Genomic DNA, 144,179 nt, shown 5'->3' with positions numbered 1-144,179 from the left:
CGTCTTCATCACGCTCGAAGTGCCCGGGGGAGGGAACTGTGTCTAGCTCAGCGTCGCAGTGCCAGTGCCTGGGAGGCGTTCTGCAAACGTTATTGCGAGAGTTAGTGAGCCGATCCGCCTCCACCAAGATCACCATCCCTGCTGAGTAGTTCGTGGACGTGCGCAGGCCCTCCAGCAACAGAATGAAACACAGAATGGGGCCCGGCTGGTGTGGCTCAGTGGTTGAGCATTGACCTATGAACCAGGAGGTCACAGTTCAATTCCTGGTCAGGGCACATGTCCCAGTTGCGGGCTCGATCCCCAGTAGGGGCGTGCAGGAGGCAGCCGATCAATGACCCTCTCATCATTGATGTTTCTATCTCTCTCTCCCTCTCTCCCTTCCTCTCTCTGAAATCAATAAAAACATATTTAAAAAAATACAAAATGGGGAACATCTTATGTTTGAAATTCTGTAATCCCAAAGAACAAAATTGAGCGCCATGAATGGAAACATTTGATTCTTGCTCCAGTCAGGAGGTATTAGAATGAACCATAGAGAAAGTCAAGATGATTAATTCATTTATGAGCAAACGAGTGCCAGGCCTTGGAAACGCTGAGGTGACTAAGGCCTGGTGGCGCTCTCCGGGAGTTCACAGCGGAGTGGGCGACAGACTCCCAGGGTGTTGGAGCTGGGGAGGCACAAAGGAAATCCAATTCGGCCCCCTCGTTTTACGGAGGAGGTCTAGATGCTGTCCACAGTGTCTTTCAAATGACTCAATAGTTGGATAAAAAGAGAAAAATTTTCTGGTTACGCACCCACGCTTTCCCCAGCTTCAATGAACCGACTTCCTTAAAAAGGGAGCATTGTATCAGCGATGCTATGAGAGCACAGCCAACGTAAGTGGGCCTTGGAAAGGAAAAGAAAGGTATGGCCTGCCAGAGCTGCTGGAAGGGTCCACTTCTGTCTGCAATCTTGGCATCCCAGATGCTTTAGGGGGTAAAACCCTGTCTGTGTGAAATAGTTTAAAAAAAAAATCATTAATTACAATCATCGAGCTGTGTTTGCAGGATATGGGAAGAATTTGATTAGACAGTTGTTTGACTCAAGTATTTCGCTGGCCAGGAACCGGTTTTAAAAGAGAGAGTGGAATTATCAAAGGAAGATAGAATTCGTCTTTAATGGACATTTGAGGAGTAAAATGACCCTTTGTGCACCTTTGAATGTGTTGACGTCAGGCAAAGGCAGGCCAACTGGTTTGCATCAGGTGCGATGCGAGGAAGTGGCCTGTCAAAGGCTGTTTTTCTTGGATAAAACAACCTTTATTCACAGGGTGTGTGCCCCACCGGAGGAGACGGGCAGAAGGCAGCCTAGAATTAGAAGGTTGAAAATATCTACATCTTCAAGTCAGACAACCAGAAATGCTCACTTATGGAGGACAGCCGGTGCCTTAAATACCCTAGTTTCACTCACATGTCACCTGTTTCCTGGAGCTCGGAACAGCCATAGGTGGGGTTTCACATATTCTGTTTATATTTAGAGGTTCACTGACCTTAGAAGACCTCCCATGTGCAAAAAGTCATACGCTAGGGGTTAGATAGCTTCGCCATTGGTGATGGTTGCTCTAGTATAGAGCACCATTACACACACACATGCATTTTTACATATACATATGTGTATATTATTATATATACATGTTACTATTACATGTATATCTATACATCATTATAACTACTGGGAGCAATTGTATTAATCAATCAGACTATTCCTCAGTCAAATTCTGGACATGGTTTTCCCTTTTAAATTTTATAGTTCGTGATGGAAGGGGGGGGGGGAAAGCTTTTCTTTTTTATTTTTGATATTTACTAAAGTAGCAATGACACTGTTCCTTCGAGTAGAAGAGTTGAAAGTTGCATCTCCTTTCAGAGATTTAAACAGCTCTCAGTTTATATGTCGGTCTCATGTGATCTGGGCTGGAATGCAATGGAATTTAAATTAGGCATGCACACCGCCGAGAACCATTTTCTAATTAGGTAAGTGCCGAGGCTTGGGTGGCAGATGACAGGAACAAAATCTCTGGGAAGGCATTGTAATGTGCTTAAAATTTTTAAAACCATTATATGTTATGCTTTTATATGTGTGTGTGTGTGTGTGTGCGTGGGTGATTTTGAATTTGTTTACAGACACGATTTTCTCAAATTTGGGGTTGTGACCCCAATTTCACAGTCGAGGGGACAGAGGCTCATAGCATGTATATAACTTGCCCAAGTTCTCCCTGCTGGTGTTGTAGGGGCGCCAGGGTTAGGAGACCGAGTCTGACTGCAGAGCCTGGATCCTTTCCTCCAGCACACACTCTCTAAACCATGCTATTCCTCCCGCTCCAGACCTGCCACCCAGCATTTAACAGAGTACCCGACCATGATGATTACTCAGCAACTCCTGGTGGAACTGAGGTGAACCCAAGTGTAGACGTGTTTACCACACTCAGGGAACAGGCCTTAAAAAGAAGTGGAAAGCCAGGCAGCCACGTAGGCAAAGAGGTGAACATGGACCTGAGTGCCACACTCTGCCTCCCTCACCACCTCCCAGCCCGCAGGAGAAAGACTTCAGTGTGACCTCAAATTATTTCTGCGCAAGTGGGACAAAGAATTCAAAGCTAGCACTGCCAACTCACTTGAGAGGTGGTTAGGAATGAATTTGGTTCCAACTGAGCAGAAATTCAATCTTGGCTTCCACTCAGCTCAGAAATAAGGTCAGTTGTGTAAAACTGTGTCCCAAGGAAAGGCTGAGTGTCACAGGTGATTATCTTCAAACTTCCAGCGTCCTGAGGGAGCCAATGTTAGTCTTAGTGCATCTGTATAAGCATTGATGAGCCTCAGCCCCGGCTTGGTTTTTATATTCACAGAGTTTACTCCCACGAGCCACACTATCAGTTTTTTCCCAGTTCATTGAAAAATCTCATTTCCCGACGGCACCAGTTCTTTGTGGTCCTCTAGCATATCCTTCTTGGGGCAGACAAGCCATCATTCCCTTCGTTTGTAAGGAGGCAGCCAATTATGGATGTTTATGCCTAGGATTCTGAAACACGACACTGGAGACAGACTTACTTTCATCCATAGGTTCCCTCGGGCATAATCTAATTACCCACAAGGTAGAATACTTAGAGTCTTGCAGAGAACTCTGGAGTGAAGGCTCTATATCAACCAGAGATATCAATAAAGGAGCAGGAACTCCTAAGACAGCACTTGTCGAACACCAAAGAGTGTTAGACGGGTCACAATGTGGCAACGAAGGAGTGAAGATTCTCAAAGCAGGATGGAGCCAGTTTCCCATCTGGTCGTGGTGGAGCCATAAAGATGACCAGGGCCTGTCCTGCTCACACTCAGTGAAGACAAGTCCTATCTACCCTTCCACTGGAGGGACAGAGACGAGTTCTCAGAGAGGAGCAGAGTTGAGAGGACACTGGTCGGAAGGTACAGAGGAGGGCAAAGAGCAGGGATGAGCCCCCTATAACGGGAGATCTTGGCCGGGAGGTGTGAAGACCGGCTCCGCTGGGAGCCAACACAGCAGTGGCCAGACGATCCTCCGACCAGTCTTCACCCAGGAGCCGGAGGTGGTTTCTCCCCAGGGAGAGTTACAGAGCCTTTCATCTGGGCACCACCCAAGTACAAGGGCTTTGTCTACTCTTCCCTGGCTCCCCTTGGAATATTTGTCTGGCTTAACATCCCAACCTGGACCTTCCTGGGTCCTGGCCACCCCCGACACGGGAAATGCACAGTGCATCGACCTGTCCTAGGCTAAGCCTGGAGCTAGCTCTTATGTCACTCTGAATGCTTGTGGTTGGAAAAACTGGCTTTAGGTCTCTATGACTCTGGAGTGACGCACTGAGGTGCTAAGTATTTAAAAAAAAAAAAAGTAAACTGATCATTATGTTAAGTACAGTCGACACTCATTCATTCATTCAACCAGTGTTTACTGAGTGCCTACCGCGTTGTTCGGTACTGTCTTAGGCGATACAGCAGTGAGCAAACAACAACATCAACCCCCTTTGCTCCCCCAAACCCACCAAGCCCCTAAATCCCTGACCTCATGGAGAGACAAGAAAATTAGATAAAACTATAAAGTATACTGTGCTAAATGATGTTAATTAAGCTCTCTGGGGGAAAATAAGGCACGGAGGAGGGATGGAGAATTGGTGTGAGGGGTGGGGCTGTGATTTGAGAAAGGTCAGCCAGGAAAGGATGCCTGGGCAGGCAACATGTGAGTCAAGACCAGAAAGAGGTGAGGGAGTGAGTTATAAAATCCATGCCGGGAGGGCCATTCTGGGCAAATAAAAATGCAAGTGCAGTGCCCTGAGGCTGAGTGTGATGGAATAGTCCAAGAGCACTGAGGAGCCCCGAGGGGCCGAGTTGAGTGAGGGAGGGGCAGAGGGGTAGGAAACGGGGCCAGAGGGGGACCTGGGGAAGGGGGTGAGGGGGGGGAGGCAGGACAGAGCGGGAGGACTTTTAGGCCGTTGGAAAATGTTGACATTTATTCTGAGGGAGATGAGAGTCAACGACATCTGCTATATAGATATTTTTCATTTAATAAATTTTTTGGTGAGCAGCTATGAAGAATATAATGGTATGACTAATAGTTTAGGAAATGAAAATAACTAGGGCCCATTTATGTAGAAGTACATTTCTAAGAACGCTGCTGAAATTGTGGTATTTATCTGCTGTGTGTTCGAATCTTGCCTTTCTTTCTGCCCCTGATATACCGACGTCTCACTCCCTGACTTGGTTTCCAAACGTCATCTCTGCAGAGAGGCCTGCTGGGACTACTTCGTCCGGCATGGCACCTCCCATCGCTCTCTGGTCTCCTCTCCTGTTTCACTTTTCTGCAAAGCACTTAGCATTACCATCATTACACTGGAGGTGGAAGTCAATGGGAGGGTTTGTCTTCTATTTAATAGCTACTATGCTGAGAACATATCGAAAGGAGGTCAGAGAAGGGGCAGGAAGACTAGTTATTGATAGAATGTTGTTTCTCAGCATCATATTTGACAGTTCACTTAGAAGAGATTGTATACATAGTAGTAACATTTATCCATTTAAAGAGACGCACCAGGAGTTTAGGTCTATACACACATGTTCTCTATTCTTAAACGATCCTGAGAAATACAATGTAATATCTGACAATTGTCCTCTGAAATTTTGTCACAATTATACAGAAACAAGGTAAAGCTGCCTACAGAACACTCCCCTAATCTGAGAATTAGCACTGTGCCAAGAACAGACAAATTTACTTTCCTTGTTCTTGAGGTTCATAAAGCTAAGCTGCCACCTTCCACTACCGTGTATATATATATATGTGTGTATATATATATGATACACATAGAGTGTGAGACAAAGATTAAAGAAGACAAAATTTTTAGAGTCACTCTCCCTGCATCACTTATTTGCTCTGCCTCTGGGGCATCTGACACTCTGAGGCCCAGGGACAGTCCCTGGACTTGTCTTCCCATGGCTAAGTAAGAACACAAAGGGAGACGCGCCTTGTCAGGTGCTCCAGCCCGCAGGGTCTGGAATGGAATGGCACTTCTCACCTGGCAGCTCTACATTAAAAGGGGCAAGAAAAAATCTGCCCTCCTCCTGTGCCACAGGGACCAGTCCCAGAGGCGGACAGGGCAGGTGGCTTATGTATTCCTGACTTCAACTCAAGGAAGCTCCTTCCTTTTTCCTAATGGTTTCTTGAGATAGTAAGATCCCATTTTATTTTATTATTAAAAAAATTGTTTTTGCAGTAGGATAATATTTTTAAAATGGACACACTCACTTCTTTTTGTTGTTGGTTAATTCTCACCTGAGGATATTTTTTCCATTGCTTTTCAGAGAGAGTGGAAGGGGGGAGGGAGAGAGGAACATCCATGTGAGAGAGACATCGGCTGGGACAGGGGATCGAGCCTGCAACTGAGGTAGGTGCCCTTAAGCAGAATCAAACCCGAGACCCTTCAGTCCCCCGCCGACACTCTAACCGCTGAGCCAAACGGGCCCGGGCCATGCACTCACTTCTTACTAAAAGGACATTTCGTTACCGCATCTCATTTTCCTCATACGGCTGTGTGCAGAGCCGCCTGAGACATCGCTGGGTTTCCAGGCGGCTTTGAAATCGATCGAATTCTGTTCCTCCCTCAAACGGATGAATTGCTCTAGGTTTCAAAGGTGGGAAACTTCTTGGTACTTCACATGAAAAAGTTAAAGGTTGCTTGAAGCTTACAAACAAGGAATTTGTGAAGTGGAAGGAAAGAAGGAGGGGGGAGGAAGGAAGAAGGGAAGGAAGGAAACTTCATTTGATCTGTACCCCTTTAGAATCAAAAGTTACTGTGTAAAAAAAAAAAGTTACTGTGATCTTAATGCCTTTGGATATTCCTTTTCCTGCACTCAGATTCCTACCCTCCTGCTTCTTTCCCAAGCTGAAGAACATGGCAATGATTTCGCTTTAAAATCGTGGATACCATATCTCTGATTTAAAAGGGAGACTGTTACTGTGTTTTCAGTTTCCAGTGTTGCTGCAGAAGGCAGTCAGCTCATTCGATTCTGTCACCTACACTGCATTTGAGGTTTGGTGCACAGCACAGGACGTCCCTGATGCCATTCATTGCATCCAAAGTTGAGGGCAGGACTCCAGAAATATGTCTGCACCAAAAAACACACGAAGCGTTTGCATGGCTTCCATTGCTTGGGGAAAGTAATCCGATAATTAATGTTGTTTTCCATTTGGAAGTCTTCTCAAGAGGAGATGAAAAAGACCTGGTTTGAAAATGTGTGTATTTTAATTCAAATGGCACACAATCAACATGAATTGTGCAAGCACAGATTTACTGCGGTGCAAATTCAGAAATCGCAGCGATTTAAAACAATGTACTTCAATTGTTACTAAGGACTCTTAAAAAACATCCAGTCTATTCTGTATCTCTTCTTCCTCCCTCCCATTGATTGAGAAACATTTGGGGTAAAGTAATTGCTTTCATTTTATTATCCCTTTTTGTATTTTTTCCCCCAAGTTACTGTTTTACAGATGGTTTACTTCTTTTGGTTATTGTGGTTCCTAAACAACACAAGGCTTATATTTACCCATTTAAATCTCCCGGGACTCCACCCAAGTGTTTGCCCTCTCTGCATTTAATGTTTATCCATTCCATACCAGCGAGTTTCTAGAGACTTTCCAGAGGATTCTTGGAGCCAGCGCATTTTCTTGCAATTTTATCTTGGAATGATTAGGATATAGGAAGAGTCATCAAAAAGAAAAAAAGAAAGAGAGCTATCCACCTATGGCATGATTAAAATAATTGTCTTATTGATTGATAAAACATTATTGAGGCAGTTGAAAGAGGCCACAATGAACTGAGTTACCACATCCTTCTAGTCTAAGTGACATTTCTCTTTCAGGTTCTATAATTTGCTTCTCCCTCTCTTTGGTATCTTATGTTGTCTTCTGATCCAGCTCATCTGCCTTTTAATGGTTGCTTGTTGTGAGCAGAAATCTTCAGTGTTATTTGTAGTTAAGCCTAAATTTTACCGTCTGGATTAGTCAAAATTAAGGCTTAAAGCGGAGTCTCTGAACGGTCCTCAGTTGAAGCTGTAGCTGCTGCAGAGACCGGGGAACTGCAGGGATGCTAGGCTGTTCCTCCCGACTCCTCCTTTGCTCTGCAAACTGCAGGAGGCAGCCACTCATTGTGAAAGGGCATCGTTGTATATGTGCCCGTCCCTCCTCTGAGCTCAAGCTGTCCCTGGCGCACAGCGACAGTGGAGGGAGCCGTAAAAGTCCCTGGATCTTTGGACAGGAAAAGAGTGGTTTCCAGGCTGAGTCTCCAGCCTTTTTTCCATATTTGTTTCCCACTATAAAATTCCCACTCCATGCCCAGCTGGGCATGGCTCAGCGGTTGAGCATCTACCTAGGATCCAGGAGATTGAGGTTTGATTCCTAGTCAGGGCACATGCCCAGGTTTTGGGCTTGACCCCCAGTGTGGGACGTGCAGGAGGCAGCCGATCAATGACTCTCTCATCATTGATCTCTCTCTCTGTCTGTCTCTCTCTCTCTCTCCCCCTCCTTCCCTCTCTCTGAAATCAATAAAGACATATTTAAAAATAAATAAATGCATAAATAAATGCATAAATAAATAAAATTCCCACTCCAGCTTTGACTGCTCAAAACTCTATCAGTTCACGACCCCACAAATACTACTGCATGGAAATGCAAAAGAAGCCAGGTCAGCTCTTCAGATTTTCTGCCATTGTCATCTGGCCAAGCAGAGCTGTGACTTCTACAAAGACCTTGACATGTCCCTCTTCACATCACCCTTTTTTGGCATGTCCTTTCCTGGGTGCCCCCTGCCCTCAGGCCATCGATGGCCCCTTGGGAAGTCGGGAATAGCTATGGATTGCTCCGTCTGCTTGTTATACTTTATCTTCCTTCAGGTTATGGCACTCCTTTTCTTGGGGTAATTGTTCCCTTTATTCCTAGTTTTCCTGGTAGGGCTCCCCCTATTCCCTCCCCACCCTGGGCCCCATATGCAGTAGTCATGTGGCCCAAGCAGGCCCAAGCAGGGCCTTATTTGATATTCATAAAAGGGGGGGTGAAAAAGAAATCCTTTTTGTACGGGCCTGAGGTTATGTCTCCCCAAAGCCATCCTCTCTATTATGTGGCACAAGCCTGTCTCTAGGATGAAACCAAGGAGAAACGCAGGCATGGGCGATGGGTGATGGTGATGGAGGGAGAGAAGAGTCCCCGTGTCGGGATCCCCTCTCCCAAGGACTGGCTCCTGCAGCTCAATTTTCAGTCATGTGAATTGCCCAGTATCCCTCCCAGATAACTGAGCGAATACATTTCCTTTTTATTTCCCCTCTTAAACTCCTTTGAGTTGGGTGCCTGTCCCTGGTGACCTGAAGAGCCCTGGCTAGTCCAGTCATCCCTTCCTGAGCTGCCCATCATTGCCTGTCCTTCTGTGGAGAGTCCGATTTTCACAGGCGATTCTCTATTACTCTCTTTCAGACCTCCCGTAATTGACCCTTTGTCTTCTTGGGCGCCCTTTCCCAGCCTCTGCTCCCCTCTTTCCAAAGGGACAGCTAAGATAATCAGCACCAATATCTCAACAGCCTGGTCTTTTCCAAAAACATGTTTAAATACTCCTAGCGGTATATTTAATGCAACATTTTACAGCCCCAGAGAGGACACACCCTGTATATGTAATCCAGTCTTATACAAAGGAGCCTTATGGTTCCCTTTCACACAGATACCCAGACACTCTCATCATGGAACCTCTCCACTTTTTACAGTGAGTCCAAGGATGTTTATTTTCCCAGCAGCTGGTACAGGTTTCCTTATAGGGTGAGATCTGCCGCTGTTGAGAAGGTGCTTGGTTAGAGCCACTCCCTAAAAGCAGATGAGCTTCCAGGATCTCAATAAAGGAGACGGATTCTGCAGATGACAGGGGGAGAGTGTGCCCATTGCTCAGGGCAGGAGAGGAGGGAGGGAGGAAGGGTGGAAGGGTGGTGAGGGTGTTAGACATGGCCTATGAATTAACGGAAGATGACCAGTTCATGATGTGGCCTCTCTTGCAGTTTCTGGAGTCCCTGAGTGCTTGGGTGTGAATGACATGTGTATGGAAACTGCTGAAGGACTAGACATTCTGTGACCTGGCAGCACATGCGGGTGGATGGTGGCGGAGAGAATAAACTCAGGGAATCTGTAGAAATATTACTTAATTCTTGCATATGCGTGCAGGTTATGATTCAGGGCAGTTTACTAAGGAACTTATTGGCAGCAAAGAGAAACCCTTGACATCTCTGTTAAATTTTTTTTTTTTTTAAATTTAAGATGTTTTGTTAAACTTTACTTCAATTATGTTCTAAAAGTGTACGTTCTGGTGTTAGCTTGAATTTGTGCCTGGGGGCATGGGGTCTAAAACAGTAACTGTATCTGTTGATGGACGAAAGCAGGTTGCTAGGCCCAACCTTGTCAGCAAAGGAAAATAGAGTATTTACAAGTCCGATACACTCTAAATGGCATCTAGAAATCTAAGGCAAGAGAAGTCATTTAATTCCTCCCAAAGTGGCACCCTTTCAGGAAATCTTGAAGAGGGAAGATGACCTAATGTATTCCAAACTGCTGTTTTGGAGGGTTACATGTGTCTATTAGCTTGTCAGCTTCTGTCATCGAAAGGAAAACAGAGGCACATGAAGAGGCAATGCCTTTATCCCAAGTCTCCTACCGGCTAAGGAAGGGAGCGATGGAGGGCTGGCTTATTGCCATTGCTCCATAGCACCTGGGTCTTGACTCCCCAGTTTCTGCTGAGTTGAATGCTGAACAAACTTCTGCGAATGGAGTCAAGTGAGAGACAACAAAGGGGTGAGGGTTTCTCTTTGGAACATAAGGAGAACAGAGGGTCAGGGCAAAATGATTTCGGATCATAAGAATTTAGTAAGAAGGAGTGTATACAAGACCAAATAAATATGTTTCCATTTTTTTTTTTTTTAATCTTCACCTGAGGATATGTTCATTGATTTAGAGAGAGAGAGAGAGATCGATTGCCTCCTGTACGCACCACAACCCCGCAGGGATCGAACCTGCAACCTAGGTATGTGCCCTAATGGGAAATCCAACCCGCCGCCTTCTCGGTGTGTGGGACAGCGCTCCGATCAGCCGAGCCGCCAGACCGAGGCGATTTGTTTCTATTCTTAAACCTTGGTCAACAGCCTTAGTATAGTTTAGTAATACTTGATGGAGTCAGCTATTTTTATATACAGTTCTGTATTTGTTTTAATTATGCCAAAATTTCCAGCTCGAGCAAACCACGTCCATGGCAGATATTGCTGTTTCTCCAGGTGCTTGACCAGACCGTGACTGTTTTCCTGGTGTCAGTACAAGCACCAGAGCTCAAGAGGAAATATCCTTTCTAGCTTTAAGCTACCAGCCTAAAAATGCGGCAATGATGGCCCGCCGTTCGCCCACTTGTAGACGCCACTGCTCTCTTTTCTTATCCTAGCAACTTCTTTTCCTTAAGTTCAGGTGGACAGCGGTGTGGGAAGCTGAGATCCAGAGGAACCATAGTGACTTTGATTTCTAGCTGAGGGAGAACATGCCCCGGTGACCGTCCTCCCAGCACCAGGCTATCGATGGGGACAGGGGCTGCAGACATCAAGGTGAGCATCCAGGCCGACGGCTGGACGCTTCCTGCCCAGGTGTCCCAGGGGAGCTGGCCCGGCACCCTCTGCACTGGCCTGCGGAAATGAACAGGGTGTGCTCCAAAGGACAATTACTCCTCCAAATGGGGGGCAGGCAGGCTTACTTGTAAGAGAATATGAGAGTTTTAAAGAGTAAAATATCAAATGTGGAGTAGAAAGGGCATGGGTGAGCTTAAATCACTCTGTTTATTTAAAAGGGCGTAAATAAGGGAATCAGACAGCCCTGAGCTTAATCTAGGCTTCACCACTTACTAGCAGACTTTATTTATAATTTGTCACACAGGAGACACAAAATTCTCACTGAACAAAATTCCTAAAAACTCACTCTAATGTTTAGCATCTTGCAGCCCTTCCTGTTACACCCCAATTCGTTGTAATATTTTCACCCTCTGAACCAGTTTTGCATTTAGCATCTGCACAAACTCATTGGCTCTTAGGTATGTTAATTAGGGTTCTCTAGAGAAACAGAACCGAGAGGACATCTATAGGAATAGAGTTATTGTAAGGAACTGGCCCGTGGGGGCTGAGAAGCCTCACAGTCCGCAGTCTGCCAGCCAGAGTCTCGGGAGGGCCGGTGTGCGATTCAGTCTGAGCTTGAAGGCCTGAGAACCAGGGGAACCAAGGGCAGGGGAAGGCTGATGTTCCAGCTCAAACAGCTAGGAAGGAAAAGCCAAACTCTTTCTTTCTCTGCCTTTCTGTTCTGTTCAGGGCCTCCACAGATTAGGTGATGCCCACCCACACTGGGGAGGGCAAACCAGTTTACTGAGTCCACTGACTCAGGTGCTAATTTGACCTGGAAACACCCTCACAGACACACCCAGAAATAGTGTTTAGTCTAATATCAAGGCGCCCCATGATCCAGTCAAGTTGACCATAAAATTAACCAGCACATAGTAGATGCTGTCCTATCATACTATTGTATGTATAAATATATTTATCATATTTAGTACTTTTTCCTTTGTCTTTTTCTTTCTTTTTTAATCTTCACCCCAGGATATTTTTTCCATTGCTTTTCAGAGAGAGCAGAAGGAAAAGAGAGATAGAGAGAGAGGGAGAGAGAGAGAAAGAAACATCGATGTGAGAGAGACACGTCCATTGGTTGCCTCCCTCACGTGCCCCGACAGGGCCCGCGATCGAGCCTGCAACAGAGGTACATGGCCTTGGCCGGAATCGAACCCAGGACCCTTCAGCCTGGGGGCCAACACTCTAACCACTGAGCCAAACCAGCCAGGGCTTTTCTTTCCTTTTGTAAATCCTTGTCCAAGAATATGCTTTTATTGATTTTTAGACAGAGGAAGGGAGAGAGAGAAGGAGAGAGGTTGATGTGCCCTGACTAGGAATAGAACCCGAGACCTTTGGTGTAAGAATGACTCTCCAACTGAGCCACCCAGCCAGGGCTGAGTATTTTTCCTTTTTCCATGATTAGGAAATGAGCCCCAGCCTGGCCAGTGTGGCTCAGCAGTTGAGCATTGACCTAGGACCCAGGAGATCGAAGTTCGATTCCTGGTCAGGGCACATGCCCGGGTTGCGGGCTCGATCCCTGGCAGGGGGCGTGCAGGAGGCAGCTGATCAATGACTCTCATCATTGGTGTTTCTATCTCTCTCTCTTTCTCCCTTCCTCTCTCTGAGATCAATAAAGATATATTTTTAAAAAGACAACGAAAAAAGAAAATAAGCCCCATAATGGCAGAGGGGACTATGTCTTATGCCTCTATATTCTCTTCAGCCAATGTAAGTGCTTCACTGCGAGACCTCTGTTGACCTCTAAGCCCTGGCAGCCTCTGATCTTTCTACCGTCTGCATAGTTCTGCCTTTTCCAGAATGTCATATGGGTGGAATCAAACAGTATGTAGCATTTTCATATTGACTTATTTCACTTAGTAACATGTATTTATGGTTCCTCCCTCTCTTTTTTTTATATAGCTTGATCGTTCGTTTGTTTTTAGTGCTGAATAATATTGCATTATCTGGATGTGAAACAGTTTATTATCTGTTCACCTGCTGAAGGGCACCTTGGGTACTTCCAAGCTTTGGCAATTATGAGTAAAGCTGCTATAAACATCAGTGTGCAGGTTTTTGTGTGGACATAACTTTTGTCACTCCTTTTGGTTGATTCTCAAGAAGTGCAATTGCTGAAATGTATGATAAGAGTATCTTGGGCTTTGTAAGAAACTGCCAAACTGTCTTCCAAAGGGACTACCACTTAGCATCTCCACCAGCAAGGAATAATAGCTCCTATTGCTCCATGTCCTTGCCAGCAGTTGGAATTATCCGTATTCTGGATCTTGGCTCTTCTAGCCGGTGTGTAGTGGTATCTCATTGCTTTAATTTACATTTACCTGATGACATATGATGTGGAGCCCCTTTTCCCATGCTTAAATGCCATCTGTAATCTTTCTGGTGAAGAATTAGGAAAGTCTTTCACTGTAAATACAATATCTTCCATATAGGCCTACTCAAGGGATGCATTTCTTCTTGAGCGAGCGTTAGCAGTTTGTATCTTCCAAGAAATTTGTCTGTTTTATCAAAGCTGCAAAATGTATTGCCACCCAGTTGCATTAATATTATCTTTATTACCCTTTTAAAATCTGTAGAATCTGTTACTGCATTCCCTCTTATTTTCTTGATAGTAATAATTTACCTCTTTTAGTTCTCATTAGGCTTAATGCTTATTAATCTTGTTGAACTTTCCAAAGAGCTACATTTTTGTCTTAGTAACTTTTTCCCCCCACTAGTCTTCTATTTTCTGTTTCATTGATTTCAGTCTCATCTTTTTAAATTTCCTTTCTTCCCCTTCTCTGAGGAGTTGAAATGAGACCATTTAGAAATGGTAAATAGGTGAGTAAATATAACTATTTTTCCTTATTTTTAAATTTCTTTGAAAGAGACTTTAGCCCCAGCTGGTGTTGCTCAGTGGTTAGAGCCACTTTAGTACACTGAAGGGTCTTGGGTTCGATTCCCGGTCGAGGGCATGTACCTGGGTTGCAGGTTTGACCTCCTTCCCCAACTCCAGTCAGGGTATGTGGGGGAGGCAACCAATCAATGTCTCTCTCACATCGATGTTTCTCTCTCTCCCCTGTTGTAAATGTATAATGATAATGTACAGTTTATAGCTTATTTAGATAACATATTTACTATGTTATAATTTGTATAACAATATACATTGTAAATTTTATAATTACAGTCTATAATTTGTAGGATATGTAGAGGTCAATTGTATAATAATCTATAGGGTATCCCCAAAACTGTATACACACACTTTAAATAATAATAAAGGCAGTATTTATTAAAATACATGTCATTTTCAAAATTGAGTTAACAGCTGTCACAGTGTGTGTATTTTTTCAGGAAACCTTGTATATTGGTGATATACAAATGCCTGAAGTTTGGGAAACAATACAATAATTGAAGATGACTTGGAACATTAAATTAACTTTGGTATAGAAAGTTAAACCGACCTGATATTCGTATATTCATACATTGCTAGATTTTCTCTGCTGGCAGATATTAACTGATGACGTACAATGAGATTAAGTTAACTTGACTCAAAGGTAATTTATTAAGATAATGCCACTTGTTTGCTTTGTAATTTCTGCAATCCTAATACTATTATCAATATTATTTAACTTTTCTGCCTTAGTTTTCTCACCTTTAAAGTAAGGGAGATAAGGTATCGACCTCCTTGGCAGGTGTGAGGATAAGCTTGCGTTCCTATGGATAAAGCCTGAGGAGCCAGGGCTCTAGGCGGTTAGCTCTGGGAATTACTGTTTCCTCCCCTCTGTTCCCCTTCTCTTGGTTCCTGTCACACTTTTTGCAGGATGCTCACTGAAGTCTCCCCTTGGGAAAGGCACCAATACATCTGTTCACATTAAGGCTCCGGGGAAAGAATAAATGTGGCCCATTAGGGGAATAAAGAGAAGGCTGGGGGTCTTAGAGCACGAGGTGCGAGGAAGGAAATGATGGGAGTGGAGGCTGGAAAGAGGGTAGGAACCCAAAGAGATCAGAAAGCCTTCAATCAAAGTGATGTCTTAATGATAGAGCTTTTAGACCACTGTGCTGGTAAAGGAGATAGAAAAAAAAGATGCATGGCCCTGAGAGCCTGCATTGAAATCACAGAGCAGGGGTTCTGAGCACAGGCTGTGAGATAACTGGGCTAAGCGCCAGGGCCTGACATCAGCGGGAGCCCGCCCTCGGTGGAGCAGGCAGGCTGCTGCTGCGGGCGGGGCTGTGTTCTGGAAGCCAAAAGAGCTTGGTGCGGTTCACTGCTCAGCCATCAACTAGCTGCACGACCTCTGCCATTCTGGGCCTCAGTTTTCTCACCTGTAAACTGGGACAAGGGAACTTTTCAACCCTCTCCATTGCTACACCATTCTACAGGAGAAATCACTTTTGGCTGAAGTGGTACAGGAGAGCTTTATGGAAAATAAAGAGTGTGAATTCATTGTCCAGTGTCAGAATCCAACTTCCTAAAGCTGCTTTAGGAAGTATCTCCAAAGAAGAAGTCCCCATAACATATTAGTTTCCTAGAGCTGCTATAACAAATTACCACAAACTTTGTTGTTGCTTACAGCAACAAAAATTTATTCTTCACAGTTCAGGAGGCCAGAAGTTTAAAATCAAGGTGTTGGAAGGCTGTGTTTTCTCCAAAAGCTCTGAGATAGAGTCCTTCCTCGCCTCTTGGCATTCCTTGACTTGTGGGAGCATAACTCCAGTCTCTCTGCCTGTTGTCACAGGGCCTTCCCTTATCTGTGTCTTCTCTTCTGTCTCTTATAAGCACAGTTGTCACTGGAGTTAGGGCCCCACTTATATAATCCAGCATGATGTCAAATTAAGGTCCCTCACTTAATTACACCAGCAAAGATTCCTTTTCCAAATAAACTCACATTCTCAGGTTCAAGGGGGCCACCATTTAATCCACGCTACACATGGCTAGTGGTAAATACCCCAGCTTTCTGACATAGATCAGATATGCTAATGTTCAAAAGGTAAGGACTTTGATATGAAAGGGAATGCCCACTGGCAGAGTGGGCAAGGATCTCGGATGCTACTGTGTGGGATCGGTCCTCATGAAGGAGAGCTGACCCATGTCTTATAACAAATTTCCAAAGTCCTACCCAACTCGCATATGTCCCCAAGGACATTGTTGTAGGTGAATTCTGTTTATAATTATTGGTTCCAGAGCATATCTCTAGTTTACAAACAACCAGGAGGTTATATCATCCGTGAATTTCATTTTAGAGCAGGGAGAAGGGCATTGCAAAGTAATTATTACAAAAGAGGGTTTTGGGGTCTGATAGGGTGAAAACTCACTTGTATATAAAAAGAAACCCCGCCCTAGCCAGTCTTCCTCAGTGGTTAGAGCCTTGGCCTGCAGACTGAAGGGTCCCAGGTTTGATTCCGGCCAAGGGCACGTTGTACCTCGGTTGCAGGTTCCGTCCCAGTCGGGGCTCGGGTGGGAGGCAACCAATGGATGCGCCTCTGTTCTCAGTGTCTTAGGCCTGGTCCTTGGAGTGCCAACTGTGTGTTGTGCCCCTGTCTCCCCTTGGAACTCTCTTCCCCCAGATATTCTCGTGCCTCATACTTCATACTTCATGTTTCCTTCTTTCCTGGCTTCCTTATAGAAAACAGTATCCCCAGCCAATCATATTACTTTGCCCTATTTATTTTTCACCGTAATACCTGGCATTATATCTCATATGTATTTGTTATTTGTTTATTGCCTCTGTCTCCCATGGGGACATAAGACCCACAAGGGGAGGGACATTGCCCTGGCTGGTGTGACTCAGTTGGTTGGGTGTTGTTCCTTTGCACTGAAACATTGCTGGTCAGGGAACATGCCAGGGTTGTGGTCTCGATCCCCAGTAGGGAGCGTGCAGGAGGCAGCCAATTGATGTTACGTTCTCGAGTCAATGTTTCTCTCTCTTTCTCAAAATCAATAAAAAATATTTTCTAAAAAGGGGGGGCAGGGACATTGCCTAGTTCATTATACTATCTTCTGTGCCTAGAACAAAAAATGGCATATAATGAGCTCCTAGTAAATATCTGTGGCCTTTTGCATTTCACTCTTTCTTAATTGTATATTTTTCATCAGAGCTACAATTCCAGGTTGGTACTTATTCATGAGTGTCTTTGGCACATGTTCTTCATGATTTAAATGATGCATTTCTCTAGGACCAAGAGCTTCGTCTTCCATTTTTATTTTACGTTCTGAATTTCCTTTTGATAGTTAATAAATATCTTTGTCTGATCAGCTTTTATTATTTCTATCCAAGCAATTTATTAGTCATGGCTTAAAGGACTACTTAAGAGTTTGGCCACATAGTATGCTAGGCTTTGAGGGCCCCCAAACATGGCTCAGCTAATTCATTATGTAAACTTTGCAACCATAGACCACTAAACATGGGCAAGATTAATAGAGCATTACAAGGGGATTTATAGCAGATGATAGGAGCATGGAGTCCTTGAATTGTTTATTATTTATGTTATGTTGGGAAAAAATGTCTGTCTTGCTCTCTTCCATATTTTTAGGCCCTAAAACAGTGTTGGGTATACAGTTGGGGTTCAGTAAATGTTTTGAATGAATCACTGAATAAAAAAATAAATACTGCCATTGGGGAAAGAGCAGGAGGACACTCTGGAAATTAGTACTGGTAACATTTCATTCATGTTTCTATTATCAGCCAGATAATTCAGAGCCCTATCACATCCCTGACTCCTTATATTCACTGATATAGTTTATCTTATATTTAGTAATTTTTAACAATTTTATTTATTTATTTAGTAAAATTTAAGTAACAATACCAACCATCAACTGATCCTAAAAAAAAAAAAAAAAAAAGAATTCTTCAAGCGTTGTTTTTAAAAGCCTTTTCTCACAGAAGCTTGTGCTAGAACAACAAAACCCTTTTCATTTTGTGATCGACTTTAGCAGCATGACCACTGTTGTACAGTGATTTTCAATCTTCTTCATCTCATGGCACACAAACTAATTACTAAAATTCTGCAGCTCCAAAAAATACATTGTATTTTTTGCTGATCTGACCAAAAAACCCCCACAACAGGTATACTTTTGATTGGTTTACAAAAAATAATAATAATAGTAATTACTATTTGCTCCAAAGTGACTTTTAAACAAATCAGGTGCCTATACTTATATATATAAAGATAGCTGGAACAAAGAATTAACCAGTCAGGTGCACCCTTATTATGTGATGTGACCAATAAGATACAGTTCTATTATATGACCTATATATTTATGGTTCAAGGAAGACAGGGCATTCACACTGGATGTCTTTTGTTGTGTTGGCTGTTGCAATTTTTTTTTTAAAAATCCTCACCCGAGGATATTTTTTCCATTGCTTTTCAGAGAGAGTGGAAGAGAGAGAGAGAGAGGGAAACATTGATGTGAGAGAGACACATTGACTGGTTGCCTCTTGCACGTCCCCTGATCAGGGCCGGGGATCGAGCCTGCAACTGAGGTACGTGCCCTTGGCTGGAATTGAACCCTGGACCCTTCAGTCCACGGCCAAAGCTCTACCCACTGAGCCAAACCAGCTAGGGCTATTGTTTGTTTTTTTTTTTTTTTTAAATATATCTTTATTGACTTCAGAGAGAGGAAAAGAGAGGGAGAAAGAGAAATGGAAACATCAAGGATGAGAGAGTCATTGATCAAGCCCACAACCCGGGCATGTGCCCTGACCGGGAATCGAACCCTGATCGCCTAGATCCTAGGTTGATGCTCAACCTCTAAGCCACGCCTGGCCGGGCTATTGTCATTTTTTAAATTTGACAATCTAAGGGAAAAGAGGTTAGTGCCCCTGACTAAATAGTCAGGTATTGCATGTTTTAAAAATCCTTGCAGCACACTGGTTGAAAATCGCCGCTGTAGTAGATTGAATGGTAGGCCCCAAGAGATAAGTCTATGTCCTATTCCCTGGAACCTGTGATTATTATCTTATATGGCAAAAGATGTGATTCAGTTAAGGCTCTTGCCGGGCATGTCTCAGTGGTTGAGCATCGACCTAGGATCCAGGCGATCAGGGTTCGATTCCTGGTCAGGGCATATGCCCGGGTTGCGGGCTCGATCCCCAGTTGGGGGCGTGCAGGAGGCAGCCGGTCAATGACTCTCATCATTGATGTTTCTATCTCTCTCCCTCTCCTTTCCTCTCTCTGAAATCAATAAAGATATATTTTAAAAAATAATACTAAGTTAAGGATCTTGAAAGGGGAACTTACATGCATTATCCAAGGGAACTCTACATGCAGTCACATATACTCTCATAAGAGAGAAACATGAAGGAGACACACAGACAGCCAAGGAGAAGCCACTGGGCGGCGTGGTCACACGTCAAGGAATGCCGACAGCTACTCCAAGTTGGAGAAGACAAAGAACGAATCCTCCCCTAGAGTCCCTGGAGGAGTGTAGCCTGAAGACATCTTGATTTTGGACTTCTTGCCAGCAGAACCACGAGAAAATAAATTTCTGTTCTTTTAAGCCACCTAGCTTGTGGTGAGTTGTTACAGCAGCCGTAGGAAACTAATGCACTCACTCGCAGTCTCTCTTTAAAACAATAATTGAGTTGCCATCAATTTTGTTCAGGGCCTTTCTTAATCTTTTGGTGTTCTTTTATTCTGATTTTGTCATTATGGTTAATCTTGTTTCCTTCCATTGTAAACTGGGAGTGCCCTGCCAGATCCTCATTAATCAATGGCTTTTGTTTGGGATGTGGGCGGTTGTCTAGCTGCCAGTCAGGCTGAGTAGGTGTGGATTAACTTTACATGACCATCCTGATGATCCACCCTTAGAAAATAATGACAAATTATGACCACTTCTGCTTCCTTGACCAGTTCGTACATGGAAAGTCAGAATAAAGGACTCCCCTGAACACGTTGGAAGGGGTATGAACTCAGAGAGATCGATGTGGGCTCGGTAGAACAGTCAGAAAAGCCTACAAGGAAATCCTTGGTCTGTGTTCTGAAAGATAGACCAGGACTGGCCTAGGGAGAGAGGGCACTGAACAAGGGTATTCTGGGGCTTAAGTGGCTTGTGATCGGAGCCACTTTCTTCGCCAGCTTTACTTGGTAGGGCGCCGCAAAATGCCTTCCTCACGCCATCAAGTTTCATCGAAAGGTTACGAGGCCCACTGGGCTTCGGTGCTGACGATTGTGTAGAGAGTAAGAGGAGCAGGTCTGGGTGGAGTTCCCAGCCCATAGCCTCACTCTGTTTACCGGTCTTTTTCGGAGTGGCCGGAGAGTGGCAGATGGGCCCCACTTAATTACCTAACCCGATAGGAGTGAGAAAGACAAGCATGGTTTCCAGCTGTCAGGCTAAGTGGCATGTCCTGTTCCCTCCACCTACTGAGCTCAGCTGTGCTCTGCCACTCTCAGCGGGCCCTGGAGTCCTGACCCAACACAACAAATTAATAGCTCTTTCATTTATTTCGTAGCTACGTTCCTCACACAGCTTGTCAATTAAGATGATATAAATTGAACCTGATTTCCCCACATGTGGACACAGCATTGGATGCAGATGTCTTAAAATCTAGAAAGAGTCCAGGCCAATCAGATTTTCTAGATTTGTGACTCCCAATGTTCTTGTTTTTTTCCTAAAATGATTTTAACACCCCCTCTACTTCAATTCAATCAGGTGTGGATATCTTAGTATTTCCTTTTTTTTTTTTTTAAATGTGTTTTTATTGATTTCAGAGAGAGGAAAGGAGAGAGAGAGAGAGACACAAACATCAATGATGAGAGAGATCATCGATCGGCTGCCTCCTGCACGCCCCTGACTGGGGATCAAGCCCACAACCCGGGCATGTGCCCTGACCTGGAATCGAACCAGGATCTCCTGGTTCATGGGTGGATGCTCAACTGCTGAGCCACACTGGCTGGGCTTCTTTTTTGAAAATTTTAATTGAATTTTATTTTTTAAAATTGAATTTATCGGGGTGACACTAGTTAACAAAATTTTTCAGGATTCTGGTGCACAGTTCTATAATGCATCATCTGTACATTGTATTGTGTGTTCACCACCCCAAGTCAAATCAAAGTTAGTATTCCTGTAATGGCTTGAATAGTATCTGTAATCTCACCTGGAGTATAAACTCCATAAAGGCAGGGATTGTCTGCTCTGTTCTCTGCTGAATCCTCAGATTGCAATGGAGTATGTTGTAAATGGCAGGGACTCAACAAACATTTGTTGAATCAATAAACAAATGAAACAAGTATCACCTCATAGTCCCAAGGACGCTGAAGTCATATGGTTCAGAGTTACCACGAGAGGTAAAAACATACATCTTTGAGCCCCCTGACATAGAAGTCAGAGAACAGCCCATACTGTGATTTCACACCATTCTTTATGTCACAGGCTCTTTCACCATCACATCTTTGAAACTGTATATCCCATGGATCCCTTTTGTGAATGTTTATTTTACTGGGAAGGCTTTCTTCATCTACCTTGATAAGTCTTCCAAAGCCACAGTTTGCTGCCATACTTCAGGTTTCTTTGCAAAAGATACGTATCCAAAGTCCCCTTCATGGGTGAATATTCTATTCTCTGCCGTGAAAGGGAAGGCCGAATCATATTAGCTAGGTCTTGACGGTCTGGGCAAAAAACATTCACCTAGCCCGGATAATTTCTCCCTCTGGAAAAGTTCTGAAATGGACCTCTAGACATCAAATTTTAGAATAATAACATTATCTTAAAGGTAATCTGTGTGAATAGGTACACTGATGAGGCAATGGGACAAAGTGTTAGGCTCTTCTTCCCACCTATTTGTTTTCTGTAGGTCTGGTTCTTTCCCTGGTCCTCTGTTTGCCTGATCTGTGAAATGGGCGTGAGAGCACCACGCCTTCCCACGGGACTAGAACTCTGACGTCAGCGAGCTTCATTAGCTGCTGTTTGCCTCACCAAAGAGAACACAGGAGAGGTGGAAAGTCTTTTAATTATCTGTCTGCCCACATGCCAGGTGCCACTTTCAGACTGAGATAGGCATCAAATAGACTGGCCAAGCAAGGAGACCCGAAACAATAGAAACAAAAGACAGAAAGAAAAGGCTGCTGGGTAAGCAGAGCTTTGGTCTGGGGCCTGTGTTTCAGATGGTGGAATAGAGACACCGTGTGCTTGGCAGTTAGGCCGACTCCGATTCAAATCCCAGATGAAAATCTTTGCAAGTTACTTGAGTGTCTGAGCCCTATTTCCAAGATAATACCAGTCTTCTAGGGTTGTTGTGGGAATTGGGGGCATGTATTTAAAGCATATGCTGCATTGTACCACTCAAAAACTAGTAGGTGTTGCTGTTTCTGGTACTCCAGGGAAAGAAGATATAGTTTGATAACTCCTGCTATGTGTTCTGGTGAAAGAAGAAACTATTGTCTATTCATTATACTAATAAATAGATTTTGAAGATGAAAGTTTGCTTCAAAAATTTTGCTTCCAAAAAAAATCCCTTGCCTCCCTCACCTATCAGTTTTGTTTTTAATTTTATTTTTTCCACCTGAAACATCTTTCATGGAAACTCACCCTTGGTTGTAACTGAGGCTATTGGAAATTAATTAAAAAAGGAATACAAACATGTCATCTTGATGGGTGTCTCCTCCCATCCCGGGTACATTGCTGATGTCTTATTTCACATGTCCCCTGCTCACACGGACACTGACTATGTACTCAGGCCTACAGTGTCCGGGAGCCAGAATGACCACACACTGTATTTGTCCCCCTTGAGAGCTCCTCACCCTGAGAAGTCTCTGAGAGCCTTATGTTTTTGAGGAATCCCTAAAATATTTTAGAAGAGCATGTAGAGTTCCCAGGAAATGTAGCTATAGGAATCTTGGCTGAGCCAAGCTGATGTGACCCTGGTATTGGGGGAGCTAGCATAGAAACACAGTCCAGGTAAAAATAAGACTTTTATAAAAGCCAGCAACAAGGAACTCAGATACAGAGAGGGAGAGCAGAAAAGTAAAGGAGGGAGGGTTTGCCATTGGGTTAGCCAAGATATCATCCCATATATTAGCAAGCAGCCTTGGGCGTGGTACCTAACCTTATTTTTCACAGCTTTAGTGGCCCTAGCCAGTTTTGCTCATTGGTTAGAGCATCAGCCTTTGGACCGAAGGGTCCCGGGTTCAATTCTGGCTAAGTTGTAGGCTCAATCCCCAACCCTGGGAAACAACTAATCGATGTGTCTCTGTCACATCGATCTCTCTCTTTCTCTCTTTCAGTCTCTCTGAAAGCAATGGGAAAATATCCTCAAGTAAGGATTAAAATAATAATAATAATAATAAATTAATTAATTAATTAATAGCTTCACTCTTGGCTGCTTCATGGATTGAAATGGGATAGGAGCAGGAGTGGAATCAGGGAGACCATTCAGAAGGCTACTGCAGTTGTCCAGGTGAGTGATAGATTAGGGTAGTAATAGAAAAATGGAAGAAATGGGTGAATTCAGGATACATTATAGAGGTAGTTTGTCAGACCTAGCTGATGAGGGTGAAGGGGATTACAGAGAAAAATCAAGAATAACTACTAGATCAGTGATTAAAAATAAAATAAAAATAAATGGGGATAATGAATACCTACCTTACACATTTATCATCACGATTAAGTAAGATAATATTGGAGCTCAGCCGGCATGGCTAGTGGTTGAGCATCTGCCTAGGATCCAGGAGATCCCAGTTTGATTCCTGGTCAGGGCACATGCCCGGGTTGCGGGCTTGATCCCCGTTGGGGTTGTGCAAGAGGCAGTTGATCAATGTCATCATTGATGTTTCTCTCTCTCTCTCCCTTCCTCTCTCTGAAATCAATAAAGATATATTTTAAAAAATGATGGAGAATAAACATTGGGATTTTGTGTCAAATAACCTAATGAAAACTGAAAATGATGGAGTAATAACGATTAATGTTAATGTAACCAGAGAAGGTGACAACGGCATTTCATTCAGGCCAGGGCTCTCAAGTCCCAGTTTTTCTGAGCATCCCGAGAGAGTAGAAGACCACAAAGGTCAACATCTCAAGTAGAATAAAGTCAGCATCCTTATCTTCTAACCAAATACATTCAGCAAACGTATATGCACCAGGGCCCTCTATATTAGATGCCAAGGATATAACTAACAGTGGTGAAGACAGTTTCTGCCTTCAGGGGCTTTACAGTCCAAGGAAAGACAGGCTAGTAAACCAGAATAGCAATTCTGAGTGACAAGCGTCATGACGGGGGGAGCACAGGGTGCTCTAGAACTCTGCGGTCTGATGCGGTGACCACCGGCCACATATGGCTACTGAATACTTGAGATGTGGGTAGTCCACAGAGAGATGTGCTGCAAATGTAAAACACCAGATTGTGAAGACTTACTATTTTAAAAAGTAAGCGATCTCATAAGTAATTTCATTATATTGGTTACATGTCAAAATATTCATATTTTGGATAGATTGGAAAAAATAAAATATATCATTGAAATTAATTTTACCAATTTCTTTTTACTTTTTAAATGCAGCTTCTAGAAAATTTAAAGTTATATATGTAGCTCATATTTATATTGGCCATTTGTATATCTCATTTGGAGAAATGTCTATTCAAACCCCTTGCCCATTTTTAATTAGATTATTTTGTCTCTTTGTTGTTAAGTTGTAAATGTTCTTTGTTATTCTGGGTGCCAGGCTCATCAATTAAAGGCTTTGCAAATATTTCCTCCCCATCTGTCTTTTTACTTTCTCTATCTATAGAGTTCTTAAGATTGTTTTGGCTGTTCTGGGTCCCTTCATTTTACATAAATTTTAGGATCGGCTGGTCCTTTTCTGCAAAAAAACGTAGTTGTAACTTTTTTAGGGATTACGTTGAATCCGTAGATCAATTTAAGGAATATTGTCATCTTAAAAATATTAAGTCTTCCAATCCATGAAGATTTACTTAGGTCTTCTTTCATTTCTTTCTGCAACGTTTTGTAGTGTTATGTGTGACAATGTGGCTAATTTTTTCCCCTAAGAATTTTATTTTATTGACACAGTTGGATGTGGAACTGTCACACTGGGGTGACAGTGATTTCATCAGGACTCGCTTTGGCTGCCTCTTTTCCTGGTATCTCTGTTAAACTCTCTGCTGTCTTGGTATCACACTGAGCTGGTAGGCTCCTCTAATTGCCAGCTGATTGCTCTGTTGTTTTAGACAATGCCCTGGGTGATAATTTGCTCCCCAGTCTGATCCACATAAATTCGGGCCCTTTGCAGAGCAGTTTTGAGGCGAGTCTTTGAAGTTTGTTTTGACACCTGGGAGGCTCTCCTTAGCTGTATCTTTCCCTGATTCTTTTTGGTCAATTAGCTGACCTATGGTTTAACTTGTCACTGCAATGCAGCTACCAACCTCCTCTTAATTGCTTGCCACCAAAATCTCCATTGTTTTTGAGAGTTACTTTATATTTGAACTTCCTCAAATCTGTTTCAAATGCAGTTCATTTCCCTGGGAAGGGCTTGCTGTTCTTCCAGGCCAATGTGATCTCAGGGGTTCCTATAAGTGGAAGGGAGATTTTTGCCTCTCCCTTTGGGCAAAATCTCTGATACCCTGCCCTGGAACTGGAAACACCCCTGCTTAGGGGGCAGGACACTGGATGGTGGTGCAGGGGAGGGGTGACAGTCTGTGGTCATCTCAGTTTGCCTCTCTCGGCATGAAATCTCTGCCCTGTGAGTGAGCTGGGGCAAGGGGGGTTAGGGCCCATTATTTTCAGCTTGCCACATGGGGGTCAAGCCTGTGCACCTTTGGGTATGGGGTGGACGGAGGAAGGAAGCCCCCTATTTCATCTTCATGCTCCCTGGGAACTTAGCTTCAGCACCTTAGGGCTGGGGTGGGGGCGAGGGTGAGAAATGCTGGTGGTCTGCCACTCCTGGGGGGATACTGTCTTTCATGACTGGAGGCTGAGAAGGAGCCTTATTTTTAATCACCTTTGTTTTTACTCAGTGTCACCACTGAGGTTTAGTAGATTTTCTTGAATAAATATTTCTTCATTTTTTTATATGCCCTTGGGAAAATTTCTAGAAATTTTGACTGGTTGTTTTTACAAAATTTTCACCAGTTATAGTTGTTTCCTGTGGAACGAGCCCACAGCGGTAGTGATTTTTAAAACAAAACTCCAAAACCATGAAGGGGATAGTTTATATTGGTTTTCACCATATTAAAATAACATAATGGGTGGCAGGCTGATGTAAAATATTTACAAAGTATATTGCTAATAAAATATTGTACATTGTTAACCCATATACATTTAAGATATATAGGAATTCCTGTAAATCTACAAGAAATAATGGGCCACATCATAGAAAAATGAGCAATAGATATGAACAGTAGTTCACAGAAGAAGGAAATCCTTAGAGCTGATGAGTTCATGAAGGCAGCCTCATTAGCAGTCATATGAAATGCAATTAAAATAAGATTCCACTTTACTCTCAACAATAGCCAAAATTAAGTTATTTGCTGCCAATTGCTGACGAAAACGGGTAAACAGAAAGTCTCATGCCCGCCAGCGTGGCTCAGTGGTTGAGCATCAACTTAGGATCCAGGATATAGTAGCTCGATTCCAGGTCAGGACACAGGCCCAGGTTTCGGGCTCAATCCCCAGTAAGGGGCGTGCAGGAAGCAGCCGATCAATGACTCTCTCATCACTGATGTTTCTTTCTCTCTCTCTCCCTTCCTCTCTCTGAAATCAATAAAGACATATTTTTTTAAAAAAAGTCTCATGTATTATTGGTGAGCCCATAAGCTTTTGGAGAGCAATTTGGTGGTATTTAGTGAAATTAAGTATGTATTTAGCCTATGACTTAAGAAATTCCATGCTCGGGTAAATACCTTAGAAAGTGCTTCACAAAGAAATGGGGGAAGGTCATTATTATTATTAATTCCGTCAAAGCAAAGATTTGGAACCAATCAAAAAGTCATCAACAGATAATGGGTAAACATAACCTGGTATATGCATATTGTCAAATTCAGTGTGTCAATAAATAAAAAGGAACTAGATCTACATATATCAAAAAGGGGAGTTCACAGATTTAATACCAAGTTTAAAAAGTGAAAAGCAGAATGAAATGCTTAGTAAAATGCAATTGATGTAGAACATAAAATAATACTTTATGTTGTTCATTGCCATTCAAGTTTGTGACTAGAAGTGTGGATAGTGGAATAATATACATTAAATACATGAGCATGAGCGTGTTTAGTGGGAGAAGAGATGGAGAATGACACTGAGTGTGGGAGGTGAGAGTGACCAAAAAAACTGTGTAAAATTAAATTGAAAAGAGACTATGCAGGTAGTGCTGTCAATAATCACTGCAAACTAAGAAGTCTGATTGGTCTTATCAATCAGATTCTATGTGCCTGAGAGCCTCAGAATAGTACTGCTGATAAAATAAGAAAATGTAGGCATAAGTGACTAGCAGGGCAACCACCCATTCTTAATTCTCCTTTCCTTTCTGACTCCTTAGCACCAGAATTAGGGAGCTAGACATTCACCTGAACTTACAAAATTCTCACAAAAAATTTTAGTTTGAATTACTTTTGCAAAAATCGGGCATGATTTACTGTAATAAAAATTACTATTTATTTGTTTGAACTGGCCAGTGGCGTAGTCAGGTAGCGACCAACTGGGAGCATAGAGTTTAAAAAGAAAATGTTTCAGCAAGGCAAGGTGTCCAGGCTCACATGAATTACACACAGAAAAGGGAAATAAAAAATTCCTGGACAAAATCTGTGAGTCCCGAAATGTGGTTCAAATAGTGCCATCTGTTCATAAAATCATGGAGAGGCTGTTGGAACTTTCCAGCACAGTGCTGGACTGTCTCCACGAGCTGCCCAGGCAAAATTCTGCAGCACCAGATCATCAGGAGAGTTTCCAAGGGAAAAAGGCCACTGGAATATTTTCACTCACTCTTCTTGTCTGATTTCTGCACAGCAATTCCCAAAGTAAAGAAAATGAAGATTTGCCCTTATCAAACACCAGTCTAAATCGTATTTCCTTCTACAGAACACTCCTTCCTTATTAACACCACCCATCCAATTCATCATCATTCTTCAAATCTCAAGTCCGAGAGAGAGTGGAATGAGTGAGAAAGGACGCTGGATACAGACAAACCTGGGTTCAAACCTAGACTCAACTACTTATTAACTGCATGAGCTTGGGCATAGTTTTAAATCTCATTGTGCAATAATTTTCCAAGTAAAATAGGAAAAACAATACCGAACTTTCAAGTTGTATGAATGGAAAAATTAGAGCAGATAATCAGATCAATATTTATCTCTGCCTCCCTGTCCCTATTGATCTCTCCCTTCCTGGAACTTCCCCAACACCCGTAGGTGCAACTCAATAACTTCCTGTATTTTTTTTTTAGAGAGACAGAGAGAAAGGGAGGGAAACATCAACTTGTTGTTCCACTTATTTACGCATTCATTGGTTGATCCCTGTATGTGCCCAAGGAATCGAACCCACAACCTTGGTGCATGGGGATGACATTCCAACCAACCGAGCTACCCGGTCAGGGCAGTAACTTTCCGTCTTGATTGTAATCCCACCTCATGGTGTAAGTCTTACTGCACCAGGGAAAGCTGGCATAAAGCTCCTTTTCCTTCTTTGGACCTGCCCTTGCCTCTCCTCCCCATTTTCTCTCTCCTGTGCCTAAGGGACCAGAGCTTAACCAACCCTTGGAGACATCCTGAGGAGAGTGCTCCCAGCCTTCCTAGAGGCCTCCAGGAGGACATCTCAGTCAGGTGAGAGGGAAAGTTTATTACTAGAAAGTGAAGCAAAATGTTATTGTTGGACAAACAACTGCAGTGCACTGGATAGTGCCAAGTATTCTTGTGTGCCCAGAGTCACCTCTTAGTGCTTAGAGAGCCAACCTCACATAGGCACCTGGAGGCCTTTTCCAATGTGTTTCCTCGTTTCTCCTCCCTCGACTGGCCCCTACCAACGATTCCTTCCCTTTTGCACCTTACAGGGCACCTAGAGGAGCACTTTCTGGGCCTCTGAGCCCTGGGAGTTACTGGTGGTTCCATCCAGAAATATCTCCACCCTCCCTGGGTGGAGCTGGAAAAGGCATTAAAGACCTTCAGATTCTTCAGAGGGGAGCACTTCAGAGCCATAAGCAAATAGTATTTCTTTTGTAAATGTAAAATTTTGCTCAGAGAATAACTTTATTGCCTCGCTCTGCTGAAAAAGCCTCTATTTCTATATTGCCTTATAACAAAAATACCTCCCATTCATTGACTACTAAAGTCTATGAGATATAAACTCTTACTGCCTCTATTTTAACAAATGAGGAAACTGAGGAGCACAGAGTTTGAATAACTGGCACAAGGTCTCTATCTATTGCCGGATCTACTCTATTTCACCCCTACTACCTCAGAGTTAAATAAGGTGGGAGAAAAAGAAATTTTCACCCTGCCTCACAAGTCTTGATGTACGGGAATGCTTCCCCAGAAGTCCCTCAGACCTGCCAGTGACTGAGTGGGTGAGAGGGAATCTCATTGTCCCTCCAATCCCTGAAGGAGATTTGATGGGGCTGGGACCTGGCCAGCAAGGACACTTCTCCAGGCCTCTCCTGGCCTTACATGGTCAGCAGGGAGCCCGGGAATCTGGGAGCATTTTCACAAGGGCATTCTCAGGGAGCTTCTTCATAACCAGGTGACCTGGGTGTGATGAAGCGAAGAATCACCGAACTACAAGAGGCATTAAGAAAACCCTGCCCTATCTGAAGAAAGAGGAACCAAGGGGGTGCCCTGTGAATCCAGCCTGCGTGCATCCCTGGGAACAAACCCAAAAGAATATTCATTAGCGCAGGAGCTGGGCCGCACATTACCAAAGTGCCACGAAGAGATTCTAAGAACAGAGGGAGCCTTGCATTTCACTTAAAATACACTACTGGTGGCCAGTGATGAAAAAGATGTCTGGAAGTCCTCATCAGACAAGGGTGCTTTAGGTAAAACAAAATTGAAGGAAATGTTTTCAGCCACAGTGGGGCTACACTCATTTGTCTTTATGTTTTTATTTATTTTATTTTATTTATTTTTTATTTTTAGAGGACGGTTATTAAAGCTGGGGACTGAAATGGGCCTCGCATAGAAGAAGCAACGGGAGAGAGAGTCAGTGGGGAAGTGAGCCCAGGCTGGGCAGCTTTGGCTCACTGGGAAGTCAGAGAAAAGGGGCCTTGGAGACAGGTTCAGGGGGTAAGCCCTGGACGAGCTGCCGCTGCCCACTGCTCCCCTGGTTGCAAGTCTCATGGGGTCCCTTAGAGTTGCCTATGGGGGAAGTAGAGGGGGAAGGGGAAGGCGCGGGCGAGCTCCTGGGAGCGAGCGCTCCCCTCTTTGTCTTTAAAGGGGCCCCAGCAAGGGGAAGCCCGATCCTGTGTCTCACGCTCCACAAGTACAACAGTGACTCAAATTCTCCTCATTCTGCTGCCACAAAGGGAGGGGACAGTTTACTTTTCCTACAATAAATCTAAAGTAGATAATCATTCTTTTCTCCCGTTAAAAGGCAACACTCACAGCCAAAAAAGATTCTCTTTTTCTAGTGCATCTAAACTCAGAATTTCACATAGGCCTGTAATAACATACCAACCCCTGAACACAGGCCAGTTTCATCCTACAGCTCCCAATCAGAAAAATATATATATTTTAGTTGGAAAAGGAAAGTATTGAGAGCTAAATGTCATAGCAAATCCTTAAGCATATGGATAATTTCATGGCTACATAGCCAACCCATTTCCCCAACATTCACTGGGAAAAGAGATGATACCTGTTTTTCCAGGTGCAGGAAGCTGAGTGCCCTGCTTGGTGGGATGGCATGTCCTTTCAGGTGCCATGTCGCAGTGGTCCCCAGGAAGCCAGTCACTCATCCAGCCCTAGGGTGATGAACTGCCAAAGCTCTGGAGACAAAGAACTTTACCCCTTTTTAAAAATGGATTAATTGAGGATTGACTGATTGACTTTAGAGAGATAGGAAGAGTGACAGAGATCAATTTTTTGTCCCACATATTTATGGATTCATTGGTTGATTTGTGTATGTGTCCTGACCCAGAATCAAACCCACAACCTTGGTGTATCGGGACAACACTCTAACCAACTCAGCTACCTGGCCAGGGCTTCACTTCTTTTTAAGGCAATGCAATTTTCTATGAAGGGCTTATAACCTTTAAAGGAACTTAAAGTAGTTACATTCTGGCTTTGATATAGAGGCCATTTGTTCCACACGTTTAAATCAATCCAGTTACATTCCAATTTACACAGTTAATATTTGCTGAGTGGCTACTACGAACAAAGCACTCCATACATGCCCAGGAATAGCAGCTCTCACTCACGGAAGGGAAATGAGAAGACCTGGGGAGCTTTTCTTTTCTTTCTTTTTAACAGCTTTGTTGAGGTTTAGTTCACATATCCATAAAATTTTAAGTATACAATTCAATGATTTATAGTAAATTTGCAGAATTGTCACAATGCAACTTTAGAACATTTTCATCACCTCAGGAGCTTTAAAATAGACTGAGGTACAGGCCTCACCCAGAGCAATTTAGTCAGACTTTCTGGGTGATTTAAGCAGTTTCTCAAGTGGTTGTGAAATGCAGCGTATTGAGAAGGACTGTTGTTCAGGACATGAACACGGGTGGTGCCTGGTTCCTGCTCTTAGGGGACTTACAGTCTAAGCTGTCTTATCCTTGGCACTGTGGACATTTTGAGCAGGATAATTCCTTCTTGGGAAGGGCAGGCTGTCCTGTGTATTGTATGGTGTTTTGCAGCATCCCTGGCCTCTACCCACCAGATGCTAGCAGCACTGCCCTCCCCAAACTATAAGGGCGAAAAATATCTCCAGATATTCTTAAATGACCACGGGGGGGAAGGTTCCCCCTGTTGAAAACTACTGGTCTACAGAGGTGATAAGACATGATTCCAAATAAGTTGAGTACTTGACAGAGGCATAGTAATACCATGAGAGATACAAAAGCAATGCTATAGCAGTTTAAAGAAAAAGAGATCTTGTGTGTGTCTCAGTGTGACAGAGTGGCAAGATGCTGGGCTTGGAAGCTACAAATGTTTAGACCGATATCTTGGGTCTGCCACTGGCCGGCTTTCTGATCTTGGATAAGATAGTTACATTCTAGGAACCTGTTTTCTCATAGTAACCATTCAGTATGAATCATTTATACAATTTAGTATTATTTGCAAAAGAAAGATAATGAAATCTTGGCAGGGGGAGTAGAGGTGGTGTGCCAAGTATTAGCACATAGTAGGCACTTGATATAGCCTTACACTGCCTGAGCATTGACTCTGCTGGGCAATGGAGTAAATGGAAAACTGGGGAAATGTGTGAGACTTTGATAGAAATAATGAGGAAACAGCATGAACAAAGGGGAGAGGCTTAGATGTATGGGGCGTGCTTGGGTAAGAGGTAACGTTTATTTTGCACTTAGGGGAACAGGCACTGTCCTAAGCATATTCCACATGTCATCTTATTTTATCTTTACAAACAGCTTTGGGAGATCTGTACTGTAATCTTCTCGTTTACAGATGGAGAAACTGAAGTGTAAAGAGGTGAAGGAACTTGCGTAAGATCTCATGGCCGTCAAGGGGGCCAGCCAGGATTTGAAACCAGACAGCTTGCATCGCAGCCTCACAACAACCAGATGGAAGTACCCGAGGCTCCGCGAGCGTGTGGAGTTTCTCCAACACAGCAGCTCAGTCGCAGGGATTAGACTGAAATGTGAGTTTCTCTGTTCCCGAATCTTTACTTTTCTTCAAAACACCATTGTCTGACTCTGAATTGTGAGGTGCTTTAGATACTGTAGCTTCCTAATTACTTTAAAAATATTTATTGTATGCCCATCATTCATTCAAAATAGTCAATGGAGTGTGTGCATAGGGCGAGAGCCCCAGAGCTACAGAGAACTAAGGCATCATGGTCGTATCCCAGGACATCACAGTCTTGAGTGGAAACAGACACACGAACAGTTACTTCTAACAGTGGGAGAGTGTAAAAAGCACTCTGTCTAGAAAACAGGATGAACGAAATTCTTCCCAAGGGAGCAGAAACTCGATGTGAAGGCCCAGGAACCCTGCTGGGGCAGAGTCTGTACTCAGTTCTCCCCAATAGGGCACAGGCGAGAACAGAAACAAATGGCATTTTAAGATGAGTCGAAGGTAGGATGGAAGTGGGTGGAGAGCAGATAAACTGTTAGTCCAGGCAGAAAGCTCTCCTGGGAGACTGGGAATGAAGCGGGAGACGCTGGGGCCCTGAAGTAGGGCCGTGAAGGTGGGGAAGAGAGGGGAAGGGGACAGGGGGTGCAGAGCATGTACCCAGTGAACACGCGGTTAGTGGTCAAGTCCTTTTGTGCTCAGTCCGCGTGGAGGACTTGCAGAGGGAGGGGGCGTGAGGCGCAAGGCCGGGTCCCAGTAATTACTCCCCTAACCCGGGGGAGCTTCTCGGACCCAGAGCCAAGGAGGACTAGACAGTTGTCCTTTGGCCATGCAGATGCTTCTGAGAGTGCGTCTGACATCTGGGAGGAAATGAATGAAAGGTCGAGACAAGCTTTCCCAAATTTTTAATTTTGCTAAGGCCCCTGCTGACACTTGCTGAGTGAATGCTAACTCTGAGCAGCTCTTATTATCACAAGGATGCAGTTTTCACTAAGTAAGCAGGGCTCGGCGCTGCTCTCTGCCACCTTTCCCCTTTCCCTGCAGCCACGACCTTGAAGGCTGAGCTCTGCGGTTCTAACAGGGGTAAGATCTGCCCTGGACAAGGGAGGCTCTGCACCAGGACGGACTGAAAAGGTTTCCCAGTTTCTTAATGCCAAAGGCGAGCCTGCATTCCTTTCTGAGGGGAGTCCTTGGCAGGTCAGCTGGGCCGTGCTCTGCAGAAGGACGCACAGGAAAGGAAGGCCCAGATCCATTCACAAGAAAAGGACCCGCTGTGCAGTCAAAGCCCAAAAGGCCGTCACTGGTGCATCTCTTGCTGATTTAACGACCAAAAGGGGTCAGAAAGGCCTGAGGAAAGGTGAAGATGGATGAAAGTTTAACATGGTGGTGGTGGTGAGCGGGCAGGCTAAAGAGCCATCTCAGACGGTGAGTAAAGACAGACTAGATTTATTAAAAGGGGATGGGGGTATCCAAAGGGAAGGGCTACACAGCACTGAGCCAAAGGGTATTGGGTCTATGATGGCAGCAAAAATATAGTTGGGACAGTGAAACTAGGAAGAGCATAGAAAAGCAACAGGAGAACCTAGGCTGGGCTGCTTTGGCTCACTGAGAAGTCAGAGAGAGAAGGGGGTCTGGAGACAGGTTCGGGGACCTTGGAGACAGGTTCAGGGGGCAAGCTCAGGATGAACTGCGGCTGCCCATTGCTTCCTTGGTTGCAAGTCTCGTGGGGCTGGCGTGGTCCCCTGGTGAGGAGTGTGCCCTGGCTCATTTATCTCCTTCTTGCAGGTGAGAATCTTAGGGGAGGTGTCAGGGGAGGGTCTCAATAGAATATTCGTCAGCTTTCCAGGTGTGCTCTTTCAGGGTCGAGGTCTCCACTGATTGGCCAGTGCCAGGACAGGGGGTCATTAGTCCATGCACCTGGTCCTTAGTCAGCCACTTGTCTGGTTTTGCTGCTTACCTGGGCCTGGAGCTGAAATACAACTGAGGCCTAGATGTTATCTTTAGGGAGCCATTCCCGCCGCCTACAACAATAAGATGTGCAGCGGGAAGGCAAAGTCAGAGGGACATGAGGCGGGGCCAGTCCTGCGTGTAGCTGGGCGTTTGGGTATTATCCTGGGGTGAGGGGAAGTTCTACTAAATTGTGCAATGTCTCTACTTTCCTTTCTCCTGCTGCTGTGCCCTCTCCTCCTTCCTATGCTAGTCAGCATGTGCTTGTCATTCCCACCAAGTGTGTCAGTGGAGATGGGAGCATTAATTTATTTAGCAGACTTGTGTCACCATCACTTGGAGAAAAGGCACTGGACCCATCACTGTACACTCAGATAATGTGATTAGGACCAGTTGGAAAGCAGCAAACCTCAGGCCCTCCTAATTCAGCCCTGACTGCTTCAGCCCTTTCTGCTTCTCGGCCTATCTTTTTAGGCATTCTACTTTCCTTCCCCCCCTTCTCATCCCCTTCTCCCCACTACCACACACACACACACACACACAAACACACACACACACACACACACACACTTTGCCCATCTCAGTCTCTCCCTTGTCTTGATTCTTGTAATGGCAAACCACGATACTCACTAGCCTTCCATAACAAGGAAGGGATAAATTCTTAGGATCCATCTCCCTTAATGGAGAGATGGAAGGGACTGTAATAAAAAGATGTTTCGATCCTAATCTCTTCACATCTTTATTAGATTCATGAAATTCTAAGGAGGGACCTTAGAGACTATCTAGTGAAATTTAACTCCTTCGTTTTAGAAAGAACAGTCCTGACTGTCCCCATCAGGGGTGGCTCAGCCCCCACGCTGCATCCTGTGGTTGAAACACCAGAGGGTTGGGCAGTTTATCTTTGAGAATGTGGAAATTGGAAAACGGGCCTTGAGTTTGAAATTCGGTCATTGCACTGGTCAAAATTGAGGACTGAAGAGATAAGCCCCAATATTAGCAATAATAACAAAAACAAAAAGCAAAAATGGAGCTGCCTTATGACCCAGTGATTCTACTTCTGGGTAAAGTATATCTGAAGAAATCCAAAACACCAACTCAAAAGAATACACGCACCCCTGTGTTCATGGCAGCGTTGTTTACAACGGCCAAGATAGGGAAACAGCCCAAGTGCCCATCAGTAGACGAGTGGATAAAAAAGCTGTGGGACATATATGCAATGGAATCTTGCTGGGCCATAAAAAGGAATGAAATCTTACCATTTACAACAGTATGGATGGACCTAGAGGGTATTATGCTGAGTGAAATAAATCAGGAAAACAAATACCATATGATTTCACTTATATGCAGAATCTAAAGAACAAAACAAGCTAAATAGAAACAGACTCATGGATGCAGAGAACAGACAGATGGTGGCCAGAGTGGAGCAGGATTGGGGGACAGGGTGAAAAAGGTGAAGGGATTAAGTACAAATCGGTAGTTACCAAAATAGCCACAGGAATGTAAAGTACAGCACAGGGAATACAGTCAGTACTATTGCAGTAACTATGTATGGAGCCAGGTGGGTGCTGGAAACATTGGGGGTAACACTTTGTAAACTATATGATTGTCTAACCATTATGCTGTACACCTGAAACCAATACAAAATAATATTGAATGTAAACTGTAATTGAAAAATACAATTAAAAAAATGTAACTGTTTTGGACAGATTTCCTCATTCTGGTATATTTTTAAAAAGAGTACAACCAGCCCTGACCCATGTGGCTCAGTGGTTAACGCGTCGGCCGGAGCACCAAAGGGCACACACCTGGGTTGCAGATTCACTCCCTGCCCCGGTCCGGGCGCGTGTGGCAGGCAACTAATTGATGACACACATTGATGTTTTTTTTTCTCTCTCTCTCCCTCCCTCCTTCCCTTTCACTCTCTCTAAAAAACATGGAAAAAAATACCCTCATGTGAAGATTAACCAAAAAAAGGAGTACAACCAAAGAGATCAAACAAAGAATGTATATGAATATATGCATAACCTATGAAGGCCTGTAGGGGGGAGGGGTAGGGTGCAGGGAGGCACAGGGGGGAAATGGGGGATACCTGTAACAGAGTCAGCAATAAAAAAAATAAAATAAAAATAAAAATAATAGAAAAAAAAGGAGTACAAAGAGTAGGCAAGTTAGGCAGGCCTGGGTTCAAGTTTTGATTCTGAAACTTAATAGCTGGGTAACTTTAGTCCATAATTACATTTCACAAGTGCACGAATTAACTAATGGGCTATATCTAGGTGACCACCATCCTCTTTTGTTTTGAACTTTCTCTCCCTCTCTCCCCTCCCTTCCTCTCTTCCTCTCTCTCTGTCCCTTCCTCCCTCCCTCCATCTCTCCCTTTCACTCTCCCTTTTGATTTAAAAAAAAATTATATATATATTATATATATATATATATAAACATATATATATATATGTTATATCCTTATTGATTTCAGAGAGGAAGGGAGAGGGAGAGAGAAAGATAGAAACATCAATGATGAGAGAATCATTGATCGGCTGCCTCCTGCACGCCTCCTACTGGGGACTGAGCCCGCAACCGGGCATGTGCCCTGACCGGGAATTGAACCCCAATTTCCTAGATCCTAGGTCGATGCTCAACCACTGAGCCACGCCAGCTGGGTTCCCTTTTGATTTTTTCAAGAGCTGTATGGCATTCTAAAGACATTCAGAATGTACAATATACCATAAACATTTAATGAAAATGTTGACATTTTTCTAAGAAAATGCTTCAGTGTTCACAGCGGGTGTCATGCCAAACCAAAAGCAATGAGGAGGAGGAGAGGGAGGAGAAACGGTGAGAGGGATTTATGAAGGAAGGAAGGAAGGAAGGAAGGAAAGAAGGAAGGAAGGAAGGAAGGAAGGAAGGAAGGAAGGAAGGAAGGAAGGAAGGAAGGAAGGAAGGAAGGAAGGAAGGGCTATGTAATATTCTCTCTCCTCTCTCCCTTTCTCTCTCCCTGGCTCTTGGAATGCAAATTCCCAGAGTGTAAGTTTCCCAAATATACTTTTACTTTTATATCAACTTGTCCACGTATCCCAGAATAAAGGTTGGATGGACGGCTGGTCTTGAATTAGATGGGCAGATGTATATCAAGCCTTTGCATGGAGAGCGTTTTCCAGGTTTGTATCGGCCCCAGAGCTGGGATTACGAGCATGAATAAGAAAGATCTCTGCTTTCAGGTGGCCTGCACTCCAGCTGGGGCACATAGTCTCATGAAAATGACAATAGCTGTAATGCAAAGCAGACGTTCACGCGTAAAAAGAGCATGTGTAAAAGGAACCAAATAACTAAATTGTCCTTTCTGTGGGTCCTTGGGGTTTGTACATCTAAGGATTAGGATAGGAGAGTGTGGGGCAAAGCTGGTACTGTTGACTCGAACCCTAGTCCACTCATAGCCATCACCCTCTCTACTCTGAGCTGTTTCAGTAACCTCCTGAGTGGTATCCCTGCTCCCTTACAGTCCATTCTGAACACAGCAGCCAGACTGATCCAGATAAACACACATCAGATTATGAAACTCTGCTCAGTGGCTTCCTGAGTCACTGGAAAATGTTGTCTTAACCATGGCTCCCAAGGCCTCCAGGATCCGGTCCCTGTTTTCTCTCTGACCTCATCTCCTGCCACTCTCCCAGGCACATGCAGCTGAGGGCCCTCCCTCAGTTTCCTCAGATCTTTATGCAAATAACATCTTCTTTGATCACGCTATTTAAAATTGCAACTTCTCTTTCTCTGCTTTGACTTGTCACTATTATACTGTATAACTAACTGTACTGCTTCGCTAGGGCTGCCATAACAAGGTATCTCTCACTGGGAGACTTAAACAACAACTCATTTTCTTGCAGTTCTGAAGACTAGAAGTCTGAGATCAAGGTGTCAGCAGGGTTGGGTTCTTTGAGGCGTCTCTCCTTGGCTTTAGCTGGCTGTAGTCTCCCTGTGTCTTCACATGGTCTTCCTTCTGCACAAGACTGTGGCCTCATCTCTTCTTATAAGAATACCAGTTATTAGATTAGATTAGGGCCTATCCTAATGGCCTCATTTAACCTTAACTACCTTTGTAAAGGCCCTATTTCCAAATACAATCACCTTATGAGATACTGGGGGCTAGGATTTTAACATATGAATTGGGGGGGAGGGGCACAATTCAATCCATTAAAAAATAACTGAAGTATTTATTTTTATTTCTCTCTTAGTGAGTTTCATGAGGGCAGGAGTTATTGTCTATTTTGTTTATTGCCAGGTACTCAGAACCATGGCTAGCACAGAGTGGGTACTTAATCAATATTTGAAATAAATGAGTAGTAAAGGAATAAAAAAGAAAACAAAATAATCTTTTAGTAGTTTGGATATGTAATAATGGAGTGGATGGTGGTGGTGGGAATATGCATAATGAGTTTAGAGAGCTGTCTTCAGCAAGGATCATATTCTTCTCTGGTCTTAGCTGGATGAAGCTGCATTTCTCAAACTGCATCTTTGTTCCTGCCCCCAACAGGTGTCATCGAAAGCAGCCCAGTTGGACTTTAGCTTTATTGCTTGGTTGTGTGATCTTGGACCAGTTGCTTGCCTCTCTGCAAATTTCTTTCTTCTCCCATAAAATATGGTTTAAGGATTCTTGCTTCACAGGATTAATATGATATATTTGTGAAAAGTGCTGGCATACAGAACGCATACTAAAAGTTCCCAATCCGTGAAATTTAAAGTTATATACTTCTCTGATCTCTGCAGAGATAACTCCACTCCCTAGCTCAGGCTTCCCCATCCTTAGAATCTGTTCTCTGCTTTGCAGATCCCTCTGTCTCAGCCCACACAGCAGGAGAATCTGAAGCAGAAACAATAGAAGTGAGGGTGTGGCTTTTTTCTTTAATTGCTTGTAAACAGATATAATTACTTTATTAGGGAAACAGTAATTTAATGCCTTAAAATGAAACTCATTTTTACTTCTAAGAGAAAAATTGCAGAAAATAACAATTTAGCAGCCAATAAAGGCATTTTCAATGTTTACTTTAAAAAACAGTAAACAGCCCGGCAGGGCGTGGCTCAGTGGTTGAGCATCGACTTAGGATCCAGGAGATCGAGGTTCGATTCCTGCTCAGGGCACATGCCGGGGTTTGTGGCCTCCATCCCCAGTCGGGGGCCTGCAGGAGGCAGCCAGTCAATGACTCTCTCATCATTGATGTTTCTCTCTCTCTCTCCCTCTCCCTTCCTTTCTCTGAAATTAATAAAGATATATTAAAAAAAAAAAAATAGTAAACAGCCTGGCCAGTGTTGTTCAGTGGTTGAGCATTGACCTATGAACCAGGAGGTCAAGGTTCGATTCCCCTGTCAGGTCACATATAAAAAGCAACCAATGAATGCATACAGAGGTGGAGCAATAAACCACTGCTTTTGCTCTCTTCTCTCTCTCTAAAAAAAAAAGTGTATATGTTACAAACACCACCAACCACCACCAACAGCAAATCTTTTGAAAGTGTATTATTTCAATTTCTTTACTTTTATTCGTTTTGATGAATTTTGAATAATTAATATTTTATTTATCTTTTTGTTTCATTTTAGTCAATGTTTGCCATCTTCAGTAGGAGGGACAAAAAAATACAATTAAATATGTGTTACTCCAAAAAAATTTAAAAAATTGTAGTAACTACAAAACAGTTAAAAAATTAAACTTCTAAAATTTTTGGTAAGTTTGCAACACATATTCTTCTGAAAGTACTAAGGTTTCAAACTGCACTAAGACCTTTGGGATCCCCCTTATGAAACACTATATATGGTAAGTGCTGGGGGGAATTAATCAGATTTAATCAGAAGGGAAAATTTCCTCTTGAGAAAAAGATCCTTTTCCCCCCTTGGATTGGTTGTTACAGGCCAGTCATCCAAAAAACTTAAAGGCCCTATGTGATGGTAAATTGGGGAGCGTGGGATAGTATTGCTTAAATTTCTATTGCGTCGGTAAGTGACTCCGGATCCAGTTTTCTTTTGCCAAGGAAGTTTTTCTCTGTCCATTTGTCAGAGGCTTTTAATGCTGCTCTTATAATTTCCAAGAGCTGAAAGAATGGCTCTAGAGAGGTGCTGGTGTATCTATTCACCTAAAAATCTTCTGCAACCAACAACCTATTATTATGAGTCAATCTCCTGTGTATTGGCTAAGCAGGGGAGCTATGAAGCCACAAGACTTGGGTTCAGATTCTGTCTCCTCCAGTGGCTAGGGTAGGTATGTGACCATAAGCAAGCTACAAAACCTCTATAAGCCTCAGCCTGCCCATCTGTAAAATGGGGGTTATGATTCCAATAATATATACCCCAAATGAGATGATGTATGTAAAGGACTTATAGCGTGACCAGTCCATAGTAAATGCTCAATACATGGTGCCGACTATTAGTGCTACTCTGACTACAGTACCCCAAACCTTCTCCTTGCTCCCATCATAAATAGAACCTGGTTTCTTCATTTGAAGATGGCAAAAGGAGAACACTACTCCTTTGTTTTGCAAAATGCCTACTTGAAAAGCAAAGTCCTCTGGTGTCAAGAGGGCTATTAACATAGCAAAATAAAATCTTCTCTGGGATATGAAGGTTTTTCTATGCAAACTAGTTTGGGATTTCCCAGGGAATGACCCCAGGGAGGTTTGGGGAAGTGTAGGGATGCTGGGAAGAAGAAAGATGCAAGAAAGGACTGTGAAGAGAAGGCTGGCCTGAGAAACAAGGTGGGATTTTCCAGGAGCCAGAAGGTGGTTTGTCCCAGGCTCCCTTTAACTGGCAGCTGGACTTTCAGAACATGAGCATCTAATCTAACTTCCTGTTGTGCCCAGGACCTTAACAGTTACAGGAAAGGGGACCTGGCCTTGAGCGGGTCTGCCTAGAGCCAACCGAGCCAACCGAGCCAACCCAGCCAACCGAGCCAACCCAGCCAACCGGCAGTGTGGGTTCTTGACTTCATGCAGGAAATATTTCATAACGTGCGTCCTGGTGAATTGTACAGGACATTTATTAGAGCTGGGGACAGTGAAATAAGAAAGGGCTGGGGAAATGAGCGTAGGTTGCTCTCCTTTGGCTCACTGGGAAGTCCGAGAAAGGGGGCCCTGGGGACAGGTCCAGGGGGTTTGTCTGGGGCGAACTGCTGCTGCCCATTGCTGCCCTGGCTGCATGCCTCGGGGGCCCTTAGAGTTTAGGAGATGCACGCCTGTGGGGGAAGATGGGGGGAGGCATGGGCGTGCTCCTGGGGGACGAGCACAGGCTGGACCTTGGTTTTGAGGGGGTTTAAAGCCGGGGCGTTTAGGGAGGTCTTAGGGGATGATCTTAATAGATTATTCATTAGCTTTATGCTGATGTACCAAAATGAGGTTCAGTCTCTTCATCTGTCCTTGGGTCTGGCTGGCAAATGGCACTAATTGGATTTCTGCTGTCTCCCGGAGGAGAGTGATTTAAGCTATTTATCCTTTGGTTGGGGAGGAAACGTGCAAACCATTCACTCTTAAGTGTCCTTGGTTAGGGAAGATAGGATTTATTTACTAGGTGGCTGAAACTGCTTGGCATCTTCATTTTCTCAGATGGCTGCAAACTGCTGTTTATCTGGCCTCAGTTTCCCTATTCTGCTATTCTGCTTGTCCTGGCTTACTGGCCTTTCTCACTCACCACTATGCTGCAGGGCATCCCTCTGCTAGAAATGCAACTTCTTCTTTAGGCCTTCCCAGATGGACCCTCAGTTGAAGTAGATCTTTATTTCCTATTCTCTATTGTGCACTATGCACAGCATGCACTGTGTTTATTAGTACAGTGTCAAAATCTGAACATATTTACATGTTTCCAACATGTCTTTTCAATAATATTGCCAGTCCCTTGGAGGCAGGAGTCACCTTTACTCACCACTGGATGCTCACACTGCCCACACAGTGCATTCCACTAGTCAGTCCACAGTCAGTATTTGCTGAATTGAATGAAACTAAATAGAGGTAAAATATTAAGATGGGTCTTGACTGATGATTTCAATTGGTAGAGATTCCAGGCAGAGGAAATAGACTAAACAGAATCACTTAGTAAGAAAACGCATGGTATGGTGTAGCAACAGTGAAAAAACTCATGTTCTCTATGGCTAAGGGAGTGGTGGGTGGTGATGCAGAAAAGGGACATTGAGATCATATTGTGGAGAGCCTTGGATGTCAAAATGAAAATTTTATACTTAATGTTTCAATCAATGGGGAATCATCGAGGGTTCTTCAGTAGCTCTGGGAAATAATCAAAGTTGTGATTTAGGAAGCATCATTTGCCATGCTATGTAGGAGATGCAGAAAAGTAATCAAGCTAATCAATTCAGCTAAGCAAAGATGGTAGAAGTTTCAATTAGGTTGTTTGTAGAAAAAATGGAAAGACATACAAAGACATGAGAGACTTGGCAAAAATACAGGTCTTGGCAGCAAAGCAGGTGCTGGGATTAGGAGGTAGGGTGTGTTAGAAGGCAAAAAACAGGGCGGGGGATGGTTTTGGGAATCAGGCCCATGGATAGGAAAAATGGGGTGCCATTAAGAACACCAAAACAGTGATAGCAAAGAGATGTTGGTTTATTTAGGAAAGAAGTGGAGAATGGTAAAGCGCAAGGGTTTCTTTTGCTTGTGTAATTCTTTATGCATTTTAGGACGAAGAGAGATTTTTTAAGATGCAGGGAGGAAAGGAGTTACAATCTTGGAGAAGGCAGGAGCAGGGAACTCAAGATCACAAAAGGAAGCATTGGTCCTGGCAAGAAAGACTAAGAGACTGACTCAGGCCTGTGATGAAGGAAGTGGAGGAAGCTTTCATCGCAGAACCATGAAGTCAAGATTATCTGATGAGGGTGAAGTGGCCAAGGTGGGGACAGAGGATTTGACGTAAATAGAAGTAAAGGAAAAAAGCCCCTGAGCAGTGAGGACAGAACTGAGGTAGGACAGCTTGTGGAGTTTGTTAGCATGGACAGGACTTCTTTACCAACACTGACGTGAGAAAACCAAGACATAACAGATAAACGTTTTAAGATGGGGATGGTAGGCCACAGGGTAAGGACTTCTGGGACGCCTCTGGGGCAAATGAAGTGACAGTGGGAGGAGTGAGACAGACTGGGAGAGCAGGGAGAGGTAGATCGATCAGAAACCCCGAGGAGAATACAGGGCAGGCTCAGCAGGACTGAAGGGGGTGGGGGAGGACAGGGTATTTGGTCTTAGAGCTTGAAATGGCAATGCCATGTCTTCCTTGTCCCTGTGCCTTTGCTTGTGTTGCTTCCCTGGCTCAGAAACCCAAGCAGTTAATTCCAGTACAGATTTTCCCCATTCAGTCCCATCCAATCTTCTCCAACTGCTCAGACCTTCGCTAGTCTTCCCATCTTCTATACGTGTTCAGTTTGGACCACCGCAGCTTCGCACTAAATTACGGTCTGGCCCTGCCGGGCGTGGCTCAGCGGTTGAGCCTCGACCTAGGATCCAGGTGATCAGGGTTCAATTCCCGGTCAGGGCACATGCCCGGGTTGTGGGCTCGATCAATGACTCCTCATCATTGATGTTGCTGTTTCTCTCTCTCTTTCTCTCTCTCCTTTCCTCTCTCTGAAATCAATAAAGATATATTAAAAAAAAAAAAAAATTACGGTCTGATCCTGTAGGCTTTTCCTGTATGTTCATCTCACCTATCTGACTTTACTGAAACTTCTGGAAAGCAGAGAACTTGCTCGATGTGCTGTCTGCAACCCTGCCTCTCAGCACAGTGCTAAGTCAAAGCCTGCCGTCCATAACAACTTGGTGATTGAGTGGATGAAAGGAGATCAGTCAGAGAGAGCAAGTGAGAAGCACGGAGAAGCCAAGGACTCGATAATTCCCAAACTGGACAAACGACTTCTCAACAGAAGTTGATTGTACTCCATGCTCCTTCCACACCTCCCAGCATCTGGTTCGACCGCCTGCTCCCAAACTTCTTCCTTCTTCAATCTTCTCTGCCTTCCTACTTCCAACAATTGGAGCTCCCCATAGCCAGGAGAAAGGATTCCACATGAGCCAGTTAGAATCCTAGAATTTTAGGGGTAGGAAGGATCATAAAAGATCATTTGGTTGCCCTGGCAGGGAAGCTCCGCTGGTTAGAGAGTGGTCCCAATAAGTCAAGGTTGGGAGTTTGATCCCTGGTCAGGGCATACACAAGAAGCAACCAATGAATGCGTAAACAAGTGGAACAACAAATCAGTTTTTCTCTCTCTTTCCCTTCCTCTCTCTCTCCAAAATCAATCAATAAATAAAATTAAAAGCCCAGCCGGCGTGGCTCAGCTGTTGGACATCAACCTAAGATCCGGGAGATGCAGTTCGATTCCCGGTCAGGGCACATACCAGGGCTGTGGGCTCGATCCTCAGCAGGGGGCATGCAGGAGGCAGCCGGTCAATGACTCTCTCTCATCACTGATGTTTCTATCTCTTTCTCCCTCTTCCTTCCTCTCTTTGTGAAATCAATAAAAATATATTAAATTTTTTTTTTTTTAAATCTAAAAAACAAACCAAAGAAGACCAGTTGGTCCATATTTATCATTTTGCACATCAGGAAGCTTAAAAGAAAACCCCCCAAAATGCAGAGAAGGGCAGCGCCTTGTTCAAATTCACACTGCTGGCTAATGCCAGAGCCAAGGTCAGAAATCTTGGCTCTCAACTATTACACTTTTCTTGACACTATATTGCATGCTATTAGAGTAAGCAATTTTTCTATCCATTTTAACCCTCAATTCTAATGCATCTCTGAAGAAATTTTAAGCTTTTCAACCTAATGTTTCTTCTCTAGTTAAAGTAGTTTATGGAAGATTCTCATTTCAGAAAGGGATTGGAGAAGGGGAGTTAATTTATTGAGTGCATAGTGAAGGACAAGCGCTGTGCTGGGAATTTTACATATTTTATCTCATTTATTCCTCATTTCACCACTATGAGATAGTTCTTACTGTCTTATAAATGAAGAAACCAAATAATTAATAATAAAAATGTTCTTGCCTAAACCTACCCAACTAAGTGGTACAAAGGAGATTTGCTCCATATCTGGTGGCTCCCCAAATCCATTATCTTTCAATTAAACTATTAAACAAGGCCTATTTTCTCATCAATAGGGAAAGTAATTCAGCGCCCTGAGTGGAAAAAACTTATGGCAAAATGAAAACATGACAGGTGTGGACTTCTAATGCACATGGACAGCAGGCAATTCAAGGTGAGCTCCACTCTTCACAGTGCTGCAGGTTCTCTCCTTCAGAGAGAGGAAATAATTTAACCACACTGTTTTGGGGAATGAAACAAATGTGTCATACCTTCAAAGGATTGGCTATTTTACTTTTCAAATTATCCCTCTCTTGTCATCCAAGAGGAAAGGAAGCTTCTGAAGCCCTGCCTGCTCTGCAATTCTGTTCCCATTTCATCTTACTCATGAGTGCCTTCTTTGTCACCATGGAGACTCCATCAAACTCACGCTCATGCACCTTAATCTTGCAATATGTTACCGACTGGCTGATATTCCTTCTTAGCCAAAGAACAGCAAGTTCTTTGTAAGGAAACTGAACTGCAGACCAATTGCTTAACCCCAGTCCAGGACATGGCACTTGGGTAACATACAAGATTAAACCTGTTATTGTTTACATAATACAACTCGGGATGTTTGAAGTAAGACTTGGAAAAATAAAAGGTACACCAGGTGTGTTAACTATTCCACAGCTTATCAAATTTTCTAAGTTTGTTTCACTCGGCAAATACTTATTGAGCCAGGTAAACATCTTGAATCTCGACTATGGAGATATGATGATTAAAACATGGACTTTGGCCCCAAAGAACTTGAAATCTGCCCAGGGACACAGAGGGGTAAACTAACTCTAGTATCGTGTTATAACAGAGCCATGTGGGGGGAAAAACTAGAAGGAAGAACAACTAAGCCTTTTCAAACGAGCGTAGAGAAAGTGAACAAAAGTCCATGAGAAAAGGCTTCTCAGATGAGGTACCATTTAAGTCTGGTCTTAAAGGGTGGATTCTTGGGAATTCGATAAGCAGGGGAGGGGAAATGAAAAGAAAACAACACCTACCAAAAGCTTGGAAGTATGACAGGGACCAGGTAGTTAAGAAACAATGACCTAATGGGATTAGTGTGTAGAACCTGCAGTTTGTAGGGACTGGCAGGCAGTGGGGATGGAAACCTAAGCTGGCATATAGGAAGGCTTGATTGAGGTGTCACATCTGGTCCATGTTTACTCAACCTTGTAGCAGTGGGGAGGGTTAAATTATGAGCAGAGATCTGAATATGAATAATTTTATTAGGACTATGGACTTCAAGTTAAAAGTAATGAGGAATCTTTGTTTGGTTTTTGGCAAGGGAAGGACATGATCAGATGTAGGTTCTAATAAGTTGATTTTCCTTAGGGCGTGAAGAAGAAAGTATGGGACTGAGAGGTCCAGGCAAATGGCAAGGCAGGGATGCCAAGCGTGAGGTTTGTGCAACCACTTTGGTAAGCAACCTAGACTAGAGCAGAAGGTATGTAGAGTAGGAGCAAGGGGGAAAAGTATAGAGATAATTACAATTGATTAAGATAGAATTAGCAAGCGCTGGTGACAGATCTAATGAGTCCTAGACAATGGGAATGCTTCCCGGAAGGCACACATGACAATTCTGCTTGGTCACATAGCCATACCTAAGAGCACTGGAGGCTGGGAAAGGTAGTCTTTTATTCTGGGCAGCTGCATAATCAGCTGAAAATAGGTGTGAACCTATATTTGGGGACAACGGCAATTGTTACGACTCATACCTCCTGTTTCAGTTATCTCTTTACCTTTGTCCCCTCTGAGACTGTGAGCTCCTCAAAGGCAGGGTCTGTTTTTGTTTTTGTTTTTTTTTTAAGTCCTCACCCAAGGATATGTTTATTGATTTTCGATTGAGAGGAAGGCAGAGAGAAAGAGACATTGATTGGTTGCCTCTTGTACGCGCCTTGAGTCGGGATTGAACCAACCACCTCGGTATATGCCCAGACCAGAATCAAACCTTCTGAAGTACCAAAGTGAGCCTGATACATGTCGATACTCAGCACGTGTTGAAATGAAACAAATCCCCCCTTTTCTTCCCTTTGAGCTTGATTTCAGCCGCTTCCTGCACCTTCTGCCCGCTTACCTCTTCCTGTCAAACTCCTGCCATTGCTTCATGATGAGCTGGGTGTCGACCATAAAGCAGTCACTACTTAGAATGCGGGCAACTTTTATTTTCATTATAGGAAGTGGATACATTCATTTTTAAAAATTAAAATTTTGCCCAGCCTGGCATGGCCCAGCAGTTGAGCATCGACCTAGGATCCAGGCGATCAGGGTTCGATTCCCAGTCAGGGCACATGCCGGGGTTGTGGGCTGCAGCCGATCAATGACTCTCATCATTGATGTTTCTGTCTGTTTCCCTCTCCTTTCCTCTCTCTGAAATCAACAAAGATATATTTAAAAAAAAAAAATTAAAAATTTTACCAGAACTGCTCAGAGTGGGCAGAATAAATAAATAAAAATAAAGCAAAACTCAAGGCAACATGGAAATTTTGGTGATTTGTCTAGTGTCCAGATATATAATCAGGTTTTTAACTACAAAGATAAAGAAGATGGAAAAAGGTAGGACAGAAAAAGCAGATTGCCTGGAAATGTACCGGGAAGAGGAAGGAATTAACAATGATTTTTTAAAAATTAAAAAAAAAAGTCTTTATTGATTTCAGAGAGAGGAAGGGAGAGGGAGAGAGAGATAGAAACGTCAATGAAGAGACAGTCATTGATCGGCTGCCTCCTGCAAGCCCCCCAACTGGGGATAAAGCCCGCAACCCGGGCCTGTGCCCTGACCGGGAATCAAACCTTGATCTCCTGGATCCTAGGTCGATGCTCAACCATGCCAGACGGACTAACAATGATTTTGAGTCTAGAAACTAGGAGAATTGTGCAGCCCTGGCAGGAACAGAAAAAGGTCAAAGTAGAGGTGGTTGTTGGAGGGTGATTTTATGGCAAAAATATGGCAAAGCTAATCCTTATGCGTACTGAATTCCTAACCTTTTTCAGAAAATAAACATGCTTAAGTGACCATACTGAAAATGTGGCGATGAGCTAATCAATAGTTGAATTTTTTACAGTGTGAAATGAAAAGCATTTATATATTTTAATTCAAAGTAATAAAGTTTTAACACTCATTTAGATGCAAGTTATTAATCATCTATCATTCATATAGAGGGACATTTCTTTAAAAGTTAGCAGTAAATTGAGTGAATTTTTCATCTCTCAAAATCGATGATCAATTTCACCTTGATGTGATCAACGCTACACCAGGAAATGATGACATTTCAAAGTGGTAGAAGCACAATTCAGACTTCTTTTAGCTTTTAGCAAGACAGATAGTTGAGAAAGAACCCCTTATACCTGCATAGTAACCCAAACTCTAAATTTGCTCAACTTCATGGAGTAAATGAATCAGATGGACTAAATAGCAAACTACAGCTTTGACTCTCCCTATTGTTTTACACCTATGTAACTTTTTAAAAAACAACTACTTATGAGGGCATTGACCAGTCACTTGCATTTTTTGAAGAAATAATTGAAACTTATATAGAGACCCCATGCATATACCTCTCTCTTTTGAACTTCTGGAAATAGCTAGAGGGATTCAGGTCTAAACATTAATTTCTCTCTAAAACTCCATAGATAGCGATAAAGTTTTCTAGAACATCTTAGAGTTTCATTAGATATATCTTATGGCTTTTCTACCCTCCAACACTTAAGGACAAGCCTTCTCTTTACTGGCAGAAGTTTGAAAGAATAGGTTGGAATTAACCCTCATATTAATTTTTAGCATCTTCCAAAGTGTTCACAAAGGCCAAAGTACAATATATCAATAAGAAAACAAATAGTTGGCACCTCTGGTTACCTTCAGGAGTACTGGCTATTGAGTCTTGAATTAAAAATTGAGAAAATGCGTTTATCTTGAAGTCGAATGGACCAAGGAAAGCTAGAATAAGCTCAGAATCACAGGACTCACAAGCGAATGGTGTGAGATTTGCCAGATTGCCAAAGAGGTAGTTTCAATCGAGTATGCCATGGGCTGTCAGTACCTAGGCGATGGAGGCCACAGTCAGGACAAGCTCCCTCTCCCCAGGGAAAACAAAGGGATGCCAGGTCCTCTTGTTACCACTGAGATGAGGAGACCTTGGTTCTTGTCTTCTTGAGGGAAAGATTTCAATCAAGAGACAAAGTGTAGAAAAGCAAGCAAGAATTTATTGACCGCAGCAAAAATATACCTAGGATAAGTGAAACAAGGAAGGGCATAGAGGAAGCAGCAGGCGAGCTAAGGCTGGGCGGCTTTGGCTCACTGGGAAGTCAGAGAATAGGGGACCTTGGAGACAGGTTCAGAGGGTTAGCCCAGGACGAGCTTCTGCTGCCCATTGCTCCCCTGGTTGTAAGTCTCATGGGGGTCCCTTGGAGTTTAGGAGATGTGTGCCTGTGGGGAAAGGGGAGGGAGAAGACAATGGCTTGGGTATGATCCCTGGGGGGAGAGCGCCCTGGGACTTTCATTTTCAGGGGTTTTAAAGGCTGGACATTTAGGGGAGGTCTGAGGATAGAATCAATAGAATATTCATTTATGCTAATGTACCAAAATGAGATTTATTCTCTTAGTCTGTCCTTGGGTGTGGTTGACAAATGGGGCTAATTGGGTTTCTGTTATCTGTCTTAGGGCATAGGGTGATTTAAGCTATTTACCCTCTGGTTGGGGAGGAGAAGTGCAAACCATTTACTCTTGAGTGTCCTTGCGTAAGGGAAGATAGCTTTTACTCGGTGGCTGCAAACTGCTATTTAACTATCTGTCTTAGTTTCCCTGTTCCGCTTGTCCTGGAATTTTCTTAGCTTCTTCCTATTCTGTAACACTCTCACATTCAGAAATGTGGGAGATGCCAACCATCCATAACGATGCCCTGGCTGTTATTACTTCTGAAGCAGGATACTATCTTTCTACCCATCCACATCTCACAAAGGCATTTGGAACTCAACTAAAACATTTTAACACTTCATATATATATATAATTGATTTTAGAGGGTGAGGAAGGGAGAGGGAGAGGAGAGCTAGAAACACTGATGAGGGAGAAACATCCATCCAGAGAGAAATAATGATGGGCTGCCTCCTTCACGCCACTTATTGGGGATAGAGTCAGGAATTCGGGCAAGTGCAGGGACCCAGAATAACCAGTGACCTCTTGGTGCATGGGTGGATGCTCAACCACTAAGACACACCGGCTGGGCTTAACACTTCTTTTAAGGGGAAGAGAGTTCCTTATCTCTATGACAATCTGACTCAAAATCTCTGGATGCTTTAGTTGGGAAAATACATCTGCCCACACATTTCAAGGATTTCCAGGGCTTCTTGAGTACCATCCCTGGAGCCAAGCGCCGGGCCTCCGGGTTTGGAATCCGCAGTCTGGATTTCCTTAGCTGCATTCATTAGCCTGGAGGTTTTCAAAGTTCACCCCACATTAAAATCACCTGGAGAACTTAAAAAAAAATCCAAATGCCTAGGTCATACCCAGGTCCGATTAAATCAGAACCTCTGGGTGGGACCAGGCATCCATATACAGTATATGTTTTAAACTCTCCAGGTGATTCTAAAGCGCAGCCAAGTTTGAGAACCAACTCACTGGTCTCTTTTGGGCACGCAGGTGATCTAAGTGCTTATGGTCGTTGGCTGTTTTTAAGCTTTGGGTCAGATGCAACAGAAAGGCGTCTGTCGCAGGTATAATTTACTCAGAATCAGCCTAGAAAAGAGAGGTGCGTTTGGTCTGGGTGTGCACGCCTTCGCCGCGTTTGCCTTGGGTTCAAAAGCAGCTGCAGTTTTTTCAGCGAACGCCAAGGGGCACCCTCTGCCTCCCAGCGCCACCTGGAGAGCCTCCCTTTAGGATAGCACAAAGAGCCCGGCCTCTTCCCCGGTGACATCACAAAGGGCCGATCCTCCGCCCCTTCGGCGCCACCACGTGTGTCCCCACGCCCGGCGGCCACCGACTTAGTCCCTAGCCGGCGGGTCTCGGCAGCGGAGGCGGGCGGCTGGCAGCGGTGGAGGCTTCGCTATGGGAAGTTGTTTCTTCGCTCTCTCGCGCCCAGCCCTCCTCCCTCGTTCTCCGCAGTCGCTCTCGGAGGAGAGCACGGGGAGGCGCCGGCTGCAGCCACGGCTCGGTCTCCCGGCCCCGGCGGCCGCGCCGCGGGGCAGGTGCTGAGCACCCCGACAGCCTCCGGCGCCGCCTCCCTCCTCCGGCCAGCTGCCCGGCTGCACGGCTGCCGCAGTGCATATGGGGTGTTGGAGGTAGATGGGCTCCCGGCCGGGGAGGCGGCGGTGGATGCGGCGCTGGGCAGAAGCAGCCGCCGACTCCAGCTCCCGGAGAGCCACGCGCTCCCGGCGCCCCTGCGAGCCTCGGGCTCAGCCATGGGGACCTCTGCGAGCGGCAGCACCGCCCTCGACTCCTGCGGCCGCGTCGCCCGAGCCGCGATGAGCGCGGGCTTCCTCCTCCTGGTGAGTGCCCGGGGGCACCGCGGGCTCCGGCCGCGCGGGAGCTGCAGGCGCCGCGCTCCCGGAGCGGGGCGGGTCCCCGGGCTCGGGCTCCGCGGGGTCGGGCGGCGGGGGGCGCGGCGTCGGGCCGGCTGGGCGAGGGGGCTGGTCAGGGAAGGCAACACGTCGGAGGGCTCCGATCGGTCATTTGGGGGAGTCGCAGGGCTCAGCTGGGACTTGGAAACGAAGGCGAATTGTTTTCCTTGCCATCGGGCTTCGTTGGAGGAGGCGCTGGAGGTGGCCGCCGGGCTCCCAGCCCCTTTCAGGGCTTTTCCCCTGCTCGGCCCCCTCGGGCTCCCACCTCCCCCCATTCCCTAGCCTCCGGCCGCTGCTCCCCCGGGGTGGCGCGGGCCCGGGGCTGCAGCGGGGCCCGCGGGCCGGCGCGGCCGGCGCTTTGTTGCAGCTGCAGTGTCATGTCGGGATGCTACCGCAGTGGGAGAGCGGCCCCGGCGCGCCGGACCCTGGGGACCGCCGGGCGCCGCGCCGCGCATTCCCTCGCAGGGCGCAAGCTGCCCTTCCCCCGCCTCTGCTCCCCGGCTGGGTGGGTCGCAGTTTCTGCACGCCCCCCCCAAAAAAAAAAAAAAAAAAGAACCCTTCGACCCACTCTCAGGCGCCTCCTGAGCGCCGGCTCTCAGCCAGCCAGAGAGCTGGCACTTAAGTGGGGGAAGGGGGGGGATCTACATAAAGGAAGATGAATTTTCTCCAGTCTTACCTGTCCCTCCTTTACCTGTGGCCAGGCAGGTTGACCCTGCAGGGTGGGGCAGGTTTCGTCTTTGGGACTTAAACTGCATTCAGCCCTACACACTATATAGTCCTCCATCACTTACCTGGTCAAAGCCTGAAACCACCCTTGACCCCAAACTTATTCCCAAGCACCCCCCCCCCCATCCTTTTCTCTTATTTTCAAATGTTAAAGAAGAGGGGGAGAGTTAGATGGAAGATAATGCCTTTGAGGTCAATCTCTGGAGCCCCCATAAACTCCCCATGCCTATCTTTTGGTCTCTGCCAAGGAGATGGAGATTCTTAGCTAACAAACAAACAAAAACAAACAAAACAAAAGCCTAAAGGCAGGCTTGCTGTCTCCTTCCCAGAAAGGGTTTAATGCCAGGTCAGCCAAGATCTGCTTAGATCCCAGGGCAGTGCAGTTGCTATGGCCTGGGAATTCATCCTACAGACACTCTGGTTCCCTGTGGGAGTGTGTGTTTTAAGGGGAAGAGTGAGACTAAAGAAAAGTTTTGTGTTCTTAGCATTTATAATGAGGCAAGTCCCAGTCTCCTTTCAGAGACTCTTTTCTGCCCATTTATAGTAATGGCAAAGTCAAGACTTGTATCCATGAAACTAGTGTGGGTGGTGAGCAGTAGAGGGTCCTTTCAAACAGTAATCCTGGGTTGACAGTCTTGGTGTGGAGAGAGACCCATCTAAGTCCATATCAGTGACCCTACTATCAGTGGAGATAGCTCTATCTCCCTTCTCCACCTTAGATCTACTATTCTACCCCTCCCCCACATGCCTATCTGATGATTATGCTTCCCATAGTATCCACTCCTAGATTAGCTCTTAAGCCAATATGATATCTCATTTATTTTACCTTTTAGTATGAGGTCGGTGCTTAAAGTATGGTCATGATGCAATCCAAGTGTTGTATAGGTTGCTTTAACCAACCGAGAAAGAGCCCCCCAGCTCCTTTTCCTAAATTATTAAATTCAATATGTAAAAATTGTGCACTGGATTTGTAACTGAAGACCTGAGAATTAAATTGGGCTATCTCTTTAAAAAATGTAATTTATAGTGGAGTTTAGACGCAATCTCAAAGTGTTAACTAAAAGAGGAATCCTTAGTCTCCTGTTAACTATAATAGAAAGGCTCTTCCTCCATGGAATGCCCTGGGGTTGATCCCTTTGTCTCACTCAGGCAGAGTGACTGAGAGGGTCTATCGGAGTTAATAGGGACTGGCTATGCTGTAACCCCCAAGCAGGGTGGGCAGGCAATGTCTTTTATTTTTTCCATCCCCACTCAGAAAGCTCCAGTCCTCAGGACAGGTGTTAAGGTATAAACTTATGATCTTGTGACATTGTTCTAAGGGTTATTTATCCCATTGAGTTCTTGGCTATGGGAAAATGATAGACACCAGGTCCCAGAGCCCAGGTAAAACTGTCAGGTGCTCAGAACTCTCCTGGGGGAGGTGAGGAGGTTAGTGACCTTACCCATACATTACAGTTAGATTAAAAAATAATGCACCCAATAAAATGTCCTGTTTATTATGGTTTTCAGTTACTCCTCTTTCAAACATTTGCCTTATTATGCGGTAACATTTGTTATTGTCATATTTCGGACACTTTCTTATCATGATAGGCTAACCATATGAAAGAGAACTTACTCTAAGCTTTAAAAACCTAATAAACGTATGATATAGAACATATATTATGATTGTTACCAGTGAGACAATAGTGGAGAAAAGCAAGCAAGAATTTATTGACCACAGCAAAAATATACTTAGGACAGTGAAACAAGGAAGGGCACAGAAGAAGCAACAGCAGAGCTAAGGCTGGGCCGCTTTGGCTCACCGGGAAGTCAGAGAAAAGGGGACCTTAGCCCAGGATGAGCTTCTGCTGCCCATTGCTCCCCTGGTTGCAAGTCTCATAGGGTCCCTTGGAGTTTAGGAGATGTGTGCCTGTGGGGGGAGGAGAGAGGGAAGGCAATGGCTTGGGTATGGTCCCTGGGGGGAGAGCGCCCTGGGACCTTCATTTTCAGGGTTTTTAAAGGCTGGGCACTTAGGAGAGGTCTGAGGGGAGAATCAATAATGTATTCATCAGCTTTATGCTGATGTACCAAAATGAGATTTATTCTCTTAATTAGTCTGTTCTTGGGTGTTGTCAACAAATGGCACTAATTGTATTTCTGTTATTTGTCTCTGGGAGTAGAGTGATTTAAGCTATTTACCCTCTGGTTGGGGAGAAGTGCAAACCATTTACTCGTAAGTGTCCTAGGTTTAGGGAAGATAGGATTTACTAGGTGGCTGCAAACTGCTATTTAACTATCTGTCTTACTTTCCCTATTCTGTTCTGGCATTTTCCTAGCTTCTTACTATGCTATGACATGATTACAAAAATTACTATGTGTTAGGTGCTTTATATACAGTATTTTATTTAGTTTCAGCATCTCTGGAGCAGGTGCTATTTGCTCCATTTTATAGGTGAGAAAATGGAGGCTACAGAAACTTCATTGGTTTGTGCTCTACCGCACAGCTCACAAGTGAGGGCACTGGGGCTGGACCCCAGAGCCGCCTGACCCCTCAGCTCAGGCTGTCCCCCACTCCTGTGCCACACAGGCTACTTCACAACTCCAAATTGCTAGGTGGTGAAATGTAACAACACAGAAGGCTCACTTGGGGAAAGTTGAGACTGGTGGTTTGATTTGTTGCAAAACATTAATAAAAATTACATGAGTGCCTTTGGAAGGAGGTGTTCTTGCTGCTTTGCGCTTCTGTTTCTGATGAGTTGTGTCTGCATGATATTGGAAAGTCAACCATAAACTGAAAGACAAAATATTATGTGTTCCCAGCCAAAAGTCTGGAGAAGATAAGTGAGATCTTTAGGTTTGTACTGGGAATGCCCTAGAAGGGCTTGCCTAGTGTGATACACCACACTCACAGATATCTTTTGCCCTCAGGGAACTTGCTTTGACTGGACAGATAGAATGTTGGCAGTGGGGCAGTCAGAAGAGAAGGGAGCCTTAAGTGACAAGGAAACGAGGTCTGGAATTTTAGAAAGTACTATTCTGCATGCATCATGAATTCTAGATAGAGGGACATTTGCTGTAAGAACTTGTTCAGCTGTGTGCTAGCCAAGTATTAGGGTTAGTCACTGTCTGTTGTGACTAGATGTCTAGCTTAATGTCACCTCCTGTCCTTCACTTATCAAAGTCAGTTATCAGTATTTTGGCACTTGATTTTGGCTGTTTGACTAGGCAGGCATGGAGTGGTCTGGTGGGGGCTGAAGTCCTGAATGGACTTGGTGGCAAGTTCAGGTAGAACTTTCAACTAGAGCTGATATTATATAAAAAAGATTTTCTCCTTTTTGTTTACCTTAACTCCAGAATCCTAGAGGATGAAGGCTGGAAGGGAAACCAACCTGGAGGGGGGAACAAAAAGCAGCCTAGACAGGGGAAGCAACTTAATTTTCATGTTAATAGACCTACATTGAACATGTTCTCTGCGAGAGGCAGTGGGACCTGAGTAGGAGCTAGGATTTGGATCTTGCCTGCAGGTACACGGTGTATGGTATATAGAATGTGCGTGGCCATCAGTCATGCTGGGTGGGTTTCACTGTCATGTGGAATCAGTAGATGAATGTACTAAAAGCAGTACCCAAAGTGTGATTGATGTTAAAATATTTAAAAACTTGACGTAAACTTGGCTGTTAGTCTGAACATCAGAGGAGAAAAAATCTGCCAAGTTTCAGAATGACATACATTAACCTCTGTAAGGAAAGTAACTTCTAATCAGCAGAATGGGTAATGGAGGCCTGTACTGGAATGCAGGAGTTTTTAAAAAATATTTTTATTGATTTCTAGAGAGAGGAAGAGAGGGAGAGAGAGAAATATCGATGTGAGCGCAACACAGCAATTGGCTGCCTCCTGCATGCTCCACTTCCCCCCCTGGGGATCAAGCCTGAAACCTAGGCATATACCCCGATTGGGAATTGAACCGGTAACCTTTTGCATGGGCCGACGCTCAACCAACTGAGCCACACCAACCAAGACAGGACTTCCGACTAACCCCATGAATCTACCATCCCTATTGTCAAAATGTATAGAATGTGATCAAGCTTGCTTTTTTATCCCAATTATTTCTAAAGGCATACGGGGTGAATCTGTCTCAGGTCCAGTCCAAAAGAAAAAAGCAAATAAAATACACAAGTGTCTTTTAAATAAAATACACAATCTAAATCAACAAGAAAAAAACGCCCTGTAATGGAATGTTGTACTAAAATTGAGAAAAAACCCCGAGACTAACTAGGCAGAGATCCACCGGTTGGCTAAATTACATATGTTGGAGTGGTTCAATCTGGACAGTCTATCAAATAGCTGGATTTGCTTAGCACAGTTAAAGCCAAGTTTTCCAGGACAGTTTCCAGAAGACCCCTTAACGTGGGTACATCCTTATTGGATAAGGGCAAGTAGATGTGTGCTGCTGGGCTGACTCTAGCAGGTGGTCTGTGTACTTTCTGCATCATAGATTAGAAGGCGGAGACATCACACTTGAACTTTACACTTGACTCAGTCCGTGAAGGTGAGAGGTAGAGCCTCTTTGGAGACTCAGTAGGCAAGCTGCAAATTGGTTTTGTACTCACTCAGCTGGCGCTTTATAAAGCATAAACTATAATTAATTGGTTTAAGTAAATTTGATTAAACTTTTTTTGGTGATGGGAAATGGTCAGGTGCATCATCAGACTTTTGGGGGCCCAGTATGAATTAAGTGACTTTTCATTGTGGATATTTGGATGCTTATATTCCAGTAATAGTGCACTAATACTCGGCTGGTCCTCTAACCCCAAGCAGGCCTGGCAAATTCTGATGGTGCCAGGTCACTGGCAACTTCCTAGCAAACTCAAGAACCCAGGTCACCTCATTGCCTCTGGGCACGTGTCCATGACCATTTGGAGCAGGCTCGGTCTGGACGGTCAGACACAGATAGGTCTGTTTGACAGAATGAAAACTGGAGCCATCACAGGAGTCAACTTGGTCCCCAAAATTGAATCTCCGTTTAGCATTAGCTGAACATTAGGCTTTGTTCCTGCTGGAGCTTTGATTCTTTAGGAATAGGTGCGAGATAGTGAATCAATACTGGCCTTGCCTCAGTGTTTGTATTTGTCAAATACCAAAAATAAACAGGAATCCTAAATTGGCTTCAATGCTGCCACTTGGCTTTCCAACCACCTCCCACTTCTAGCCTGCGTCCAAGAGGAGCTAGGCAGAGGTCAGAATCCGGAAGGAACCTGGCAGTTGTCCGTGACCGTGTGCTGGACTTGGGGCTGTTGGGAGGTGGGGCTCATGAGTGTTAGGCTGTTGATTCAAAGCAGTGATGACTTCACTTTCTTGAGGGGTGGTAAAGGCTGCTGGGAATGGTTCTTTCCCCCTAGATACTGGCTATCTAACTTTCTCGTTTTCACATGTCAACATCCTGGTCTTGGAGATGACAGATGTTTGCAGAGTGGTGGGAAAGTTGTGCTCAGAAGGACCTCAGAAGGGTGAGCCTGAGCCCGGTGGGGATGGGTAGTGAGGGCCCTGAGCCATAGCCCCATCTTCTCTTTAGAATATTTGAAAATTATGTCTAATGGTTTCCTCTCAAGAAAAACAAAAAAGAGGAGAGGGGGCTTGGGAAGCTGAGTCCTAGCAAAGCTCATTATCTGATCTTTATATAATTTTCCATTTGCTCTTCTGCCGCCAGAACTGCCTGGTGGCTCCATCGCTTGGAGCCCTTTGCAGATCTGTTTGGGGAGGAGAAACATGACTTTAATGGATTTAGGAGAGAGGAGAGGAGTCAGCCCATGAGTCCTGGAATCAAATGAGAGCAGGCGTGGATTCAAGAGGACTTTAGCCCTGAGAACTCAGAGGGGAGGAATGTTAGTGGCTGTTCATATTAACCATCGATATTGATATTACTAGTTCCTTTTCATTGAATACTTACCATTGAATACCTTTTAAAAATGATCCCAGTTAATCTTGCAAGTCCATGAGGCATGGCGTTCACCCTCTTTTACACATAAGGAATGAGGCGTAAGAGAAGTTATGGTGAAGCAGTTGGCAGCTGCTAGACCGAGGATTCAAATCTAGGCCACTGTGGCTGCATACACACTGCCGCTGCTTCTGCCAAGCTGCGGGCAGGGGATGAGTAACCTTAATTTACTGGAATTTTGTTTTCTCTTAAGGGAATGATTTTACTCGAGAGTTGAACATTGACTTTCCATCGGAAGAGCACTTCTGCTCCATGATGGCACCTGGAATTTTAGCCCCAACTGCTGATCATAAAGCATGAGCCACCTGTGTGTGTGGATTGAGAGGGGAGGGCGTGGAGTCGTTGGTAAGCATTTTCCTATGGTGTGACTGTGACGGGCAGTGGTGCCATGGTTAAGATGGAAAGCTACGCTTGCAAAGTGTTATAAATAGGGAATGGATACTTTGCTTTCCTGCTACTTGGGTCATTTTGAAAAATATTTGCTTAGTGAGTAACAGTGGGACATGGGTTCTGCCCAGCAGTGTAGTTTCAACTCACTTATCCTGAGAAATTGAGGACCTTTTAGGGTTTTCATCGCTGCCAACTTGATTATTTGTATAGGATTAGTGCATGAGTTTGCATCATCTGTAGTTAGCATTTCCTTTGTTAACTTTTCATTTCAGGTCTCTTAGAAACTGGTTTAACTCCGATTGTGTGAGGTTTATCAGACTCCCTGGTAGCCCTCCCCTAAGCAAGCTTTCAAACATATCTCTTCATAGATTGAAGATACTGAGTAGATGAAAGCTAAAGGCAAAGGGTGAGAGGAAATTTAATCACTGATTCCAGGAAAGAGGTTGGAATTCTGGTCTCCCAAAGAATCTTTGGGACAAGGCCATTATCTGATTTCATTCTTGGTCTGGCCAGGTAAACTAATCAGGATTAGGAGAGGTGGGAGGGTTGGGAAGGGGAAAAAGCTTCCAAGGCAAATGGATACAGGTTTCCAGAATAATTTAATCGGTCATTGTGCACTCCTTGCTCTTCCCTTAGTTCTAGAAGTCCAGGGCTTCTCTCTTTCTTTCTCCTTTTCGGTTCGAGTCTTGTGTTAAAACCTGGTCCAGGAAAAATACCAAATCAGACAAGGTTTGGGTGTGCTTCTTTCCTCATTTGGAAGGTTTGGGGCCAAGGCTGCGATTCCATTTTAGCTCCTCAAAGGCAACAGACAATGCGCTATTCATCTTTGTGTTTCTGGCTCAGTGCCACAACACCTGTAGTTAAGCAATAAATGATTGTTGAATGAATTCCAGAAGGATCTTGCTCTAAACTAACTGTTCAATCTGGACAAGTTAGAGGGCTGGATCTTGAGCTATATCTCACTGCTGAGAGCTGCAATTCAAGGGTATTGAGTTATTAATAAAGCACATTAATAAAGAAAGCTTTAAACTTAAGCAAGTTGGCAGATTAGAAGAACTAGGGTATGGAATTCTCTTCATGTGCCTTCCCGATTCATTTCTGTTCTTTGACAGCGTATGAACATTTATGTCTAGTTAAAACTAATGTGTATGTACTTGCTTGTGTTCTGCTTTCCTTTATGTAGCTATTTTCTGTTATCTTACAGAGATATTTCTATTTTTCATCTATGTAATAAATATTTATGGTGCGTCTATTAAATGTCAGGCTATACTCTAGGTATATGATAGTGAAAGCCTATTTATGGTCCCTCCCCTTGGAGTTTGTAGTTTATCAGGGAAGACAAAAGCAGTGATACAAAGGACGACCCTTTAAGAACAGAAGGAAGAGTGTGCCGGAAAGAGGGAACAGCATGTGGAATGGCCTGGAGGTAAGAAAGAGCCTGCATGTTCAAAGAATAGAAAGAAGGTCATTGTGGTTGGTGCTTGGCAAATAGGGACAAAGGGTATGTGGACTGAGGCTGAAGAAGTCAGGGTCCAGATCATACAAGACCTTTTAAAGGTGTGAAAGTCTCAGGATATCACTTGGAGTACAGTGGGAAGAAGGTTTACGCTGTGGCGTGAATTAGATTTCTTTTTTAAAAGATCACTCTTGGCAGCTCTGGAGTGTGGATTAGAGGGAAGCGTACAAGCAAGAGATGGGCTGGAATCTTTTGCTGTAGTGCAGGGGGGAGATGATGGTTTTTGGATGGTGCCAGTGAAGATGGAGATTAACAAATTTTAAAGATTTTGGAGTTTACTGGTGGTGAAATATGGTGGTCTGATTACTTTGCAGGGGAAGGCTGGGGAGGAGTGGGTGGGATTAGGAACCCAGAGTTGGGATGGGTAATAGTAATTTCGAGGTCCCCACGATTCGTGTCGGTTCAAGCCTTCATGCCTACCATTTCCAGTAGCCGCCTCTCGTCCGTTGGTGAGCCATCCGACTTGGGTTGGACACTTGGGTTATTGTCACTGTTTTCCTGCTGCACAAATGAAGCTGTCTGTGTACAGACCAATCGCTCTTTTTCTTTTTGGGTTGTTCCCAAAAGTGAGGGGCATTTGAGGTATAGTCCCCAAAGTGGAATCACTAGGTCACAGGAAACCAATGAATAGTTTTTATGGTTCTTGCTGCCTATTTCCAGATTGTCTTTAGAAAGACTGGATTAATTTAAAGTGCCACCAGCAACCTATTAATGTGCCTTTTACCCCATAAGCCTGCCAGCATTGGAGCTTATCACTTTATTTATGCTGCTCTCGTATAGGTGTAGAAGGATCCTTGCTTGCCCAGATTTGCATTCCAGGTAGTTGCAAGGGATGTAACAAATTTATCCACATGATGGTTACTTTTATTCATGGCACCTTCTGTCCTGGATATTGAGTGGAATTTGTGTTAATCTAGTTTGCATTCTTTTTTTTTTTTTAAATCCTCACCGGAGGATATTTTTTCCATTGTTTTTGTAGGAAGATTGGAAGGGAGAGAGAGAAAGAGAGAGAAACACTGATGTGAGAGAGACACATCGATGGGTTGCCTCCCACGTGAGGGAGCCTGACCAGGGCAGGGGATTGAACCTGCAACCCAGGTACGTACCCTTGGCTGGAATTGAACTCGGGACCCTTCAGTCCACAGGTCAACTCTCTAACCACTGAGCAAAACTGGCCAGGGCAGTTATAAGTTTTTATGGCATATATTTTTACATTCTTCTTTTAATATTATTATACTTAATAACACCAAAATTTAGGCTAATATTCCTAAATCCATTTCATTTGGGTGGAAACTATACTACTCGGCTCTGACTGTGTAGTACTTTGAAGCAGCCTTAAGCCATACCTAGAGAATGGGCATGGCTATGTTCCAATAAAACTTGATTTCTAGGCACTAAAATTTGAATTTCAAATAATTTTCATGTGTCACAAAAATATTGTTCTTCTTTTGATTTTCCCTCCCAACTATTTGAAATGTAAACAACATTCTTAGCCTCTGGACTATAAAAATGTTGGCAGCTGGCTGGAGTTCGTTCACCCATGTTTTAGACTCTAGAATCATTAACATCTTGGGACGAGATCAAAGAAACTCGCTCTAGAAAATGCTTACTTAAATTCTGACCCATTTGCCTAAAGTGTACTTATTAACAGCAAGTCTTCCCTCCTCTCTTGTATTCTCATTTATAATATGCTAAGTTGATATTTTAAATCTGTTTTGAAATGCCCCTTGTTTGTCTTTTGTCTGCAGTCTGGATTTTTTGTTGTGTAGTATGCTCCAAGTCTAGTAAGGTATATTTTCGGATTACAGCTTTTAAAATTTGGAGTCTTTGATACATTTCTCAGGAAGTGGATATTTGCATTTTAATTGGGGCATTTAAAAAGATTGTCTAGTCCCAAGGGAAGGAAGCTAAAATATAGTAAAATCGTAAGTAGGAGTGATAATTAAAGTAACTAACATTTATGGAGCGCTTGCTTGTGTCATGTTTGTCTTCTCTGCTCTACCTGTAGTAAAAATTAATTCTGAAAACGATTTTAAGAGAGTAGGTGTTACTAGTCTCCATTATCCTAATGAGGAGACAAGAGACACAGGGTTGAGCCCCTTGCACAGATCCCCCAGCCGGGACCTGGGAGAATAGGCCTGCCCAGCATACTCCAGGCTAAAATGGGTTTTGTTTATACTTTCATGCTGGCATTGCTGCACTGGCTGATGTCCTTACTTTTGCTTTGGCTTGCGTAAGGATTTTATAAATTCTTAGCGAGCACAGAAGAGTGTTTCCCCTAAACCTTTACCATGTCTTATTAACAATGGCTTCTGCACGTAGGTGAGGGTCTCAGCCTGTAGAAATGCCCATTGCAGCAGAGGGAAGGAGATGAAGGTCTGTGGTCCATGGACTGAATGCTGAGTGCACACTCCTCTGCATTGCAGGTTCCAGGCAAGACAACATCTGGGTTATTTCCTTGCCCGTTATTTCCTTTTCCCAGGGTCCGTAAGCTCGCCTCTTTCCAGTCCGACAGCACATTCTAGTTTTGGCATTGTCTGTATTTGTAGCTTTTAACAACAGTCCCTGCCTTTGCCCTAGCAACAGAAGACTTGTAAATCAGAGAGGATAGTAGGAAATAAATGCAAAAGCCAATCAAATTTATATAGCATTCCTGGGAACAGTTCTGCCTGTCTGTGCTTTGTGGAAGCTCTGCCCTTGGCGCTTTCCTCTCCACACGTTCTTTTTCCCCCTTCGAATCTGGAGAATTCCAGCAGTCTGTCTGTACCTTGCTATTATGAATTTAATGGGATGCTCAAAAGAATGGTCAGAAATTCTGGGAGTGTCTAGCTCTGCCTGGCTTTTACCTTTTGATCGTCTGTTAGCATGTTTTATAGTCACCATCTCAGGAATAGATCTTGGTTGCCTTATCTTTGTTACAATATCCACAGTGACTGAGATTTTTCTTAAAATACTAGTTTTATGCAGTATTAAAATTTTTTCTGTTAAAGTCATCAGTCTTCCTGCTTGTCCATTATGAATAGACAAGCTTATCACTGCCTTCAGTTGTTTTTTTTTTAATGCAATCTTTTTTTTTTTTATTAAAAATGATTGCAGTTTGATAGGGAACAAAAATGGCATAAATATGTTCTTCTGGTAAACTGCACGGAAAATTTTGCCCATTTGTTTGAAGAATGAGGTCATGGGATAAGAACTGGTAAAGATAAATTTGCATCAGTGTTCTTTCACATTAGCACATCTGGATGTGTCTTGTCTTCAGTCAGGTCCACCTCTGTGCCCTGAAGTAGAAGTGACACTAGGACAGGTGTGATGAGGGTTGCGACAGTGAGTACAGAGACCTGGAAGCATTAATCACTGGTCATTTTAGAGATACCTCTTCCTTCCTTTGAAATTTGCTTTGTCCTGGGCTTTACCTTTTAATCTACTTGAGAAGTGCAGTGTTCTCATATCCCATACAGTTTGGGACGGTACACTGACATTTGCTCATTTATCCGTTACTGTTGGTGAAGTACGTGTCCTGAATAAAGGACAATTTCTAAATAACTAAAGTTTAAACTAAGGTGGAACATCCATAGCTTCCGGAGAATAATTTCATGATACTGCTGATAATTCTAAGCATCAATTGGAGATCTTTTTACAAATCAGTGTAAAATGAGGAGGGGATGTTCTAATTCATCATTACATTTGCTTGTTCTCTTAAGAACCATGCTGAGCATAAGGCTTGCCAGCCAGTTATGGTTCTGTTCAAACAGTGATATCCTGAGGATCTTTGGAGGTGAAACTAACGATTTGCCTTTATTCTGAAGGGTGCCAGCCTATTTTATCTCTTGAGTTATTGTGGGTGCACAGTGGAGGCTTTTTGGGTTTCTCACAGTTGCTTTTATGTCTGTGCTCATGTCCAGCAACCTTCTCCACCTCCACAGTTTAATTCTATGCTTCTAGTTATGGTCTGCAAATCCATCCATTCACTTAGTCCACAAACACCTGTCAGGTGTACCATGAACTGGGTACTGTCCTTGAGGGCTTGGATAGCATCAGCATGTCAAATAGACTGTCCTGGTCCTCTTGTGGCTCAGAGGGGAAGACACCCGAAATGGAAAAATTCGTGACTACAAAATTATGGTGGTCCTGTGGGGAAGACAGTGAGAGCTAGTTTAAGCTGAGGGAGAGGAAGGCAGGGAAGCATTTCAGAGGATGTCCTATCTCTATGAAAGATTTTGCATTTCTAAGTCATGTTTTAAGCAGGGAGTGAAAGTGTCAGATTTGGTGTGTGAGTTAGAGTGGGTGTCAAAAAGGAAGCCAGGAACTCAATACTCATTGCTAGACTCTAGAAGATGCCTAAGGCTCCAGTCTGTGCATTTTTCGACATTTCTTTTGACTGATCAACAAAGTATCAGCAGACTTTTTTTCTAAAAGGGCCAGATAGTAAATATTCTAAGTTTGTGGGCCCTATGGTCTCTTTTGCAGTTCTCCAGCTCTGTCATTGGAGCATGAAAGCAGCCATGTGCAATAGCTAAACGAATGGCTAGCTTCCAATAAAACTTATTTATGAGAACACTTGGCATGCAGGAATTCATCTGCTGGCTCCTGGCTCAGAGGGTGCTTTCTTTATCATTTTTGTGATCTTCATTTTGAGGTGGTTGAGCAAGGGAGGAAATGCCATCTCTGTGGCTGCCCCTGGCCTCAAGCTGCTTGTAATCATTATGGGAAGATAAATATATACACGGATGAGGCCATCAGCAAACATTACAAGACAATATGTAATTAAGCACCTCAATCACAAACAGAAACAGGAAATGGGGTGAAAAGTTTGCTTGTCTTCTTGGAATCTGGGAGACTAGGAAATGTAAAGGCTTTGTGGAGAAGGTGGAACTTGACAATCACAGGCACCCAGAAGGCTGGAGTTGAATGCAATGTAGTCCAACCTGCTAATTTTACAAGCAAGTAAAACCAGGTCCAGCTGACCTTGAGCCAGTGTCTGGACAGGAACACAGGTTTTCTATTTTCTAAATCTTTGCCCAGCAATTCTTTCTACTTCAGATCTGGTCCTCCCACAGGCCCATCCTCCCACAGAAAAACATATATGGTATTCATGTTAATACTGTATCATATTAATACTGTGTCACACTAGTAGGGAGGAAGAAGAGTGAGAGGCTCCAACTTAGGGGTTGTATGGAGACTTCTTCTGTCCTTGAAGAAAGCAGTTCTCAAAAGCCTGAGAGCAACATGGTTGTAGCTGTCATTTAGGATGAAAAAGAAAGAAAAGAGAAACTGGGGTGGGGAGTGGGAAGCAAAGAAGGGGACTATGGAATGTAGAAGAACACATGCAGCCCTACCTAGACAGTTTGCCTCAGTGGTTAGAGCGCTGGCTTGCAGGCTGAAGGGTCCTGGGTTTGATTTCGGCCAAGGGCACGTACCTCGATCGCAGGCTCGATCCCTGGCCCTGGTTGGAAAGCTTTCGGGAGGAGACCAATCAATATGTCTTTCTCATATCGATGTTTCTCTCTCTTTCTCTTTCTCCTTTCCACTCTCTTTGAAAAGCAATGGAAAAAATATCCTCGGGTGAGAATTAAAAAAAAAAAATGCATGCATACACTGACAGGGACCAGGAAGCAGTCTACATGTCCTCAGTAAGAAGTGTCTCTAAAATAAGACAGATCCACGCAGTTGAAGAGAACTTGACTCTTCTAAAGAATGAAGTAGTCTGTGTTCTGACATGGAGAGATTTCAGTGATGCATTATAAGACCAAAATCAAATCACAGAACAGTATGTGTGGCCCGTCTCCTTAAGATGAAGCTGGAGCAGCTCACTTAAAGTATGCATGCATGTATTAGGTGTAAATGCTCAGGAAGGGTCTGGAAAGATGTGCACCAAAATTAATAGCGAGTATCTCTAGGGATGGGTGGAGCTGAGCAGATACCTAAACATTTTAGTCTATTTTGAAGTTGTTAGAATTATTACTAGAGTACTTACTATGAAAATAATAATGAAGCAAGAACAATATTTAAACAATAAAAGGATGCAAGTTGGGAAAGAGGAGGAGGGAGCGGCTCTGACGGTGGAACTGGGCTGTTTCCAAAGTGTTTCTCAGAATCAGAGAAGATTCAAACCAGAGGGGTCAGGCCTTCCAGTTCAGGGCATCAGGGCAACTAAAAGTTGGTTGGACATCAGAATCACTTGGAAAGCTTAAAAACAAAACCAAACAAATTCCTGGCCCCATGGCAGACCCACATGATCTCAAGTAATGGGACTGAGGCTGTGAATTTTTTAAAAAGCTTCCCAGGCCCTGGCTGGTGTGGCTCAGTTGGTTGGGCATCTTCCCCTGCACTGAAAGGTTGCTGGTTTGATGCCTGGTCAGGGCACACGCCCTGTTTCAGGCTCAATCCCCCGTAGGGGGCTTGCAGGAGGCAGCCAGTCGATGTTTCTCTCCCTCTCCCTTCCTTCCTCTCTCTCGAAAAATCAATACAAAAACCAATAAATAAATTTTAAAAAATGCTTCCCAGGTAATTTTGATGCTCACTTGAGGCTTGAGGTTTTGGTGAACCTGATTTAGTCTCTCCACCTCTGTACAGGTGAGAGAATTAAGGCTCTTGACCAGGTAGAACCCCAGCCTTGAGTGTTCACTTTTCAGTGACTGTGTCTTGTGATTCAGGTGTTTTCCCCAACAGTAACTTTTAGGTATCACCTAAATTGTTTTTTACGTTTTATAGGGACCTGGATCCCCCTCTTCCCCGCTACCCATTACTTCACCCTTTGAATTGTCTTTGGGAATGATTTTTATATTATTTTAATTTTCTTAGAAACCAGAGGGCTGCCACCAGGCTAGTGGAAAAAGCTCTAGCTTTGGATCACAAGTCTTCAGCTGACTAAAAGGCCTTAGGAAAAGAACTTTTCTCCGGTGGCACCTGTGTCTCTGTGCAGGGAAAGGGACATCGCAGCCTCTTCCTCTCAGCAGGGCTTCGGGAGGAAGAGCAGCACAGGGAACAGCCCTCCGGCTTTGTAGCTCAGATGGGTTAATCATTAACTTTGGGACTGGAAGAGCTCTTGGAGGTTCCTCTAGTGCAGGGGGAGTAACCTTCCTTCAAATGAATTCTTCCGTGGAAGGAAGGTGCCTAGCGAATCGGTGAATCTGAGCTGCAGTGTTTGAGGCAGAGACGGGGAGCTCAGAACCTCCTGTCCCTGCCCTGACGTGCACCCGCCGGGCCCACGAGCAGCCCTGAGAAATGTGTTCGGTACTGTGCACTCGAGTCCAATTTGAAAACCATCGATTTTTCTCCCTTTCCTCCTTCCATAGGTAATTATTCCCCAAATCCAGCTGATCTGACCTCTCCTATCTGTCGCCTTGTTCTTCTTCCATGACCTCCACCCTAGCCCAGGTCATGCTCACCTTCCCCTTGGCTTTCGCCTTCTAAGTGGGTTTTCTCATCTGCCCTCCTCCCACACTGCTTTCATTGTCCACTCTGCAGCCAGATCATTTTTTTATTGACAAATGTGATTATATGCCTCTCTCCCCAACCTCCAATATAAACAGACAGTGACTTTGGATTAGGATCAAATTGTGGAGCCTCTCCAGGTTCAAATGTGGCCACTGTGTTGCACCTGGAGGTAGAGCCACACAGGATTTTTTAATAGTTCCTGAGCTGATCTTCCTCCGCTTCAGACTTTTGCTCCGGGGCTCCCTCTGCCTAATCCCCTGCCACTTCCCCTGCCCAGACTTAAGTTCTGCTTCCCTAGCCTTCAGTAGTAAATGCTCCAAAACATTTCTCTAATATCTCTGAGCTAGGAAGTGCCTGTTGAACCCCTTCTCACGGGACTTTATTTCTCCTTAGGAGTAATCTCAACTCTAATTAAGTAATTACTGATGTAATTAGTTGTTTCCATTTGTCTTCCTTTATATTTTAGAAGGTAAACACTGTAAAGGCTGAAATAGAGTTCTCAAGGTTCTAGTACACACATAGTAGGTCTTCAATAAATATTTGTCCAGTGCTTGTATATTACCTGGTTTGTGCACAAATCTCATGTCTAGTGTTCAGCCCAGGTGAGGCTGCCAAGGAATATTGTGTGTTAGCACTATTTGTAGGAGCTGGAATTACCTCTGTAGCACGAGGTAGTTTAATGGTCCCTTTTTAGAGCCATATTGTCTTAAGTGGGTTACCTAGTAGGGTGCAGTTTAAAGAGCCCTGAGATTTGCTTTAATTAGAAACTTGATCAGTTATTCTAAATGAACACAGAGCTGGAAAATCCACTCAATGAGTAGGGAAGTGTGTGGGTGCAGTGAGGTTTGGAGATGGCTTTTGTATCCTGCTTGGTGGACCTCCAGCAATTCAGTAATCAAGGGACTAATGCAGAACCTAGTAGTAGCATCTCTCACTTTAGGTTTAGAAGTGTGTCCTCTGGGGAGATATATGAAGCTATAGGAAGCTGATCCCCATGCCCATGGCCATGCCCAGGGACACACACACACACACACACACACACACGCACACACAGTGAACTTATGATCCCCTGGGTGTGTTTCTGGCTGACTGCATAGCCTCGCTGCACGGGTAAGTGCCAGACTCAAATCCCATAGCACACACATCAGTGATGTTCATCCCTGACCACTGTCAGGCTAGATTGCCTGTTCTGTTCTTTGATTTCATTTAATTTGCACAAGTGTAATAACCTGCCATTTGGGTTATTTATACATCTTTCAAACTTCCAGAACACTGCAGTTCCCTAAAACTGCTTTTGCAGTTAGAAACTAGATATGAAGGAACTTGAAGTACAGAGCAGAGCCTCTTTTGCAACCTCTTGGGTTGGGTCCTTATTGTTGGGGAGACTGGGACAAGATCTGTCTTCATGTACTTGCCAAAAGGCACTTGGACTCTCCACAAGATGGTAATGAGTTTTCTTTCCTCAGTCTGATGCATCTGCTGTGGTTAGAAGAGGGTGGCTGGGCTGATTTTGCAAAGACAAGGAGGGAAAAAAGAGTCAGAAGTGAAAAGGGATGTTACTGCAGTACTTACTATCAAGCAGATTGTTTTCCTTCAGAGTCCAAGATGAAGTTAAGTCTCTTACCAAGAAAATCAACTACTGTCCTTTTTTGGTCTTAGATTAAAGAAAATACGAATATATTCTCATAAATTGGAAATTCGTTTCCAATATTGCCATTTAATTGGAGACATCTGGGACAGGGTAAAGGACCTCAAGAGTGATATTTTTGGTTCAAATCATTAAATTTGAGGTAGAGGAGAACTGCATCTTGGGTTAATCTCAAGGTGCTAAGGAGACAGGAACTCTGATCACTTTGAAGACCTTACTTTATTCTCTCAGTTACTGGTACAGAGGCAAATTTAAACATTCACTCCCCCCACCACTGCAGAAGGACCTCAGGATTTAGCGCCACAACTATAACTTCCTTTCCCCCAAGTTTTCATTCTGGGCGCCATTATAAAATTCTGTCTAGCTGGGTGAAGTTTCTGTTCTATGAATTTAATTTATGTGTCTATTGAGTCCTTGCTGAGCCCAGCTTTGTGCTTGGGCTCCCAGGTGGCTGCAGGTCCACACTATTAGCCATGGCCTTCAGAAGCTATGCATCTAAAAGCATCAAGGGGCCTAACTCTGTTTTGCAAAACAAACAAACCTCAAACCAAACAATCAAAAAATATAGCTTTGCATAGGTGAGATATTTGAACAAAATCATGCCATGTCTATAGGTTAACTCCAACCGGGTAATCGGGTGCTGTGAAAGTAGCAGCTTGAATCAGTGCCATCCTACTTCTCAGTTGTTTTGTCCTGGTATCAAGATATGGAAAGGAAGACGAACTATTCAGCAAGTTATTTTTTTCTTACATTCGGATGTTTGACTTCCATACAGTAGCATATGCTTTTATTGATTTTCGAGAGAAAGGGAGAGAGAGAAACATCAGTGGGTTGCCTGTTATACACACCCTGACCAGGGCTCAAACCTGAAACCTGGGTATGTGCCCTGACCAGGAATTGAACCCTCAACCTTTCGGTGTGCGGGATGATACTCTAACGAACTGAACCGCCCTGGCCAGCAATACAACATTTTTTTTTTTTTTTTTAATTTTTTTTTTTTTTAATTTTTTTAGAGGGTTAGAGAGATAGAAAAACATCGATTGGCTGCCTTCTGCACACCACTGCTGGGGCTCAAGCCCACAGTCCGGGCATGTGCCCTGACTGGGAAGCGAATTGGTGACCTCCAGGTTCATGGGTTGGTGCCTAACCACTGAGCCACACCGGCCAGATATCCAGCAGTTTTAATACGGGCCCCAGAGTGTTTTCGTGTTCATATTCTCAGCTGAGTTTTTATAATTGAGAGGTATTGTCAGCCTCACTTTGCACATGGAAGAAAAGGAAACTGAGGTGTAGGTCAGGCGCCGGGAGGAATCGGAGCCTTTGTTTCTCCGCTGTGCAGCAGCCTTGTGTTAAGAGGGCATGGTACCTGTCAGATATTTACCAGGCATGATAGCGGTGGCGTTGGGATTATTTCATCTTTTTTCTCTGTTCCTAGATAACACCTCCTTGGTTTTGTTCCTCCCCCTCCCCCTTTTGTTTCTTGCAGCTTGGATTCCTTAGCACCACCTCTGCTCAGCCAGAACAGAAGGCCCCCAGTCTCATCGGCACCTATCACCATGTTGACCGCGTCACTGGCCAGGTGCTAACCTGTGACAAGTGTCCGGCGGGAACCTATGTATCTGAGCACTGTACCAACACAAGCCTGCGTGTGTGCAGCAGCTGCCCAGCGGGGACCTTTACGAGGCATGAGAACGGCATAGAGAAATGCCATGACTGTAGTCAGCCATGCCCGTGGCCGATGGTTGAGAAATTACCGTGTGCTGCCTTGACTGACCGGGAATGCGCTTGCCCACCTGGCATGTTCCAGTTTAATGGTACCTGCGCCCCCCACACGGTGTGTCCTGTGGGCTGGGGTGTGCGGAAGAAAGGGTCGGAGACCGAGGACGTGCGGTGTAAGCAGTGTGCTCGGGGAACCTTCTCTGATGTGCCTTCTAGTGTGATGAAATGCAAAGCATACACAGACTGTCTGAGTCAGAACCTGGTGGTGATCAAGCCAGGCTCCAAGGAGGCAGACAACGTCTGTGGCACAGCCCCGACCTTCTCCAGTACAACCCCACCCTCCCCTGGCACAACCATCTTTTCACGCCCTGAGCACATGGAATCACATGAAGTCCCTTCCTCCACTTATGTTCCCAAAGGTAACTTAACCTCATGAGTTATTTATTTATTTGAGGAGGGCTTTGAGTCCAGTGAAGCTACTGGCAATGGGCTTGTACTTGTACCATGGATGTTTTCTCCGTTTTATAGATTCCCAAAGTCCCCCCTGGATGAAGGGACTTGCACTTTGTGGCTAATTGAATTTAGCTTCTTTGGACCTTTTAGAAACATTTAGACTCAGAAGTTTTAAGTTAGGGGGATCAGATATCTATAAACCAGGTCACATCAAAATAGAAAATAAGAATCCAGTAAAACAGGGACAGTGAGTGACCTTATGTAAGTCACTGAACTTCTGACCTTGGTTTCAAACTTGTCAAATAATGAGTGATTTAGATGTTGAAGGTCTCTCCCCGATTAAAAGCTTTCCAACATGGAATCACTCCTGGGTAGAGACAGCCAGAAGGTCAGACGGAGGGAGAAGGGGAGGAAATGCAATGGCATCCGGAGGGGCAGGATGAATATTGGATCTAAGGTGGGGCAAAGAAGGGGAAAATAAGTTAGAAGTTTCAGCAAACAAGCAAATTTGTATCACACTGAAGGTAACTAGCATTCACATGTGGAAAATAGTGTTTATTTTTTTGAGATTATTCCAACTTGATGCCCTTCATCGAGTATCTCAGTTTTCCTCAGAATTCATTTAGAATCTCAGGCCTAATGTAAAATTTAGTCTTTATTTTCAAATCCTTTTTGATTGAATTTAATTTTCATGAAGTGATAGCCAACTTGAGTTGTGCTTTCTAGCATCATCTCACTTGTGATTGTACTTGACCTTGACAAGAGCCCTGTAAGGAGGGCCTTGTTACAAACACCATTTTAAAAGGAAAAAACTGGCTCAGAGATCTGAAATGACCTGACCAGGTTTTCTCATGGGCTGGTACCGGACAGGTCTTATTTCTTGGGGGTCAAAAATCTCTGGCTCTCACAACTCGTTAATGAAGACAACTTGTGGAAGCTTCTCTGAAAGAAGTCCACTAAACCGCCAGCCCAAGTCTTATTTAATCTCTTAATAGAACATACTAGGAAGTCCTGCCTTATTTATTCACTGGCCTGTCTCACCAGACATTTCTTTCACTGGCCAGCCTTGGATTCGAGGTAGGGCTCTTTTCTTTTTATCTTTATGACATTTTCAATTGTACCCCATTGCGTTATGAAATAGTCAAGAGCGGGAGACGAGGTATAAAGGAATTAAAGGACAAAGGAGTTAACTTTGAACTAGTTCTCTGAAATAATCAGAACAATTAAGAGTCGACTAAAGCTTTGAACATACAAGTGCCTGCTCAGGGTGCGAGGCGCTGGAGTAGCTGCTGTGAGGTTCAGATGTTGGATCCCTGAGAAGGCCCTTGGTTTTGGCACAAGGAAGTGAATGAGTTTAGCCGTTCAGCTTAGTTTTTAACCATCCACATAAAAATGCTTTTAAGATCTTTATGAAAATGTGCAGTATAATTTATTCTTAAGCTCCAAAGGTCATCTCTTCTTGAATTATCTGGCCTCGTTTGGAGATGAGCAGGAAGAGGAAGGAATATATAGATCCCCAAATATAGAAAAGCTCTTCCCCCCTCCTTACTCTTTTTTTCTAGGCATGAACTCAACAGAATCCAACTCTTCTGCCTCTGTTAGACCAAAAGTACTGAGTGGCACCCTCGAAGGGACAGTCCCTGACAACGCAAGCTCAGCAAGGTGGGAAGGAGGTGTGAACAAGACCCTTCCAAACCTCCAGGTAGTCGACCACCAGCAAGGCTCCCACCACAGACACATCCTGAAGCTGCTGCCACCCATGGAGGCCACGGGGGGCGAGAAGTCCAGCACACCCATCAAAGGCATCAAGAGGGGCCATCCCAGGCAGAACACGCACAAGCATTTTGACATCAATGAGCATCTGCCCTGGATGATTGTGCTTTTCCTGCTGCTGGTGCTTGTGGTGATAGTGGTGTGCAGTATCCGGAAAAGCTCAAGGACTCTAAAAAAGGGGCCCCGGCAGGATCCCAGCGCCATTGTGGAAAAGGCGGGGCTGAAGAAGTCTGTCACCCCAACCCAGAACCGGGAGAAGTGGATCTACTACTGCAATGGCCACGGTGAGCTTTCTTTTCTCCTTGCTTTACAGATCCCCTGCCTCTCCTTCCCTAGTCCCTGGTCTGAAGGAGTGGGAAATGCAAAGTTTCTGGAGTCTCTTTTGTACACCTAGTGTTATTTGATCTAGTTGTGTTCTGAGAAATGAGGTGGTCAGCATTTGACGCAATGCGTTCAGAGAGAGTAACCACTCTGCCCTTTCCTCCCCTGGTGCATTTAAAGGAGCATTTTGCAAAATGAGAGACCTGAGAGGGACCTTTAGGGACTCTGTTCAGAAGCCTTGTCATTGAACACTGGAGGACATTGAGTTCAGAGAGGTTTGACTGCATCTTTGACCCAGGCTGGTGGTTTGTCCAGGATGGATGGGACTGATGCCACATCTCCTGACTGGTGGAGCCCTGGCTTCTTTTTCACTACTGGGCTGCTAAGAAAATAAAAAACAACTTGTCTTAAGCTTGCCTTTTTGAACCTGAACCTTGCTTTCAGATTCCTGTACTTTTTGCCCGTGTTGTAGTCCCACTTAATATTTTTAGGATCCCATTTCTGTCAGGATAGGAAGGTCTGTGAGATTACTGACACCCAAAGCTTCATACGTTGGTGATCATTTGAGGCTGGGCCTCCCCTCGTCCGCACAGTAGTCAGTGTGTGTTGACACAGGCAGCAATATTTGTTTTTCCTTTTTTGAAGGCCAAAAATAGCTTACAGAAGTTGTCCCAAGAGCTGTTTGAGGTGAGATGGCAGTTTTCAGGCTGAGGCTGTAACTTCCTTTTCTATAAATCCTAAAATGAGATTTCAGGGTGAATTTTGATCATTCTAGTCAGGTGCCCTCTTGCCCCTTAAAGGTAAAGATGCTAGCCTAACTTTCTAAAAAAGTTGTATTGAGTCTTAAAACTATGTTTATACCTTTTGGCCCAGCATGTTCAATTTTTGTGAATCTGTTATGAACCAGAAATATTTAAAAAAAAAGATTTAAGCACAAAAGTCTTAAACTTTAACCGTTATTATGTACAATAAGTTGAAATTGGAAACAAAAGGACAGTTTTAAGGAAATGACTGAGTATATCGTGGCCTATCTATAGTATGGACTATTATGTTGACCTTGCAGATTTTAAGAATTTTTTTGACTTATGACATAGCAAGGTGTTTACACTAGGTTAAAGAAAAGAAAAAACAACTCAGACCACGCAATTCATATAATATGATCCCAGTTCCCTTAAAACTTTGAAATAAAGACTGAAAGAAAACGGGCCAAAATGACAGTGATATTTCTTCAAGTTTGGTGGGATTCATGTGTGGATTTTTTTCCTTCTTTCTTAGTTTTCTTTCCTTTCCCCAGATTTTCTAAAATTTTCTAAACATAGCACATGCTAACTTTATAATCAGAAATTTAGAGAAAGTGAAAAAATTAACTCATTTTGCTTTTCTTTCCTAATTTGTGTAAATGATCAAACGAAGTGAAACTCAGAGTGAGATGAGCATCCTCCTGGGGACAGAGCCTGCACAGACTTGAAGAAGACTACCCCGTGCTGGCAGCCCAGCTGGGGAAGGAAGGCTTCAATCCTCCCTCCTTTTTAATAAATCTTTTTATTTGGACATAATTTCAAACTTATGGAAAAATTGCAAGAATAGTACAAGGAATACCTGTATACTTGTGCCCAGAATTGACCTATTGTTAACATTTTGCCCGTTTGCTTTATGGGCTCTCTTTATATAAAAAATAGATTTTATCAATTATAAAATATGTATACTACAGAATAGTTTTTTGTTTGTTTTTAAATATATCTTTATTGATTTCAGAGAGAGGAAGGGAGAGGGAGAGAGAGAGAAACATCAATGATGAGAGAGTTGTCATTGATCGCCTGCCTCCTGCACGCATCCACCTGGGAATCCAGCCTGCAACAGGGCATGTGCCCTGACAGGGAATCGAACTGCGAGCTCCTGGATCCTAGGTCCATGCTCAACCGCTGAGCCCCGCCTGGTTGGGCCAGAATAGTTTGTTATGTATTATACAACATAACATAATATACAATATATGTTATGTATATACAAACATGTGCATCCATAAAACAATTTTTCTGAACTATCCTGGCTGGATAGGAACCGTGCCTTTGTCCAGTGTCTTCAGGCCAGTAGCCACCTTAGAAATCAGATTGACTGTTGTGGTGTCACTGTGCTTGTGTTCAAGTAACCCCTATTTTTCTTAATAATGTCCCCAAAGGCCCAGACGGAGTGGCTCAGTTGGTTGAGTGTTGTCCTATGCACCGAAAGGGAGTGTATGGAAGGCAACCAATAGAAGTTTCTCTCTCTCCCTTCTCTCTGAGCATGTCCTTGGGTTAAGATTTAAAAATAATTATGTCCCCAAAGCCCAAGAGTAGTGATGCTGGTGATTCGGATATGCCAAAGTGAAGCTGTAAAGTGCTTCTTTTAAGTGAAAAGGTGAAAGTTCTCGATCTAATAAGGAAAGAGAAAAATCACATGCTGAGGTTTCTGAGACATATGGTAAGAAGGAAACTTCTACCCGGGAAATTATGGGGAAGGTAAAAGAAGTTTGTGCTAATTGCTGAGAGACTGAACGACCGCACACTTACATAACTTTTATTGCAGTCTATTGTTATAATTGTTCTATTTTATTATTGTTGGTAATCTCTTATTGTGCCCAATTTATGAATTAAATTTTATCATAGGTTTATATAGGTAAAAGCATAGTAATTATGTATAAGATTAGGTACTATCTGCAGCTTCAGGCATCCGCTAAGGGTCTTGCCTCCAAGGAGATGAGACTGCTGTGGTCTCATTCAGGTGTAACTTTTCCAATCGTTTTCAATTTCCCCCCAGATTTTTGCATTGGGGTGTTTATATTTTCTTTAGAAAAAGAAGGCCTATTTTTTCCAAATTTCTGTTCTCCAAGGTTTAACCAAGTAAAATCCCATTACAAAGAGAGGTTCTGTTTAATAAAAACCATTCCAGGTACTCAGAGAAACAGTATCTTGTTGTTCTGATTGCGGTGAGTTCTGGGCAGCAGGTAATCCTGTAGGATAAGATCTTTTTCTGGTCCCTGTTCATTTACACTGAATTGTTCGTGAGGATGAGAGTTGGGATAAAATTGCCTAGCCCTGGGTGTTCGCTGTGAGAGGTCGCGTAAGACCTCACTCACTCCGGCCCACCTCGAGCAGCCCACGCCGCTCTCCTGAACACCATGTAGACCCTCGGCACTCTGAAGGTAGGCCATCGGTTCCCGTCTTTCTCAACAACACGAGCCTCTTTATTTGGCTGTAGGCACCCCTCTCTGCCTATCAAGGACTTAATGGTTTTTAAAGTTGAAATCCACAAAAATGCAGTCCTACTTTCATGGAATCCTAGTGTTGGATCCTAAGATTCTATTTCTTAATTCCTTCAGCTCGCACTGTCTTGTAGCGTTAAACTGTGTGTTAGTGGGGAGACACTGGGTCTTATTGTGTGTTCCCTATGCTGGGCCAATAGCTCAGGGCTCAAGGAGGGGTGGTCTTGAGCTGTGCTGGCAAATATAGTCATCTCCTGAGCTATTAAATTTAAAACTAAAATGGACTAAAGTTAAAAATCCAGTTTCTCAGTTGCACCAGCCACAGCTTAACCGCTCAATAGCCACATGTTGCTAGTAGTTACCATATTGAACAGGACTGGTAGAGACCCATTTCCATCAAAGAAAGTTCTATCGGACAGCAGTGGTCTAGAGCACCCATGACTTATCCACTTGTCCTTTTCAGGATTGGATTGTTTTCAAGCTGTTGACCTATTGGATTTTTTTTCCTTTTGAATTATAGTGATATGTGGTGTTCGGGATTGAGACACAAAGATCTTCTGGTGGGTTCTTTATACTCAAGAATTATTTCTCTGAGTTAAAGGAGGGTTCCACGGCAGCAGTGCTTTGAAATATGTGAAAGCTGGCTCCAAAAAGATTGCTGATATTCCTCCATTCGATTTACTTCTTTAGAGTGGAACACTTTGGCCCTTAATATTGGAAAGCAGGGTGACAGGAAGAGAGGACCCTCTAACTCAAAGGCCAGCACACCTTTGTAAATGCTTAAGTGTTTGGGTTTAACCAGAATGGAAGTGGACTAGCCCTAAGCAGAGAAGCCGTGGGAGCCATGTGGCTAGGCCAGAGGTGGGAGTAGGGAGACAGTGGAGGCAGTTAACGCTCAACCTGACTTTTAGTAGTAACCGTTTCCCAGTTCGCTGAGGGGATCAGCAATAAAGCATGGCCATCAGATATGTGGGGTAGCTAGGAAAAGGTGGCAGTTATCCTTGTATTTTCCCTTCAAACTTATTCCCCAGTTCCTCCATCTCCTAATACATAGCAGCTTTTGCTAAACCTTTGTCCCCATGTAAGCCAGGGAACCCCAACCACAAACAACTCCTGGGAATGGCTTTGTGTTGGTCACAAGGGGGGCATGTTTTACCTGCTTTGGAAAAGTCCCTTGACTTTTGTACTGGCCAGCAGCTCCTATCCACCTGTAAAGATTACTCAGCTTCTGGGTTACACATTTGCTGGTTGTATACTCCCCCCAGTCTAGCTAAGTATTGATTAATAGGTTTACACATTGGTTACAGGGAAACCCTGTTGAGCTTCCATATATTCTTATCTTGGCTCATTAGTGTGAACATTCCTCTCCTAGGTAAAGAGTTTCTTAAATTCCAGATTTACCAGTGATCCATGCATTTTTGTAATTTGTTCCCACTCAAAATGGTCCTTGAGGATGGAAAAAAATGTCCCTTCTATAAGGGCAGAAGGTTGGAGTTACAGAAATAATTCACTTCACTTCCAGAAAGGCGATGTCAGGCACTCCAGAGGCGCAGGGAAAGCTCTTTTCCACAGGATTTGTCTTTAGCTATGACGACCATAAGTTTCTTCAGGGAAAAAAAAGTGTGACAGATAATAGATAAGAGAAGAGCTAGTCTCTTGTCTTGGTTACATATTTCTTCCTCTGTTCTGCTTTTTGCTGTTTTTTTCTCCTGTTTGAGTTACTGTCCAGATGTTGAATTATTTCCCTTAAGAGAAACTCACTGGTCAATCTGCCTGACTTGGAATTGGTTGTACTTTGGCTGAAGAGGGGAGCAGAATACATGAGGTAAACATTTCCTGTGCACGCTGTGCTATCCTACTCTGAAATAATGGGGAGGTTTATAACCTGATTCAATCCCAAGGCAAAGGAATGATTAGGAAAGTTCAAAAATGACTTGTTATTAAACTACTCAACTTGTGTTATTTTCATTTAATTATATGTATCTGAACATCAAGTTCCAAACACTGTCCTAGGGCTAGGACTTTCTAGACTTTAGTAACATCAAGAGTGTTTTAGTTTTGTTTTGGGAAAGCTTCTTTCAGTGTCTCCATGATAATGGTGGTCCCTAGTATATAATTCAGTCAAAGGGGCGTGGTACATGCCTACCTTGGCGGAGCATTTAATTGGATGATCTCAGACTGGGAGATGAAGGAGCAGTTGGCTGGGAGATGAATTAGGAGATCTTGGCTGCTAGTGAAAGTGAAGAAATTCTTAAAACTCTTACAATCAACACAAAACTTCCCTACACGAAAGCATTCCCTCCTCATTTCTCCTTCCTTTATACTCGCTTCACCTGTCCCTCAGGGACCTCTCTGTTGCTCTTGATATTCTGACTTTAGCTCAACTTTACTTGAAAATGTCCTTGTCCTGGGTGAGTCCAAAAAAACTTTTCTATGTGCGGTGCCTTGTTATTGACACACTGGTTTTGGGGGAAGATAGAGAAATAATACTTTCTGTTTATTAAATGTTTAACAGGCACTCTTCTATTGGATTTATGTGTATTTTGTCATTTAATTCTCAGAACTACCTTATAATGTCAGGATCATACCCATTTCCCATATTATGAACAGAGGCAGACAGATTAATTGATTAGACTAAAGATCATACCACAAGCCAGCGGTGAACCAGGACTGGAACTCAGGCAGTCGGTTTTGGATCCTGAGCTGGTAACTAGTGTGCTAAACTCCGTCTCAGTCTTGTCTCTCTGTCTTTTGAAGAAGGAGGGGTTGGGGTGAGGACAGATGGTCGAGACCTAGACCATCATGAATACATCATTGGAACATAGTTCTCCCTTAGTTCTACTTGTCTCCTTTTCTGTGGATTTATGTGTATTTTCAAAACAACCTAGACTCAGAAAGACAGGGTTAATAACACTTGGCTCAATCCTGGGAGGCAGCACACTGCTGTGAAAGATGAGGGCTGATGAGTCAGGTTCGCCTGGGGTTTGAATATCAACTCAGACTATGTAACTGTGCCAAGCTACTGAACCTCTCCTCAGTTTTCTCATCTGCAATGTGGACATAACTCCTGTCTATCTCATGGGGTTGTTCATGAACACTGAATGAGATCATATGCGACATTGATAAAATTGCTAGCTCAGCTTTTCTTTTTTCAAGTTTTTAATTTTATTTGAAATGTATCTCTGTTGAAAGTATTACAGATGTTGTGCCCTCCGCCCCATTAACCCCCTCCTCCCCACTCTAGCCCCCTACCTTGGCTTCCTTTTCTTTCTCCCCACAAAAAGGTCAGGGAGTTAAGCTATACTGAAGATTTCATGGAAAACTGAGGCCAGGTCAGGAGGACAACTATATTTAATTTTCAACCAAGTAGAAATCCGTTAAGGGTCAAATTTAATGAGCCATAGGGACCAGGAGAAATGGCTATAGAGAAAACATCTGCACTAGGAACTTTGGCCATAAAATTCCTTAAAGGCTGATTGACCAGCACAAAAGGAAGTGGAAAATGACAGTGTGGCATATGTCTGATCTCAGCATTCTAGAGGGTGAAAGGAAGGATCTAGGCTCACCTGTCCTGCTCTGGTAGGGTCAGGAGCACCTGTTGAGGTGATAGTGCAGCCTGGGGAAGCGGGAGAAGGGAAGCAGAGGGGGAGATGGAAACCCCAGTAGGAGACAAGTGGAGGGGGCAGTATTGGCTAGGAGAGGGGAGCTGTGCAAAGGGAAGGACCTTGTGGGCCTGGTTTTGATGAAGGTCTTGGATTCGGTGATGTCTAATGTCTCCCTCCATTCTAAAACTCTATCCTTCAGTGATGCAAAAATGGAAATGTGAAGTTGAAAACAACCCACAACCAAACCATTTCCATATTATCTCAAGCTTGAAACCCAAAGACAAAGTTCAAGTACAGACCAGCTGGCTTGGTGGTTGAACCTCTTATTTACATAACTTTGATGTTATCTGTATGTAAAGACTGTTCTTAGGGGAACAATGCTGATGAAGAACCAGAACAAGCTTTGGGTAGAGCACTTATCTAAAAGGTTCAGACACTGTCCTAGAACCAAGCTCTATTTTAGACCCTGAGTTTCTGGTAATATATATATTTTATTTCTTCCATCCTGTCCCCTGTCCACAACTCACTGCTCAGTGAAAGTAAAATATAACATCATCTCACCTTACCTAGTAAACAAACAGAAACACATCCTTTCTGTTGCCTTTAGGTTTTACTCAGTAACAACCTCATTCTTTGTTCTGTCCTTATGAATCCCAACAACAGGCTCAGAAAAAACAACAACAACGCTTCCTTTCTTCCTGAATTGTGGTTCCTCCTTAAGGATGGGTCTAGTGTGGGGAGGATAGGTGTTAATCGAGGGTTGTGAAGAAAACACATCTTTCAGATTCACAGCTGTAGACTTTCTTCTCTACCCACAGTAAGTGGTCAGATGCAGTCCAGTTGTAGGAGGGGAGTGTGATTGTGTGTTTTGTATAACTAGACAAAAAAATTTTGTACAAAACAACCACAAAAACCTTGAGGTTGCTGTGGTTGGTTAATTGACAGATGCTCAGTCTTAGAAACTGTATCCTGGATATATTTAAACAATATCAACATGCTCTTCAATCAGGTTGCAGGAATGACTTAAGAAAACATGTCAACAGAATGATTAAAACCACCATGTTCAGTGTTCAGAAATGAAGAACAAATGAAGTGTGTTAATAAGTAATCTCCCTTTCATTTATTTCTAAAATAAGGTTATGGGGTGTTTGCTACTACTGACATAGGTCACCAGGTGATTTAGGAATGCAAAGATGACATACATTGTGACTACTCACATATTTTTTTATCCTTATAAGAAAGGTTTCTGTTACCATGAAATTTTCATTACAAAGACTTACATCATGCTTACTGAGTACTATATCTTGTTCTCAGCATTTTATAAAGATTAACTTAATTTTCTTAACCTATGAGGTAAGCCACTATCTTTGCATTTTATGAGTGGGGAAACTGAGGTACAAAGAGTGACTTGCCCAAAGTCACACAGCTAGAAAGTGGCAGTACAAGCTTTAAACTTGGCACTAGTCTGACTCTAGACACTGCCCCTTTATTCTTAGGATCTGGATTTATAAAAATCTGTATTTTTTCCAGTTTAGAAATTTTCAGGTTTCTGTGGTTGACTTTTTTTTTTAATACCATGCTCAATCAAAATTTATTTCCCTTACTAACAAACCCCAGCTTGTTCCGAAATGAAACAACTACAAAATCGTCATCAGTAAGGAGTTTCCCTCTGTAGAGGTTGCCCTGATATCCTACCTTTTTTCTGGGATCCCTTGAAAAGGAAAGATTCTAAAGCCAGAGATCCAATGGCTGAAGGCCCTGAGGGCTGTTTTAAAAAAAATAAGAGCTGTTTCAAGTAAGTGAGAGTGATGGAGCCCTGCTAATACATCTGTTGAACTTGGTTTTCTCAGCACCGGGCAGAGCAGCAGCTTCGACTAAATGAGCCATCCTCCCTCCCTCCACCAGGAGCCTCCTTCACTAAAAATTCCAGACAGTCATCCTGTCTCAGCCCAGGTTTCCTATGGGAAGTAGACTTGAAGTGTAAACACCAGGCAGCCGAGCTGAAGGGGGCAGATTATTCCCTGCAGCCACAGTCCCTTTACAGCGGAAGGAACAGGCTGGCTGTTTTTACCCACACCCGGCACCGGGGCCTTTTCCACCTTTGCATCCAGTAACGCCTTTCCAGCAGACAGCACCTTTCTGTCTGGCCTCTCCGGATGTCTGAGGTTCTGCAGCACACAGAACTGCTGCAGGGGAGAGCCTCTTGCTGCTGTAGCTTAAAAAGCATTATCTGAAGACAGAGCGGCCAGAGACAAAGTAGCTGATGTGGCCTTTGCCCTGGGGAGTTGAGGCTGCTTTTCACCCCAGGCCCACCCACTGATGACTTCTTCCTCTAGGCTTTAGAAAGAAGGTGTTTATTTTTTAAATGTATATTTTATTCTATGCTTTATTGAGCAGCCTTTGAATTTAAGCTGTTTGGGATATTGAAAAGCAAATCAGCATTTTCCCCACGTAGGGCTAGAATACAAATAGGAAAGAAAAAAATCCTTAAAAAACGTAGTGTCCTCGGATCAACCCGGTCAGGTATTTATGTAAGCAGGTTTTGTAGAGGATGCGGAGTTGCTAGAATCCTGTAGATCATTTTTCATGACCAGTCGGCTGTAAACATTGCAGTATGTTTACAGAGCTCCACATATTAGGTTTGTTGATGATACGTTGAATTTTTACAAATAGGTGGGTTCAAGTTATAAATTAAAAAAATAACCCTTGCTGTATTTCATCAAATCTGAGATGCCATTGATTGTGAGACATACCATTACTTACATACCATTAAGGGGGAAAACCCATTTCAACCAAGCTGTGAAAAGGGGCTGATTAAAATATGCATTCAGATCTCTTAGAATCAGTGAAAGATGGCAACATCTTAGGGACCATCTTGCCTCTTTTCCACAAAGCCTGACAACACAACTTTTACTGTGTTGTTCAGTTCTCAGTTTCCCTCTCCTTGGCCCATGGACAGCATTTGGCACCTTCACGCCCCTCTTGAAACACTCCTTTTCCTTGGCCTCCAGGGCTGTGGATCCTCCTGGCCCGCCCAGCTCTCTGGCTGTTCCTTCATCTCCTTGACTGGTTCTTCTTCAACCCGACATCTAAGCGGTGGAGAGCCCCAGGGCCCAGGACATGCAACGCTTTTCTCCTTACACTCTTCCTCCCTGGATGACAACTCATGGCTTTAAAACATCCTCTATCTGTTGGTAATTCCCAGATACATACATATATCCAGCCTGGATCTTGTACCTGAGCTCAACATGCAAACATCCTCTTGCCTGCTTGACAGACCAGATGTCTAACAGGCACCTCACTCTCTCTCTTTTTTTTTAAAATCACTTTTTATTTTCAATTACAGCCGGCATACATTATTATATTAGTTTCAGGTGTACACCCCAGTGACCAGACATTACATAACTTAATAAGTGGTCAATCCAATAAATCCCATACTTGTCCAGCACCACTCCTAGTTAGTAGAATATGATTGACTGTATTCCCTATGCTGTACTTTATATCTCCATGACTGTTCTATATCAACCAATTCATACTTCTTAATCCCCTCACTCTCCCCACCCCCCTTCTGGCAACCAACGAAAAGTTCTATTATCTATGAGTCTGTTTCTGTTCTGCTTGTTCATTCTGTTTGTAGATTCAGTTGCTGATAGACATATTTATTGTCCATATTTCTGATCTTCACCCACCTTCTCCTCCTCTTCTTCTAGAAGATCCTTTAACATTTCAGTCAATACTGGTTTGGTGGTAAAAAGCTAAAATACTCCTTTAGCTTTTTCTTATCTGGGAAGCTCTTTACCTGCCCATCAATTCTAAATGATAGCTTTGCACGATAGAGTAGGTCCCTGCTTTTCATCACTTTGAATATGTCTTGCCACTCCCTTCTGGCCTATAAAGTTTCTTTTGAGAAATCGGCTGACAGTCTTATGTAGGTTAACTAACTGCTTTTCTCTTGCTTTTAAGATTATCTGTCTTTAACCTTTTGCATTTTAATTATGAGGACAGGCACCTCACTCTTAAGACTCTGAAACTGAATCCCAAACCATACCTCCACATCAGTTTCCCAGAGCAGAAAGTGGGTCCTCCAGGCTTTTGGTTGATTGGTTGCTCAGGCCAAGACCTTACAGTTACTTTCACTCCTTTCCTTCTTTCTCACCCCATATTGGAACCATTAGCAAATCCTCTCAGCTCTACCTTCAAAATATATACAGATGTTTATATCTGTATGACCATTTCCTACCATTTCCGCTTCCACCGCTCTGGCCCAAGTCTCTGTCACCTCCCTCCAGATCATTGCTCTGGCCTCTGTCTGGTTGCCTCACTTCTGCCTGGGCCTCTTGACACAAATTCCAGAATGGTCCTGTTCAAATGTAAGGCAGACCATGTCATTCTCTGTTGAAAATCTCCAGTGACTTTCATTACGCTCAGGGTAGGAGCCTTGATGGCCCGATGTGATCTGTACTCCTGCTCCACCGTTTGTCTCTCAGCCTAACTCCCACTTGTTTCCTCCTGGATCACAGGCTCCAGCCTCCTGCTCCTGGTCATGCCAACATCCTCCCGTCCTTCACACCCACTGTTCCCTCTTCCTGGATATCCCTTCCCCCAGATACCTGCATGGCTTCCTCCCTTACCTCCTTTAGCTCGATTGGAAAGTTCAGTGTCAGCGAGGTCTTCTCTGAGATATGGGGGAGAAGACCCTGTATCTAAATTGGAGCCCCGCCCCATCCAGCCCCTTTCCCCCCTTTTTCTCCTTAGCATGCCTCGCTGTCTAACACACTAAATATTTATTACTTATTTTCTTCCTGCATCCCCCAGTAGAATGCAGGCTTCACAAAGAGGATTTTGTTCACTGCCACATCCCCAGCGCTTAGATTAGTGTCTGGTGCACTACACTTCTGATGAATGGATAAACGTACAGCTTCATACTGACTAAGACGAGGAGGGAGGCATTTTTAGTTGTGTGCATTTTGTTTTCCTCTGTGGAATGAAATAAAGGACTATTAGTTTTTCTCACAGCCTCGGTAATATCTATTTCTTCCATCTGGAAAATGGCCTGCTGTTTTGATAGAGTGTCATTGGTAAACATTCTGTCCATTAACCTCATGAGACCTCTGCGCAGTGGTTTTTAGTATCTCCTGAGACTCATCGGAGCGTACAGTGATTGTCCTTTGAACCTTCAACAAGATAGTGACTAATTTTGCTTCAGAAAGCACCTTTTGGGTTTAAAATGAATCTAAACATTTTCTTCAACCTTGGTGCCTCAACTAGGAAAGCAGTATTTTTTAACTCAGGGCAAACCAAGTTCCTGGTACTGATAAAGCAGTTGCCTGTGTGATGTGTTGGGAGTGATCCCTGTTGTACCACTTTTGAGCCACCCTATCATATGCTGGTTACGACAACCACACATCTAGGTATGAGATTGTTGCTTTTAGGAGCGCTTACTCTGCAATCAGGCCGGACAGACTATTGCCTGCATCTCTGCAGGAGGATTTCGCTGCAGCGGGAGAACCCAGGAGAACCTTGCCCCTGTTGAGCTCTGTTCCTGACGTGGACGTGGTGGGCCACCCTCAGCAGGAAGAGGGCACCAGCAGAGGGAGAGGTTGTTGCACAAGAACTGGTTTCCTATGCCAGGAAGCTCAGGCTCTACCCGTTGGTGACCACTCTGTGCTCTCCTTGTGATTATTATAGAGACTGGAGATCTGGCAGGGCCACAGGGCAAAGGTGTGATGGTGTGTGGCTGCTCAGGTACTTAATGGCTTGTTACAGAGGCTAATGAGATGGTAAATGGTGGGGGCATTCAGGCAAGAGGCAAGGGATGACAAAAAAGGCTCTCATTCATTCATTCATTCATTCATTCATTCATTCATTCAAAGATGCTCATGGTATTTCTGTCTTGTGCTAGGCTCTGGGAGGTCCTGGGGATAACAGTAACCAAAGCAGATATGGGGCTTGGGTAAGAAGGTGGTCAGAAAATTACCATTGTACAGGGAACAACATCAGTTTTAGGAACGCTAAAGCCAGGCTTTTATTCAAATTTCCAAACATGACCTATGTTCTGTTCATATATTGTGTCTCTCTTTGCCTTGTTTGTAAGCCTGAGGCCGCAGCGCACGTCTGCAGGGGAGGGGTGGCGGGGATCAGGGTGGTGGTAAAAGGGAAGTCGTCTTGAGCTCGTGTCTCCTGATTCCCCGCGTGTGCCTCAGGAGACTGCCGTGTGTGCAGGGAGAGCCCAGCACAGGGAGCACTGGGGCGTCGTCTGTACTGGAGTGAGGGTGTGTTAATTACCTCCGTGGGAATTTTCTCAGTATTTGCCCCTCTCCCTCTCTTTCTGGGAGATAATGAGAACTGACATTACATTTAACGAGTTGGGGGATGCATTGGGAATGCTTTCATCTTTGAAATGATGAGCATTTGGCACCTTGAAAAAGCTTATAAACATTTATTTTCTCCATGAGCCCCTTCTGAGCGGAGCCGGGTTGCACAGCATGAACCCCGAGTGCAGTGTTGTGGCCTGCAGGTGGCCTTCGTTCCCTCTGCCTCTGGCAGCACCATCCTTCCTATCCCATCCCGGGATGGCTTTAATAGGGGCTCTTAATGATGGCACTCGTTGTAGATATTTATCTCCAAAAGGAAAGAGCTTTAATACCTTCTCTGACTATAAAAGTCCATTCAGGTTTCTATAAAAAGAGGAGGAACCTTCTTTTCCATACCGTAGCTCACATTGAGCTTAAAAAGGAAGGAGCCTCAAATTAGGGTTGTCACCCAGATAGTCTCTCATTCGGGGTTTTACGATGTACTGGAAAATGCCATTTTTTTGGTAATTACCCAGTTGACCACTTAATGCCCTCTTCCTCGTGGTGGGCCCGGGCAGGGGCACCAGCAGCAGCATTTTTGCCTTTTGAATTTGCCTTTCTGCGGATGACACCCCTCCCGGGCAGTGGCGCCCCTTCTACTCGTATCAGTGAGGTTCTGAAAAGCCCAAGAAGCCGGGATTCTGGTGCTTGGCTTCATTGTATAGCACCTGTGACCCTGGTGTTAAAACCTTTGTCTGTGTAGAACTCCTCCCGCCTTTTAGGTGCATTGCCCAGTGATACTTGTCCGTGCAGAAAGGGATGGGCCAGGAGGAGGAGAGCCAGTGTGCACCGAAGTGCTGTGCTTGGCGGTTTTAATACTTGATTCCATAAATATCCTTACCCACCCTATGAGGTTAGAGGTAGTATTTTCAAGTTACCGATGTGGACACTGAAATCTCAGAGGTTGTCATTTGTCCAAGGTCATGGAGTTTGAAACCGTATCTTGTGATGGCAAAGTTCCCAATCTTTCCACTACTTGCATCTTAAATTTTACAAGCCATTTACCCATGGCCAGGGCCACCTGAGCATATATCACTCCTGGCAAAGTACAGATTCTGGTTTATAGGCCTTGGCTCCTGATGACTTGTTTAGAAACTTCAGTCATTCCCAGAGCTCTGGGACCTGACAAAGAAAAAGTGACGTTAAGCTCCACGCCTCTGTCTCCCAGCATTTCAGTGGGTTGAAGGTTGTTTTGCTTTTCAACCCAAGAAAAAAGAGACTTGGCATCACATTTAGTTAAACAATTCAGGTCAGTTCAACACATGGTGATTGTCTCCCATCTCGATGAAAACTCCTAGAACTCTGATGGGACGGATGACCAAGCAGAGAGCTGGTCTCTATTTCATTTACTATCATTTCACATTGAGGTTAATAATTGGGGTGGAAACGTTCATTGGGTTATTTGTGTGTGTGTGTGTACGTGTGTGCCTGTTTTCTTCTAACAATGCTTTCCTAAATCCATAACGCCATTTGATAGCCTAGGTCTCTTTAAACTGCTATAGTTTTAGGGGCCACAACTAATTTTTTGTAAATTAAATTTTAATTAGAACACAGCCACACTAGTTTGTATTGTCTAGGGCTGTTTTCTCATTAACAGCTGAGTTGTTGCAGAGATCATAATGGTTCTCAAGCCTAAAATATTTACTGTAGCCCTTTACAGAAAAAGTGTACTGACTTCTTCTTTTAGGGTACTATAGTTTTAAAGAAAAGAAATATACATGCTAGCCCCAAAGAAAACTTTCCCAGCATCTGCTTGGTCCGTAATAACAGGCCAGGGAGAAGCACACACACCATGGCCAACCCTGAGTGCACTTGTACATGGACTAGGTGACCATCTCTAGGAACTAATCCCAGTGAATAATAATGCTTCTCTACAACACTAGATTCCCTATTCACCACAGTAAGGGAGCCACTAACTAGCTGGGTGATCTTGAACTGGACATAACCTTTCTACATGAGATTCCTTATCAATAAAATTGAACACTAAAAAAATTATATATATCCCACATAATGGTATGTGTGTATATAAATTATATACAAATACATGTTATATATGTGTGTGTTATGTGTACAGTTTTAGAGGGAATAATAAACAGCAAATAAAGTAAAAAAGTAAAAAGACCCATTTTCTCATCCAGCCTAGAAAAAAGAACCTTGTTAATCGCTTTGACTCTCTTGTGCACCTACCTGGTAACTAGCATTTCCTTCCCTCCCCCCCAGAGGTAACTGTCTCAATTTGGTTTAATCATCCTACTGCTTTTCTTTATAGTTGTATTTAGTTTTGTGTAAAAATTTTCTAAAGAAAGAATACTTTAAAGCCCATCAAATTTTGTGTTTCATTGGTGTTGCTACATTTTCTTGATGACAAGCTCTGTGTTTTTTTTTTTAGTCTTTATTGATTTCAGAGAGAGGAAGGGAGAGGGAGAGAGAGATAGAAACATCAATGATGAGAGAGTCTTCGATCAGCTGCCTCCATCTCCTGGATCCTAGGTCGATGCTCAACCTCTGTCTGGCCAGCAAACACAGTAACTCACAGTGGCTGCCCAATAAACACTCCTGAAATATACCCAGGTTTTTCTTTTCTCCTTGGTGCATGGAACTCAAGGGCTAGTTCAGACTGGTCTCCCTTCCCCTGCTGAGGTTTTGTGATCGTGCGCCAGGGTAAAAGGCTGGTATCCCCAAAGGGAGCCATCGTCTCTGGCAGCTTTAGATTTATCGACCCCCACAATGCGAGGGGGCAGTGGTGTAGAAGGTTGCTGCTGACCCAGGCTGGTTCCCGTTGAGTTGACTCCTTGTTTTCATAGTAAAAGAATATGATAAAACTTGATTTGTGGACCTTAAATTTAGCTTCCAGGCAATTTTAGTTGAAGGACAATCTCATTGTATCTATCCTTTGTGTTTTTCTTTTTTCCTTTATTTTGTGACTGAAAAAAAGTATAAATACTGGGTTTTGGTAGAATGAGCTGTTATTAAGCTTAAGCCTTTTCAACTCTGTAATTACTCTATAAAGGCTGTGTATTTGCATCAGAAATGCATTTAGTCTTAAGTTATAGTGCCTAGTAGCATTTATAATGATGGGGTACTTCCAAAAATAAATCAACTCTATAGAAAATGCTAATCAGCTCATCCCCGGGGACCATAGTGACTATCTCCATTGTACAGATGAGGAAATGGACATGACAGTTAGTGGTTTGCCCAAAGCCACACTGTCATTGGCATTATGAAGATTAAGCAATAGACCCACATGCAAGAAAACAGTCCTGTTTTCATGTCAGACACTGTGGACCTTAGTCAAATTGACCTAAATTAACATTCAGGGCCTAATAAGCCTTTTGGTGTTTGGCACAATCTGCTACATCAACCACAAAGAGCTGCCTTACTCCTCACAGTTACCTGCGGGTTTTTTTTTTTGAGGAATCTGTTTACTTGAAATCGAAAGCTGTGTATCTGGCTAAACATTGCTATGAAAACTGAAAGGCAACCGGTTCAAGTATATTTTACACTGCCAAAGAAAACAGCGTGAGGAGGACAGTAATGTCTCAATTTGTGGCATTCTACTTTTACAGTTGACAAGAAAGCAGCCTCTACAAAGAACTTTTTTCCCCCTGAAAACCATTTTCAGGAGGTTGATTCGGGGGGTGTATGCAGTCTTCTAAACCATCTGCCTCCGTAGGATTGCAGGGCAGAGGAAGGACTGCTACTGAGGAACCACGAAGCCCTCCATTTTCAAAGAAACTTCTAGAATGAATGTTGCTCTTTTCTTAGGGAAGAATTGATAGCTCAATTTATAAATATTTCCCCCAACAACTACTTGGAGCAAAAAAATTATTATTTTTTTTAATCTTAGTTAATATCTAATTAATTGGAAAAGTCAGTTAACTATAATGGGAAGCTCCTCTGTTCTCTTTTCCTTTCTTCGCTAGGCTTCTCTTGGGAAGGTGTCCCCATTTTGTTTATTGAGTAGTAAATGTTTTAAAGGCACTGTTAACCATAGTAACTCATATCAGGACTTGAGTGTGGCCTCATTGGAAGACATGGTATTGACTGTGAGAACTCACCCACCTCTTAGGTAAACTACCGGAGCCCTCACTGAGGCCACATACACACCTTGTGTGTACGTTTGGGCAAAGCTGTTATGTATTTGCAGAGAGAGGTTTCTGTAAAGAGGAAGACATCAAAGCATGCTATCAGGGAAAGCTGCACTTCACAGAGGGTCAGTGCCAGCTGACTATCCTGAGCTTGCACATTCTGAGACTTGATTATGGCATTTCACCCTGTATTTTCATCAAATTTGGGGACTGCAGACCCCACATTGTCTGAGTTTCTAAATGACTGATAAAACAGAAGGACAGTTTGTAACAGTAGCCAGCAAATGGGGCTCAGTACCCAACCTACCCACCTTTGTAACACTGAGCAAACTGCATAGCTCTCCAGTGTTCTTTTTTTCCTTACCTGTGCAATTGGAATGTTAATGCTTTATAAAGATGTGCAGTGAGCTAAAGTCTTAATATACTGCCTGGAAGATAATAGCTACTGTTATTATAGTGTCACTTTGGCTGTTGTCTTCATTATAACTGCAAGTCAGCTTAGGAGACTAAAGAATAGATCAGAAAATTGCTTCTGGAGCATAAATTAGAACACGGGAAGCCTGAAGTTCTTAAGGAAGTGATGCCACCGCTGGCCTGGAACAGCTGGGTGCATGGTCATTTCCCATAATGGACGCCCTGGCGGGAATCGTGGGGGAATCGGAACACCCTTTACCCAGGCAGTGCTGGAGAAACTCCACTGCAGTTTTTATCTGTGGCTTATCTTTTTCTAGGTTTCTTAAAGCCACCCCTTTTTTAGTCGGGGAGCCTCTAATCCATTTGGTTCTAATTGTTCTTAGCAGTAACAGAGGAATCACTCTGATTAATTGGTTCGTGTTTGGCTTTCCACACATCTTTTAGGGGCGATTGATTAGACTGTCGGGATTGAATTCAGGAATTGAATTTGCAGGAGGGACCTCACCGGTCCCGGGGCTGGGCTGCGCGTGCCAAGTGCTCACAGGAGGCAATGCATTCCTCCGACGGGCAGCCGTCAGCACGCTTCTTTTAGTTCATTCAAAAACAACGGCCTTCTACAAAGACCTCCCCTCGCGGGTTTTCATTTTTATTATAATTGTCGCTTACTTTGTCTCCGGAATAGGCATTGACATCCTGAAGCTCGTGGCCGCGCAGGTGGGAAGCCAGTGGAAGGACATCTACCAGTTCCTGTGCAACGCCAGCGAGCGGGAGGTGGCCGCCTTCTCCAACGGCTACAGCGCGGACCACGAGCGCGCGTACGCGGCGCTGCAGCACTGGACCGTGCGCGGCCCCGAGGCCAGCCTGGCGCAGCTCATCAGCGCGCTGCGCCAGCACCGGCGCAACGACGTGGTGGAGAAGATCCGGGGGCTCATGGAGGACACCACGCAGGTAATGCAGCCGGGCCGGCCGTCTTTTCCACCAGCCTTTCCGTTCCAGTGCTGCAGATTTTGCCAGGTATATGTAATAAGGGAAAAGAACTGGTATTAGGTGTTTAGGTGCGCGCGCGCGCGCGCGCGCGCGCACACACACACACACACACACACACACACACACACACACACACAACTCCACACCCTCAAGGGCATTGGCACTCCATGGGTGTTCGTGAGAATCATCTAGACCATTTAAAAAAAAAGTTTTGGTGCTTTGGTCCCACTGGAGACCACTCAAGTCAGAATCTCTCCGGGAGACTAGGAATCAGTGTTTTTCCAAAGCTCTCCAAGTGATTGTAATGTGCAGAGTCAGGCATCATTGTCTTCGGGGTTGGGGTCTTCCATCAGACGGTGCAGCCTGAGCTACTCCTTGTAAACACGAAAGCAGACTTTTTTTGGGACCCTCTCCCCTGCAGAGGATGTATCCTGCGATGTGGCTTAGGAGGCTGCACCTTCCCCCATGAGCATGCGGGTGGTGCTGGCCCCAGTTAGCAACAGGATCACCCTCCTGGGGGGCTTGTTCAGTGCCCGCAGCACATGGGAACAGGGTGCCCAGCAGTGTGATTTACCTACAGTGTCTGGCCCATGAGCCCTGGCTTTGGAGCCAGGATTTGAATCCTGGCTCTGACACTAGGTGGGTGACCGAGGGTAAGGGACTTCAACTTTCTCTGCTTCCGGTATCTCATTTATAAGCCAACTTTGTAGGGTGAGTTGACTAGAAATGAAGTATATAAAATGCCAGGCACAGTGAAGGTGTTCTACAAATGGTAGTTCCAGCCATGATGTAAATCACTTTACTTAGCCTTTCTTATTCATAATGTGCTTCCCTGAAAAGCCATGAATTAAGTACAAATGTGGGAATCGATTTATATTCCTTACAGACTTCGATTAAAGTTTGGAACATATTCCCAAAGTAAAGAGAGAAAAAAATGCTGCCACTGAGACTTGATAAAACCCACTTAAAATGTAAAAGGTTATTCTGCCTGTGTTATTTTCTATTGGTCTAAACTCATTACCTGAAAGAGCTAGTGAATTAACTCTCATTCACTATTTTTCTGCACCAAATATTATATATCAAGGGACTCAATTTTATATATTTAAGAACTGCAAGTGCTTTTATCTTTTCACACCAACAGTGTAGTGTTTCTTCACTGTTAAAGTAAATAGTCATGAGGTGGATCTTTTATCTAAGTGACTAGATAGACATTTATAGGTGCTAATTGACTCTGAAGGTGGTCTTTAAAGCTCCTGCCATATTTTTAACTTCTCTGAAATGCAGAATTTCAGACAAAACTATTTCCTAATAGATGTGGTGCTAAAATTCCAATGCACACACCAGTGTCTTGAGACTTTCTGAGGAACAATTTCAATATGTGTGGCTCACAACTAAAACTAGGCTTTAAGTAGCTGAATTTGGGGAAAGCAAAGGGAGGTTGTTGAACATCCAATTAAACAAAGTGGCTGCATTTCGAATGGAGGGAGCTCAGAGGCGGATATTAATCATGTTTCCTCGCAGTGTTGGCTTTAAGGAGAGGACTGGCAAGGCAAACAGGACTGGATTTAGGTACTTGAGAATAAGTCACATTGTCTCCTTGATGATTCCTACAAGAAAGGATGGGTTAAGTGCAATATTTAATAAGGTAGAAAGATAACCATGATATATTAAGGGGAAAGAAGGTTACTGAGCTGCATTTCGTATTTCTCATTAGAAAAAGCCAATGTAAGCATGGGAAAATAGAAACATAGGAAAATGGAAATGCATAAATGTTCATGTTATATTACTAAATCTAGGTGGTAGACTTAGAAGCGATTTTCTTTTTTAATCATTTGCTATAATGAAAACATTACTATTGTGATTTTAAATATTTTTTTGGAATGACAAAACTGAAAGGGCACAAGAGAAAGATAGGTAGGGCTTGCTCTACTGTGCTAAATTGAGAGGGACCATCCTCATTTTAATTCAGGGAGAGCAGTGATTTATGTGACAATCCTTCCTTATTAGGGCTGTGTGAGGTTTGTGATGGTGAGTCAGGTTTGCCAACAACTTGTTAAACTTACTTCATTTTTGGTTTCTGCAAATCCATTTTATTTTTCTGTGTACACGCAACAATCACTTAAAATTTGGACCTAGTCCTTGAAGTACTTTTTGGGGGTCGGGTAGTGATGATGATAGGGTATTGACCCTAACAAATAGCTTTTTTATGTTTCTGTGACGGTTCCATTGAGTTCCATAAGATTTATTGAGCACCTGCTTTATTCTAGGCACTGTCATAGGTCTGGGAACAGTGAGCCCAAAGTCTCCATGGAGGAGAGTGGTTCAGAACAAAAATCACTGGGTAGTCAATAAGAAAAACAGCCCCAAATACCAAAAACTCTTGTACCTTTTAGTTCTTTCCTTGCTCTATTTCCTCTGTAATACAAAAAAAATCTAATATCTGTTTTTTTGTTATTTATTGTCTATGAAACGTCAAAGCATCTTACAGCTTTCTCTTTGGGGCTAGTGTAGCCTTACAGCTTTCTCTTTGGGGCTAGTGTAGCCTGTGTGTTATGATGGAGGCTGAGAATGCAATGTTAACCTTCTTGTTCCATGTTTTAATAATGTCCATCATTGTTCCGTGACATTCTGGATCCAGCTTGGACTCTAATAGCCAACAAGCATGGATTTCTGGCTGGCAGATCTTACTAACCGCACAGTATGTAACCATAGGTTCATAGTTTATCTCTGAGATTTGTTGAGTCAAACAAGAGAATCAGAATGCAGGGGGCATAATTGAGACTGATTCTTCCCATCTTATGATGGATTTGTGTTCTTTGTGTATTGTGGGACTGCTGGGGGTTTGAGACTTTGCCCTAGGTGCTAATGGACTCTTAATGTGTAAAAGTGACTGTGTGTTTAAAAGTGGTTCGTGTTTGTTCCTATTCATGAGCCTGAGAGTAAGTACCTATGTTATGTTCCACTCGAAGGATTAGCCCCAGTGTGCTTTTCAGTGACCTCTGTCCAGAACAGCTGGTCCATTATTAACCGTGGTATCCTACTAGCCATTTTTAAATTAAACACATTCAGAGTCTGACTTTTTCATTAAATTTTTTTTAATACTAAAAAAATTATAGAGTGAAATCCACTTTTTGGTGTACTGTTTGTTCTTTGAGTTCTTTTTAAAACTGACTTTTTGTTGTTTTTTTAAATAGCAGTTTTAGGTTTTAAACAAAATTGAGAGGGAGGTAGAGATTTCCCACATACCCCCAGCTCCTCACATACATAGACTCCTCCATTATCAATATAACCCTCCAGAATGGCGTGTGTGTGTGTGTGTATATATATATATATATATATATTTTTTTTTTTTTTTACCAAGGATGAATCTACACTGATATATTATAATCATCCAAAGCCTGTGGTTTATCGCAGGGTTCATTCTTGGTGTTGAACATTCTGTGGGTGAACATTCTGTGGGTTTGAACAAATGTATAATGACACATATTCATCATTCTAATACCATACAGAATATTTTTACTGCCTTAAAAATGTCTTTTCCCCTAATCCACCCCTGATAATCACTAATCTTTTTATCGTCTTCATAGTTTTCCCTTTTTCAGAATGTCCAATAGTTGGAACCATAGAGTCCATAGCCTTTTCAGATTGGCTTCTTTCACTTAGTAATATGCATCTGAGTTTCCTCTAGTCTTTCATGACCTGATAGCTCATTTGTTTTTAGCACTGAATAATATTTCATAGCCTGGATGTACTACACTTATCCATTCACCCACTGGACTCTTTATCTTATGTATGGGCTGAACTTTTCAGTACTCTGTTCTTTCAATATCTAAACTGTACACAACCTGCTAGAATTATACTTATTCTTCCCTTTCCAGGGCATGAGCATTTGGGAGCAGCAGCAAAGCAGTGGGATAGCTCTTAGAAGTTACTGGGACTTAACCAAAGCTATTTAAAAACCAAAATGAGTCCGGCCAGGCGTGGCTCAGCGGTTGAGTGTCAACCTGGGATCCAGGCGATCGGGGTTCGATTCCTGGTCAGGGCACATGCCCGGGTTGCGGGCCCGATCCCCGGTCGGGGGCATGCAGGAGGCAGCCGGTCAGTGACTCTCTCATCATTGATGTTTCTATCTCTCTGTCTCTCTCCCTCTCCTTTCTTCTCTCTGAAATCAATAAAATATATATTTTTTAAAATGAAACAAAAACCCAATACAAATCATATATTATTGCTTTTTTCTGTCCTTTTACTTTGATTGTTTTCTGTAGCTTTATTTAAAGAAAGTCTTTTGTAAGTAGCATATATTTAAGGTTTTTAAAAAATCTAGCCTGACAGTTTTTGTCATTTAATTAGGGAATTTCAGTGTGGCTACATCTTTAATACAATTACTTATATATTTGGGTTTAAATCTAGTCTTTTATTATTTGTTTTGTATTTGTCCTGTCTGCCCTCTTTTTCTCCCCTCTCCTTTCTTGTCTTCTTTTGGCTTAATCAAGTATTTTTTATTATTCCACTTTTTCTCTTCTTTTAGCTTGTTAGGCACACATTTTTTACTTTACTCGTAGTGGATACCATGGAAATTACAACATGCACACTTCAAGCATCAGATACATTTTACAAATATGCACTTTTTACTGTTTCTAAACAATACAACAGCCTCAGAAGATTTTAGTCCTGTTTAGTCTTCTCTTGCATTATGTTTTCTTGATGTCATGAATTTTGACATTACACATTTCTTATCCCCAAAAGGCATAATTATTATGGCTTCACGTTGATTTACCGGCAGATAAATATTTCTTCCTGCAGCTTCAACGTGGGATCATTCTTCTTCGTCCTAAAGGGTATTATTACCTGTAGGTTTCCAACAACAAATTATATTATTTGCCCTTTGTTTTTGAAGGATAGCTGCAAAATAGAATTGAAGCTTTACAGTTATTTTCCATCAGTACTTGCATGCCTGGGTTTACGTTTCCCCCACTATGCAGTAAAGGAGATGATGCGATTTTATTTTGAAATCTGTATTACATAACAAATGATGTGTGCAATATTATACCCGGTACTTTGGGCAATGCAAAGACAAATAAGTAAGACAAATTCAGTGTCATCAAGGTAACTTGCAGTTGATTTTGAGAAACTTAGACATACTTACATAATTTAAGGGAGTAAATCCACAAGAGTGGGAGGAGGGAGCACTGGATGTACAACTAACCTACTGTTAAGGCTCCATATCACAATATCAGTGTGGAGGTGTGTGCCAGGCTAAATTCCTATCTGGCAGCCTCTCACTTTGGGGACATTATGGTAAATTCCTTGGCCTGTCTACCTCAGTTTTTTCCTGAGAAAATGGGAACACCATTAGTGGTTGTCAGGTGAGCTGTTGTGAGAATTAGGTATGTCCCACAGTCAGCACTTAGTGACCATGCTATTAATAGTTGCAGTTATTCCCAGGCTCTTAAGAGGTAAGAGAGATGGAAGAGTATTTCTGACAGCTCCAACTCATGCAAATAATAAATAAATCCTTTAAATCCTGACACCGAGCATTACTTAGTGTCAGATGGGGAGGTACTCCCAACTCCAAGACTACTTAAAGTAGATGGGGGTGGGGGGGGCACATGGGTTGCTATTCCCAAGAACTGGAAATTCCAGCTCATTGTAAATATTTATTGCTTTCTGCCTGAGCGAATGTTCCCAGGCTGGCAGGGATGTTTTCTGTAGTGGAGAAACAAAGGTGATGGTATGTGTGAAGATAACGGTCTGTTCTTTCAATAGCTGTCAGAAAAAGGGAAACAAAATTGAGCAACTGAACTTCTGTTTTTCCTTTTATGCTTTTTGTCTTTTCTTTTAGAAACTGTGTATTTAGATAAACTTAATCAATGCAATTGTTACCCCCAAGCCCCCCCCCCAACACACACCTTGAAGGGGGTGGGGGGCGGGGGTAAGGATTTTTTTTATTGGTTCAGATTTTTGTTTAAAATGGGACTTCAGGTGCCTTAGCTGGTTTGGCTCAGTGGTTACAGCGTCGGCCCTCAGACTGAAGGGTCCGGGGTTGGATTCCGGCCAAGGGCACGTACCTCGGTTGCAGGCTCCATCCCCGGCCCCGGCCAGCAACCAATCGATGTGTCTCTCTCACATCGATGTTTCTCTCTCCCCTGCTCCTGAAAAGCAATGGGAAAAAAATATCCTATGGCAAGGTTAAAAAAAGGGGGGACTTCAAGTGGTTATCAGAATAAAACAAGGTAATAGCTTGTTATTTAAAATATTAAAAACAACCACGATAATTTGAAATAACACAAAGTGTTACTTTAGCTGTCTGCTTTGACCAGAGATTCACAAATGTAAAGATTGATGTTGATCAGGTGGGTTATCTTCTCCCTCCTTCCATCCTTCTATAAGGTTAGGTAGATTAAAACCACACCGTCATTTAACAACCAGTGGAACTGAAGCCAATGTTGATGCTATTGACTTGTATGTAGTAGAACGATTTGATTCTTTGTTAGGGTATCTTATCTTTTCCAGGAATGACATGGAACTACTTCCCAGGGGACAGAGGTCATTCTCTCTTTCTCTCTCTCTCGACTACAGTAGACTCTGTGTTGGAGACTGGGTGACTTCACTCTAAAATCAACTGGGAGATTCTTAACAGGGAGAAGACCACTGGGCACGGTCTTGGTGGGGACGGAACCCCCGCTTCTGCCGCATGCCGCAGAGGGAACGACAGTTACTGGTTTTTCGTTACCAGCTGCAGGATGCAGCTGTCTTATCTAAGGTCTGACCGAGACCAGCTACTTTCAGAAATTTAATACAGTGAGGACGAGTTGAGGCAGATCCCAGCTGTACACTTAACTTGGCTTTTTGGCTATTCCAGTTGTGTTTATCTTCACTTTGCCAGTTGGTCACCTCTTAGAAAATAGAGATTATTGTCCTAAGACCTTAAGGTGTGTTGGCTAGCCCCTGCCTTCTGTTGTGTTACGGCATTGTACTGGGCCGTTGAAGGTCAGGTTACTTAATTTGTGGGTTGTGGCTTCGGGCTCTGGGGAGCTTCTGGGGTGACAAGGAGGAGGCATTATAAAAGCACTATTAAAGGATTGCCGACACACAACAGGCCCCGGTACATTGAATGATACCCGTGTGTAAGGGGTCATTGTGCATCCAGAAGCAGTGTCTGTGAACAAGCCTTTAGAGTTTTAATGACATCAGGCTGTTCTTCTTATTGTCATATTTTGAGGTTCCATTCAGTTTGTCCATGACCTTTGGTCGAGCACCAGCTGTGTGCCTGGTACAATGTAAAGAAGGAAGGTGGCCCCTGCCTTTCGGTAGCTCGGGAGCTGAGATGGAGACAAGTGTGCAAACGATCCTAATTCAGTGGGATAAGCAAATGTGCACCAGGAAATGTAAGATCGGATCAGAAGGCAGGGGGACCCCGCCCACCAAGATGCACATAGAAAACAAGAGCAGGTATGTATCTGTTGATTTGAAAGTCATTTTAAAACAAACAGACTAGTTTCTTTCAAGACTGTCTTTTGGTCTCCTTCCCCAAGACGTTCCCACCTGATTTTGGCCTCGAGCCCCACCTGCTTTTTCACACCAAGGGCTCCTCAAACTTTGGATTCTGCAAAGAACGTCTGATTTCCTTAGAACCTTGCTTTGTTCTGCTCAGTCACAAGCTTTTTGGAAACTTTCTCTGTCCTGAGAGATTAAAATCACAGGACTGAGGTGCTGCTTCATGTCAAGAGCTGGGACTTGAACTTTGAATCTCCAAGAACTAATAGAAAGGACCGACCAACTGAACAATTTGGTTTTGAATCTTGCCTTTGCCACTCATTGTGTGACCTTGAGCAAGTCCAATTATGTCTCCAAGCCTCAGTTTTTTTTATAGTTGCCTTGTAAGTGTCTGGTAAGGACTAGAGACAGTGTGTATGCAAAGATAGTGTGTGTGTATATATATTCTAGACATAGGGAGTGTAAACGCCTCGGCCTACCCTGACATATAATAAGGGGCTCAGTAAATCTTAGGTTAGAATTTGAATTCCACATTATTTTTCTTAGACTCAAGAGCAAATAACACCTCTCTACTTTCAATAATGCACATTCAGGAGAAAAGGAAGCAGCATTTGCCGAGTATCTGTTGTGTCCCAGACACTATCTGGGTGCCTTACGTCTGTGCTCACCTGCAAGCTTTGTGATCATGCGAAGTATAGGTAGCTAGTGGAATTAAAATATATTTCTATATTTTGTTGGATGCCATATCCATTGTAAAATGTACCATTATTATATGTACCTCTAAGAAAGAAATAAAAACACTGCCCATTGTAGTTCTAAGATACATCCCTATTTCAGAGATGTTAAAATGTGAAAAACGGCGTCACAGAATTAATGACATAGAGTAGCTGAGCTTGAGGTATACAGGTTATAAGAAGAAAAGTCAGGGAAACAGAGTCTTGGGGTCTTGTTATTGATAGACTCTCCCTTCTCAACACACACATATACATGTGCTTTTTGTTTTAGAACCTTTTAAGGGTGACATGGTTTAACACAAACAATTTATTTAGTAAACATTGATGGAACACCCATTGCATTTTGGGCCCTGTACTGGGCACTGAAGATACTAAATGAAACACATAAACACACACACACACAAAACACAAAAACAGGGCATCGTGTCTCCAGATGCTGACGTTTTTAGAGGAGGGCGAGGTATGTGAGCCAACTTTTAGAATATATTCTGTGAAACTACTATATAGAGGATTTGAAGTGGGCTTTTATTTTTTCCTGAAACATGTGTCTCAACATTCAGAAAAGACAGAACCTATTAGTTGATGACATTTTCCAGTCATTTGTTCCACACTCTTACTGGCTTTCTCAGAAAGTGCATTGGGAGGAAATCAGAATCAATATTGTGAAAAGAAGCTTGTTTTCTTCATCAGTTACCAATGCTGAAGATCATATTTTCTTTTTCTTTTTTTAAAGCCAAAACACATATCTGGATAAAGCTAGCAGCTTCCAGTGTTGGCCTAGCTTCTCCACCCTGTGTTTGAAACACTGTCTCTTGACCTGTTTTAACCCAGGTGCCAATGGTGGGCACACTTGTTGATTTGGAATTGCATCGTGGTTAACAGTAGGTTTTATTATATACCAATTAACTTCAGCATTTAAGTTGCTTATTTCTCACTGTTTCCTTGAGAGAGACAGCTGTCACTTATGAATTACCCATGAAAAATTGTCATAGAGGGACTTTTGATTTCTTCACAATTGGGCTGGGTCAGGGTTAGCTAAGCTGGAATGACCAACCCATTAGGATGACTTATCACCCCAAAACTAGGAAAAATGCGGGGTGGGGGGGGCAATTTTTTTGGTTTTACAATTGCAGTAGGTAAGTCTCGCCTGAGAATGGTATGAAACACAGAAATTACACACAATTTAACTGCTTAACAATATCTATACAAGCCGGAAAACATCTGCACATCTCAGGACAAAATAACTGGGAGACGTTGTTTGCAACATGGGGTTCATTTCCTTTAAAAATGAAGAACTTGTACAAATTAAGACACCAACAACCCAAAAGAAAGATGGGCGGTCTGTGAACAGGTCAGTTCACAGGAAAGGAAACACCGAAGGCTCCCAAAGGTATCCAGAGTTTTAACCTTGTTCGGGATAGGAGTAATTCAGATCGAAACCTACACCGAGGTACAATTTTAGCTTCTCAAGCTGGCAGAGAGGGAAGGGTATGGCCTTGGAAATTCTTGTGCTGTGAGGGAACAGAGAAAGAACAGCATCTGCTGCTAATGGGTGTGCAGTAGCCCCGTCCCCGTGGAGGGCCATCTGCCATTAGCCACCAGAGCAACTTGGTTGACCACTGACATTCCACTTCTAGATGTCCTCCATGTACTCCCACATGTACCCCACGTATGTGCAGAATGATGCAGGCACACGCATTCCTTGTAGCGTCATCTGTAATAACAAGAGTGGAAGCAACACAAATGCCCCCCCCAGTAGAGAGCGTCACACAGTGGGACAATATGAACTTGTCAGAAAGAGTGACTCGCATCTTATGTGCTATTGCCAAGAACTTTTTAAGTGGAAAAAGCCAAAGCGTAGAACAGTGCATACACTGTGTCACCATATTGTAAAAAAGAATGTAAAAAAATGAAAGGGACAAGCTGGGTGGGGTGGAGACTATCTGTACCTATTTGTTGGTGTAAGTGTAGACGGTCTCTGGAAGCACACAGGGAATTGCTAACAGCGGTTATCGCCAGGGAGTGGGACTGAGTAACAGGCCTGGAAGCCAGAGGTTGCCGTCACAGGTTAGCGAGGGAGAAGTGTATTTCTCAGGATCCCCTTTGATACTGTGTGTCAAACATTGTGTATCACATATGTTGTAATTCTAATGGCATGAATCCAACTGATGATTTTATTAAATAATGCTAATTTAATCAGATTTTGGCAAGTTCGGAAAACTTGAGTCACGGATGAGCTTGAGCCTTCTCATGTCAAAGTCACGAGTTTCCTGTGAACTTACTCGCTGGCCTCCAGTGTTTTGCGTCATGCTTTTAAGATTCATGCAACTTTTTTTCATGGTTAGAAATGTCCAAAGGCTTTTTGGGGGAAAGGTTTTCTAGTGTATCTCATTCGGTGAAGTGTAGGACACATGATATCCTCTCCAACAGCATTATCTCCTCCCGTATCCAGGGGGCTGAGCTCTTACAAGGTTCAGCAGTACCTCTGAATGCGAGCGGACTCCCAGCTGTGAACCAAGGGAGCCCCCTTGCTAGCCTCACTTCCTTTGTTGAGAAAGCTAGTCAGTCAGTGAGTCAGCTCAGGGCTGCAGCCTTACCATTGATGTCAGCGGCCTGGCCAGCTTGCAGACAGGCGCCCGGCAGCTGGGCGGTGCACGCCCTGCCCTCCCTCCAGAGCCAGCTGGTTCTTACCAGCTTTGGCAGCTTTGGACAGCACTACTTGTGTGACTTCCTGTGGTTTTTCCCGGGCTTCCAGAAGAGGAACCGTTCTCTTGCCTAGGGCAAGGGTTGGCCACTCACACCTGGACTTAAATGTGGGTGTATTTGTAGCCTTTGGGATTCAGTTTTGAAATGAACTCTTAGAAGGGATCAGAATTAGCAGATGACATATATACACATAGAGCAAACTACCTTGATTTTTGCTTGGAGTACTTAAGGAAGAAACACACCATGGGCAGCTCATCTGGCTAAAATGTAAATATAGTCTTTAAGGTTGTAGTTGAAACAATCCTTTCATTGTCCTATGCTTAGAGAGATCTAGGGTGGGTGAGGGGTATTTTTAAATAATTCCCTGGTGGTTTGGGCTTTTTTGGTCAGGTTAGTCCTGTGAGCCTCCTGAGGGTGGGTGAATTCATTCTGCAGGCTCTGCTATTGGCCCCCCACTCACCTGGGCAGGGCATAGAGTTCATTGAGTTCTGCAGCCTCTGGTCTGGTGCAGGGCTTCCCAGGATAGCTGAGCAGGGCATCTTGGCATTCACTCCTGTTCCAGCTTCTGTCTTATGACCTCCAATGACCCCAGGGAGATTTAGACAGCATAGGGCAGACAATGTCTACTTGCCGAGTGATGATTTAGATTTCAGTGTTAGGGAGTGCTGTTCCCTACTTTTCCAATGGAAGTACCTCCTCGCTCCCTTTCCTGCGATCTGTGCTGGGCAGAAGGAAAAAGAAGGAAAGCAACACAAGACTAAACAATTAGAAGACTAGGAAAAGTTTGGGGAATTTTTGTCATAAGGTTATTTGGCTCTTAGCCCATTTTGAAAATTCAGTTTTCTAAGTTTTAAAAATAAGACTTACAAAACAAAGTTGAAAAGCACAGTATAACAACCACCTATAAATTTAACCGCTAGATTCAATAAGTATTTACATTTTATCATTTTGCTTTATCTATACGTATGAGTGCATATTTCTAGTCCATATTTTCATTTCTAAGACTTACTCCAAATTTCTGGTAACTGATACCCTTCTTTTAAAAGTTAAAAATCAGCATCTTCCTATTTTCCTCTTAACTTTTCTCTTTTTGTTTGCAAAAAAATTTGCGGAGTAAACTAAGATGATTCTTTCCCAAATCCCTAATCTGGGTTGGATTTAACAAGAATCCCACTCAGGAGAATAATCTAAAGTCATTGTCTCCTACTGAGACAGGTGTGTAAGCCTGGAGAAGTGGGTAGGGCAACTGAGACAGATAAAAAGCTCAGCAGTTTACTGCCATCTAGTAAACCTCAAAATCCTACCACCCCTAACCCAGGACACTTAAGAGTAAGTGCTTCACACTTCTCCTTCTCAACCAGAGGGTAAATAGCTTAAATCACCCAACTCTGGGAGACAGCAGAAATCCAATTAATGCCACTTGTGCCAGCCCCACCCAAAGACAGGAAGTGGAATAAACCTCCTTTTGGCTCATCAGTGTAAAGCTGATGCATATTGGATTGAGCCTCCCCTAAGGCCTGCGCTAAACTCCCAAGAGCTTAAAATCCTCAAGAGGAGGGACCTGTCCCAAGCTCTCCCTCTCAGGAACAGGCCTGCGGCCTACCCCGTCCCACCCCATTCTCTTCCCAAGAGTGATACCTCTGCCTTTCTCCTAAACTCCAAGGGCCCTTCCACCTCTGTACCTTTCTAAATCTCTTATAATTTGAGTTCTTAGCTCTGAAATCTTTCTTTGCTGAACAAACTCAAGAACCAAAGTCCAATTTTGCCACCCACACCACTGGCGACACTATAATTTAGGATTTTAAAGAAACCTGTCTAGTTTTTTTTCCTTTTTTGTTGAGGTAGTGTATTTTATTTTCTATAGGGAGAAATCATTGTTTGTAGGTATTCCTTGGTTTCTGAACTAAGCATTTGAATGGATTCAGATAAATGTTTTGAGATAGGGCTGAGCCCCTTTTATGTCTGAATGCCTGGAACCTTGTTGATTTGGGTAACAAAGCATTATTCCGGTAAACACAGGGACTGAATGGATTCGGATGTCAAGAGGTGCTTATAGGGCAAGGAGGATAGTGCTTGTTTTTATCTGAGCTCAGTTGCACAAGCCTGCATGGAACTATAGGAGGTCATGAAATCACATTTACATGAGCAGCTAGGAAAGCAGGGGAAACAGGCTTGAGATAAAATGCTTAAATAGTTGTAGTTATGTATTTATTTGTGTATTAATTCCTTTGAGATAAACCTTTAATGGAAATGGAATTTGTTCTTTTTAAACAGTCCCTGGTCTGTTGGGATCTGAAATATTTTCATAGTCAACAAAGTTACTGGCTACAGATGAAGTGACTCGTATTTAGAGTCTCATCTTTGTCTCCAGACTCATCCAGTGTAAGGTGTAAGCTCTGTCACTGAGTGACAGGTCCTTGCAGACCCGGCCTCTGGTCCCTTCACTCTGGCTAAGGGGCCAGGGCAGCTCCTTAGCTTCCTCATATTGAGTTTATATAGCTTCCTCATATTGAGTTTATAGGGTTCATCAATTTCTCTAAATGCAATGAGTCCAGACAGGGAAGGACACGGCTCAGCAAATAGGATTATTTGAAACTTGACAGACCTGAACTTGAGTCCTGGCTTTGTGACCTTGATGGGGTTACTTATACCTCTTAGAGCCTCGGTTTTCTCATCTGTAAAATGGAGCTAATAAAGAGTTACCTTAATAGCAAATGGATTACATATATTTCATGCAGGATCATTTTGCATAATATTAATAATGGCTTATTTCTTAAAGTCCCTTTTGTTTGCTGGATCTGAGTAACAAGCTGGTCAACTCAGATAGAATAGCAATTAGTTTTTATTGAATTTAGCAAGTAGGCTTTTAAAACCATTACTAAATTGATGGAAATTTTTCTAAGTGTTAGATGAGGTCTGGAGGAAAAGTTTAGCTGAAAGGGTGATTTTTGACTCTTAAGAAGCTTTCTTGAGTCTGTCAAGCATATTTGGCTGCAGAGGGGAAAAGGGGGCCTCTGGAATCCAACTGGGTAGTGCCAGGAGCCAAGGGGTTAAGTTGAATCATTTGAGCAGATTGGTAAAGAGAATCCAGGCTGGGTAATTAATGCTTTATTTCAGGGGGTCACTGAGGCATCAAACTTGTTAATTAGTTTTATGAAAACAGATTGTGCAACCACAGGGAGATTGTAATTGGGTAGTAATTGAAAATAACTCGGGGGTAAACCTTAGTTGAGTGAACCAGTTGGCGGTAACTTGGAAGGAGAAAGGGTAACTTGGGGTGGAGGCCGGGGTGGGGGTAGAGAGTGAAATGGCAATAGGAAGACAAACAAATAAGACGTACTCTGAACAGAGATGACCTCCTCTAACTTTTTTGGTTTAGAAATGGGGGAACGGGTCTGAGGAGGAAAGTGGTTTCTCTGAGACCACACCTTCCCTTGCAGTGATATTCCAGGATTTTCATGACATTTTTAGGAGTTGACTGAGGAACAAGAAATGTGTGATGAAAAGACAGCTTCTGAGGCCCGAGTTCTCGGCGCATTCCTGTTGGTAGAGTATGTTCAGGAATGCTACCAGATCACGGGAGAGAAGGGCCCTCGCAAAAATCTTGTTTCATATGTATAGCACCCTGGCCTTGGATGCAGCTTGGAGGGCTTTCCCTTCGCCAGTCACCGCTCCATTCTCCCCAGGGGCTAGAGAAACACTCCAGCCTTCCACACCCCATCACCTTAGGAAAGGCCAGGCGACACAAGTGAATTTTTGCTTTGATATGAAAGGAAGAGAATTCTTTTCTATTTTCAAGCGTCAGTTTCCAGCTGCGACTTGGTGGAGCACCCAGTGTGAGCACTCCGTTTTGGGGCTCTGGTTGAGGTAGGAGTGAGGGTTGTGAAGACACAGCTGGAAACAGGTCAATCCAGTGCAACGCGAAGACAAGTTAGAGCCTTGTTCTCATAAACAAGGCCGCAAACCCCCGCAGCCCAGAGACGTTCCAGCCCGCGCGCTTCAGTCAGTACCCCAGTAACTCAGCTGTTGGGGTGGTTCTCCCTACTCGGTGGTTCTGGAGATGAGAAAGGAAGACGGTCGGGTCAGCAGTGGAGCTCCTCTAGGTGTGACTCAGCTGTTGAGTCAGGGGAGCCGTTTATCTCGTCCCATATCAGTTTGGACTAAGAACTGCGGTATCTGGAAGGACTAAATGTACTTCCATGGAAACTAATACAGGAGGACATTTGGGGCTCATTTGGCCAAAATATATTACATGCTCTTGTAGTTTCCGCAATAGAACCATCTGTTTTTGGCTGGTTCTGTCTTTATTATCCCTGCCCCCTCCCCTTTTGGTTTGTCTTACTGTCTCTACCTCATTTCTCAATTGAGTCTTCCAAGTTAGCGTGATTACCTCATGGCTATAAAGCAAAAAGAACTGCACTTTTCAAGTTTCTCCAAAGGGGCTTTGGATATCTGGTGGATGCGTTTCCTTCATTGGCCCAGTTTTCCCAGAGGCCTTTCATTTACGTCTTAATATCTACCTCACTGGAAGAAGTTTGCGGGGAGTGTTGCCCTTTTGTGCCCGTAAACATTTAACAAAAGTATAGAGAGGAGCTCAGCCAAGTAGATGCTCTTCCAACTATCCTGTTTCTTGGCTACCGACACAAATAAAAGAGGCTGCGGCCACGACGTTTTCAAGTTACCAGAAGGAAAATATACTTATCCGTAGCAGAAGGAAAATATACTTATCCGTGGTGACTGCTTTCACAAATAACATTTATTGTTTTCTAATTATAAAGTTAATATGACCCTGCAGAGAATTTGGAAAGCTCAAAGAAGCATAAGGAATAAATTAAGTTACTCATTTTTGTGAATGTTTTGAAAAGTTTATGTGCAAAGCTTTTGTAAGAAGATAAGACCCTCTTCTGTGGAAATCTGGTTTTCCTGTTTAGAATATCTATCTTCTCTTTTAATATCTAAATCTTATTGTAAGTGTTCTTCATTTGCTATGAACTCAATACTGAACCATGAACGTTCTGAATTAATAAAATAAAGAATTCATGTATTGCAGATATCCTATGACTCAATTTCTGATTAGAGCTACCACAGGCCACACAATGCATGAGCTGCATGCAGTGTTGTAAACCAATTTTGAGGGATATGGTAAATATTAACTAAGGTAAAGAGAAGAAAGAATTAAGTTCCTTGGTGCAATATTTTTCTTATAGGAAAAAAAAATGCAAATAACAAGAGAAATCTGGAATGCAACCAGCTATTGTGTATATTTAGTAGCTGCATAGATGTTCTAGAATGATTGCCATGGCCTCTGGCTTTAGTGGTAGTTGTTAGCTCCAGTGTGGTGATGCTAAAAACAATTCCTGGGGGCATTTTCATACTCATCTTGACTCATTATTATTTTTAATCCTCTCCCGAGGATATTTTTTATATTGCTTTTTTTTTTTTTTTTTTCTTTCAGAGAGAGTGGAAGGGGGAGAGAGAGAAACATCAATGTGAGAGAGACACATGGATTGGTTGCCTCCCTCACGCACCCCGACTGGGGCCAGGGACCGAGCCTGCAGCCAAGGTATGTGCCCTTCTCTGGAATCGAACCCGGGACCTTTCAGTTCGCGGGCCAACGCTCTAACCACTGAGCCAAACCGGCTGGGGCCGTTGAACCCTTCTTAATTATAGGAGAGCATCATGTCAGCATTCTGTCTTTTAAAGCTGTGTTGGAAACCGTGTGCTTACTTTCCATTGATAGGATCCTTTGGCAAAAGTCAGGGGGCAGGGAGAAGAGGAAATAAATATTTAAAGTTTTGAGTTCAGGAAATAGGTGGGTGGACTTCTTAGCCTGTTGGCATGTGATTTGTGGGCGGGCATTTCTTTTAAAGCAAGAACAGTGCACTATATTGACTGACCATGTCGTGCAGTGTAATGTCCCTGAGAACCAGAGTGTAGACAAGTCCTCTTTGTCTAACTGAGTGAATAAAAAACGTGTATTGGCATGAATGGCCATGTGCATTTTCAGGGAGCAGGGGCACATGCCAGGGCCTATTGAAATAAAATGTTAAAAAGCATATGCATGAAACATATCTGTGGATCAGAAAGGGGCTGCGGGGAATGCGTGTTATCCAAGCCTTAAACTTGCACTAGAAGCAGATGTGGGTTGTGGGTGGTTGTACAGAGCAAAAATGCTGCTGGAACAACATTAGATGTGCAGTAATCAGTGGTCCTCAGAATCTGCAGTCACAAGAATTTCTTAGGCCTTAAAGGCTGTAAGAGAGGCCGTTGTGTTTGCCATGTGCCTTTTACAACTATTCAACGTGATGCTTTGAAACGAGGGTCAATGTCTTCTTGACTGAGGAACTTGAAGTTGACTTGTGTGATTGACTTCACGAGGGTTCTAATGAACACTGATTAACAGCTCTGGGAAGAGTGTACATCACTCCCTGAACCCTGCCCTGTGTGGCCTGCTCCCAGATTTTCATCCATGCCAGGAGAGCCAATAAAAAGATAAAGTCAATGGACTAGAAAATACCACAAGTACCTGCCCCAGGTCTGAAGTATAGTGTCAAATGACAGCGCTGAGTAGAGATGGCAGGCACACGTGAGATGAACACTGCCTTTCTCCCAGTAGCTGTGTGCCCTCTCTGGGCCATAGTCATTTCCCTTGTAAAATGGGGTGATAACACCTGTCACTTCCCCCATCTCCACTACACACCTGGTATATACGGCCATGATTTTACCTCACCTGGCCAAAGTAGCAGCATGCTAACTCTCTCCCTGCTTTCTTGTCTCCCTAAAATCCATTCTCTGCTCACCAGCCAGAGTGTTCATGTAGCTCACTATCTCCATCTGAAAACATCTTGTTTCCTTCCTTTTTGTTATTGTCTCTCTGGTGCCCAGTCCAGAATGCAAGCTTCAGGCTCATGCTTCTGGTGTTCTGTTCTCATTCTTTCAAATGATTTTCTTTAATTCATGAGCTTACTTGAAATGGGAGTCAGGAAACAGAATCTAGTCTTAGTTTTGCCACTTACTGCTTGGGAGCTGTTAATGAAGAAAGTTACTTCTGTAGGCTTTGGTTTCCTTACTTGTCAGGAGAAGGGTGCACTGGGTTGCTAGGGCTTCCATAGTAAAGTACCACGGACTGGGAAGCTTAAACAACAGGACGTTAGTATGTCACAGTTCTGGAGGCTAGACGTTTGAGATCAATGTGTCACCAGGGTTGATGTCTTCTGAAGCTTCTCCCTTAGGCTCATAGGAGGTGGCCGTCTTCCCTGTGTCTTCACATGGTCTTCCCTCTGTGTGCATCTGTGTCTTCTTACAAGGACGCCAGTCTATTGGATTAGCACCCAGTTGTACCTCAATTACCTCTTTAAAGGCCCTATCTCTGAATAATGAAAGACATTCTGAGTTATGGGGAGGTATGACTTCAGCGTATGAATTTTTGGAGAACATAATTCAACCCATGTCAGAGAGGCATTACTAGTTATTATCTACTACCTTTCCCAAATCTAAAAAATTATGTTTTAAGTTGGAGATTTCCCTCTTCATTCCCTGCCCCCTTCCACTCCTGTGAGGTGACAGCTCGATGCATATGCTTCCTAATTTTTAATGCTCATACATATCCTTACGTATATTTTTTAAGTGTTTAAAAGTGTTGTGTGTGGTGTGTTTGTGAATATCTAACAAGTTATATAGGGACTATCAAAATGGGAGAATTTATCTATAAAATATTAAAATGGAACAAAAAAGGCATCTGAGAAAAGATTTTAATTTTGTGATTTTTTTAAGATGTATAATTTAAAAAATTGTGTTTTTCCCTCCTGCAGCTGGAGACCGACAAACTGGCCCTCCCGATGAGCCCCAGCCCACTTAGCCCCAGCCCCATCCCCAGCCCCAGCACGAAACTTGAGAATTCCACTCTCCTGACCGTGGAGCCCTCTCCGCTGGAGAAGAGCAAGGGCTTCTTCGTGGACGAGTCCGAGCCCCTTCTTCGCTGTGACTCCACATCCAGTGGCTCCTCCGCGCTCAGCAGGACGGGCTCCTTTATTACCAAAGGTACAGAGCCTTCCCCAAAAGAGCCCTCGGGGTGTCTCCCTGCCACTTCCACAGTCCAGTGGTGGCTGCGTCACTTGCATGACCTGCCCTAGAAAACCCACCCCAGACAAGAAGATAAGGCTGGCTGAGAGGGATCAGGTCTTGAGCCAGTGGGGATCCACCTGGAAAGTCTTCACAGCTCCGACTGCCTGGCCGAGGGTCTGTGCTCCCGGAGTATCCGTTACCCTTTATCCTCATGATGCTATCAAACGTGTTTCAAAGGCCTGATAAAATGTGGTCTGCCAGGTTTTCTGAAAATTATTTACTAGGCTCGCGGAACCCAAGGATTTAAAGCATTAAGCTGTCTTGAGTATCTGAAGTAGAGGTTTTTTCTTTTCTTTTCTATTCTTTTTTTTTTAAATTTTTATTGATTTAGGACAGAGAGGAAGGGAGAGGGATAGAGAGATAAAAACATCGATGAGAGAGAAACATCGATCGGCTGGCTGCCTCCTGCACGGCCCTATCAGGGATCGAGCCCACAGCCCAGGCATGTGCCCTGACCGGGGACTGAACCTGATCCAAGGGTTGACGCTCAGCCACCAAGCCGCACCAGCCGGCCTGAAGGACAGGTTTTAGTGACTCGAATTAAAATTTGCTGTTAAGCTTGGTTGTAAGTAACAGTGTTTCAAACATTATGGATTGGTACTTTTGGTAAATAATTTGCCCCTTTCAGGTTTTAATGGTGGGGTATAGGGAATTAACATGCACACATGTGGTATTGATGACAGATTTTTGGGAGAAATTTCCTAGTTTATTTAATTCCAGTTATATTTTAGTGAAAGGGTTATATTTTTATATTCTATTTTATATATTTATAAAATATGTTCTATCTTACATCCTTATATTTTAAATACTTTACATATTTATGTTTATTTAGTTTATATTTTGTTATGTGTTATATTTTAGAGACAGCTTTTAGAAGTCATTTAGGGTTAGGCAAAGGTCGTGGTAAAAGACAGGCACATCAACAACCCAAGCAGATCCTTCTGATCTTTATTAGGCAAATCTTGTTTTGTTTATCTTATGTGCAATGCAAATAAAAACTCCCATGTTGTTTAAAATGTGCCAGAGGTTCCCTCACTCACCTTGGGGTGGTGGTGGGGTGGGCCTAGCCTGGGGGGAGAGTAGCTGTCACTCTTAGCTTTCCCTCGCGTCCCACCCACACGGTCCCTTTACGGCTTCCCCCTTCCCTTTTCTCTCTTCCCTGGTGCAGAAAAGAAGGACACGGTGTTGCGGCAGGTACGCCTGGACCCCTGTGACTTGCAGCCTATTTTCGATGACATGCTCCACATTCTGAATCCTGAGGAGCTGCGGGTGATTGAAGAGATTCCTCAGGCCGAGGACAAGCTGGACCGGCTATTTGAGATTATTGGAGTCAAGAGCCAGGAAGCCAGCCAGACCCTCCTAGACTCTGTTTATAGCCACCTTCCTGACCTGTTGTAGAACACGAGGGACACTGCACTCTGGAAGTTACCCATTGTAGTGTAGTGTCAGGGTGGCTTGTTTTTGTTTTTTATTTTGTCTTTTGGTGTGTGTGCGTGTGTATGTTTAACAGAGTATATGGCCAGTGTCTTCAGTTCTTTCTTTTTCTTGCTTTTCTTTTTTTTTAACCCTTCTGGGAAGTTAGTTTATAAACCTTTTCAAGATGTAACTGTTGCAAAATACCCACCACTATAAAGTTTTTTAGGTTCCGTATTTTCTCTGTTTTGCCTTCTTTATGTATTTTCCAAGTTGTTCTGCGCACTTTAAATTCACTTAACGTGCCACAAACGCGGCGGGCGCCGGGCTGTGAGCCGCTCCGGGCGCCGAATGGCATCGTGTGAATTCTGTCAGCGGCCTTCGCGTCTCAACAGCCACAGCTGCTTTTTAAATTCTTACTGTTGTTGTTTTTTACTATTATTTGTCAGTTAGGAATTTTCTTAAGGGTTAAGGAAATGTCAGACCCCGTCGCGTCGCTGTAACTCGGTCAGGCGTCGCGTCACCTTTTCCATATGCCTTGTTGTGTAGTTTGTACTCATGGCCGAAGCTCGACCGCGCCGTGTGGTTGTCACCCGGACACCGTGCCGACCGCTTGTTTACTTGTGCGCCTCTCACACTGCTGCGCTCTGGGCTGGAGACGTGACGCCCTCAAGCCACCAGGACCTGCTATTTAAGCGGCTTGACAGCTGGGCCTCCAAAGAACTTCATATTTTAGGGGGTGAGCTGTTCTGGAAGAGATGGCTGCACTTCGGGAAGTCACAGCCGACTGCCAGTGGCACCGTTTCCATAGGGAATTTGCCCCGCTTTGCTTTCAAGATGTCTTGTTTTTTATCTACACGTAGTTGATAGGTGCAGTCCGCCCTCGATCGAGGCCTTGCTCTTGGTGGGGTCCCTACATCATTCAGTCACTTCATTAAAATGGCTGCAGCTGTAAGAACTCGTGTCCGATGTGTTTGCAACTCTGCTCCCATTTATAAACATGCTGTCCCGTGCTCAGCTGCCAGCTTCCCCCGCAAAGGGCGTGGACTCCCCTCGTGTGGGCTGGGTTTGTGGTAGTGGTGAGGGACCGATATCGGGAAAATGCCTTCAAGTGTACTAATTTATTAATAAATATTAGGTGTTTGTTACTTGAGTCGTTCGAGTATATTTAATCCTTGCCTTGTACATGTGCTCGCGTTACAGCTCTTTGATTCATCTCTTGGGAAAACATGTAGGTTCTGGAAACCTCAGCCTTTCTAAATCTGTAAATCATGCAGATTAGCAAAGGGTTGCATCTGGAAAATCCCCTGGAGAGTCACAGAAAAGGACCACCAAGCACGAAATGACCGAGCATTTCCTAAGTCTTCGGTGGTAAGCCTGAGGCTCCTGCTTTTGGGATTGTCTCTATTTTTAAAAAAATGAGAATTTGGGGGTGGGGTGGAGAGGTGCAAATGGTGAGGCTTCGGAGTATATTCGTCTTACTCATTTCCATGTAGGAAATGTACCACTCATGGGAGGGTCTATATACAAGTTCCCAGGCTTCTGTATGGAACCTCAGTGCCCCTGAGTAACTCCTTCCTTGGCATCGAGGCAGGGTGAAACCTTATGACCCAATAGAATACATTACATTATGTATATCACATTTTATCACATAGCTTAGCCTGGGAACCCTGGCTCAACAATTTCAATGGCCAGAACCTCAGCAATTTTAGTTCTTCTTTTGGTGAGAAAGTGGAAGTAGGTACCCTGTCTGAACACTTTGAACCCATGTCAGGGACATGACTTTTTTTTAACTTTCCTCGTGGGTGGTTTCTAGAGAACATCTTGGTATTTGGTTTAACTGGTTCTTGGCCTATGTTTCCCCTCCTATTTTGTGGAAAGGAGACAGGAATTCTTCACACACACAAAAACCAAACTAGAATGGGTCGTAGGTGGTAGCGGAGGAGACAGATTTTGTATTTCAGATTTCAGGACTGCCACTTACTTATTGTGGGGGTGGAAAACAATGAATGGGTGCAAAAATGTTATGGTAATTAAGTGTAAATTATTCAAAGCTTGGGGATGCTCTTAACCATTTACAGTTTTGACAACTATCCTATGATAGGTACTATGGGGTATTATAGCACCTATACAATATGAAAGGTAGGCTTAGAAAAGGCTAAGGAACTTGCTTAAGGCCCTGCAGCAGAATTGAAGAGGTCAGACTTGAATCTGAATCCAGGACCGTTTACTCAGGACTAGTAACCAGAACTCCCTCGGGCTGAAACAGTGGGCAGAGATCACAGTGATGAAATTTTTCTGGCTTATAAGTAAAACCCTATACTTACATCCGATGCATAATAGTGAAAGCCTAGGTGGTGTCTCTCGAAGACCCAGGGGGAAAAGAGATAGCAGTTGTGATGAAACAGTTAATATTAAATTAACATGATGCAGAGCTTTTCTAAAAACAAACAGAAATGCAACCTCTCGCTGTAGGATTTTAAAAAATGTTCTGATCCAGTGATAGTCTCTATACCATGTTGCTCATGTTGGAGGTTTTCTCTGCTTTGAGCTGCCTAATTTGAGGGGTGTGCTGAACTGGAAGGTTTCCAGCGTGGGGTGTGGGGGCGAACAGAATAGCAAGAAACAGAATGAGGAGCAGTCGTTGGGGGAATGTAAGCCTGATGATGAAGACCTTACACGCAAGGGAAAACTGTCTTCGGTTTTTTTGAAGGGCTATGGAAGAGACAATTTTTTTTCTTTAGGGAGTACTACTGTTTCCTCTGGGCTGATTTAGGTTAAATGCAGAGGGGCTTTTAAACAATTAGACTGAGCTGCTTTTCAAAGGAGAGAATGACTCCTACCCTGGGGACAAGTGTGGGGGGGGTGCTTCAGTGGTCCTCCACCTTTCGTGAAGACAAGAATCACCTGGGAATGAGCAGTCTGTGAAAGCAGAGTCCCAGAGGCTTTTTCCCCCAACTGTTCCAAATGCTTTAATTTATTTTTTTTTTAATTTTATTTTTCAATTACAGTTTACATTCAATTACTTTTAGTTTCAGGTAGACAGTCATCTACTTTACTAAGTGATTCCCCCAATATTTCAAGTATCCACCTGTCACTATTCATAGTTATTACAATACCCAGAGACTTTTTGATTCGGGAAGGTTTGCAGTGAAGTCCAGAACAAGCTTTCTACACTTTTTCCCCCTGGAAAACCTGAGAACCAGTAGAACCACAACACCTGGGAACTTGTTAGAAATGCATAATTTGAGGCTACTCTTCTGAGCTCCTTAAACTTTAATGAGCAAAGGAACACCTGGGGATCTTGTTAAAATGCAGATTCTGTTTCAGTTGTAGGGGGTTGGGTGCTTGGGTGATGTGGATGTCACTGGTCTCCAGATCACATTGAGTGGCCTGAAATTATGCCTTGGTTTCATGCAGAGTAGTGCTGATATAGCTCCATATCAATCCCACATGAGAGAAGTAAACAATTTCTGATGATCCAAAGAGATTTCCAGAGTCAGGCTTTCCTGGTCAAAATCTACAGTAGTAGTTCTCAGTCCTGACTGCACACTGGAATGAGCAGGGGCGCTTTGGAAACCCAATGCTTAGGCCATACCCCAGACCCATTACATTAAAACCTCAGGGGATGGGACCCAGGCATGAGCAATTTTAAAAAATATGTCTTTATTGATTTCAGAGAGAGGTAGGGAGGGGGAGAGAGAGAGAGACAGAAACATCAATGATGAGAGAGAGTCTTTGGTCCGCTGCCTCCTGCATGTCCCCTACTGGAGGTCGAGCCCGCAACCCGGGCATGTGCCCTGACTGGAGTCGAGCTGCTATCTCCTGGATCATAGGCTGATGCTCAGCCACTGAGCCATGCTGACCCGGCATGAGCGTTTTTTAATTTCTCCCCAGGAGGTCCTAAAGTGGTCAGTTGGGGAACCACTGATTTAAGTTCTTGAGAATGCTTCTCAAGCCTCCCCCCAAATCTCATGGATAAATCTTACAGGGGGTCAACCTGGAAATCTGCTGTTGTGATTTCCCTATAGCCAGTCCCGCTCAGCTCTGCAGACTTGCTTTAGGACCCATAACCGTACTTTAAAAGCTTATGGAACTGTTAAGAGCTGATATACTACCAAGCATGGATAGGGCAACATCTTAAAGCTTAAATCGCATTGATGAAACCTGCAACTAATCAATTGGTGGTTTTGAGCATAATGTATTACTCAAGAACATCATTTGGGTAGTGATGTCATTAAGGCGTGATTAATCAACATTTGGGAAGGGATGTTCTGATTTATATTTCTATATATGTATATGATTGAAGTTTTCTCAGTTTCCAAAGAAATGAGGTAACATAATGAGTCCTAAAACTGCACTGACTATCAAAAAATCTCAGAGATTTGTAGCACCTGGGTCATTGGAACATCAATTTCATTGCACATTCCTATAGACACAACAGTACCTATCTTGAACTTACTGGAGAAAAGTGTGATTTCTTGTTTAGCAGAATTGAGGTTCTTGCCTTTGGAAGGAACCTTGGATGTCTTCAAGAAAGCCTGTAGTTTTTAGGTGGGAAGTCAGACCATATCTGCCTGTTAATGACAGCCCGGCTGCCTTAGTGTCTGGCAGCGCTCCTTCTCAATTCCAAGATATGTCTTTTTGCTGCTTTTCTTGAAAGCAGGTAGAAAATGAAATTAATCATCTGAGCAGGAATTATTAGAATAAATCAAAAAAAGTTTTTACATAGTCTATTTGACTTCCAAGTAGCTGCATATGTGAAATACATTTGCATGCAAGAGTCTTGTTATTTCCAAAGTGTAGATAATCATATAATATATAGGATATAACAAACATCATCGGATGCCTCTAGGGACAGGAACAGGGTGGCCAGGAGACAGGAAGACAAGAGGAAGGACCTGTTTCATGATTTGTGCTTTGGAGCCTTTTAAGTTTTGGACCATATGTGTATATTATTGAATTTTTTTAAAATTATAAATTAAAATAATTTTAAGAATTTTTCTATGACATCCAGTGAATGTACACTCCAGAAAATGGAGATTAGAGTTACATAGGTCAGACTTAAAATGTTAGTAAAAGCTTTGTGAGGAGCATTTTAGTACAATCTGCAGAGAATCTTGTCCTGCTCTCCAGAGGAAGTGCCCCCCCCCCCCCATCTTTGTGATTCTAGATCCTTTACCTGGACTTGGCTGAAACAAACAAAGTTATGCAAAATTCAAATGGAGACAATTCAAACTAAGGATTTTAGAGAGAAGCTTAGCTATTTTCTGGCCAATCTTTTTCTATTTCTCAACACAGAAATTGCTTGTAATTAATATCTTCATGAGAAAAAAGGTCTTCACCTCTCCGAAGGAGCTGCTTCTGCACTGGCATTGTCTTGTTTTGTTCACCTGCTGCTTTCTACACAGCAAAATGCCAAGTAGGAAATCTCATAGGGAAGGAGAAAGAGGCAAAGTGATAGCTCATTTGCAATGGTCATGACAGTTGTTTCTCATTCTCTCAGGGGAGCTTAGAACATTCAATTTCACACCAAGTTTTGGTCCATTTTGTTTAAATATAGTGTGCCCAACAACAGAAATATCTATTTTATCACTCCACCCATCCATTCGTGAAACATTTGACCACCTACCATGGGCCAGGCACTGTGGAAATACAAAGCAGGATTCCATACAAGGCTGTAACTACCAACGGGAACAGGGCATTTGTCTACACTGCTGTATCCGCAGTATCTGGAATTGCGCCTGGAACCCGGTAGGTGCTCAGTCACTACATATTGAATAAATGAATGCATGCAGGTTCCTGACTTCAGATTCACAGCTCCGTAAGGGAACCAGACATATGGACTTGATAATCAAATGTGTCTACATGACATAATGGAAATACAGAGAGATTCTTCTTAAGAGAGCCAAACCAAATACGAATCAAGGGGAAATATTGCAAAGTTCCATAGTGCAAGCCCTTCTTACTAATTTCAAAGAAAATTTTGTCAAAAAGCAAAGGGCTGACCATTGTTCCATGCATTTCAAAGCTTTGAGAAGTGAGATAGGTTGAAAATGGGGAAAAAAAACAGAAGGAAAGATAGGTATAATGAAGAATTACTACAAAAGCAAGGAGTTCATATTATTGATACATTGGCTCCTATACCATTTCTCAGGTTTATTGTTAACCATCTCCACCAGACATAAGGCTAATCATGTGACTGCTTGTATATATCACATTTATAGGATAGAATGTATATTCACTCTAATCTTAACTTGAGTCTTAAGGTGTAGGAACCATTATTATTTCCATTCTACTGATGAAGAAACTGAGGCACAGACAGACTGTGACTTTCCCAAAGTCACACAGCCAGTGGTGGATCCAGCAAGCCTACTTGTAGAACAGAGTCAGACAGACACGGTTCTAAATGACAAGCAAGGTGGACCAAATTCCTGTCTTCCTAGAGCCTTTCATCTGGACTCCACCAAAGCTGAATTGTTTTTGTTTTGGCTTTCTCATTAAACAAGTTATTTTACTTTGAAATAATTCGAGACACATAAGAAGTTTCAAAAGTAGTGCAGAGAGTTTCTATCTACCCTTCACCTAGCTTCTTCCAAGGATTCTTTTTGGGTAGGCCATAAACATTACCCAAGTCAGGAAACTGACAATGTTATTAACTAAACTACAGCCCTTACTCAGTTCACACCAATTTTTATATGCACTTTTATTTTATTATTAATTATTATTATTTTTGGTGTATAAGCTCTGTGACATTTTATCACTTGTGTAGATTTCATGTAACGACCATCATAGTCAGAATACGGAACTGTTTCATCACCACAAAGAAACGCCCTCTTGCTAACCTTTCAATGCCTCCCCCTCCACCCTAAACCCTGGCAACTGCTCTCCCATCGCCATGGTGATTGACAGTGTTATTTATCTGTCATTTAGAGAGTGTTATATAAGTGGAATCGTACAGTATGTAACCTGCTGAGACTGGCTTGTTTTCCCTCAGCGTAGTTACCTGGAGATTTAACCAAATTGTTGAGCATATCAACAGTTCGTTCTTCGTATTGCTGAGCATTATTCCACGACTGGGATGCACCAGTTCACCCATTCATACGCTGAAGGACATTTGGACTGTTACAAGTAAAGCTTCTATGATGACCGCTTGTGTACAGGTTTTTGTGTGCACATATGTTTTCATTTCTTTTTAAAAAAAAATATGTTTTTAATGATTTTAGAGAGGAGAGGAGGGGGAGGAGAGAGAAAGAAACATCAATGTGACAATTTGATCAGCTGCCTCCTGTAGGCCCCCCACTAGGGATCAAGCCCGAAACCCAGGCATGTGCCCTGACCAGGAATCGAACTGGTGACCTTCTGATGCACAGGAGGACACTCAGCCAACTGAGCCACACCGACCAGGGCATGTTTTCATTTCTTTAAGGTAAATACCCAGGTGTATGATTGCTCAGTAGTATAGTGAATATATGTAAATATATGTTTAACTTTATAGGAAACTATCAAACTTTTCACAGTGTTGGTACCATTGTATGTTCCCCGGAGCAGCCTTGCTAGTCCTTAATATTGTTGTAGTTTATTTTATATTTTTATTTAAAATATATTATTTATAATTTTATTAAAATATTTTCTATTTTTTAGTCATTCCAATATGTAAACTTGAATTTATAAAGTATTTTAAAATTTTATTGTATTTTTGACAGTATTACGGGTATCTCCCATTTTTCTCCCTTTTTGCCCCCCTCCACCAACCCCTGCCCCACCCCAGCCTTCCCCATGCTATTGTTTATGTCCAAGGGTTATGCATATATGTTCTTTGGTTAATCTCTTCCTGTCCTCTCCTCCCCTGTAGGCCCCCCACTAGGGATCAAGCCTGAAACCCAGGCATGTGCCCTGACCAGGAATCGAACTGGTGACCTTCTGATGCACAGGAGGACACTCAGCCAACTGAGCCACACCGACCAGGGCATCTGTTCCATACCTCTGGGCCTATTTTGTTCATCAGTTTATTTTGTTCATTAGATTCCACATATAAGTGAGATCATGTGATATTTGTCTTTAACTGGCTTATTTCACTTAGCATAACAGTCTCCAGGTCCCTCCATGCTGTCTCAAAGGGTAAGAGCTCTTTTGTTTTTACAGCTGCGTAGTATTCCATGGTGTGACTGTCCCACAGCTTTTTTATCCACTCTTCTACTGATGGGCATTTGGGCTGTCTCCAGATCTTAGCTATTGTAAATAATGCTCCTATGAACATAGGGGTGCATATATTCTTTCTGATTAGTGTTTCAGGATTCTTAGGATATACTCCAAGAAGTGGGATGGCTGGGTCAAATGGCAGATCTATTTTTAATTTTTTGAGGCAACTCCATACTGTTTTCCACAGTGGCTGCACCAGGCTGCATTCCCACCGATAGTGTGCTAGGGTTCCCCTTTCTCCACACCCTCCCAGCACCTGTTGTTTGTTGACTTGTTGATGGCAGCCATTCTGACAGGTGTGAGATGATACCTCACTGTAGTTTTAATTTGCATCTCTCTGATGATTAGTAATGCTGAGCATTTTTTCATATGTCTCTTGGCCATTTGTATGTCCTCTTTGGAGAAGTGTCTATTCAGGTCTTTTGCCCATTTTAAAATTGGATTTTTTGTCTTCCTGGTGTTGAGTTGTATGTGTTCTTTGTGTATTTTGGAAATTAAACCTTTGCCAGATGTATCATTGGCAAATATGTTTTCCCATACAGTAGGTTCCCTTTTCATTTTGTTGATGGTTTCTTGTGCAGAAGCTTTTTAGTTTGATGTAGTCCCATTTGTTAATTTTTTCCTTTGTTTCCCTTGCCTTAGGTGATGTATCAGTGAAAATACTAAGTCTGAGATTTTACTATTATGTTTTCTTCTAGGATTTTTATGGTTTCGTGACTTATATTTAAGCCTTTTATACATTTTGAATTTATTCTTTTGTATAGTGTAAGTTGGTGGTCTAGTTTCATTTTTTTGCATGTACTTGTCCAATTTTCCCAACACCATTTATTGAAGAGACTGTCTTTACTCCCTTGTGTGCTTTTGCCTCGAATTTATAAAGTTTTGAACAAAAACAAGTAAAAATTTAAAATTGAAAAGTTCTATCTCTATGATATTTTAATTACTACAAATTTATTCTTTTTCACTTTTTAAAAATTTCATTTTATTGTGATAAGAATACTTAACATGAAATCTACCCTCCTAACAATTTTTAAGTGTACAATAGGTACAATGATAAACAGCATATTCACCTTGTGTAACTGAAATTTATGCCCATTGATTAGTAATTCTTCATTTTCTTTCTCCTTCTAGTTTCTGGCAACCATTATTCTATTTTTTTGATTCTATAAATTTGACTATTTTAAATACTTCAGATAAATAGACTGGCTTAGCACAATGTCCTGAGGACTCATTTATGTTGTCACACACTGCAGAATTTCCTTTTTTTCTAGGTGTGAAAATATTCCATTGTATGAGTACACCAGATTTTCCTTTTCCATTTACCTGTCAGTTGATATCTACACTGTTTCCATATCTTGGCTGTTGTGAATAATGCTGCAGTGAACATGGGAGTGCTGATAGTTCTTTGAAATCCTGATTTCAATTCTTTTGACTATATACCCAGAAGTGGAATTGCTGGGACATATGGTAGTTCTATTTTTAATTTTTTGAAGAACCTTCATATTGTTTTCCATAGGGGCTGCTCCAATTTACATTTTCACCAGCAGTATACAAGGGTTCTCTTTTCTCCACATCTTCAGCAACACTTGTTATCTTTTGATTTTTTGATAGTAGCCATTCTAACAGGTGTGGTAATATCTCACTGTGGTTTTGATTTGCATTTCTCTGATGATTAGTGATGTTTAACATCTTTTTATATGCCTGTTGGCCATTTATATGTCTTCTGAAATGTCTATTCAACTCCTTAGCCCATTTTAAAATTGTGTTATTAGTTTTTGTTTGTTTGTTTTGTTTTTGCTACTGAGTTGTAGGAGTTCCTTATGTAGTTTGGAAATTAACCCCTTATCAGATGTATGATTTGCACATATTTTCTTCCATTCTTTCACTCTGTTGGTTGCTTCCTTTGCTGTGTAGAAGCTTTTCAGTTTGGTGTATACCACTTACCTATTTTTGCTTTTGTCGTCTGTGCTTTTGGTGTCACATTGCCAAGACCAACGTCAAGAAGCTTTCCCCTATGTTGTCTTCTAGGAGTTTTACAGTTCCCAATCTTGTGGTTAAATCTTTAATCCACTTTGAGTTAATTTTTGTGTATGGTATAATATAAGGGTCCAATATCATTGTGATGTTTAGAAAGGTCAGAAATTTAGAGAGAAATTTGTTCAGGTAGCTCCAGGTCAGCATCAAAGAAAAGAGCTTAAGTCACTCAGTATTTCCATGCAGTGCTCCTGGGAGCTTCTGGTGGCACATAGTATTTTCACAGAAATAACTTCTGTAGGTCAACAAATTTTTAAAAAGCTATATACTCTGTCCCTTTCCCACCATCTCTTTAATATTACAGTGCTCATCAGTAGCATATGAAAGGACTTAGAAAGTCCTGTAACAAAGCATTTTCCAAAGCCACATGATCATGAAATAAACATATATATACTTTTCAGTTTTTTTTGTTTGTTTTACAAATTCCTATTGTCTCATAGAATAGTAATTTTCTACAGAGATGAGTCTAGAGGACACTGAGGTAGATCATAACATTGTGGCATCCTAGAAAGGCCACCTGGTTGGGGTCAGAAGTCTTGGATCCATGGTTACTCTTGGTTATGGCTAGGAAGGTCTAAGTACTTTCGAGCCAACTATGGGAGTAAGGTAATATCCCAGTGGCTCAAGAGGCCCTGAGAATTCCAGGGAAGCAAGAAGTGTAAGACGAACACCGTTACCATGGTCAGTTCAAACTCTGGGTCAGAGACCAGTGTCTGGACATACAGGAAAGAGAATCGATAGCAGAGAAAAGCAATTAGAAATTGATAACGTGGTGCTGGAAACTGAGGTAAGGCTTTGGCAGAGCCAGAAATTTCACTGTCAGTCTCCTTGGTCAGAAACCAAGTCCAGGGTCATAAGTGAGGCTTCAGGCCTGGCAGGGGCTGGGACAGACTAGGCAACTGTGGGGTTATGAGCCCAGGCTGAGCTGTCGATCAAGACAGAGACTGAAGGTCCACATGCAAACCCAGCTGGGAGATATATGATGGTGGGGTTCCAGAAGTTATGTGTCCCAGGGATCTAGAAGTTATAGATCACAAGGACAATTTTCAAGGCCTTGTGGTTTAAAATTCAGTGGTAGCACCAAGCAAGAGTAGGGTGGGAGATAAGCCAAAGTCCACAGAGCAGGATGTTAGTATGAAGAAAGCTAGCAGCATGTGTTGGGCAAGCAGCCTCTGAATGATTGGAAATAGACCCCACTAGTGATCGTCTGAGAGTGGAAGGATTAAAGACAGGGATGTTAGGCTGTAAGTACCCAAGAACCAGCCTGTCTTCTCTGAGATTAGATCTATCTCTGGAGTTGGAGGCACAATTGAGCTTATAGATGAAGGTGAGAAGTGGATGGATGGCAGCCAAGCAAGACAGTACAATCAGGGCAGAGAAAACCATGGACTACGAATGAGAAAAACAGGTGAGTGAGACTCAAATGGAGAACATATGGGTGAAAACAGTCATATCTGGATGCAGGGGAACTGGCATTGTCCTGGAACAAGATTCTTGGTGGAATCTAAATCTAAATCTTGTAAGTGTGAAACTAGATCTCAGCCTTGTCAAACCCTTCCCTACATTGTCTACACTGGTCACTGAGTTATCTCCCGGAAGTTTGGTTAACTTTTATTTTAGAAAAAAAGATAAATTTAGTAGCTCCGGATACCTGTGGCCCAAGGACTAGAGTATTATGTAAATGTGAGGAACATTAGAGGTCATTTAATCACACTTCTCACTCCAAAGCTCTCTATTGCACACTTCATTGCAATTCAAATTCGTGACCCCTGGAGCTTAAAAAAACACCACCCCTCCAGCCCTTGAGCTCTGAAACCAGTCAAGTGCAAAGTGTGGACTTTTCAACTGCCAAACAAATTGGGGCAGTGGTGACAGCCAGGAGAGATAATTCCATGGCAATACTTTTCTCCACCACTCCAACTCAGCAGCCAATTGGCAACTCTAGGTTTCATTTTGAGGTCTGCAAATCTCAAGGTCTCAGCTACATGATTAAATAACTTTTGTGCCACGAAGTGAACATTTCCAAATGTGTATCTACAGGTGCATTGCAGCTACCAGCAACCAAGTGAAAACAATAACCAGAATAAAAATGATCTATCCGCATTACAGTCCTTCCATCACCATTAGCATTTGTTTTGTTGCACCAAGTGAAACAAATATATAAAAATAATAAGGTCTGGTCTGTTTCTGTTTTGAAAACATTTTCTGGGAAAGCAAATGTTTGCCCACTAAATAAATGTGCATGCCTTGGGTAATAGAGCTAATATGACATGTTTCCATATCAAGGAACAATCTTTGGCAGAGGCACCAGCCCTTAGTAAACTATCGAAGAAATATGCTAGTTTTCGGAGGATATTTTCTCATAGGAGATGCCGAGGAAGCTGAAAGTGGCGCAGTGAATACAGGTGCCCGGAGAGAGCATCATGTGGCTCCATCACATCAGGACTCCTTCTCCCACCAGCTCTTTTCCAACCAGACCCCCTCATTCAATCCTTACTGCCCTCCAGGATCTGGGCTATGCTCAGTTCTGTATTTTCAATCTTCACTATTCTCCCCCCTTTATCCATCACATGTTTTGGTCCAGTCACATGGTATATTTTGCAGTTCCACAAATAGGCCCCAAATTTCCTTCCCAGACCCCTGCTAGGCTTCTTCTGCCTCAAATGCCCCTGTTGCATCTTCAACTACTTCCCACCTCCTCTTTCACTGGTGAATTCATACTCACTCTTCAAGACCCAGCTGCATCCAACACCTTCCTGCCAGCTCTCAGCCTCCAGTGTCTGTCTGCTAGGTGTTCTCATCTCATTTTTTTAAAATCATTTTTTATTTTTCAATTACAGGTGACATACAATATTATACCAGTTTCAGGTGTACACCCCAGTGATTAGACATTATAAAACTTTTTAAGTGATCATCCCCAAAAATCTCATACCCATCTGGCATCATACATAGTTATGAGAATATTATTGACTATATTCCCTATGCTGTTTTTTACACCCCCGGGACTGTTCTGTTACTGCCAAATTGTACTTCTTAATCCCTTCACCTTTTTCACCCATCCCCTCAACCCCTCTCCCATCTGGCAGCCGTCAAAATGTTCTCTGTTTCTATGAGTCTGTTTCTGTTCTGCTTGTTCGTTTATGTTGGCTTTTTAAGATTCAGTTGTTGATAGGTATGTATTTATTGCCATTTTATTGTTCATATTTTTTAATCTTTTTTCGCCTTCTTCTTAAAGAAGACCCTTCAACATTTCATGTCACATTGGTCTGGCGGTGATGAGCTCCTTTAGCGTTTTCTTGTCTGGAAAGCTCTTTATCTGACCTTCAGTGTTAAATGAGAGCTTTGCTGGGTAGAGTCATCTTGGTTGTAGGTCTTCGCTTTTCATCACTTTGAATATTTCTTGCCTCTCCTTTCAGGTCTGCAAAGTATCTGTTTAATTTTTATTTTATCTACGTATATGCTAGGAGATAGGCCCAGAAAATGTTGATGGGATTAATGAAAGGAAGTTATTAAGTTATTAGGAAGTTAGGAGATTGGCTAGGGAGGCGGGCAGGGCATTAGGGAGGAAGGGAGGTTAGGAAGGTAAGCCAGATGTCACGTGGAGCATTACAACGTGCAGCATTCAATTCAGGAACATGTCTCTCGCGAGACAGGTGTTTCCCATTCAATAGGAGTTGATGAGGCAAACCCAAGTGTGATTTTAACATTAAAGCTAAAATTACAGGGCAACATATTCAACAACAACGATAAAGAATGAACTGTGTAAGTGTAAAGTGGAGAAGCAATTCAAATGGAGTAGAATTAGTCACTTTCTGCCCATCCTGGGAACTGAGTGTCCTGCTTTCCTTTCTGCCATGGCCCCCATCCCTTGTTTTAGGATAGGCAAAATTTATGTAAAATGCATGTGCCCCATCTCCCTTTTCTTTCTTTTTGAAGTATCCTCATCATGAAATGATACAGTGTTTTGGATTTGCTTCAAAATAGTTTGGGTTTGGGCAGGGAGTGAGTGGGATACACATGAAATAAGCTTGGCTATGAGTTGAATCTGGGCAGTGGGTACATTGCGGTTTAGTAAGCTTTTCTACTTTTGTGTAAGTTATTTATAATAAAAAATGCAAAATAAAAACTCTGGGAATTGTGAGTTCTGCTGTGGTTAAATAATTTGCCAGGCTAAATTAAATCCTAACTGAATGCTTGTCTATGCCTTCATCAGAATTTAATGCACATGTGCAATGCGTCAGATGCTTGACGAGGCATAAGAAATTTACTGTGATAAATACAACTATCCCTATATTTCCTGTTTCTTCCTCGACCTGATTCTGTTTGTCCTGGACCCTGACTCTGATTTATTCGGGGGGAGATGGTGAGAGTCATCAATGGCCCCACAATTGGCTTGCACCTTATGGAATTTAATGCTGTATGTTGTAGTGCTCCAATGTGACATCTTGTTTACCTTCCTGCCTCCCTTTCTTCTTAATTTCCTGCTTTCCTCCCTAACCAATCTCTTAATTTCCTAATTTCCTTTTATTAATCCTGTCAATATTTACTGGGCATACTTCCTCTCATTGGATGCCACTGAGGATCATTTACATATAAATATCCACCAAATACGGGGACACTTACCACTGCCATGCTACATCCCTTAATGGTCTCACTCATCTACTATCTTTAGAAAAGGAAATTAAGGCACAGAGAGGTTAAATAACTTGCCCAATTCACACAGCAAGTTAGGGAGAGACTGAAGGTTGAACCTTAGGGTGTCAGACTCCAAAGCTGATTCAGTAAATCACTAAGAAACACCGAAGTCAGTCCTCTAATGCCTTGGCTTCTGCATCTACTTCATTTGTTCTGATACCTTCCGTCTCTCAAATACTAGCTTTAGGGAAAACTTCTTCCCTCTCCTCTCATTTAGAGGTTAATGTTTTTCTCTCTATTGTATATCTGATGCCGAATTCCTTTAGGCTAAATATGATTACTCGTAGTCCCCAGAAATACTTTTTCACAAAGTTACAGTACTATTTTTGGTTCTGGAGTCTTTGCAATTGCCCTTTAGGGGATGTGGTGATAGGATGGCAAAGGAAAGTAAGAGAAGGAAGTAGACGAGTCAGTTGCTCCCTTCAGAAATTACTGATCCCCTTCCTCTTTCTGGAGATAGCTCATCAAAGAAGCCGAGAAGACGAAGGACAGTAATAGCTAACATTTCGTGAGCACCCAGTGGATTCTAATGCTGAGCACTTTACGTTGGTTTCCTTAACTTTCAGCGCCAACAGTGGGGTAGGCTCTGTTTTCTCCTTTTTGCAGAGGAGGAACTACAATAATAGAGGTTAAGGACTTGCCTCAGGCCAGGCAGCTGGTGGGCTCAGAGGAGAGGTTTGCCCCAGGGCTGCTGTGGACAGCTGTGCAGGTTGGGAATGCCGCTCTCTAAAGGGCACAAATGTGCCTATGGCCTAGTGGTGGCCCAGTGCGAACCCAGGCCCAGCGGACTCCAGAGTCAGAGCAGTGAATCTCGACTTTGCTGCCCAGGCATGATCCTGGGCTTCCTGCAGAGCACACACCCTTCATGCCCCGGACTGTTACAATGACCTTCGGAGAGATCAGTGTGGTGGAAAAGAAGAGCCCCCGGAAGAAGTGAGCCCGAGCTGCCCCTGGGTGGGCAGGCAGGTTATTTTCAGGCAGAGGGAGAAGACGGGATTTCTTGGGGAAGAGAGGAGGGAAAAGACACGAGAGTGAGGAATGAGCACAGAGGATGCAGGGAAGGGCTCTGATGGAATCAGGAGTGTAGATGAGGGGGATCTAAGGATGGGGAGCGAGGCCGGACTGGGTCGGGGTGCTTGAATGTGGAAGAACAGTTTAGACTTGCACAGGAGGCCATGTGGAGCCAGGAGAGTGATCTAACCCAGGGAGGGGTGAGATGAAAGCATTTTTCAGGATTAGGCTGGCTGAGGCACAAGATGTCTTGGTCTTAGACAGGTTCAGACCAAAGGTTGACAAGAAATATCAAAAGAACTATCATATTCTGAGGTTGGGCCCAGCTTCGGTTCTTAGTTGCAGTTATGGCAGTCTCCTTAGGGAAACTGGAATGACCTAGGGGACCTGTCTGCACCGGGGACTCATCCTAACACCAGCTTTGCTTCCATGCTATGGTAATATAAACCCAGGACTCAGGAGGCTGGGGTTTTCTGAGGTAACTCCCAGAACCTGCCTGGTCTGGCTTTTCTCCCCTGCTGAGAGGAGAAATGCTTTGTTAAACTTGGCCAGGGGCCTCTGCAGTCATACATCCACGCTGGCTCTTTCGCTCACCTTGGCTTCTCTTTGGCACACCTCCTCTGCCCCTCTTGTGGGGCCCCCTCTCCCACCTGTTCACACATTGCACTTACTTCAACTTTCTCCACCCCCTCTGGCTTCTTTACGTGGAGCTCTGAGGAGAAATTCCACTGCCAGCCCCAGCGGCAAGGTTCGGAAAGACACTATGTACAGCCAAGCCTGGGATGGTGACTTAATGAGCGGCTGAGCCTGGCTACCGCTGCCCTCTCGTTGGCAGTGTTTTATAGGTGAAAAAGAAGGCCCCTGGCTGGCACTGGTGCCCACCTCATGACAGGTCAGGAGCAGGCCTTGAGTTGAGGCTCTTGATCAGCCAGAGCTTGGCTCAAGCTCTACACCATCTCCAGGCCTCGCTTCTCCACTGGTGCCCTGGCCTTGGGCTTCTTGCTCTCTCGCTCCTCCCCAGCTCCAGCCTTCAGGAGTCCCTGAGGGACCGTCCCATTCTCAGTGTGAACCAGGCCTGTGGCTGCCCAGTGAGGGCACATGAAAGCAACGGCCAAGTAGGAGCCACTTCTGCAAACAATAGTCACACACATGCTCACACACTGCGACAGGCAGATAGACAGACACACAGACACACAACTCACACACACACACAACTTTGCTTCCTGTGACTCTGATCCCTCTCTCCCCAGAGAGAATGAATTGAATTACATCTCCCCCAAGAAGCTTCAGTGAATGTATTACTTGTGTCCTTGTCACTAAAATCCTCCTGCACCAGGTAAAGACCCTTGGTTGAGACAAAGCTAAGGGAAATTCTACATGTTTAATGTACTCGCATGATCCCTAAGTCACACAGTGTCCTGGCTCCTCTGCTTTGCCCCATTTCCCTGAATTTCCAGATCCCCTTCTAGGCTATCTATCCTTGCCTCACAACAGCAGTAGTCAAGCGGGGATGGATCCGAGCGTGCTCGAGGCCCTTGGTGCTGCCCCAGAGCAGCGTAGGCTAGGGTTTCTGCTGGAAGGATGGTTTCCGTCTGGTCACGGGAGTCAGGTAACCAACCCTACAGAGAGGTTTATATGGAAAATATCCATGAAGGGAGCGGTTTTCAGTGCCACAGGCTCTTCAGGAAACTGAGGAGCTGATAGGTTCAGAGAAGGTTTCCAGGGGTGTGTCTTCAGTAGAGATGGAAAGGACTGGGAGGATTTGGGTGAGTGGAGGGGACACTCGGAGATTTCTCAGGAGAACATGGGCCAATATGCATGTGAGAAAGAAGAGGTCCGCAAGCCTGGACTTACCTATTGGAGGCAAAGTTTCATGGGCAGTTGGAGAGACAGAAGAAGGCATGAGTCAAGGACATTGGGTATGAGCTCAACAGCTGGTTCCTGGACAGGGTGGGGGCAGTGTGTGTGTGTGTGTGTGTGTGAGAGAGAGAGAGAGAGAGGGAGGGAAGGAGGGAGAGAGAGGGAGAGAGAACTCATTGAGGAGGGAGGGGAGAAAGGACAGTGTGGTGTCTTACTGTTGGTGCTCAGTAAAAGTTAGTGCTTAACAAAGGCTGCTATATTGAACGAAAGGAGAGCAGAAATCAAAGGCTGTACCGGGACTATCACGCCTTCCCTTGCTTGTTGGGCTCTCCACCAACCAAATCAGCACCGTCTAGTCACCTCTGTAGCCACAGAAATGCTGGCAAAAGGCTCGAGCAGCTTGGGAATAAATTTCTTTGGGGACAGCTCTGCTCTTTCTTGTCCTTATTTTTAGCTGTTCTTCCTAGTCTTGGATTTATTAACTTTGCTTCACACTGAGGCTATGAAAAGTACCCAGAACACTGGGTCCACCACCCTGTAAGCAGGGACCCTCGAGAGTATGATTGGTTCCATATTAAACTGTCACTACTACTAAAGCCAGGCAAAGGTCTCCTGAGTTTGAGCCAGCACTGCCATGGTCAGTGATGAATGGAATGTGACATATCCCATCTTTCTCAGGGAGCTGAGCTTTCACTCCCATTAAACAAGCAACCAATTAATTGAATAAGTACTAATGAATGTCTATTACGATTTTCAGTATTTGGAATTCAAATTGACCTGTCTTTGCTCCAGAATTACTTGGTTTCTCTTAACTCTTTTTATTTCTTCCTTTGGAAACTGAAGAAATAGCTCTGGCCTAAGTGCTCACGGGGCAAGTAGAGAAATTGGATAATTAAGAATCAGTACAGAAAATTCCCAGAGTTACTGAGTTCTCCAGTGATTTTGGACTCCATGGATATTTTCCCTCTCATTTTAAAGACATGAACCATTTCACAGCAATAGAAAATAATCCAGTTTGTCAGATATTAACATTTAGCCATAGTTGCTTCAGAGTGTTTTTTAAAAATAAATGGAGCTCTATACTTAACTACCAATTACATTCTGTGACCTCGGGATAAGTTGGCTATTTCCATGCTTGTGTTTAAAAGGTGGGGCTTTGGGGCCCTGGCCAGGAAGCTCAGTTGGTTAGAGCGTCGTCCAGATACTCCAAGGTTGCAGGTTCAATTGCCCAGTCAGTGCACATGCAAGAATCAGCCAATGAATGCATAAATAAATGTAACAACAAGTTGATGTTTCTCCTTCCCTCTCCTTCTCTCTCTCTAAAAAAGAATCAATAAGAAATTTTTTTTTTAAAGATGAGGCTTTGGGAGGGAGAGAGGTGATAAAAGCTCCAGATTCTGTTGCACATGAATTATGAAATATGCTTAATAGAAATTCTAAAATATTTCAAAACTGAATTTTATCAGTTGTACAAATTAATAGAGTTTAAGTTGACCTTAATTTCCCCAACTACTAAAATGTTTGAAAGCTTTTGAAAGTCCTTCTGTCTACAACATAATAAATTCACCCATCAGTCTAGCTATTGTCTTTACCCTCTTCAAATCAGGTACAGCCAAGTGATCATCAGGCACTTAGGACTTAAGAATATGACTTACTCTTTTGGTTTCAGTCCTTAGAAACCCAAAAGCTCAATGTCACATTTCTGTTTTGGCTTGGTTTAACAATTTCCTAGGTTGTTCTTTGAAAAAGAGAGATATGTGTGAATAGTTAACTCAGTCTCATTAATGAGTTGCTACTTGAGTGCTTTGAGTTTAAAAAATTGAGTGGTTGTTTCACTTGAATTGGAGAGTTGGTTTGTAGGGTATTTGTTTATATACAGAACCAATCTGATAATGATTTTTAAAATTTAGAATATGAAAAATCTGTGGATAATAGTGGTGATATTTTGAGAGTTAAAGATGATTCTAACAAATCACAAGATATTTTATTCTCATTTTACTTATTTTATTTTTTAACTTCTTGAATGAATAAATGAATTGGTTACTCAGGTGACATCATGAAATCTGGCTGGGTTGGTTAGCACAGGGTGTATATAGGTAATGACGAAAAAAATTGAGGAGAGAATCTTGGCTTTCAAGCTAAAATGTTTTAACTCCCTCTTATACACAAAGTTGACACTTGGAAGACATCTGAACGAGAGAACGATGGGCTCTATCATCAGTCTAGTTGTCTATTCTGTTAACTGGTGCAGTGTGACCCATGAAGCGAAGCATGGAGGATAGTCTAGTTGAACAACTGTAAGAACAGAAAGATGGTGATCAGTTGGAGAGGCACGGTGACCAAAGGTATGTTGGGGATGATGAAAGAGAGGAAGTCATTGGAATTACTCTCAGCATTCTCTTCTGGTTTGTTTGAGCTGGCAGGATATTTTGGAGATATTGCAAAGAGGCATTTGGAAATTACAGCCTGCAACTCAGAGTAGTTTTGAGCAAGATATGTGGAGTTGAGAGACCTTTGAAGAGAGATAATGGTTGAAGATGTGGCAGTCACCTGGGAAAGAAGAGAAAGGAAAAAGAGCTAAGGGATGCATATAGGGGGACCTGGAAGGAAGCTCACCTTTTTGGTAGAGGAAAACAAAGGCAGCAAAGAACAAATGAAGAGATTTTTCAAGAAGGAAAAGGCCGTCACACTCAATCAAATATGTTGAGGCAAAGTACCTTGGAAGTTGGTAGATAGCAGGGCAAAGATGAAGATGATAATCTGACATGGATTTCAAAACAGGGAGCGTGGTTGAGTTTAGGAGGTAAAAAGTAATGCAGCCCGGCCGGCATAGCTCAGAGGTTGAGCATCTATCTAGGAGCCAGGAGATCTCCGTTCGATTCCCCATCAGGGCACATGCCCGGGTTTGGGGCTCCATCCTCAGCAGGGGGCGTGCAGGAGGCAGCCGATCAATGACTCTCCCTCATCATTGATGTTTCTCTCTCTCTCTCCCTCTCCTTTCCTCTCTGAAATCAATAAAAACATATTTATAAAACACAACAAAAAACCCAAATGCCACCCCCCAAAAGTGATGCAAAGACGATCTGGAAGCAAGTGGAGTAGAATTAATGAGAATATGCCCCCTTCTTGACTTTGAGATGTAGGAGAAGAGAGGAAGGAGGCAAATTCTACTGAGGAGATGAAAAGTTGGTTAAAGGGAAAGTGAGGTTTTCAGTTGTGGAAGGAAATGGAAGGGGAGGGAAAAGTGAAAGTGTTCAGGGCAAAGGTCTGGAGTGTAAAGGAATTTATTGACAAGGGAATGAGAGTTCCTAGGGGTACAGTAGCAAGGTTTAATCAGTCAATCAATCCTCACTGAGTCAAGTAAACCTGGCATTAGAGTGCACCTCATCAACTATCTGCCATAAGAATATAAGTTATGGGCCTGTTAACTGTTATCATAGTTAATTCCATGTTTCATAAAGATGACACTTAATTAGCCATTAGAATTTCTGATTTTTGTTCTTTTGACGAATCACCCTATTTCTATTTTCTTTAAATGGGCTCATTATTTTCTCATCCGCATTCTAAATACTGATATGCATGAAATTGGTAGTTCATATTTATGTTTTATACACTATGAATTAAATGCATAACTGTTAAAACAGAAAAAAAATTATGTAAGTAGAGTATGGGATCTGGCACCTGACAACTTGAGTTAAAGCCCATCTCCACCATTTATTAGCTGTGTGACCTTGGGCAACTTACTTAAACTCTCTGTGCCTCAGCTTTCCCTTATATAAACTGAAGATGTTGCTGTACATTCCAGCCCATTATGGTCTCCTCCTTCTCTCAAACATTTTAGAGTTTTTTTCTCTCTTATTTTCTGTATAACTTATTTGTCCCTTGTCATATGCTACTTTCACTCTTTTTCATTCCAGAAAAATTACGGAGCTCTTACTATGTGCCAATTCCTTTCAAGGAGTCTGTATTCTACCTCAGAAGGAAATGACAGTCTGGCAAACTGACCACTATGGTATAGATAAAACCTTTAGCATAAACCTCAGAGAGGAGCTGTGATCATGGGTTTGGGGGTTCATGTGGTTCTGGGAACCAATGTCACTTTTATTGAATTAACCATGGAACCTCAGCTAAGTTATTTGACCAGGCTGAGCTTTGCTGCCTCCCCCTAGAAAATGGGGTTGATAAAATCAACTTTGCAGTGTCATGAGTGTTAAAATGAGGTCTAGTAAGAAGTGGGCCTCGTACAGTGCCTGACACACACATAACAAGCACTCTTTGAAATAGAGTGATGATGATGGGTTTGGAATTTGAAGGTAGGTGCTAAATCCCAGAGGTCTGAAGAACATCCTGTGGACATGTTAGACTGTGCCCCTTACAACAATTTCAAGAGCTATACTTTTAACATAGAAACCCTCACGGCATTCTTATTTTGATGTGCTAGCTCACTTCATAGGACCTGGGACTATCATCATTGCCTTTTAAGACTTTGAAGTTTACCTGGATTTACTGACAAGAAAGAAGCCACTTAGATTTGGGCAAGTGGAGATCGAGGGAGGATGAGGAACAGCAGAGAAGGGGGAGGAATTCTCCTAGTGACCTAAGGAGTGACAATTCAGTAAATAGAAGGACTGTCCCTATCTGTAGTTAGGACTCAAGGTGACTTTTTTAGCAGTTCTTTCTTCCCTGGCTGGGACTTATCAGAGCAGCATGATCTTGGTTCACATTTCAAATCAGCCCAAAGAGTTTCAAGGAAAGCACTCCCTCTTTAGCTCTGGCAGATAAAGGAAACGCATATACAATGCCTCATGTCTATGGGCTTGATGGTAGTTGTCCTTCTCATGTTTGGAAAGTTTCTCCCTTTGTCTAGAAAGTTTTCAGGCTCTGAGTGAGCCCTTGTGGTTGAAGAAGTTATGAACTTGAAAAGCAGTGCATCGTGGTCTTTGATGTTTGTTGAATGGAATTTGGTGAATTACAATGAGCCCCATTTCCAGTTCAAGCTCAGGGCAGGTCCTGGATTTGAAACAAAAAGGTAAAACTCTTCTGGAATCTGTGGACTGCCTGATTAATCAGATAAGAATCAAAAGGAAATTTTCTGAGGGGATTTCAAAGTTTTTACTATAAATAGCTGAGAAGCCTATAGCGGAATGTGAGCTTTCCTTTGACTCCTGGCCTGCATGTTGCCTTTAGAATAAACACCAGCTACTTCTGTGACTTCTCTCTGAAGTACAAAGAGCCTGCTGAGCATCATCATTGCCTGAATCCAAGAAAAGAGAAAGTGAGGTACACTCTTTATAGCATCCAGAAGCTGAATTTCAACATAGAATGAATTAATCAATTTTCATTTTATTTTGTACATTAATAATATAAGCCATAAAGGCCAAATCAAAACTTATCAACAATATTTAATTATGAACTAGATTCAAATTGTGATCTGACTATTACTGGATATCTGTCACAAACTATGACATTTTATTCACGTCATCACATTTAATCATATTAAAATCTTCATAACAAATGAGTGAGATAAGTATTATTAATTCTGTTCTAGAAGGAAGAAACTGAGATTCAAGGTCACTTAGCTAATACCTTACTCAAACTGTAACCACAAGAAAACACTTTCAAAAATAGTTTCCACACAGTGAAACTCATGTATTCATGAACAAATGCAGAACTTACAAACAGTATAGTTTTAAAATTATAAGTTAAGGGTAGTGAGATGAACTGTAAACTAGTTGAGGCCTTAAGCTCTGTCTTGTTTTGCCTCCCTCCCTCCCCCATGTTTCAGCATGAACAGAGATTTAATAAATGTTTGTGGAACAACCTGGGTAAATAATAATGATTTCCTTGGGCCTTGAATAAGTGTATACATTTGCAGAAAATAGTAGAATTCCAGAACTAGAGAGGATCTTATTACCATCCATACCAGTGGTTCTCAAACTTGAACCTGTAGCATCAGAATCCTGCTTCCCAATGTCTCAGAGTTCACTGTTCATAAGTCCGGGAATGGGCCTGAGCAGGTGCACTGCTAACAAGTTCCCAGGTGAGGCTCATGTTGCTGGCTGAGGGTCCACACTTTGAAAATCACTGATTGGCAGCAACAATAACTAACATTTATTAAGAGCTTATTATGTACCAGGGACTGTACTAAGTGCATTACGTATGTCCTTTGATCCTTACGATTAGTCTAAGGTTGGTGGCATTATTAGCATCCCAATTTTATTTCTAAGAAAAATGAGAGACAGAGAAGTTAAGTGTTTTGCCCAAATTCACCTAATAACTGGTGGAACCAGGGTTGTGAACTCAGGCAGTCTGATGCTAGATCTGGCGCTCTCACTATGTCATAGGACCTTATGCATCAATCCAGACGAGGAGATGGAGGTTCACAAGAAAAAGTGACTCACCCAAGGTCATGCAATGAATTGGAAAGAGAGTGTGAATGGACACACAGGCTTCCTAACTGAGCATCTTGACATAGACCACTAGGAGTGAGCAAGGGCTCTAGTCCCTCTTCCAGTTTGGATTCCTAAGGGCATTGCTTTCTAATCAGTTTGAGTGGAACAGATGTCCTTACCATGTTCTGATATCCTAATAGTTTTCCCTGTTTACCCACTATTTCATTTGACTAAGGGAAATGCTGGTTACATGGAGGAGAGAGTAGTGGGTGATGGATGAGTCATGAGACTGGAGGCTAAGCCCTAGAAAAGGAAGGGGTTAATTAGATTGATGGGTGGCTAAAGAGTGGGTGGAAGGAAATGTGTCCATGTGTCTTGGCTAGTCCTCAGTAATGTCTCAGCCGACACTTACAAAATCCAGCTCTTAGGGAATTCAGGTCACTGTATCTCGACCTCCCAAATCTCCCAGGAATGCTGGGAAGAAAAATTAAGAATGTTTGGCTAACAGAAGATTGTGCCTGGGAGGGCTCAGAAGATCTAAAATTCAGTTCCCCAGAGGCTCTATCCTTAGATATGCTATACCCATTGCCCCAGAGTATGTCCTCTCTGGGGCCAGCTATTGGACAAATGTTTACAAAGAGAGTCAGTGAACTGCAGTGGACAGAGCACCGGCCTTGGCGCAAGTCCACTGACAGCTTCATGAACTTGAGCAGGACTATTATCTTCCAGAGCTGGCTTCCTCATCTATAAAAGGGAGTGAGGAAAACAGGATAATGACCTCCCCCAAATAATCCTGATCCCTGGAATCTGTAAATGTTACCTTAAATGGAAAAAGGGGATTTGCAGTTGTGATTAAGAGTGGTGAGTTGGGTAGGTTATCCTATATTGTCCAGGTGGGTCCAATGTGATCATAAGAGTCCTTATAAGTGAAAGAGAGAGGCAGGAGAGTCAGAGCCAGAGAAGGAGATGTGACCACCGAAACAGAGGTCAGAGCGATATAATTGCTGTTTGAAGATGAAAGGGGATCACCAGCCTAGGAACACAGGTGGCCTTTATCAGTTGGAGAAGGCTGATTCTCCCCTGGAGCTTCCAGAAGGAGCATAGCCCCACCAACTCTTGATTTTAGCCCTTTAAGACACCTTTTGGACTTCTGTCCACCAGAAATGTAAGATAATATTCATTTGTGTTGTTTTAAGCCACTAAGTGTGTGATAATTTGTTACAGTAGCAGTAGGAAAACTAATATAGGAGGCAAATAATAACTGCTCAGTCTCCTCTTAGGGTTGCTGTGAGAGTCAGATGAGATCATTTATGTGGTTCCACTTTCAAAACGGTATCCCACCATCCAAATATAAGGTGGTCATTATAACTTGAGACAGGAAGCATGGATAGATATGCACAGCAATGTGCTGGCAAATATTTAATAACCAGTTCTTGGGACCAGGGTGGGTGGGAAGAACTATGATTTGTAGCATTTACCTATTTCCATAATATAAATACTCCCACCATGGCCCATTTCAGGCTACAATGTGAAGTCACTGAGCCAAAAGTTGGGAAAAGATATAAAAATCAGGTCTGTCTGTTTCAAGGCAGTTCCAACATACCATCATAAGAAGCTCAAACACAGCCCCACCACAAAACAAACAATGCGTGGAAAATGTTCATTCCAGTGACTCTGAATATAATCCTCACACAGGGAGACCAGAACATTAACGTGAACCTAGAGGTAATATGAGGAAAACAACCTTTTTTCAGAATCTGCACTGAGTTGGAGTTTGTCATTTTCAGAATGAGAGTATATGTGACTCTCTGCCTTGCATAAAAACTGATCAAGGAGGGAAGGTGGTCAAAGGTAAAAACTTCCAGTTTTAAGTCTTGGGGATGTAATGTACAGCATGGTAACTATAGTTAGTAATACTGTATTGCATACAAATTGCTAAGAGAGATCTTTAAAATTATCATCATAAGAAAAAATTACTACTGTGTGAGGTGATGGATGTTAATCAAACTTCTTGCAGTCATCATTTCACAATATATACATTTATCAAATTATTATATTGCACTCTTTGAACTAATACAATGTTATATGTCACTTATATCAATAAAACCAAAGGGGAAAAAATGAGTGAATGAAATGCTTACATAGCCTCAGGAAGAACTGAAGTTTGGTTGAAGGAAGAGTCTCTTAAATGCATGGACTGTCCCAATCAGGACAAGTTTCTATAGAGAAAACAAATCTGGGGATCTGGGAAATAGGTACTATTGAAATGTTGCTTCTTGCTTGGGGTGACAGGGAGGTTCCATCCAGCAGGTATAGATCAGACACATACTGTGTTCCAGTGCTGGGCTCATGAAAAGGTGTTATGACAAGTAGACGTGGTCTCTGTCCTTGAAGAACTCATGGTATAGTTGAGTATTTCTTAGACATTAGTCATTTGTGTCTCATACTCATGCCTTCTGCATAGTATATTAACTATACTTTTGCTTAACATACCTTTTAAGTAGAAAAGTTTAAATATACAGTACCAGAATTGGATTTGGCTGGCTATACAAGGAACCTAACCATAGTGGCCTAACCATTCTTGGGAAACAGCCTCTTCCTTCCTTCTCTGCCATTCTTAGCATCTTCATGGTCTGAAGTATGTGTACCTTGTCCAGCCATTTCACCTAGTTTCCAGGCAGAAGATGGAGAGTGGTGCTGGAGTGGGCCAACGGACGAGAATTCAAGGGGAAAAGGCACCTGCCAGCTGTCTGGCCCTTTTTAGCAGGAAAATAATATTTCCCCCCAAATTCCTATCCAGTAGACTTTTGCTTACATTTCATTGGCCAGAACTTGGCCACATGATACCCATAGCTGCAAGAGAGTCTGAAAAGATAAATATTTTTAACTGGGAACATGGCTACCTGAATAAAACTTGGGTTCTGTGAATAAAGTAAGAGGATGAGATAGTCGAGGTAACTACCAAAGTCTATCACAACATCTATCTACTCACTCTTAAGAAATATCTATACAATCGTGTACCTATTGGGCCAGTTGGGCTAATGCATGTTAAAATGTAAAACAAAAATTAGAACACGAAATGCATAGCTACAAAGAATTTAAATATTAAACTTTGGAAATAGAACTGCCACTACCAGTGTTTTTCTGGAGTGCTTTATGGGGATGTAAAATTTGCTGAAGTCCTTTCTTAGGCCACAGGGCTTATTCGGGCTCCAGTGAGAGATGATTTCCAAGGACTCTGGGCTATAGAATCAGGGAACAGGCATTAAATTTATTTTTAATTGAGATATAATATACAATAAATGCTTAGATCTTAAGTGTACTGTTTGATGAGTTTTAACAAATGTATCCCCTCTGAAACCAACCAACCAATCAAGACATGACTCTTTCCATCACCTGGGAAGATTACTATGTGCCCTTTTCTAGTCAACCATTCCTCTATTCTGGAGGGGATATCATTATTCTGATTTCTTTTCCCATAAATTAGTTTTATAGTATCTTTGAGCCACATTCAGTATGGTCAAAGAAAAAAAAATTTAAGTGAGCTTACTCATAATTACAGAAGAAATTTGCCCACTTTTCAAAGACACGCAGTACCTGCCAAATGGCAGAAGCAAAAACAACAGTTGTTTTGGTTGTGTTGGTGGCCAGGGCTGTCCTTTCTCTGGGCAGAAGAGGTCTTACTCAACACCCTACCTAAAGGACCCTCCTCCCCTAGGGCATATCACTCACAAAGCTCTTCAATATTGGGATCATGGTTACGATTATAAATGGGCCCTAACTCTCTCCAGAGCTTTAGATGCATGTGTAAACTGGGTGGATTTCGGTATGGTGAGTGATTTGCTCTTCAGGATGAGGCACTCTGGAGACACACAGCCTGGGGAGACCAGGTGCTCTCCAGCGAGTCTTTGGTAACAGACAATGCACGTTTACCCACTTTTACTGCCCTGGCCCCTCCTTCCCCCACTCCAAAGTCTCCGCCAACCTGACCAACCTCACCCCACAGTTGGAACACATTTTTCCAAACAGGATAAGGTTAGAATGACTGTTACCATGATGCAGCTACTCATCAGAAAAGCACTTTCGGAGTCAGCACAATCATGGGTGAGCTTGTTAAACTTTTCTCTTTTTTGGTGTCTTAAATGGAGATGCGCACTTCTGAAGCCTCTTTGGTAACAACAACAACAAAAATAGATGTGTTGCCTGGGACACTGATAGCTAGCTGAAGCCAAATGTGTCTCTGGCCAATGAAATACCATGGGCCTCTTTGGTTCCCAGCCACACTAAGCTACACATGCTAGGCATGTGCACACAGGGTATGGGCTTGGGGTGGTGGGGACAGCTCCTGGCCAACTGACAAGCTTTGTGACCACTGCCCCCTTGTCACCTTCAGTCCCAAGTGTTTCTGGAGTCTCTGTTAGTTATGGCTTGGGCATGTAGTGTCCTCAAAAGGTTGTATCTTTCCTCATTATTTTAAAGTAATTCTTAATTAAGCCCATAGGACTCAGCCTGGCATTCTAGTCCCTGGACAGTTTGTTCCCAACCAACTGTTGTCACTGGCTTCTACCCTGTTTAGACCTCATTCTTGTCTAATTAGTTTAATTCCATAGTCATGGACTCTGATGACAGAAAAGCTAGATTCTGTTTCAGCTCAATTCATTATTCTTAGCTAGATTAGCTGTAACGCCACTTTTCTCCACCGCCACGCCCTTGCTCACACCATTACTGTGGCCTGAAACGCCACCTTTTCTCCTTCACGTATACGCAAATTCTATTTGCCTTCTAAGGTCAAGTGCAAATATTGCCTTTTAGCTCTTCCTAAGGACTAGGTGTGATTTAATGAGTTATCTCAGCATCTCATCTGTTTGTCATATTTCATATCTTGATTTTAATTATTCCTATAACTCGCTTCAGCACTTCTACCTTGAATCTGTGTCATAAAACCTATTACACAGCAGGGTTGCCAGATAAAATACAGAGTACCCAGTTAAGTTGGAATTTCAGATAAATAATACGTAAATTTATTTAGTATAAGTATGGTCCAAATATTGAATGGGAAATATCTATACTAAAAGTTTTCTGTCATTGATCTGAAATTAAAATTTAACTGAGCACTCTGTAGTGTGTGTGTGTGTGTGTGTAACTAACAGGGGAATAAATAAGTCATTTGGCATCTCCTTATTATCCAGGCACAGGTGGATGGGTGGCCATTAGAAAAAACAGTCAAATCAGACATGTATTTATAGTTAACTAACCTATGTGCAAAGAATGCCCTCCCTGACTTTAATTGTGCCTCAATGCTGCATCAGGCGCTGTGTTAGACACTCGGCTTACATTGTCCCATTGAATACTCACAATAGCTCTATGAGGCGGATGTTTTCATCTCAATTTTGTGGAAGAGGAAACAGAATGAGGAGATTAATAAATTGCTCTAAGGCCACAAGGCCGGTAACTTGTAGCTGCAATTCAAACCCAGTTTCCTGGCCTCAGCCCTCAGGCTCTCTCTCCAATGCCAGTGGTTTTTCACCCTGGCTGCACCTTAGAACCAACCCAGGGAGCTCTTCCAATGTATTGATGCCTGGACCCCATCCCAGGAGATTCTGATTTAATTATTTTTTACAGCCATTGCAATTATATTGCTCTCCCATTTACTAGGACATAAACCAAAAGAATCAAACACAATCTAATTTGATTTCCTATAGTCTCTAATGGATCTCGGGCCCTAAAACTTTCCCATGATTCATACTCAGGACTGTTTGTCTCAATTGCTGTAACTGATCCTAGGTATATATGTACCCTGTAGAACTGGGGAAGTGTGGATACAACTGCTCAGAAGTACCAAAGTGGAAGCAGCAGCATGTCCTGCTCTCCTGCTCTCTGAAAGAGTTCTTTGAAAAGAGTGTCTTGGGCCCGGCAGAGCGTGGCTCAGCGGTTGAGCATCGACCTAGGATCCAGGAGATCCAGGTTCGATTCCTGGTCAGGGCACATGCCTGGGTTGTGGGCTCGATCCCCAGTCGGGGGCATGCAGGAGGCAACCGATCAATGACTCTCTCATCATTGATGTTTCTATCTCTTTCCCTCTGCCTCTCTCTGAAATCAAGAAATACATATTAAAAAAAAAGAGTCTAGGTGATTCCCCCCCCCCCCCCCCCAACTTTGCTTTCTTTGGGAATCTTTTGCTGCATGTTACTCAGTTTTCAGAGACATGTTTCTTTTCTGATGGTCTTTACTCAGTGGATTATCTCACCTTTCTCTAGTCAGGATGGGGCAGGGTAAGGCTATAAGATTTGTCTTTGCTCAGTTGAATTTGTTTTGTTTTTTTGTTTCCATTTCAGTCTAAGAATTTTGAGAATTGTATTCACTTTTCTGTCTTCACAATACCTGAGAAGTCTTCCCCACAAAGGAAATTGTCCTGTGCCTTTAATGATTGACATTTGCAGCTGGC

The 144,179-nt window shown here is 43.2% G+C and overlaps 1 protein-coding gene across 1 annotated transcript; it reads left to right on the top strand.

Annotated features, from left to right (window-relative positions):
- The first annotated feature begins 51,862 nt into the window (after positions 1–51,862).
- Positions 51,863–114,688, top strand: TNFRSF21 (TNF receptor superfamily member 21). Its single transcript, XM_087817438.1, has 6 exons — positions 51,863–52,352; positions 71,602–72,253; positions 73,850–74,344; positions 92,762–93,027; positions 111,815–112,043; positions 113,296–114,688. The coding sequence occupies exons 1-6, from the start codon at positions 52,266–52,268 to the stop codon at positions 113,523–113,525; spliced, it is 1,959 nt and encodes a 652-aa protein (XP_087673564.1). The 5' UTR covers positions 51,863–52,265; the 3' UTR covers positions 113,526–114,688.
- The last annotated feature ends 29,491 nt before the right edge of the window (positions 114,689–144,179 follow it).

Source organism: Miniopterus natalensis, chromosome 5, assembly GCF_054644295.1.
Source record: "Miniopterus natalensis isolate mMinNat1 chromosome 5, mMinNat1.hap1, whole genome shotgun sequence".
Classification (NCBI taxonomy): Eukaryota; Metazoa; Chordata; class Mammalia; order Chiroptera; family Miniopteridae; genus Miniopterus; species Miniopterus natalensis.
The sequence above is the reverse complement of the archived record's forward strand: the minus strand, read 5'-3'. Positions and strand labels throughout refer to the sequence as shown.

Bases quoted from the DNA above. Each gene is read 5' to 3' on its own strand.
- TNFRSF21 (XM_087817438.1), top strand. From the start codon at position 52,266: ATGGGGACCTCTGCGAGCGGCAGCACCGCCCTCGACTCCTGCGGCCGC. The intron at 72,254-73,849 runs GTAACTTAACCT...CTTTTTTTCTAG, and splicing joins CTCCACTTATGTTCCCAAAG to GCATGAACTCAACAGAATCC. The intron at 93,028-111,814 runs GTAATGCAGCCG...TCCCTCCTGCAG, and splicing joins TCATGGAGGACACCACGCAG to CTGGAGACCGACAAACTGGC.